This window comes from Podarcis gaigeae (genome assembly GCF_964106915.1).
Source record: "Podarcis gaigeae genome assembly, chromosome: 5".
Taxonomy (NCBI): domain Eukaryota; kingdom Metazoa; phylum Chordata; class Lepidosauria; order Squamata; family Lacertidae; genus Podarcis; species Podarcis gaigeae.
This window is the reverse complement of record NC_139681.1, coordinates 37471001-37615179: the sequence shown is the minus strand read 5'-3', so window position 1 is coordinate 37615179 and position 144179 is coordinate 37471001. Positions and strand designations below refer to the sequence as shown.

The 144179-nt window shown below is 43.8% G+C and overlaps 3 protein-coding genes across 4 annotated transcripts; 2 read left to right on the top strand and 1 right to left on the bottom strand.

Moving 5' to 3' along the window:
* Positions 1-27229: 27229 nt before the first annotated feature.
* On the top strand, positions 27230-38354 carry ANKRD1 (ankyrin repeat domain 1). Its single transcript, XM_083740945.1, has 9 exons — positions 27230-27482; positions 30773-30952; positions 33184-33321; positions 33409-33516; positions 34365-34463; positions 35007-35105; positions 35272-35370; positions 36728-36826; positions 37321-38354. Exons 1-9 carry the CDS (start codon positions 27456-27458, stop codon positions 37429-37431), a joined length of 960 nt encoding a protein of 319 aa, XP_083597071.1. The 5' UTR covers positions 27230-27455; the 3' UTR covers positions 37432-38354.
* A 626-nt stretch (positions 38355-38980) lies between these two features.
* RPP30 (ribonuclease P/MRP subunit p30) lies at positions 38981-58324 on the bottom strand. The gene is made up of 11 exons (XM_083740949.1): positions 58195-58324; positions 56916-56971; positions 55038-55094; positions 53821-53895; positions 52163-52234; positions 48987-49076; positions 48137-48253; positions 45456-45485; positions 44869-44906; positions 42693-42772; positions 38981-41195 (listed from the first exon to the last, which is right to left on the bottom strand). Exons 1-11 carry the CDS (start codon positions 58274-58276, stop codon positions 41089-41091), a joined length of 804 nt encoding a protein of 267 aa, XP_083597075.1. The 5' UTR covers positions 58277-58324; the 3' UTR covers positions 38981-41088.
* Positions 58325-78844: 20520 nt separating this feature from the next.
* HTR7 (5-hydroxytryptamine receptor 7) lies at positions 78845-120665 on the top strand. Of its 2 annotated transcripts, XR_014564866.1 has the most exons (4): positions 78845-79587; positions 107123-107872; positions 117827-119234; positions 119606-120665. XR_014564866.1 is itself a non-coding variant. In XM_083740917.1 (3 exons), exons 1-3 carry the CDS (start codon positions 78965-78967, stop codon positions 117867-117869), a joined length of 1416 nt encoding a protein of 471 aa, XP_083597043.1. In that variant the 5' UTR covers positions 78845-78964; the 3' UTR covers positions 117870-119239. The 2 variants fall into 2 exon arrangements, 1 of the variants encoding a protein (XP_083597043.1); XM_083740917.1 differs by lacking the exon at positions 119606-120665 and having other exon boundaries at positions 117827-119239.
* Positions 120666-144179: the final 23514 nt, after the last annotated feature.

Below are 144179 nucleotides of genomic sequence, written 5' to 3'. Positions count from 1 at the left end.
CCACTTTTCCCATGCCTGACACATCATATATGACATCAGGTGCTGGAAACTTCGCTAAAGCGAAGCAGAATCGGGAGTACCCTCTAAACACTCCTAAGTCTTCTTTTGAATAAAAAAATATATTAGTGCATTTGATGAGACAAAGGGTCTTCCCTTAGCAGGTGTGGCTCACATATACATAATTATATTACAGAAACAATGCAGTCTCGAGTTACCTTCACCCCTAGGAAATCAAACCTATGATATATGGTGGGCCTGGATCCTCTAAAACACTTCACTACTCAGACATTGATGTGTGTGTAATATTATGCAAAATTTGCCTTTTTGGCATAATTTATTCAGGAAGCACAATCTTCGTCTGCTTTAACATACCCTTCAACATTACTCCAGTGAAAATAGGGGTGTCCTATTTAATAGTAGTAGTAGTAGTAGTAGTAGTAGTAGTAGTAGTAGTAGTAATATTATTTATACCCTGCCCATCTGACTGGGTTGCCCCAGAGACTCAAGGTGTCTTCCAACGTATATAAAAACACAATAAAACAGTAAACATTAAAAAAAAACTTCCCTATACAGGGCTGCCTTCAGGTGTCTTCTAACAGTTGCATAGTTACTTATCTCTTTGGCTCGGGGGTCACATAACTCCATACCCTCCCTTGAAATAGGGACGTCCTAAGGAAAAGCTGGACATTCTGGGATCAAATCAGAAACTGGGATGGCTTCTGTAAATCCAGGACTGTCCCTTGAAAACAGGAATACTTGGAACTCTAATGAACTATTAATCATAGACCAAACATTTTTACCATTCTTTCTCATCATCTTTTCAATAAGTCCACACCCTGAAATGCCTCTTGCCTTTTGCCCGCATTTACTGTCACCTGCCCCCAATCTATGCTGCAAATAGCAAGCTTGTCATCCTGATAAAAAAGATTAGCTAGGCCCCGATCAAAATTAGCAGCCTGTGCCCTTTCCCCAGACACTTCTGTCTGCCTAAATTTAATTTTGGATGTACAACTAAAGTGAGGCTCCTGATTAGTTAGCGTAAGGATGAAATTTGATATTGCAGATATGCTGGCTGGGGAATTTAGAATATGGCGGAAGTCCAGCTATGCCAGCATAAACCCAGACGTGGCTTTCACGAAATGAGATATCGTGAATATGGCAGTGTGACTCCAAGCTGGTTTGTCTAAAGCACTGGTCCATCTGCACTTCCGGTGGAAGCCCCAGAGGCAGGATGGGCCAGAGACATGAGCATAATGTTGACATGATAAGGGAGAAGCAGACATAGACAGGCAGTGTAACGTAGTGGATAGAGTGTTGGACTACTAGGTATAAATGGGTATAAATGAAATAAGTAGATAATATGCCAAACCCTATACACCTTTATGCCACAGTCCCATTGCCAGCAGCATTAGACTAGTGAGGAAAACCATGCATCAAACACAACGGAAGGCCAAAAAAAATGATCCCCCTGCCCCCAAACTCCTCCACCAAAACTGAGCAATGGATTCAGACCAACTCAGTGCCCATTTACAACCCACCAAAAGCAGTATATAAGCACCAGATGGGAAGACCATAACTCAGATGTAAGGGTACATAGCCCCTATATTTCTCTGGCCTTGTGTTATGCACACAAGAGAGAACATTGGTACAGGAACTATGGAGAAAGGGCACTTGTTGTCAACAAGAAGGGTGCATTGCTGATGCTTGTCTGCTCAGAATTCCTATAGTTTCTTCTGTCAGGGACACCTCCTGACACAAACACCAAACAAGACACAGGCTCTGCTACCATTCTTCCCCATCAGCGTTGTGAATTTGGGGCAAGTGACTCAGGCAGCAGTTCAAAGTGCCGGGCTTGGGCTGCAGTGATGTGCTCCTCTGCTAGAACAGATAGTACACACAGTTTGTCTTAACTTGCAAAGCTGGCAATGGGGACCTGCATTACCTGTATGTTCTCTGCTTCCTCTCTTATAAGGCAGGGATAAATTTGCAGAAGAGGAGAGCCAGTTTCCACACCACAGATAATGTGGGGCCTGTGTATGCCTGTCTCCATCTATGTGTGGCAGCTGAGACACTGAGATCACTAACCAGCATTTGCACCTGCATGCTGTGTGATCAAAAACACATTCATCGTACATGCATTGTTGGTCCACTCCTGTGATGCAGATTCTCTTCCTATGGGTCTTCCTCTTTAGCCCACCAAGTAGAGAACACCCTCAAACAATAGAGGACTTTCCTTTATAAAGTAGAACCCAAGGCTAACTGACAGGGCCGTCTTAAGCATATCCAGCACCGTGGTGCAAAGACCCCCCCTGTTTCCCAGAGTTGTTGAGCTTTTCCCAAGCCTCTGCAGGGATTGCTCTCCTCCCGCGGAGGCTTGGGAGGCAAGCTGCATGCCTGCCAGGCATATGGTTGGCAAGGCACAGCTGCTGGCATGCAGGGAAAGGGGAGGCCGCCAGCAAAGCCACACAGCTCCCCTACTCACTGGGGTGCCCCTGAGAGGCTAGTGCCCTGGCGCAACGCACCAGTAAGCCCAATAAGAAAGACGGCTCTGCGAACTGAACCACAGCCACTTTGCAGCAATTTCACTGTTGTGCGATTCCCATCCCACTGAGGAATGAGCCTGTGATTCATGCCATGACCATGTGAACATAGCTAGTCACGTGTGACCAGGGTCATTCACAGCTCTGCTCTTAGATGTTTTCATTCCATATCTTCCCAGCGCTTCTTTCAGAAACAGCAATTTTCTGAGGTATAACCGGGACTTACTGAGCGCATGTAGACACACCACACATTTAACATAATTTCTCATTGCTTTCAGCTTTGCTAATGTCCATAAAGGCCAGAGTCACCTTGCCCTTCTGTTTCCCCTCCTTTCCCCAAGCCCACAACCGGGCTCTTAAAGACTGTATATCATAATAACCTGAGGAGGCCAATTCCAATCTGGCAGGAAAACTGCCAACTCCCAGTTTCTAATGCAATTAAGGCGCAACAAGATTGTTCTGGCAATGTCTTAAACAGAACACTTTTCATTAGTCAGTAGCCAGCATCCCAGTTGAGCTGGGTCAAGCTGTTTCTCATGTAAAGGCACCAGAATGTTAATTAATGCCTTACATGTTAATATTAATTAGCACAGAAGGCTAATTTGTAGCCAGTGTAGGCACTCCCACGAAAAATCCAGTTTCCCCTTGGTAAACATAGCATCTGGGACAAAATGTTCACCTTCAAAAATAAAACAAAATACTGGTTTCTCTTGGAACTGAGAAAATGAACACATTGCTTTGGTTGTAAGAAGCAAGTTATTCAACCAGTTTGGTCGTACTGTGTGTGTGTGTGTGCTTGTTTTTCCTTTCAGCCTATGGCACGTCCAAGCATAACAGTGCTTTGGATCTTGGCTGATGTTTCTAAGACATGTCTGGGAAACATGCATATGTGATAAACAAGTTTTAAACTAAGTAGCAAGCATGTACAAATGGTTGTGAGCTGGCCTAGATCTCAGTGTCTTGCCACATGTACAGGTGGAAAGGCAAAATTAATGCCCACATAATCTTCTGTGCAGACTCTTCTCTTTTTGCAGAAGAACCCAACTGATGCAACAACAACAACAAAAACATCAACGGAGCAGTAAAACAAACAAACAAAAAACATTAAAAACTTCCCTAAACATGGCTGTCTTCAGATGTCTTCTAAAAGTCAGATAGTTGTTTATTTCCTTGACACCTGATGGGAGGGCATTCCACAGGCCACTACTGAGAAGGCCCTCTGCCTGGTTCCCTGTAACTTCGCTTCTCGCAGTGAGGGAACTGCCAGAAGGCCCTCAGAGCTGGACCTCAGTGTCTGGGTTTAACGATGAGAGTGGAGACGCTCCTTCAGGTATACTGGGCCAAGGTTGGACTAGTTGGATGCAAACGAATGGTAGGAGGAACCAGCTGGGGAACTCCCAAGGGAAGAAGGCTCAGAGCCTAGGGAGTGGTGGTGAGACAACAGAGAGTGGCCACAGGAAGAAGACTGGGAAGAGGTGTCAGAAGCCAAGCAGGTAACAGGGCTTAGTGAGCTGGGAGAGTTTGTGGCAGAGAGGAGTCCAGAATCAGAGGCAGAAGATGAAGCAGCAGAGGAGGAGGATGGAGGCCAAGAGGCAGAGACGAGTCAGGTGAAGAGTGATAAGCTCCCCACCTTCTTGTCTCCCAGAGCCAGAAGACGCATGAAAAGGGCAGAGGAGAGAATGGCAATACACAGACGTAGTCTTTGATTGCTTGGAAAAAAACGAGGAGAGGACTTAGGCAGCTGTGGGAAAGCAGGGACCTTCAGTCTCAGCATCTGCTTAATGGGGGCAAGAATTTTTATGCGGGATAATAATAATAATAATAATAATAATAATAATAATAATAGCAAACTGATGTCAAAATGTGGAGAACTGAAGACTGGAAAAGTGTGAGATGGAGAGAAACAAAAGCTGATCTGTCCATCCGCAGGTGATTAATGTGCATATTACTTCACTTTGAAACATGATAAGCCCACCTTGCTGCATGTGTGGACCTCCATGTTCATTCTGCTGAGGGGGCCCCTAGATATCTGCTCTGCATATTTCTTTCTCTTCTTTCTCTCTTTGCCTCCCAGGTGTTCCAAAGTTTCTCCGTAATCAGAAACTTCAGAAGCCATGTTTTTTTCTTCTTTAAAGCAGGTTGATTAGCCTTGATTGTGTGAATAACTTTCTGCTGCTATCAGTCCCTTGCTTGGATCCTTCCACTCTTGCATTTTTCCAGCAGAACAGATCCTTCAGTCTGTCAGTGCCTTTTTTGTCTTGCTCAGGATTGCCAAATGGAGCCGATTTTATTACTCTCTCAAAAAGTAGGTGGAAAATCACATGACTCTTTACTGCACCAGTAAAAGGGTTTTTATGATAAGCGGCCACTCACTTTTCATTTGTCTTTCTTCAGTGCATCCATTGGCAATGCCACCTGACATATTACCGATTCAGCAATAATTCATTCATTTCAGCACCTCTCATTTTATGGATTTGACACATTTCCAAAAATGGGGTCATATCATAGAGGATTTAGGTGTGTGTGTGTGTGTGTGAGAGAGAGAGAGAGAGAGAGAGAGAGAGACAAGAGAGTGGGAAGGGATAGATACAAAGGCTTCTTCTCAAGACCGGGTTTTCATTGGCATTAGTTTCTGTAAAAATTTAACAGGTTAGAGGCATAAAAATGCACCAGGCAAACAGAAGTTTTTATTTCCTTAGGAGTGTGAATAGAAGGCTGAAGATAGGAACTTTTAAACTCACAACACAGTCATTATACACTTACAAAATATGGCTCTGTCTGAGCATCCTTTGAAAAACTGGGGCAATCCCATTTAATGCACATTTAAAGCACGATACTCTCCCAAAAGTATCCCGGGAACTGTCAAGGATGCTGAAAATTGTACACCTCAGCTCCCAGGATTCTTTGGGACAATCCATATACTTTTAAATGTGCTTCAAAGAGATGGTGTGGATGTTACCTGTTGTTACATTTTGACATGATAAGTTTTGACATTTTGACATGATAAGGTTGCCATTTGTCCGTGTTTATTTACTGACATGGTGCCATCATTGTGCATGTCATTATATAAAGTTCAGGGGAGAGGTCCCTGCCCCAAGTAGTTTACAATCTATAAGTCAACACAGGGAAAGAAGCAGAGGAAGAGGAAAGAAGTATTGCCAAGGTTAAATGGGGAGGCAACATGTGGTTGTTTCAGTTGCATGTTCTCATCATGCCTGTCCAACCACATTGGCAGGGAGTAAATAATAAAATCACCAACATTATCATCATTAGCATATGTAAGGGATGTGAAATATCTGGTGCTACTTATGCAACAGGGCACAGATCTACATTTCTGGGCAAAGAAGATGAACAGAAGGAACCCATGCAACGAGATATAGGAATTTATTTCTATATTCTTCCACAGTGGTGCCATTTTGTTGTTGTTGTTTAGTCGTTTAGTCATGTCCGACTCTTCGTGACCCCATGGACCAGAGCACGCCAGGCACTCCTGTCTTCCACTGCCTCCTGCAGTTTGGTCAAACTCATGCTGGTAGCTTCCAACCATCTCATCCTACATTTCAGTAAAAAACATGAAGGAGAAAAATAGATTCAAAGGGACTCTTACATTTAAGATTGGGCTTGGAAAGCAAAGCAATACCTTTTCTTTTTCTTTTTTGGAAAAAGAACATGTATTCTAGCTATGTTTAACTCTAGCAATCCTACACGTAATTACTTGAAACTAAACCTCATTGCACTCAATGGGACTCAAAGATCTGTGCCATTGGTGCGCGTACCCAATACACAAGCCAATTTCATTGTTTACATCCATGGTCACTCATGTCTGGTTCACAAATGCATATACATCACTTGTGCAGTATTATTTATTTATTTAAGACATTTATATACCACTTAATTATTCACATTTCTAAGCAGAGTACATAAAAAATAACTCACAGAAAATGGGACAATAAAACAATGAACAGTTATTGTAACGTTTTGCATGCACACATACTCAAGATCAATGGGTCTTACTCCAGGAAATTGCATGATGATGATGATGATGATAAAACTCTTTCAAGTGTGTGAAGTGTTTCAAATTCATTATTTACCTGTAATCCTTAGAGCAACCCTGTAAGTTAGCATTAAGAAAGCAGCTTTGATTTCTCTGCAGTCGATAACTGGTAGCTAAATATGTGAACAGACATAACATCCAATCTGATGAGATAGGAATATTCTCAGTGTTGACCCACTTACAAATGCAAGTCACGTGAAACTGACTTGTAGGACGATACATGGCATAGTGGGTAGAATTTCAAAACAGATCTGGGGAGAGATCAGTCTCCCCGCTCAGCCATAGAATTGAGTGGGTGACCTCTGGCCACTTGCCTGCCCTACCTCACAGGGCTCTTATGAAGATCAAAAGATAGGGGAGATGCTACTGAAGGGAGGGATAAAGACATGCCAAAACTTGTACATTGGCTCAAGAGTCTTGGGGCAGCAAGTACAGTTTAAACATTATTTTTCTTTATGTTTTCTTTATAGCTGCTCTGATATTCCCCAAGGAGCCTGTGAACTTCACCCCTCTCCTTTTTCTTCTCACAGCGATGCTGCAAGGTAGGCCGAGGGACAGTGACTAGCCCAAGGTCACCCTCTGGAGATTTCAACCTTGGTCTTGGAGGTCCTAATCTGACACTCTAAGCACTACACCACCCCACCCAGGCTCATTAATTTGTTGTGAATGCATGTGGTCTAGAACTGGACATGGGACAGGGTTGAAACCACCCACATTCCTAAATAGCACCCATGCCTCAATAGTATCTATTGTTCCTCTCCCATCCCGTTGTCTCTTTCAGACATTAGGGATGGCATGTGATGCCAGCAGAGTTCACAGCAGTCTCTGCCGATCATGCTTTTGAAAGGATTCCTTGCTCTGCTACAAATATGGTGCCGTCATTTTCTTTCTGGCTGCTCCAACTCATTTCCTCCTGCCCACCTCCTTTTCCTTACTTCAGTAGAATTTTGTTGCTAATATTAGCAGCCCTGAGCTACTGTATAACCAACCCCCCACAAAAAAACACCTTTCTTAAAAAATAGCTGAACATGCAATTGTTTGAACGCTCCTGACAGATTTCTTTTACTCTATCTCTAGCCTTTTATGTTGTTTTGCTCTGCTCTAGAAGTGTGTTAAGATCTATGCACTATTCTTTCTTTGCTGTTACACTTCAGAAATCTGTTTAAGGGAGGCTTGTTAATATTAATTAAAACCAAATGAAAGGGCTGTGCCCCCCTCCAAAGCAGGGTATAAATGGGAGAAATTTAGTAATTCAGCAAAGGGGCTTTACAGCAGCTTGTTTTCATTTCAGTTTAAAATAAGTGCAATATTATATATGCCGTGACTCCTTCCACAATCCTGCAAACCCTCCTGTTTGAGAGTGGAGCCTGTATCCTGATGGGCTTCTTGTGCTGCGAAAGAGCTCTGTACACAGACGCAGAGGCAACATTCATAATGTTTCACAGATCCCTGCTGTTGCTATGGAAATCAGTCCTTTTTAAATCTATGTGCAAATGCAAGCCTCTCTCTCTCGGAGCAAAAGGTGTGCATGAGTCAAATTATTTGTTGTGCATTATTCCCTCATGACCTTAGTGCCATCAGGGGAAGAAAAGGATTATTATTAACATCTCTGAAGGGAGTGCCTGTCATCAGGAGATTTGCAAGTCAAAGCGACTTGAGGCGAGATCGTCTGCCAAGCACATTTTCTGTGTCATGTGCAGTTGATTGGTTATTAGAAATAGTTAAGAGGCATCTACTCGGAGTAAGCAAATTGAGAATGGAAGCATTTGTGCAAGAGGGAGGGAGGGAGGGAGAAGAGCCAGGAGTGAAGCAACAAATAGATATCGGAACCAAGGCTGGCCCTACCATTAGGCAGATGGAGGTGGCTGCCTCAGGTGGCAGATGCTGAGGGACATGGAGCAGACAGATCCTATTATGTGTGCCACTCACCTTGCCCTGCACCCCTTAAGCTAGCCTGCCGCTCTCAGGTGCAGTGGAGGATGAGATCCCATTACTACTATTTGAAATGAAATTCACCGGCCAATCTGATGGACAGAATGAGACGTCTTTTGGTCCTTTGCTTCTGGCAGCAAAATATATTGAGTCAGCTTTGGTTAGTGTACCGCTGTGGGGACTTCATTGCAGTTCCTCCACTATTTTTACTGGACTGAATTTTTGCTATTTTCTGCATTCCTTGTGCTACTCGGGCGATCTTAGGGTTGTTTCACACATTATGATAGAAAGAGCATTGCTTGCCTCTCCCTATCAGTCTTCCATGACTCTCTATTTTTTGTAATATTTGAAGAGGGAGACATGCATACAAGTGTAAGAAGCCCATGCCCTGGACGATAGAGTTGGAGACAGATGATAAGAGATGAAAGTGCTGTGATAGAGGCACTGTTGCCATTGCTGTGTACACACACACACACACACCCCCTTCTCCCCAGCTGTCATCATTAGTCAAACATGATATGCAGACTTTAGAAACAATAATCACCCACCCACCTACACCGCTAAACTTGTTCACCAGAGGTGAAGAAAGTCACACAGACAAAATCCAGAGAGAAAAGAATTCCTGATAACACTTTATTGATGAAATGGAAGAAAAATAGTGTTTAATTTGTGGAGAAAGAAAAAGAGATGTTTTGTGTTTCTTACCTCAGGCCTTTTACATAGCAAGGAGACATTCAACCAAACATACAAAGGAGAAACTCCCTTGAAACTACACAACCAACCAGGACATGTGCCATCTCAATGAAAATCATGCCGCTGTTACTGGTTGCTAAGCAATACCTCCTCCACCACAACCCTCTGGGTCAACTTGTTAGTAACAGAATTAGCCCTTAGTTTCTAAACTGAATGATCCCTGCTAATGCACTTCTAACTGCACATATGTGAGATAGTGATGCCCCTCCTATATTTCTGTCCACCTGCAGGAAAGGCAAGCATTCATGTTGCAACTTATTTCATGCGCATGAAGGGAGGTTTTGATAAGAAGGACCATTCACACATGTTATCCCTCACGGACTGTCGGGTACTTTACGTGGAGAATGGCACCCATGTGGTTTTTCAGCCGGGATTTCTGCACATCCGCATTCTTTTGACAGGATACTCTGAGGAAAAATTAACTTCATTGTTCCCATTCTGGGATGTGGGATTTTGTTGTTGTTGAAGTAAGAGCTCTGTCTGTGCAGAACAATAATTCAGCTGATGGTGCATTCCATGTGTGTGGGGGGAAAGTAAGTTGGAATTAATCAGCAGAGATTTTTTTTTTACAGTTCAGTATTTAAATTCCTATTCATGTTTCTCTTCATATATCACACATTTTGATGGTTTCCTACACTTAGCAATGATACTGATAAAGTAACTAGGTCACACATTGAATATGCTATTTATTTGCAAATGTGTCTCACACTAACAGAGCAGTAGCATTTTTTTCTTCTTCCAAATTTGAAATGTTGAGTTTTGTGCAGACTAAAAGCAGATGAAAAAGGCTGCATACATTTAAAACCAATGGCTTCCTCCAAAGAAATCTAGGAGCTTCAATTTTCTGTATTGCAAAATTTGGATAAGTGTGAATTTCTAGGGTGAGCTGTGCTTTAGTTCACGTATTGTTTTGTGCTGCCCATCACTCACTCATAACTCTGCCCTGCTCCACCTGTGCCATTGGTGTATTTTTACCAGAGAAATGGTTCTGCTGCCAGTATGTTCTACTGGCATATAAGAATTATGCTACCAGCATATTGGGGGTTGGACTAAATGACCCTTGTGGATCTCTTCCAATTCTATGACTCCATATCTGTCATGGCAGACACGTAACTGGCCTCCTGCCAGTGTAGCAGAATTTCCATTTAGCTCTTTGGATTCCTGTGAATATTTTTAACAACATTATAAAGCAAATTATGTGCTATGCACATAAAGAAATATTGTGCCCATGGCTCCATTTGATAGCTGATATGCAATGGTACTTAGTATTCAAGTATATTTGACAGCTGGCACACAATGGGACACCATTTAGCATATGGCAGTAATTGATAGATGGCAAGCAATGGCATTTAGTACTTAAAAGCTGGCAGCTTGTGAGATTTTCTATTTGATGCCTGCCATAACCAAAACAAAATCAAAAAGTCGAAAGCACTCAAATGTGGATAGGGGAAATAAAATTCTCTGCTCACAATCCAAATTTGTACTTCAGATATGAAATGTCACATTAAACCTTTGAAGAATTGGCATGCACCCATACCAGCATTCCTCAAATACCTTTAATGACAACCTTAAGAGACTTCAGTCCGAACAGCTCAGAATAAGGAAGCTAGCATCCCATACTGTGGCATGGACAGTTCAGCGCACCGCAGCCAATATGAAGAATGCACCATCGTCCCCATGTGACATGAAAACCGACCTTGTAAACAGCGCACCATTTTTAGCAATTAGATATCTATTATGAATACCCAGCAGCTGCGGCTGGGAATAGTTTCAAGCATGAAGTGTTTGCATTCTCTATGTATAGGCAGGTTTTGTGTGTATGTGTGTGTGAGAGACAGAGAGAAAGAGATAGAGGGAGAGAGACAGCTGCTGCAATTTGGTTTTATTATTTGTTTGTTCAGCCAAGCCCCTTCTGTTTTTGTGACATCACATAACTGGCCTTGACTTTGTGGTGTTTATGAATGTACACATACAAAAAGCGCACCCCCAGTTCGGATGTGTACATGTGTTTTTTTCAGTAAATGTTTTTATGTAGACTGAATGAACGTGCCTATCTAAACACACCTATGAGTGCAATGGGAAACCTTTCCCCTTTATTTTCCAATAGAAATCTTGTGACTTAGAAATTTCTCCTGCCATAGGCACCTGAGTTCAGATCTTCCATTGCTGACTAACTTGCTGAATTGTATCTGCACTGCGGTCCCAGAAACGGACCCTCTACTAATACAGCTACTGAAGGGCTGAACTACACATCATTCAGGCGGTTCACAAGACACAACCGTTCCTGGACTATGCCAATTCAGACTACAGAGGTGGTGACTCCATAACTGAATGATCACCTATGTAATATACCATGGAACTTGGCATGCCACAGAGAAAGATTGTAGCTTAGCCTCCTCTGACATACAAGCTCCCCATGGGCAGTGGGGCTCTCCACCTCCTCCTTGTGGCAGGCCGGAGATGCAGTCCTATGAAACCTCAGCTCCAAATAGTCCTAAGCACAATGATTGGCTTTAAGAACCTCTGGTGGCAAATCACCATCAGATTTAAAATATGTGAGAATCCTTAGTATGAGATAGTAGATGAATTACATCAGTTGCGGCTTCTGGTGTTGGTCTGCCGTAATGGAGGCAGCTCCCATGACAGTGGAAAATTGTTGGCGAAGGAAAAACAAGGATGATTGAGGATAATTCTCCTTGCAAGTTCCCCCCAGGTACAGTGGGGAACGGGCTTCACTTGCAGTTTGTCTCGGTACCTGGTTCTCGCTCCGGCATGGAATGCAGGAGGCAGGGAGCCGCTGAGTTCAAAAGCACTTCACCTGCCAATAAAGCCGTCATTAAGAAGTAGAGTTTCTCCTGTTATTAGAGTTTAATTTTGACTAATATACAGGCACATGCTAGAAGAGATGAGATCATAGACTGCAGAATTGAACCAGCTGCAAGGTCGTTAAGGTTTGAACTTGAAAGACTTTATTCAGTGCAAAAAAATGGTGTGGGAGAGAGGAGCCTGTGGCTTCTTGATATAATTCCCCCCCTCCCAGTTATGATTTGGCAACCTTCCCTGAAATGCTTGTTTAAATTATGTATGGAGACATGGATTGCAGCTATGGAATATAACACTAAATGGAACTATGTGTGTAAAAAAGAAGGGGGTGGGAAGGGAAAAGGGAGGAAGGCTCTATTTTGCAAAACGGAAACTTAGAGCTGACTTTTCTTTATTCTCTATTGTTTGTGGATTGAACTGAATGGTGCTGGAAGGACTTGGAATTTGGTTTGATGGGTGGGAAGTATATCTGCTAAATTTCGGATGAACAGGGGGGTGAATGGAAACTGCGTGCTTGCCAAGGAAGGCTCATTACTGAGCTATCTGAATCGTGTTTAGATCACTCTCCTTCCCAGGCTGGGGGGGGGGGGGAAATGTCGAAAACAGAACTTATACTGGAACAGTGTGATTTTTGCAGCTGCTGTTGAAGTTGTAAAACAATGTGAACACAGATCTTCGGGAGCTTTTTGTTAAAAGTTGTAAAACAATGAACCACGCGACGGAGCAATGGAGAACTTTTGAAACAACAATGGGATATTAGCTCTGCCCAAGGCATGATGGAAGCATCGGCTGGGAAAAGATAGACATAACATTTTACAAGGACAGGAAGGAACACCATGGACAGAATAATTGTCACACACAGGAGGAATAAGGATATAGGTTCAGCTATAAGTTTATAAATGATTTAATGTGTCAAGAAGAATGGATGTAGTTAATATTGCAGTTGTTAAATAAAGGATGGTAATTCTGAATGGAATGTAATTGAGAGGAATAAGATCTTGGAACACAGAAACAAACTAAATTATCAAACCATCAATTCTAGCACGTGGGAGACCACCTAAATTATATAACCTGGCATCTGAATGATTCGGATTAGCAATTGCATTGTAATTTGGCATTGTTATAATGAGGCTACCATTGGATTATTGTAATTGAAAATCAATAAAAATTATTGTTCAGAAAAAGAAAAAGAAAGAATTACATCAGTTGCACACCATGCTCTCATTTATACCACATTTATAGGCCCCTTTCAGAACTGCCCCTCTCAAGGCAGCTGCTAGCTATGCCATCTCCACGTTACTATATCTCCTCAGAAAACACACATAAAGCCTCCATTAACAGACACAAAGTCTCTGCTTTTGTTTGTTTCTGAATACGCTTGTTAAAATAAAAAGTGAAGCTAAAACTAAAGTGCCCTCTACTTGGTGTGAACTGAATAGAAAACTTTATACGTATCAGGCGTTGCATTGGTTTGGTTTCGTTCTTGTTTATTTATAAAGAAACAAAGGAATCTGACCAGGGGTGGAGAACCTACAGCCCTTCAAATATCACTGATACAGCTCCCATCATCCCTGATTGTTGACCATGCTGGCTGGGGCTGATGGGAGTGGAGTTCAACAGCAAGAACGCCTGGAGCATAACGATATCTGGTCCCTTACTTCTGAATTAAGACAAAAATCATGATGGATAGGCATAGGAGCAACTCCTAAGGGCTGTGGGGGCTTTGGCTGCCATAATAAAATATTTGAAGGGGCTGGGTCTCCACAAAGTTTATGGGCATTCCCATTCAAATGGTGTGAGTGCACGGCATCCTGTGATCGATTATGTGGGGTGGGGCATACCTGGGCCGCCACAATATTTTATCCAAGTTGGCACCCCTGTGGATAGGTCTGTTAATAGATAGCTAAACAAAACCTCCATGCTCAGAAGCAGTGACTGAATAACAAATACTGTGGAGCAGGAGGGAGAGGGAAGGACATTCCTGTTCCCCTTGTGGATTTCTCAGAAGTATCTGGTTGGCTACTGGTGAGACCAGAACAGTGGACCTGGCAGATTTGAGGCCTGCTACTGCAGAGATACCATATTCAATTCATTTCAGTACTGATGGGAGACACAAACCTATTTCAAGAGAGTAGAGAGGAAATTCTACAGAAGGGATTTCTCTGTGCACAGAACCACTTCTGTAAAATGCGTCTGCAATTTTAACAGAAGGGATGAAAGATATTTGTAGCAACTGCTCTCTCCATAAACCTCAAACAGAAATCTGGTGAATTACCCTGGGAGATATAGAGGATTGCTAAGGTATTGACTTGGATGCAGACAGCAAGTAAACCTACCAATATTTTCTTAAAAGGCCAAGTCAAAATTACCCACCCTTTCGTCAACATGTTTGGCATCAACTAAAACGGATGCTGAAGCTATTTTTCAGTGACAGCACTGAAAGCATGCATCTATTCAGGAAAAATTACCCTCATTCCAAATTGACTTTGCCCTCAGCAATTTATTTACAAAACCAAATATTTGTGGCTGTTTATGGCATGAAAGCTGCTATAAACAGATTCGCCCGGCACACTTCTGGCCAGGCATTTAGCAGAGCTGAAATACAGTCCTCAGCGAAGTGTGAGGAAATCGGTCCTGAGTCTTGATTGATAAGCAACACACAATTGTTCTAGGCAGATTACTTTATTGCCTGTCATTAAGCTTAACGGTTACTATTTACAGAGACTGCTGTGGATCCCCACAGTGGCAGATCCGCTTGCATCCTCTCAGCACAGTCCAAAACCAAAACTCTTTTTTAGTTACTCTCACAATAATGCACTGTGCATGTCCATGACTTCACTGTCTTATCTTTGCACCTGTGTAAACAATCCAGCTGCATAGACAGAGTTTAATCTTACATGCAGAAATTCATGAAGACAGTTTCTGAAAACGAATGACCAATACCCCCAACACTCCCTCTCAGTCTTTTCAGAACAACTATTTACAGAGCATAAACAGAGTGCTTACTTAGTATGGTTATCCAAACCCAAACGTTCAGCCATCATTTAATTTTCCAGGAATGTCAGAGGTTTTGTCATTGCATCAGCAATATTCTGGTTACTTTCACATAATTACAGTCTGTGTCTCATTACATTTTATATTCTGGTACAGTGGAACCTTGGTTCTTGAACGGCTTAGTTGACGAACAAATCACCTCCTGCATGCTGGAAACCCGGAAGTAAGTGTTCTGGTTTCCGAATGTTTTTCAGAAGCCAAACGTCCAATGCAGCTGTTGGCTATTGTTTCTGGGATGCCTGCGCCAATCCAAAGCTGTGCCTTGGTTTTCGGATGTTTTGGGAGTCGGACAGACTTCCAGAATGGATTACGTTCGAGAACCAGGGTACCACTGTATTTAATTTCAATATGTTTTGATCGTCCTTTAAAATGATCAGATTTAGCAAGAGATATACATGCCTTTCTATAGAGAATCTCTATTGGAGATTTACATTTCATTCCATGTCAATCAATAACTGTTTAAAATAGACCAGTTCACAGCACAATTCACGCAGAGTACTCAGCTTCAGTGACACTTGCAAGACCCTGTTTTCGAGATTTCCATTCAATCAGGGAACCTCCAAACTGTATTACTAGTCCATTTATTGACTTTCTAGCAGGCAAATTAGCCCAGTCACTGCTTGCAAAACATTCCAGCATTTTCTCACCTGAAGAAGATAGTTTCAAGCTTGTGTTTAAGATATCTAAGAACACGCCAGAATTCGACACTGTTTGCATTTCCAAGCACTTGTTGGAAATGATCCAATGTGTCCACCCCAAAACCTTTGCAGGCACAAACAGTCCTGAAAGCAGGATTATGTATCGCTGCCCCATCATGAGTCCAAATCACCAGGAATGCACAGTTAAAAGGACACCCTAGAGCAGGAGTAACCAACCTGGTGACGTCCAGTTGGTGTTGGACAGGTAAAGCCATAGAGTAACCCTTGAGAGCATTAGAATGAGCTCCCAGGGGAGATAACAGAAATCACTGGGTTAAAGCTGACCAAAAGTCCAGATGTAGCATTATTATCAATTTACAATGGGCTGGAAGGTTTGCAGGCTATGAAGGAATTGCTCACAAATTTATTGACAGCTGCACAAATTGCTATTATAGCTAGGAAGTGGAAAAGGAAAGCAGAATATAAAATAGAAGAAAGGTATAAAGAGGTGTGGGATATAGCTATTAATGATAAAATATGTGCCATTAAGGTAAGACAGGGAATATGCAGGAGAAATGATTTTGAGGAGATATGGAGGGTGTTTGTAGAATTTGTACTGTTAAAACGGAAAGGGGTCAAACCATCGCAAGCGGTGTTGACATTTGAGGAGGTTGGATAGTTACAAAAGAATGGTCTCGGTGGTGGGGTGCACATTTTTATTCTTATTTATTTGTGATTATTACTTTGTCAAAAGAAAATTTTAAAAAATTGAATTTTAAAAAGGTTTAAAAAGTACTGTGTACAAAAATGCAAATAAAGTGTGAACATGAATGCAAAAAAGAAAAATAGAAAAAAAAGGGAGAGCTCCCAGGAGTGGCAGACTTGGGGCTTTAAAATTTCAGTGCAATGCCAAAATTCAGTACCTCACCGCCTCTTACCTTCCGTTGTTCTTCATTGTTGCAGCATCCCCTGCAGCCCCCTCTAGGCCTAGCGCCCGGGGCAGGCAAACTGGTTGTCCTCCCTTACATCTACCTCAGTGGTTCACCAACTTGCAGTGCTTAACTTGGGCACCTTTTAAATTTGGAGCCAAATCCCAATGGCAGCCAATCCCTGCACTCGACACTGACATGAAATCAAGTGGGGCCGTGATGGAAAAGGCCCTGCCACAGGCTCAAGCCTGTGGAGGTAGTTATTCTGCTGTGGCTGAGGCTGTGAGCTATGAGCCAGCGTTGTTAGATTGTACCTCAGCCGCAACTGAAATATTTGTGTCTGGAAAGATTCTCTCAACCTGAAGCCTCCATCTGCAAGATGGTGGTGCTGACACGGTCCTACCTTGCTGGACTCTTAACAAAGATTACCGAGGGAATGGATATAGAAGAGCTTTGAGCACTTCAAAGCCTTTGTTGGAAATCTGAGCTCTGGCGTGAAGGGCAAACTAGAGTGGGGAGTGTGGAAAACAGGTGGTGGCTCTTGGTGAGGATTAGTGGGGTGTGGAGGTATTTTAAGTGTTTGAGATTGATGGAATATGGCAAGTGGTGGCTGCTGGTGTGTTAACCATCATGAGAGTCTTTCATGGGGTACTGCTTTATAAATTAGTCACATTTTAGTATTGCTAAGAAGATTTATTCTCAGGAATGAAAATTCCAAATGGCAAACCATTCTTGATAAAACAGCAAATACTTTAAAAATATGCTTTTTCATCTTTTTTCATCAGAGCAAAGCCTGCTATGCATCCCTGTGACAATTGTTCTCTCTACTAAACCATAGCAAATGTTTTTGTGGGGCCCATGGGACTGATACTAATGGGCCTCTCCTTAGAGATGGGCAAAACTGTCAATTCCAGTCGCTCTCAGCTTTTTCCAGGTTTAAAGTTCACTTCTCTACATTACCATATCAGTTTCTGATTTTTCTTTAAAAGTCCTCATGAAAATCCATCAATATTTAAGTGTGAATTTCTCCAAACAAACATATTTTTGTATGCACATTTTTTTGCAAACCAATTTTCCCTATCACAATTTCCCACAACTTTTACATTGCTTATATTTGAACAGGAAAACAGTAAAATCCAAGGATCTCGTAACATTTTTCCTGGTTGCTGCAAGGCAGACTATTGCACAAAGATGAAAAACACTCCATAGTTTGAACATTTTAGGGATAAAAAAAATTGCTCATAATTGGTATTTTGCACGTGACATGGAAGAACTTTTATTATGTATGCTACCTGTTTGAACATTCTTGAACAGCTGCACACAGTATCCTTGGAAATTTGGAATAAAATATAAAATATTCCTGATTGTGTACCTATAATTGTACACACTCTGTACATGTGTATACATGTGAGACACATACTATACATATCTTTGGTTGATTTCTTCTCTTGTTCTTTTTTGTTTCTCTCTCCTTTGGATTTCTTGAATTTGTTTTCCTGGTTTATGCATTCATTTAAAAAATGCTGGGGTTTTTAGTGTGCCACTTAAGAAGACTTGTTTGGGACAAATGAAAAGCAACAGCACAATCCTGTCTTCTTCCAGGGAATAACCAGGCACAAGCATTGCTTCCAAACTTGCCTCAAATTGTTATTGCAACCTTTGTATTCCTTTCATGTCTGCAATACAACTCAAATACATGAAGTGATTTGCTGCAAGCAACATTCAATAAGGCTTAATCTGAAAATTAAATACCAAGTGATAATCATAAACATTTTTATTTTTACTCATCCAGGCTACTTGGCTGGAGCCTGGAGATCAGTTACCTAAGTATATGTGTTCCCAAGTGAGCAATACTTTAATACTCCGAGAGTCGCGATTACATTAGCAAGCATTCCTCTTGCATGAGAATATATTTGTTCTCTTCTAGTTGTAAACAATTTATAGCTGATAGAGAATAGCCTGCCCTTCCTTCTGAAAGTCAGCCACCAACAACTCTTTAGTGAAACCTGAACTTTAAAGGGAAAATGAGTGAGGAACAATACCAGCGGCGATGCAGATAGCATCAGAGAAGACCCAGATGCCTCTGCAGAGAACCATTCATGTTGTTGATCCAAATCCCTCACATCAGTAGCTTGTGAGACCAGAATATCCACATTTCCCTCACTCTCGTGCCAAGAGTAATGGTTTCTGTCCCAACCATCTGGGAATCTCTGCCACCCTTTCTTACTTCAGTATGAGCACTCTTGCTGCCATTTCCTCTACTTGCTACTGTTAAAGGCCAGTGACACTGGATGAAGATGATGCCGCAGAGATCAAGGAAAAGGAGCAGAAGTTCCTGGAAAGCAGCAAGAAAAACGGTTGACCATGGATTTGCAGGTTACAGAGGGATCTGTCAATGTCAGCTTCTCTCAGTTTCTAATTTTCCTAGTCTTAAATTGAGCGCCCCACATTTCCATATCAGTTTTTTCTAATAGTCATCATGAAAATTCACCAGTGTTTTAGTACAAATCTCTCCTAATTTACACATTTTAGCAACAGAATTTTCCTTAATATACACATTTTGACAAAGCGATTTCCCCTAACAAAATGCATTTTTGAGCCCTACTCTCACCCATATGTGTATTTTTATGTACACTTTACCTTAGCATATGCATTTTTGTACTTGGTTGGAGAACTGCATTGAAAAATTCAGAGAAATGCAAATTTCAAAGAATGGTTGTGTTCCAGTCTGCTTATTGTTTCTGAAAGTTCGAATCAGGTAGGTTTGCCTTTAAATGCAAATGGCATCAAATCTCTCCCCCGTCCTTGCATATTCCACCTAACTCCCATAACCTTTGTGCTGCAGATCATGCACCTTAACTATAACACTTTTCTGCCATGCTGAAAATAAGGGAGGTTTAAAAAACAGAACGCTTGAATCTTTTAACACATAATCTTGTATTGTACATATGGAATTGGCTACAGGAAGATGGCAGGTATTCTGCATTGTTTCTTCATACCTATATCACTTACATCGACACAGACAGTCTTTCCAGGGTGCTGGCGCAAAAATAAATAAATAAAAACGGTAAGGAGATTCTTCACATTTCCCCAGTGCAATTCTTCCGTATGTGAACATTTTGAGCAGGTCACATGCTGTGGGAGATTAACAGTCTTTGAAAAGAACTGACAATTCTAGCATAATTTGAACAGCAGGATTCTTTTAGAAACTATTATTTTAACGGTATTGCTGGAGGCAAGTGGAAAGGAAAACCCAGTATGGAAGCTGCAAGCCACAGGTTTTATTGTTGTCTAGTGACAGCTCTGATCCAGCATGAAAAGCTCAGAGTTCAACCAATTATTGGTGTAGTCTTCGCAGTGAGAAGTTTCCTCTGCACATAGTGTGAAAGTCAATATTCTACAGTGAGGGTGGGCCCCTCCAGATACTGCAAAGAGTTATTGGACGCAGCCAGCATGGGAACTACATCACATAACTTTTGGAGGGTACCACACTGGCTACCCCTGATCTACAGCTACAGTAAGCAATTCTTACTTTAAAGCAGGGTTTCCCATACTTGGGTCTCCAAGTATACAAAACACGCCCACCCAAAAGTCCTTTTGATCCTGCAGAACAGCTGTTGCAACTCTCCGTCTTTTCATTACTCAGATCATGCAACATGCCCTTGGAGGTTCAATGTAATTTCCCAGTTGCCACTTTTAAAAAAATTTATTCTTAAGGTTTTATCCTACTCCTTCCTCCAGTGTGCTCATGGTTCTCCTCCGGCCTCCATCTTATTGCTGCAACAACCCTACAAGGTAGTTCAGGACGAGCAGGGGTGGTGCCTCCTGTTTCACCACTTCAGACAAGAAATGCCACCTTACACCTGCTGCCACTGTTTCTGCTTCTCTGCTTACCCTGCCACCTCCATTGCTGGCAGTGAAGCAGTGGCAGCATCAGTGCCAATTTGGGGCAAGATCTCGCGCATTTCACTGCCTCTGCAACACCGCTGGGGCAGCCATGAAGCTTCTGCCTTGGGGACTTCTGCCACCTTCAGATTGTCTAATGACTGAGCTGGCTCTGAGGGTGAGGAATAGTGATTGGCATAAGAACATAAGAAGAGCTGTGCTGGATTGGGCCAAAGACCCACCATAGGTAGCATCCTGTCCTCACAGTGTGTACTAGATACCTATCAGAAGCCCACAAATAAACTCTGAGGTCAGCCAATTAGTGGAAATTTGAAATGGGTCCCTCAGTTCTAGTTGAGCTCTGAAATCAGCACATTACACCAGTTCAATACACATTGGAAGTTGCCCAGAATGGCTGGGGCAACCCATTCAGATGGGTGGGGTATAAACAGTAAAATTATTATTATAGTACAGTAGTACTAGTATGGAATAGGACGCCCCTATTTTCATTGGAGAAATGTTGGAGGGCATGGGTTTCGCTTAGGGTGGGTTCCCACCATTTTCTTTTGTTCCATCCCTCTAATGACACCGCTTCCTGTACTTTTAACAGTGCTGAAGACGTGGGGATTTAATAAGCAGAGCCCTTCCTGGCATGAAGGTAAGAGGCCAGCGAAGCTTCACCTCCTTGAATTTCTGTGTGAGGCAGCTGCTTCTGCTGCTTCCATTAAAGGCGAGTGCCCCAATAACATTCACACACCCCAACAGCACCCAAACATTTGTCACTGCGACATTCAGAGATAAAATTGAATGCTCCTCACAGTTATGGTAAAAAGGATGCCGTCATCACTGAAGACCTGTTTTAAAAAGCCCTCTAGTAAATGATGCAACCAGCATGATTCAGTTCTATTTTAAGGACCTGACACAAGAAGGCTCTGCTGTTCCGAGCAGGCATGTGCCAGATTCTGAGATTTTTCACTCTTTCTTTTATTATCAGCTCTTTTGTCTCAACAGCCTGGCTGTGCATCATCACCGCTAATTTGCTGAGCCACGCTGGTAGATTTAAAAGAAATTTATTCGTTTAGACAGGGATTGGTTTTTTTGTTTCACACTCAGACGGGAGCCGTGCACAAACAATAGGCAGAATTAGTAGTGGGTGGACCACCCATGTCTCACACCAAATTGACTTGGAAATAAGCGCCGCCGTTTCCCACAAAATCTAGAAATAGCTCAACAGAGAGTTAAACTGGTCCAAGTTCAGCCTAGCTGAATTTGAAGCCCCCACCCTCCTCAAGTCCTCCTTTCCTTCTTACCAATCCTTCACTCCTGGTAGCCCCAAGGAAATGACTTTGCAGTGACTCTTGAGAAAACCACATTTTCTGAGGGGCACTGGGGGCTTGGATTTGGAAACCTCTTCCTTCTCCTCACCCCGTGGCTTCTTGCCATCCACAGCCATGCAGGGAAGGGATGACGGGGGTTGATGCATTGTGGCATAATGGTTAGAGTGTTGGACTAGGACCTGGGAGATCAGGGTTTGAATCCCCGCTCAGCCACTCACTGGGTGACCTTGGGCCAGTCACCATCTTGTAGCCTAACCTACCTCACAGGGTTGTTGTGAGGATGAAATGGGGAGGATGCAAACCATGTGCCCCACCTTGAGATTCTTGGCAGATAAAAGTTTGGATTTGATATCCTGCTTTATCACTACCCGAAGGAATCTCAAAGCGGCTAACATTCTCTTTTCCCTTCCTCCCTCACAACAAACACTCTGTGAGGTGTAAGGCTAAGAGACTTCAGAGAAATGTGACTGGCCCAAGGTCACCCAGCAGCTGCATGTGGAGGAGCGGGGACGCGAACCTGGTTCCCCAGATTATGTGACTGCCGCTCTTAACCACTACACCACACTGGTATGTAAATGTAATAAATAAATGAAAGTACACAAATATAATTTCATTCGACATATATGGAGATTCAGACACCAGAGATGTATTTTTTATTTGTATCTTAGAACTTGTGACCCAACACTAACCAGCTCTAGCAACACTAAAAAATTAAATAAAAATGGAAAGGCATCTTAATGTTCCAAGAGCAAGACCAGTGAATGTGATAGGCATCAGGGAAGTGATCTTCCTGCCTCTAAAGCAAGGGAAATTATTCACTCAGTAACATGAAACAAAATACTTACAGTAAAGGGAAAGCGCCTCTCTGCCCCCATCTGCCCTGTCCTTTTGGACCTTGTCATGCTTGTGATGTTTGTGGGCACGACTACAGATCCAAGATTGGAAGGTGGTTTAATACACCAATAGCACTGAGTTGAATCATCGTTTTCAAGACTCCGCCGTCTACATCTTTGAGGTTTCTTACTGTGCTGATGGAATGACTATCAATGTCTAGCCAGGAGGCTTCCAAGAAGCGGAATAGTAGATCATATCAGACAGAGCTACACCTATTTGCAGCAGCTGGAAATCTAGGCCCTGTCCCACCAAGAGGCAAGTCCGCAAGTGTTCCTGCCTTTATATACTCACACAATGGTGGTGGTTTTTTTAATCAAAAGTGAAAAGTCAAATTGATGGCCTTTTGGCTCTGGGCTAGAAAGAGCTCGTGTTTTAAGAGAAAATGGTAGAAATAAGAAATGGGAGGCAGCAAGACAATAGCCCTTTCTGCAGTGAACCAAACAATCAATCCAGTTCAATGTTATTTGATTAAATGCAATTTATTACTGAGATCATGCCAGCGTTGGGGCTGTGCATCTGTCGACGGAGGTGAAATTTGATGTAGTTTGTAGTTAAAGGAAAACTTAGCGAATTCACACTTTCCCAGAAACTTCAAGCAACATTATTCTTAGAAATTTGCATTTTTGTGAATTCTGCAGTGCAGTTCTCCAGCCAGCAGCAAAAATGCATATATTAAGGGAACGTTAGCAAAAATAACATGCATGTATGAGTGAAAATGGCTTGCAAAAATGTGTATATTTGTTAAAACATGCATACGGAAATGTGTTGAAAAGTTTGCAACAGAACACTGATTAATTTCAAATAAATAAATGGCAAACTGCTGCAGCAACGTGGCAAACTGAATTTTAGACTGGGGGAAAAAGAGAAATTGGGAGAACGAAAATTGACAGCTCAGTCCATCCCTATTGGCTGGGAATTCCCCACATTTTGTTTTTCAGACATGCAGGATGTTCTTGTCTCACCACCGTGGGAACAGCTGCCTTTGCAGGAGCTAAACAAAAACTTTACAGCCAGGCTTTGAAATCTCTTTGTTAACAAACAGGAGAACAGGGGTTGGAAGCAGGTTGACTTAACCAATTAAGCAATTACTGTAAACACAAATGCTATGCAATGGGTAGCATTGAAACTGCCTGGGGATTTCTATCACTCTGTATAGCTTTCATTTCTGAGGCTTACCTGCCACTGCCACTGTCTCCAATAGAATCAGGATATATATATATACACATAAAAATCGGGCTTTGTTTGGGTTGCATAGGTTGAGCGAGGAAGGGGAAGCATGCCTGGGAAGTGTCACGTTACAACCAGTGAGTTCAATGAAGGGCAAAGGCCTTGGGAAGCTACTGCTATACGCAGAGGGAGTGCCGAAGTTCTATAACTTGTTTTGACTTGACTACTCAAGGCCATTCCATTCCATTCCATTCCAACCAGGCATTCTGAGTGTCAGTTTGTTTCCTGGAAGTCACACCATATTCAGCAAGGTGACCCAACAGGCTGAAACAGAGATCACTGTTCCCCCCCCCCTTTCCCTTTTGCCCTTCATCTAAAGAGTCCAAGGTGCCATGGTTTCATTCACCCATTTTAGTCTTACAACAACTTTGTGAGGTAGGAGGGGTAGAGAGAGAGAGAGAGGGAGGGAGGGGAAGATCGGCATACTGTCCAAAACTGCGGCACGAGTCTTCCAAGATGCACTCCTGGGTGAATCACAGGACCTGTGCATGCGGCACCAAAAGAGAGTGTTGTTTTTTTCAGGGCCAGAGCACACAAGAACAGGGCGTCTCATTTTTTCCAGGGCACTTGGGAGGTCTGCAGGTAGAGAACTGATGCTGGGTGAACACTCTAACCTAACCTTGCCCAACCTGGTGGCCTTCCTGATATTCTGGATTATAACTCCCATCATCCACGACTATTGATCATGCTGGCAGGCACTGTAGTCCCAAACATCTGGAGTGCCCCAGTTGCTGTAGTGATTACATCACACTGGCTTTGTCATGTTGATTAGAAAGTCTAGCTATTAAGGCTCGCTTTATTTTGAACCACAAAAATAGATGGGGCTGCGAGACCCTCATCCCCAAAGATACAACCATACTACATTGGCTCCCAATACTTTTCTGAGCACAGTTCAAAGTGTTGGTCCTGACCTTTAAAGCCCTAAACGGCCTTGGCCCAGTATACCTGAAGGAGCGTCTCCACCCCCATCGTTCAGCCCAGACACTGAGGTCCAGCTCTGGGAGTTCCTTCGCTGCAAGAAGTGAGGTTACAGGGAACCAAGCAGAGGGCCTTCTCGATAGTGGCACCCACCCTGTGGAATGGCCTCCCATCAGATGTCAAGGAAATAAACAACTATCTGACTTTCAGAAGACATCTGAAGGCAGCCCTGCTTAGGGAAGTTTGTAATGTTTGATGTTTTATCTCTTTCTTTCTTTCTTTCTTTCTTTCTTTCTTTCTTTCTTTCTTTCTTTCTTTCTTTTTTTATACCAATACAGTATTTATTTACTTGCCCCCTCTGAGCTGGACAGATTTGGTTAACAGACGGGCTTCCCCTATCTGCCACTGAACAATCAGGCTGTCGTACACACTGGGGAGAAAGAGAGGAGAGCATATGACAGGCAGCACATCCGGCTCCTTCACATTGCAAAGAGAATGAGGAATGCCACCATCAAGCAGAACAGCCCCATGGCCTCAGAGAGTGCAAAACATAGGAGAAGAGCATAGGAGAAGAGCTGCTGCTTCAGGGAAGGGTTTCTGGCATAGCCAATGATAAGAGTGCCAAATATGGTCCTGATGCTAGCACCAGAGCCAGCTACACCTACGGTGGCAGCACCAGCACCAATAAACTTGGCGGCAGTATCAATGTCCCTGGAAACAGTGCTGGTTTGGAACTCCCGGTGTAACACTGGCAAGAGCTCATTGTGAGCACCTGAGAGATAACAAAGCTCCTTCGTCCTGACCTCAGGCCTGTTCGGCACAGAGGCAGCAATGGGCCTACAGAGCAGCCAGGAACTGTTCTTTATAAGGGCAGGAGCAGAGACAAACTTTGCACAGGTATACATATTCAAGAACGTTGGGGGGTGGCCACACTCAACAACTGCTGCTCAGGGGAGGACCAAGAGAGAAGGGCCCCCTTTCACGCATGACATTTTATCGTGTTTTTAATATTCTGTTGGGAGCCGCCCAGAGTGGCTGGGGAAACCCAGCCAGATGGGCATGGTATTTTTTATTATTATTATTATTATTATTATTATTATTATTATTATTATTATCTGCACCGATCAACCTGAATTTACTTTCCATCAGCAAGGGAAAACCTATTTATTTGCAAAAGCTTTTGCCATTGGGTAAGGGGAAATCCTGTTAGAACCGAAGCACACATCACAAAGCAACCTGGTGTATTATTAAGCACGTAGTATTTTGTTGTTTAGGTTTGTACATTGTCTCGAGTACTTTGGGGCAGATTGTGATGTATAAAAGCAATAAATGAATGAATATACCTGAAGGAGTACAGACTAAACTTCAAAGTTCATCTATTCATATATTCCTCAGGGCTCATGAGATAGTCAGCTATTGCTGATTTTCACCAGGTGGTACATCTTGTACAATTTCCTTATAGTTAAAAGCCAACAACTGTACCTCCCCAAAACACCACCTTGGGGCAACTTTGTGAGGATGTTGTGGTCCTCCTCTCTTTCCAGTTTCCAATGGACGTCATCACCACTAAAGATTTAATTTTATTTCCCCCGTCTCCTTTTCAAACCACAGATTGTCACTCATTATTCTGTTTATAAGGAGTGACAGATTTCAGGGGGAGAAAAAATGCAAAGCTGGCGGGTTCTGAGCTCTTGCGCTGATGGCAACTTATCGTGTCATTGAGCCTTTTTAGCACCAGAGACATCATTCTGGCTTCATAATCCCTTCGGAGAATTCCTTCTTCCAACAAATATAGACAAGTGCTGTCATGGTGAGCAGAGGGAGAGGAAAAGAAAAGCCTTTTTCCTCTGAAACTATTTGCCATCCAGGAACAGAAAATGATGAAAAGAATGGCTTCCCATAACCGAAAGGATCAGGTGTTTGCTTATGAGAAAATGATGCTGCGAACTCAGTGTCTGGGTCAATCGTCCCGTCCCCCCAGTGTCTCTTGCTCATGTGAAAGTCACTTGCGAGATACAGTGTGGTATCTGCAGACAGCTGTCCTACTGGGCACTGGACAGACAGAATGGCTAGCATTGCTGAGCTATGTAGTCATTTGCGAATGGAATGAAGCTCTTGCGTTTCACAGTGATTCACATATGCAGCACGGTTACACTGCAAGACTCATCCCCTTTCCCCCTCCCTCCCGCCCCTTGACACTAGATCTGGCTAGTTAACATGCCTGGAATGAGAAAGCACCTATCTCGGAGCTGGCGGGGCTGAGGGCGTACTTGGATTCCCAGGTTGGAAGATTATCTCACTCCAAAGAAGTTCTTCCAGCAATATATAAGCTAAACTAGATTAGCTGTATCTCAGTAAAGCTGCCTTGGGTGGAGGAGGCATCCATCCTTAAAGGAGTACCACACACAGACACACAAACACACACACACCAAGAGACCACTATCGTTCTTTGATAAGCAGCAGCAGCAACTATGATGATGCTGAGAGTGGAAGAGCTGGTAGGTACAAAACTCACCTTTCATAGTAACTGCTGTGTTAAGGTTTCAACTGCGTCCAGTTTAATTGTGCGCTAGGTATTACATTCTTCTGCAAATTGTCTCTTATTAATGCGGTGATTTATACCACTGAGAGAAGCTTGGCTGTTCTTTTGGTGGTAGTTTTAACCTGTGCCATGCATGATGACTTGAGCAGATTGTGCTGGGATGTAATTTGTCCAGGTGAGTTTGTGTGGTGGTTAAGAGCATGAGCTAAGAGCTGAAAATCCACCCAATTCAAATCTCAGCGCAGCTGGTGGCTTTAAGAAGGCTGGTATCTCATAGTCTCAAGCCTTTATTGCATTATATCAAAAGGTAAATATTGTTGGCCTACCTTACAAAGTTGTAACAATGACTGAAATGACATGTGAGATGCCTTAACAACACAGGGGAAGCATTAATGAAATACTAAGCATCTTTGCTGAAGAAAATGGTCTAACTTTAGGGTAGTCCCAGAGTGTATAAATCGGATTATGTGCTGTAAATCATTATGCATGTAAGAAAAACGGAGATGGTTCTACCTTAGGAGATACAATGGACTCTTAAAGAAAAAAACAAAATAAAGGAAGGAAGGAATATCTGCTTATTTTTTGGCCATCTTTTGATCCAATGGGACCTTCAAGGTGGTTCAAAACAAACTATAACTATTATCTGTGCTGGGAACAGGGATGGATTGCAGCTCCTAATCTCATAAATTACATGTGATTCAACTCTTGCCAGCTGCATCCAAATTAACATCTAGGCAAAGAAACTCGTGAGCATGTTTCCAGCTATGTTTGAGCTGTGCCAAGCACGCAAACTGGATTCAGAAGTAATTGGGAACAATTCTGGGCAGGATAATAAAGAGCCAAAAGGAGTTGAGTGGCTTAATAGGCCTCTTCTCACCTCTGATGTTCATAACTGCTATTGATGACAGGAATTAGTAATGAAAGAAGCAAGCACAAGGCAGGATTCTTTTGGACTCGCGGCGTTCTTGAAAAGGTCCAATGAGTGCATTTCCTATCATTATAGTATCCGCTTCACCCAGGAGTTGCCCAGTCTGTCAAGTAAGAGAGACATTTACTGAGTTCACTACTTTGCTAGAGGGGATGTTTGTCAAGCTGTTCTTGAGGACTTGATAATTCTTGTTGAACACTCTAGTGACTTAAGTCAATGAAAATTGATCAAGGCTGCTATCCCAGACACAAATATCTCACAGCAAGTCAGATGAGTGGCTTACTTCTGAGTAGACATGCCTAGGACTGAACTGGAACTTCAGGACTTCAATCCCTAGAAGGGGTGGATCAGATTCTCAAATAAAAGTGGATTCCTAACAAATAAATGCATCTAAGCGAAGTTTGGAAACGAAATGCGTCTGGATCTAAGGAACTGCTCAATTTATCTTGTGCATGTAAGGGGCTTTTGGGCTTGTGCTTTTTGACAGCAGGTGCCCACGCTACATGAGGAATTTCAGAATCAGATGGCATAGAGGTCTGCCAATTAATTGGGGTGGGGGAAAGATGATAAAAAAACCATTGGGTTTCAGTAAGCTCTTGGGCTCACTCCTACTGGCTCTCAGAATCCCAGTTACCATCCCCAATCCAGCTAAAGTTAGTCAGGAATAACATACATTAGTCATATGCATCTAACTTGCTTCCTTGATTTCAGTGAGATGTAGCCGCAACTATCTTTAGCTTGCTCCAATGCATGCATCGTACTGCCTGATTATTGTACACACAGCACACTTCCAACAGGGAAAGAAAAAGACTTGATTTTAAATGTGATGTACAGAATGCCTGAGGCCACAGATTTACTTAGTTGTTTCTAACAGACAGGAGAAATTTTGTACCTGGATCCATATGCATACTGCTGCGTCCATGTATGTCATTTGTATAGCGTTTGTCCACCATGGAGAACTCCATTTTAAACTTACTCACTTCTCAGCCTATTTGTTTCCAAGGGCCCAGTTACCAGATGGTTACAAGATGCCTGCAGCCCAATAAGCGTCTGGTTAGTTCCGATCAATATGTGAAATTCAGCCCGCCATCGTTCACTGCTTCTGGGCCTTCGCCGTCCTTTTAGAGTTGCCAGGTCACCAATGCTTCAGTGACAGGAGATGGCACAGCTAAGACAATTCCCCTGACTGGGCTTAAGCCTTAGGATCAAGGAAAGCCCCCCAGAGGTTGTGTATGGCAATTTCCATCAGCCCCAACCAGTACAACAAGGGATAGCTGTACAATGATAATTCTACCTGAGGTGACTGCATAGTAGGTGATAATGTTTAGGTCCAAAACATTGGAAGGGTACCAGGTTGGCTAGCCCCACTTTAGACTTAGCAACCCAATGCACCCTTTGCCCACAGCCCCCACACCTCCAAATCTCCTTTTGCCTGCCCATTTCCTTTCCCCGTGGAGTTCACAGACCCTCCAACCCCTAAGCCCAAATATGTGGTTTTACCCCAGTTTTACTTTCCCCTGGATTTCTCCATTCTCCCGCCTGCAAGCCTGCAATGCCCATCCCATCCTCAAGTCTTTATTTTTCAGACCACTGTCTCATTGGGCCACTTGCTTCAGTAACCTTGTCTCTTCAGTAATCTCTCTCTCATTCCTGTATTCCTGTCCCAAATGGCAGAGAGCTCATTGTAAGTGCTATAAGCTAAAGATAACCCAAGCTGCCTGCTTCAGCTCCCTTATTTCATTCTTCTCCAGCCTGGTTGCTGGACTCCAGCTGTCACCATCCTTGACCTTTGGCCATGCTGGCTGAGGTCAATTAGAGTTGGAGTCCAGCAAGGTCTGGAGGCCACCAGGTTGGGGGTGGCTGACTCATTTTCTCAGGCCCTTTCCTCAAGCCTCACCTTTTTTTCTTTCTGGTCCACTTCCTACTTTGCACCCTTTCTTCAACCTCCTCCTTGCCTGTGACCTTCATGCTTCTTATCTCCCCTGAATACATCTTTCCCTCCATCAACAAAGCTTACAAAGCTGTCTCTGGATCATGCGAAGGGTGTTAAATTGACAGCTTTCCTTTCCAGATGCTGGGCTATGCACATTTCTACCTGTTCCCTGAGCATGTGGAATCAGATGAACAACGTTCAGTGCCATGATTTCAACTTGCCCATTGTTTTCCGAAAAGGCACCCTGTCTTTGAGCCACCATTTTCACCTCTGTTTCCTCAGTATTTCTTGAGGGCTGCCTGCCCTGTCCTCACATGTTAGCTCTGCTTCTCAATATGTCAGAAAGCAAGACGTTGACACTCTTGTACCATTGTTCCTTTGACAGGTGACAGGCAAAAAGGCAGACGGTAGAGAGACAGGAGATTTCCTCCCAGAGGACTTCAAAAATGGAGAGTATGAAGCTGCTGTAAGGTTAGAGAAACAAGAGGACCTGAAGACCCTCACGGACCACTCAGTTGCACGACACAATCTGTCCTACAAAGAAGAGAAAGCGCTAGAAGCTGAGGTAAAATTGTGTTTCTTGTATATCTTTTTGCACCTTTGGAGCTTTGAAGTTTCAAATTCCTGTGGTCTGCCCTCTAACTAAGAAGGGAGTTTAGTAAAATAGAAAGGTCCTGATAGATGTACACTGGAAACCAGTAGAAAGATTCCCACCCCCAACCCCCAGGGTCTTGTTACATTGCCAATATGTTATTAACTGGGACTCAACATATCCTAATTATAACTAGAAAACCAGGAATGAGAGGAAATTAGAAGGGATAGGCCACAACTCCCTAGGGAATACACCTGTTTTACATTTTAAAAAAACCCCACACTCTACATATTCAGTGTATTCAGCTAAGAGTGTCACAAACTACAGGATTGGGGAAAAGGTTTCTCTGAAAATCTGGAAAATGGCTACCAGTTATGGCTGAAAGCCGTGGATTAGAGACAAACCAAGACATTTTGGTATTTGAAGCAAAAAGTAAACCCAAGTCTCCAGGCAGATATCTCTCCTCTTCACTGGAGATGCTGGGGATTAGGGATGGACAAATCTGTTAATTTCATTTTCTCATTTCCCCACCTGCATCAATTTGTGATTTATATATATATTTAAAAATGTTCTCATAAAAATTTATCACTTTAATGTAACTGTCTGCTATACATATACTTCCATGCAGTTTTGCCTGCTATACATATCCTCCCCCCAATAGAATGCATTTTATATGTTATTTTCAGGAAAATATGCAAACTTTGTCTTAATGTATGAATTACAAAAGAACTGCTGTGAAAATTCAGAGAAGTACAATTTTGTAAAGATAGCTTGTGTTTTGGTTTGCACATAGGCCAGTTTGCATTAAAATGTGAATCAAATTTCTCACCCATCTCTGCTGAGACAATTCACACTGAGACTTTCTGCATGCAAATAATTTGTTATCCCACCCCTCACATGCCAAGGACATACTGGGACATCTGGGTGTTCCTCCTTAAAAACATTTTTGCCTTCCGTTTATAAGATAAGGTCATCTGCAATTGTTTGGTTCAGTGCCAACAGAATTATGCCCATCATTTCAAGAATGGCAACATTATTAAAAATCTTCCTCAATGAGAACAAAATTTTAAGGTGGGCAATAAAAATAAGATTCCACCAACCCTTCCTCAAAGATATATGAAAATAGGAAAGATATTACTGGAATTTAAATCCACAGACTTTTCCTTTGAAGTAACAGATTATTGTGAGCTGGTGATTTAGCATTTTACAGCTTCCCTGGCGATGGATTATTCAAATGAAGATTTACAGAACAGGGTTAAGTTTAAGGGGATCCAAATTCTACATGGGTTTTAAAGGGTTTTGAATCAACCGCCCCTTCCCCAGCACAACACACTTTTTGCAATGAAGGTTCAACTTGAGACTTGATCAAGAATCACTCCAAAAAGGAGAAACAGTGAATCTGTCAGAGCAACAATCATTCTACATTTGGGGTGGGTGGGTGGGTAAATTATGTCACTCTTTATCACCTTGTTCTGTGAAAAGCAAGTTGGGTTGTTACTCTACATTAAAGATGTAGCCTGTGCTTTAAATATAGGCTGACACGTATTTATAACTAGAATAAATTCTAAGGAACATGTGACCCTGTGTTATGTCTGGATGGTTCCTTAATCACTTATCTGTCTTACATTTAAATAACTAGTAGCATTTTTTTCAGCAGAATTTCAAGTGGTATCTTTAAATTTGAATTGGTGTATTGACATTAGTGTAGTATTAGTAGCTGAAGTAATGCCTTTTCTGATTATTGTAAATGTTGAAGGGGATTCCAAGGGACCCTGGAGATTGTATGTTGAAGCTAATATTAGTTTCTCATATTGCTCTAATTTCATGGCAGTCACTCACAGTGGCTACTTCCAGTGCCTTTTTTTCCTAGAGATGTGCCAGAACTCACCATGAACAGTTCCCTTGTTCTCTTAGAATGGCAATAGCACCCACCTGAGAGGTGCCTGAACTGAGTTCCATTGAGTTCTGGCAGGGGGAAAAAGCGCTGGCTATTTCCACCATTGGAAGTTGTATGACTCTGAATACCAGTTGCAGAGATTCACAAATGGGAGCAGGACATTTACACTCAGTTCCTGCTTGCAGGCTTTCCATAGGCATCTGGTTGGCTACTGTGAGAACAGGATGCTGGAGTAGATAAAACAGTGGTCTGGTCCAGGAGGGATCTTCTTATGTTCTTATTTGCTTTTGTTGTTGTTGTTGTTCAGATCAAGAAAAAGAAACTAGAGGCGAGACCAAAACTTGAGAGCTTGGAAGATCTTGAAAAAATCATTCAGCTGAAGAAAAGGAAAAAATTCAAGAAGGTTAAAGTGCCCGTGGTAAAGGAGCCTGAGCAAGAAGTTATAGTAAGTTCAGGGGCAAAATAGTCTTCTCTGCTGTCTTTATGGAGTTCCCCCACACGGAACTGAACTCTTATTTCTGCTCTTCATCAGACTGAACCTGTGGATGTTCCAACATTTTTAAAGGCTGCATTGGAGAACAAGATGCCAATAATTGAAAAATACCTGGCAGACAAAGGAGATCCAAACGTTTGTGATGAGGTATGATTTGTCCATAAATTTCTGTCCCAAATCTACTATAAGGAGCACATCTTTGATCTTAGCTTTAACAGTCATGGCTTTCCCAAAGAATCCTGGGAGTTGTAGTTTGATGAGGGTAGAGAAGGTTCTCTCTCTTTAAAGAGCCTGATCTCTGCCCAACCACTGCTGTTTTCAGATCTCCATAGGGAGAATGAATGCCTCTCAAACCAGTTTTTAAGAGGTTTTTATGTCCTCCTTAAAAATTATATCTTAAGGTTAAATTTAAAATCCACCACCACTCTGTCAGTGTTACCTTTTGAAGCAGATACACTTTTCATGGTTAAAGTAATCTGAACTCCCAAGACAGGAGAGCATTGTTTCTTTAAATGGGCATTCAAGCAATATCAAAAATCTATTTCCTTGTGCTTGTCGTGTTTTGTCTTCATGAATTTATGCTGTTTAAATTGCACAGCTAAGAGAGCCTACTGTTACTGAAGGGTGGCTTATAAACTGACAAAACTAAACAAGTTAAGTACATAAATGCCATACACGGCTGTTGTTAACAAAAGACTGAAATTATGATTTATCTGGCATTGTATACATATCTGTACATAACACCATACATGGTAATGAAAGAGAAGGCCTTGCCTTCAGGAGCTTAATTTAAACGAGGGGGAGGGAAGTTTAGCGAGGCACGAGTAGGAAATGAAAAACTTTACATGTGCATGTCTTGTTTTGGTAAGGGTGAGACAGGCGGGGTTAATTTATGTGTAAAGTGTTTTGAATATTCAACATGCTAAGGGTTGTATAATTTATTTCAAAGCCTTGCAGGTTAAAATTGACCACACTATGACTATTCCTTTTGACAGTACAAGCGCACAGCCCTGCACAGAGCATGCTCAGAAGGGCACCTGGCAGTTGTGGAGAAGTTAGTAGAAGCAGGAGCCCACCTTGAATTCCAGGATATGGTAAGTGCTCATTGGACACATGCAGAGTTCCTTGAGGTGGTTCACACAGACACACGTTCGCTACTCATCCACTGTAACCATCAACAAGCCATGCCTAGCCTGTTGCAGATGGAACCACTACAGTGGTACCTCGGGTTACAGACGCTTCAGGTTACAGACTCCACTAACCCAGAAATAGTACCTCGGGTTAAGAACTTTGCTTCAGGATGAGAACAGAAATTGCACAGCGGCATTGCGGTGGCAGTGGGTGGCCCCATTAGCTAAGGTTAAGGTTAAAAACAATTTCAGGTTAAGAACGGACCTCCAGAATGAATTAAGTTCTTAACCCGAGGTACCACTGTGTTACCTCCTGCTATCTCAAACACAAGGCTTTTCTTTTCAATAAAGTTTTTTATTTTTCAAAGTAATAAAACTTTTATCAACAATAACCAGGCACAAGTCTAGTGGCCAAGACTCATCAGGACATGAGTAATTAGGTGCTGAAAACTCACATCATATGTGAACCAGTTGACAAATATTTTTTATTATTTCCCCCTGGCGTAGCTTGAATCCACAGCTATTCATTGGACCTGCCGTGGGGGCAACGTGGAAATCCTGAAGTACTTGCTGAACAAAGGAATAAACAGGAATGCTAGAGATAAGGTAAGCTATTTCCGTTTGAAAAACTGAGGTGGGAAAAGTTAAAAGTGGATTTGCAAGCTGTTTGTACAAGAGGCCCTTTTAGATCCGAGCTTGTTGTTTCTCACTTTAGAATGCCTTGCCCTGCTTCTGTTGATTATGCCTCTCCCTGCCCTTCCTTTTCTACCAGTTGCTCAGCAGTCCTCTACACGTGGCCGTAAGGACAGGTCAGTACGAATGCGGGGAGCACCTCATCGCCTGTGAAGCAGATCTTAATGCCAAAGACAGGGTAAGTCAGGGGTCAGCAAACATTTTCAGCAGGGGGCTGGTGTACTGTCCCTCAGACGTTGTGGGGGGCCGGACTATATTTTTTGGGGGAAAATGAATGAATAACCCAGATACGCATTTTAAATAAAAGCACACCTTCTACTCATGTAAAACACCAGGCAGGCCCCACAAATAACACAGAGATGCATTTTAAATAGAAGGACACATTCTACTCATGTAAAAACATGCTGATTCCAGGAACGTCCATGGGCTGGATTCAGAAGACATTTGGGCCGGATCCAGCCCCTGGGCCTTAGTTTGCCTACCCATGGGGTAAGTGCATTCCAGATGTGTGAGCCAGGCTGTAAATTCCACCAACCCTGACTATTAAGTCATGCAAGCTGGGGCTAAAGGGATCTGGCAGCCCCGGCAACACCTGGGTGGTGGTGTTCAAAGGTTATCCTTTCAGCTGAAGGTCCATTTCCATAGGGCAATCTTTTCCCGTATGACATTCTTGTTAGGGCAAGCCTTATCAAACAACATTCCCATGCAGCAGAAGGGAAAGTGGATGTACAAGCCTTTCCCCCAACAAGGCTACATGCACAGGATATATAAGCAGCAAGAGTCACAACGCTGCTCAGAAGGATGCCAATGAGGATGACATGTGTCCACCTCCAAGGTCCTTCTGGCGGTTCCCTCACTGTGAGAAGTGAACTTACAGGGAACCAGGCAGAGGGCCTTCTCGGTAGTGGCACCCGCTCTGTGGAATGCCCTCCAATCAGATGCCAAACAGATAAACTACTACATGACTTTCCAAAGACATCTGAAGACAGCCCTGTATTGGGAAGTTTTCAATGCTTAATGTTATTTTATGTTTCTAGATATGTTGGAAGCTGCCCAGAGTGGCTGGGGTAACACAATCAGATGGGTGGGGTACAAATAATACAATTATTATAATACAGCACAAATCACTTCTCTAGCATGGAGAAGAAACATGCATTATTGCAGGAATTTGGTGATTGTAGCCCTATAGTCTCCCAAATCCACCAACCCCAGCGAGCATAAGCAAGAGTGAGGGATGATGCAGGTGCAATGACACCTGCAGTTTACGGGCTCCCCATTGCTCAGTTAGTGTCTTTAGGGTAGTAAAATAGCAGGTGATTGTGATCTCTTAAAGGAAACTTCAGGGAGAGAATAGCAGTAGTACTTAACATTCCTTTGAATCACCCATTTCAACTCAGCTTCACAACAGCACACTTAAATAATAATCATTATCACTATTGGGTGCAAGATGATGGTGTAATTTATTGAGTACTTTCACTATTACGCCAGTAGAGCCCCAAAGCTCATTATATTCATTTTTGTCTCCTCTGTTCTAGGAAGGAGATAGTCCTATGCACGACGCAGTGAGACTGAATCGTTATAAAATGATTCGACTCTTGATCATGTATGGTGCCAACCTAAACATGAAGAACGCTGTAAGTATTCCCTAACTCTTTGCTGTTTTCCTAAGTAAGCCATGTTGAGTTTATAAAGAAAATCAGGACACTAGTTACTAAAATAAAAACACCAAGATGACCACAGTAGGATTGGATTGCATCTAACTTTTGCTGGTTTCCACGTTCCTAGATTTTGCTGTCCACATTCACTTTCTAGTCTTGAACATTTGTGCTAGCAAATTGACTGGTTGTGAGGAATAGGTGCTATTGGGCAAGAAAGATGCACTTGTTGAATGGAATTAGTGCCTGTGGGGGATGCACATTCATTGCCCATGCAACACCCTCAAAGTTGACATGCACCCAGAAAGACATTTTTGATGCATTTGTCACTTCAAAGAGGCATAAGCAGTCATTATTAAGAGAGCTTCCCACTACCACATCTGCAGAAAGTTAAGTCACAGAAACAGAGTAGAGCAATGATGACATTTCAAGGGGGTAAAAATTAATGCCGTTTCCCTAACTTTCCTCCATAGGAGGGGAAAACTCCAATGGATCTTGTTCTGCAGTGGCAAAATGGCACCAAAGAAATATTCAACAGCCTGAAGGAGAACTCTTACAAGAGCTCCCCTATAGACACATTCTGAAGACTCAAAGCGTCAATGGACTGGACAGTTTCCTTGCAAAAAGCAAGATATCACCAATGTGAAGAGCAGGAGCATTATAAATGCCGCCACCTTCACAGAATACAAGCAATTTGTCCTGCTGCCTTTGCTAAAGCCACAAGGAACCAAAAGAGGGTCCTGAAATACTTCAAAGGCAGTTTCGAGTGTTGAGAAGCCTCTGATTTCAAGCTGGTTTATTTATTTCTATTCCATCATTTCTCCCATAGTGTTTCTTTTCCGATATTTTCAATAAGTCATGTTGGTACTGCTGTTCTATAGAAAAAGACCTTCTTACTAATGTGGTAATCTGAACCAGTCAGGAGCATTAAGCCCCTTTAAAAACCGCACACAAGCCAACAGGCTTTCAGAGCCTATTAGCAGTGTTTCCCATTAAACCCTCTTTCGATAGGCAGTATTTGTTATTGTCACCCGGTTTCTGCTGAATTGCTATTGTCAGAGCAAGCTGTTAAAAAAGCAAAGATCAGAGGGTTGGAGAATAGTAGTGAGAAAGGGGAAAGCAAAGTGGAATTTTAAAAAAGGAAGGGCTCTGCTCTTCTGCCAAAGTTTTTAATTCAGGCTACCTGAACTACATAAGAGGCAGCCAACATGGCACTGTCCTGGTGTTGTGGGATTAAACCTCCCTACCAACCCCATCGACTGGCCATGCTGACTGGGGCTGGTGGGAATTGGGAGCCTAGGAACCTCTAGAGGCCGCCATATTGGTTACCTCTAAATTGCAGTGTTCAAGACAGGAAGTTGGGCAGACGAAGAGGACGGAATCCAAAGACGAAGAGGAAAAGTTGCTGTTACTGTCGAAGCTCGATATTGTAACAAATGGTAGTGTATATTTGTATGGCTTTTTATGTACATTTTGTATTAAACCCTATTTAAACGTTTTAAAAGAAGCAACAGAACCGCTCGCTTTAATCTACCAGAATGTATTATTTCTTCATCTGAAAATGTTACGAGGGATAGAAGATGCTGGAGGTAAGAGTCATGGGGGAAAGGAAGTACACCTTCTTTGAATTCTGTGGTTTTACATATCAGGATATAACAACAACAATCTGTTCCTTAGCAGCTCTTAAAATTAGGTAAATACAACCTCAGATGAACAACACATGACATACTACACCATGATTTATTCAACAAAAATAAAGCCAAAATGTCCTCATGTAAAACTACAGAATTCAAAGATGTGTAGTTTCCTTCTCCCATGTGTTTGTGTGTATGCAAAACACACATTTCAACCAAGATGAAAAATTGGATACCATCTTCTTTGTTAGTAGGAGCCCTGAAAGTTATTAACTCTTAGGTCGGGGAAGAATTTTCAAATGTCACATTTCTCAATGACTTGAAGGGAACTAAGACAGCCCTGTCCCAAACCATTCCCACTGTCTAGCTCAGGTCCAGATTCTATAGAAACTTACCACCAGGCCATTTTATAACCGATAAAGCTCAAGTAGCATCTTAGTTGAATTAAAGGAGGAAAAGTCAGTGGCAAGAGGACACACACACACACACACTTTGCAAAGTAAACATTTCTGAATGATTTTTAGTTTACTCAGAGATCAAAGCCAAGCTCATTCAGTTCTGCCAAGGCAAGAGTTTCAAGCGGCGATGCACGTCAGTTGCAAAATAAATATGAAATACTTTTGAAGCTGTAACAGCAACACCTGAAGCTACTTGGTAATAAGGAATCCTGACAGTATTTGCTGGCATTCCTGTGGAGAGTTTCAGGGCCACAGCCCACAAACAACCATTCCTTTATCTTGTGAACCTCTCTGAGATCTTCCAATGAAGGGCAGTATATAATAAATAAAAAAAAATAAATAAAAATAAATTAGTAGCACTAGCGAGCAGGCCTTTGGGACACAATGTAGTTGCAATGCAAACCCTTTCAAACTCTTTGCTATTGGGGATCTAATTAGATGCAAGGGAAGCCCAACCCATGTGCTAGAATATACAAATTTCGGAGAGGAGAATTAGGGGCAATTTAAAGTGGAGAAGCAGAAGGAACAGGGCTGAGCACTCCAAAACCACCTATCCCAGGCTTCCTCAACCTTGGCCCTCCAGGTGTTTTTGGCCTACAACTCCCATGATCCCTAGCTAGGAGGACTAGTGGTCAGGGATGATGGGAGTTGTAGTCTCAAAACATCTGGAGGACCAAGGTTGAGGAAGCCTGACCTACCCTCACTTGATTTCCTCCTGGGAAGGCTTGCTTCTGGCCTTGGATCCTAGTCAGGAGAAAAGGGGCACTTTTCTGCTAACCATCCCTTCTCTGCATGAAATCACCTCTGCCCACCCACCCCCCACTCTGTCTCCTTTGGACGGCAACCTGTGTTCCAGAGCACAGTTCTGCTAGTGTCATAATGAGAAGATCCTTTTAATTCAAACCCTTAATTTAATGCAATAAAAAGAAAAGCTCTTAGAACTCTCTGCCCCCTCACACACACACCTTTGGGGAGAAAGCCAATTACAGCCGTGCCTTAGGAAACTGAAGATAAAAGGGCATCACGTGGAAGAATAGACATTCCAAGGTAATGAGACAGAAAGCACCAGCCAAGTCTTAATTCTCTTGTTCCCGTCAAGGTGAAGATGGCTGTTGCAGTTTCAACTGGGCAGAAAGTAAGCTGTGTCTTACATGCGTAGGCAACAATCTTGTTAGTCAATGGCAGACGGCCTTCTCAGTGGTGGCGCCTGCCCTGTGGAACGCCCTCCTATCAGATGTTAAGGAAATAAACAACTACCTGATTTTTAGAAGACACCTGAAACCAGCCCTGTTTAGGGAAGTTTTTAATGTTTGATCTTTTATAGTGGTTTTAATATTCTGTTGGGAACCACTCAGAGTGGCTGGGGTGGGGAATAAACAAACAAAATGGCCCCTTGCTCAGGATGTGAAACAACCATTGCGCATGTTCAAATAGTTTTGAGGGGGGAACAAATACATCAGGCAATGGATACTACACTCAGCTGCGGTCCATCCACTGGTGTGGATAGGAAAATGGCAGACCATGCTAAAGAAAAACATTGAAATTTACCAGTGGTGAAGCAGGTTTGTTGCCATTCCACAAACAGCTAAAAACGTAGAAGCAACAGCAATGGAAACCACTCTAGTTGTACAGCACCCTAATGCACGTTGCCCAAAATGTTCCAGATGGTCAGGTCTCCCTACTATAGACACACGCAAGGAACGCTTAGCAAACGTATAACTTCAGCTCCCACTGCAGAGTACGCAACTTCTTTCCCTGGGCACAAACAATAGAATACGCTCACAGCTCCGCAGTTTGGAATTCACAGTTGCAACCTGTGACTTTAATTCGGTGGTCAGGTGCCAGGAAAACTCTGCAATCATTTATGTGTGCGTGCACGAACTGATTTGATAGCGATCAGGGTGATTACGCATCTAGGGAGTTTCGAGTCCTAGAAACTTACTGAACAAAAGGGTTGGTAAAAAAGAAAGCAAGTCTTCAGTACAAAAGGCTTCATCATAAAAGGGAGTGTCCGCAATCTTCCATTCCTATTCCAATGGGAAGCGTGGAACATTATCTTCTGTCCTGGATCCACAGTCAAGTCGCTCCACTTGACTGGGTATTTTAGAGGTTAGGGGGTTGATGGGCTCCCCTGAAAAGAGCCTTCTTGTCACAAAGCTGTCTTGGCTTTTTTACTGACTGGAGTAGTCTCATCTTCCTCTGTGGCTCGGTTTTTTTTCTTGGTGTACACTACGCCAGAGGCAGTCTTCCGAGCTTCTGAAATCAAAACGGAGAGAGACATTTAGAAAGGATCCCCAAATTACAAGCTGCTGGCTTGCAGAACTGCACCCAGAACGAGGCACTAAGTGCACAAGGCAAGGGCTGCACACCACTGTGCTATAGTGACTTCAACCAAGGAGACCACACCTGTACAACTAAGGGAGCTGATCTATTGCAGTGGCAACTGCCACCATCACCACCATGGCAGCGTTTTTCTATCAAAAAAGGGACCAGATGGATGCTGAGCAGATGAAATACGGCACACGAACAGACCCATACAGGCCATACATTATCTTCTGCCCTGGTGGCCACAGTCAAGTCGCTCCACTGAGGCTTACCCACTATAACCAGGCAAGATAGGCAGCCTTTGCATCATTATTAACACTGCCACTAATTGGGCAGGTGAACAGGGCAACTCAACCGGCTCTTGCAAGACGCCCTACAAACTAGGTCAGCACAAACCATTCTGTGCGCTCCCGAGCTCCGCAGACCTATAAAGTCAAAGCACTTATTTGGAACCATTTAAATGAAGGCAGTGCTGACACATCCCCTGCTCATCCAGGACAGTAGTCTAGGCCAGGAACCTGTGGCCCTCCAGCTGTCATTGGGACTCTAAAAATTCCCTCAGCACCAGCCAGCATGGTCAAACATTACAGATGAGGGGAGCTGTGCTCCAACGTCTGAGTGCATCGTGCCAAGCAATCCTAGTCTAGGGAACACGGCGTTTTAAATGCCGAACTGCAACAAAACCAGAAAAGGTGCTCTGTCACCGTTTATACCACTCAGGGTGAGGGCCTGGATGGGTGGAGGGTGTGGGGGAAAGATGTTAAGCTACTCAAAAGCCACAGAGTGAGAATCTGTTGGCACAGAGTGCGGCCCACTTTGTGTGATGGACAGAGAAGGAACGGTTGGGCTGCATTAAGTGGAAAAATCGGGAGGGAACCACCGGTTGTTTATTCTGTTTCAATCTGGTTGAATGTTTTATTTACTTTTACCTAGGTGTTTGGTTAAATTGGAAATAATTTTGATGCTGTAGTTTTGCTTGTTTACCTTATGGTAGATTGTTAAATTGTTTCTTGGACCTGTTTATATGATTTTGTAATTTATGTATCTTGCCCCTCCCCTTTCCCGGTGACTTTTCCTATGACTTCTGTTCCCTGCTTTGGGACTGAACACATTCATTGAAGAGCGGGTAGAAATACTATAAATAAATAAAGCTAGAGTTTTACATTAGCACAGGTATACGATTTCCCCCCTGTGATTTTAATATGTTACAATAAGCCCACATTGCACTTTTTAAATAGACATTATGAAAACATTGCTTAGATTTAGGTAGGTAGCCGTGTTGGTGTGACGCTATCTATCTATCTATCTATCTATCTATCTATCTATCTATCTATCGTCCAGTAGCACCTTAGGGACACTTCTTCAGATTTGTTAACTTTGGACATTCTTGCAAATACGTTCGTTATCCCAGTTACTGTTCCAGCTTACCTCCATGAAGCAGGACTGCTCGGCCATTCGTAGAAACTGCTGCCTTGGCATTGCTTTCAGACAGGCCAAACAGCCACCCTCTTTCCACTTTCGTTAAGGATATTCAAGCACAAAGAGGGCAAAACATGCTTGAGGCATAGCTAAGCCCAGCTCCTCTACCAACCTACAAAAGCTACTGTGGCACACAGGATGGAGTATTGAAGTTGTCAAAGTTCAGCATGTTCAAATCACTCCCAGCTCCCCAGATATTGCAAGGACGGAAATCAGAATAACCTGTCTGACAAAAGTGCTTGTCAAATTAAAGGGGTGGGGAATCTGCAGCCCTCCTGATGTTGTCAAGACCACGACTTCCACCACTCATTGCTATTTGTCTCCCGCTCCCAGCCAGCACAGACAGCATCATCATTCATAGAATCATAGAGTTGGAAGAGACCACAAGGGCTATCGAGTCCAACCCCCTGCCAAGCAGGAAACACCATCAGAGCACTCCTGACATATGGTTGTCAAGCTTCTGCTTAAAGACCTCCAAAGAAGGAGACTCCACCACACTCCTTGGCAGCAAATTCCACTGTCGAACAGCTCTTACTGTCAGGAAGTTCTTCCTAATGTTTAGGTGGAATCTTCTTTCTTGTAGTTTGGAACCCTTGCTCCGTGTCCACTTCTCTGGAGCAGCAGAAAACAACCTTTCTCCCTCCTCTATGTGACATCCTTTTATATGTTTGAACATGGCTATCATATCACCCCTTAACCTCCTCTTCTCCAGGCTAAACATGCCCAGCTCCCTTAGTCGTTCCTCATAAGGCATCGTTTCCAGGCCTTTGACCATTTTGGTTGCCCTCCTCTGGACACGTTCCAGTTTGTCAGTGTCCTTCTTGAACTGTGGTGCCCAGAACTGGACACAGTACTCTATATATATTCTAGAGGGCCACACTAATATTTTAACTTGGGGTGGTTGTGGCACTATATTCCAAACAATGATCTGAACCACTTAGCTGCTTCTCTGGTCACAGGTGTTTAAATACAAATTCATTTTCAAGGTTAGCTAGGCAGGTTGGGATCTTTCTGTTCATTTAGTAGTTTTGATGCAACAACCAAACATCAGAACCGAAACACCAGTACTAGATACCCGTGGTTCCTGTCTCTTAACATTCCGTATGACTACAGCAAGCTAGTATACGACCACTGAGTGTAGAAGAATATATATCTGCAGCATTTACAGGCTATTGCACACAAAGGCATTGGGAGACTGTTCTATTTATTGGCTGCCCAACAACAAAAAGGAATCTTGAGGCACTGGAGTGGGGATGTTCTAAACTTTCTTAGAATGCCTTATCTTAATTGGCAACCCTTGCCCATTATTCTAGTAATATTATGGGTTGGCTCTTCTGTTTTCCACTTTGTTATACCTGTGTGTGGATTGTACAGTGGTACCTCGGGTTACATACACTTCAGGTTACAGATGCTTCAGGTTACAGACTCCGCTAACCCAGAAATAGTACCTTGGGTTAAGAACTTTGCTTCAGGATGAGAACAGAAATCGCGCGGCAGCAGCGGGAGGCCCCATTAGCTAAAGCGGTGCTTCAGGTTAAGAACAGTTTCAGATTAAGAACGGACCTCCGGAACGAATTAAGTACTTAACCCGAGGTACCATTGTATTGTTTTTAAAAAGGGCTTTTAAAAGAGAAAATGTTGAATGTCACTCCCAACCCCAAACTATCAATCTGTCCTTGCTGAATCCTGAAGGTCTACTGTCAGCCAGGACCCATTTGACTCACCGTGTAAGAAAACCCCAGGAGATGATTTTCCCCCTTCCCTCCCTAGTCCTTCTCTTTTTCAGCTCCGCGCTCCCTCTACACCACCCTTCGCAGACACCCTCCTTTTCAAATCATTGCTTTGTCTTCCTCCTCCATTTCCTTCGGCTACTTTCTCACCCTCCTAGCACTGCTTCAGCCTCACACCTTGTCTCCTGCCATCGTTACACAACCCTTCCTTGTCTCTGGGCTCTCTTGCGTTGTTTCCTCTCCAAACAAACTGACCTTTCACTCCTCTTGCAAAAAGCAGGATCATTTATGAGCATTCTGCTGCTGACAGTTTTACCCTTTCAAGGAGAGGCTAACGGCTGTATCTCAGGCAGTGAAGTTCTGAAGGTCCTAACAAACACACTTGAAAAGGATACAGGTTCGCCACATCGTACGGACCTCGTAGTTGTAGAGGCTGCAACGGAAGAGAAAGCCATTACGCATGCGGATGCTAGGTGACAAATACACAACTGTATACGCTAGGGCAGTGTTCTTCGCCCCTGGGCCCCCAAATGATACTGGACTCCCAACCCCATTGGTCTGGGTCTGCCTGGTCAACGACCAGGGATTAGCTGTGCCTAGGAGTTGCTAGAAAAAAACACAAAGAAATACCGAATTTTAGGTAAAGGCTATGTGAGTTTCCCCAAACGAAATGGAGTGTGTGGGAAGACATGTGTGTGCAAATGCTGCTTGGTTAGCAAAAGATAAATACAAAGGGATGATCATTTAAAAGGAACCCAGGAAGCTACCAGAGTCAGATCCTTGGTATATTTAGCTCAGTATTGTTTTCAATGACTTGGAAGCAGATCTCCAGGATTTTAGAAAGCAAGCAACCCCAGTTCTAATGGAAGATACCATGGATTGAACCCGGGATTTTCTGTAGGCAACCCAAGTCCTCCAATGAAGCACGAATGTGAAGCACCCATTAGTCATTGCAGGATTACACATACACACACACACTCACCTTTTCTGCTGCACTGGATAAAATTATATTCTAGGAAATAAGGCAACACAAAAAACTAATTAGTGGAAGTTTCTGAACGCATTCCCTTTCTTCTTTGAAAGGCTTTCCCCAATGCAGAACCACCATGTGGACACAAAACGGCACATTATAGACACACACACTCTCTGAGAAGCCTTGTGCCCTGCAGAGCACAATTCACTGTGCAGATCTCACTGGGAAGCAAACACGCCATAATAATAATAATAATAATAATAATAATAATAATAATAATAATAATAATTTATTTGTACCCCGCCCATCTGGCTGGGCCTCCCCAGCCACTCTGGGCGGCTTCCATAGAAACCAGAAAACACTAAAATATCATACATTAAAAACTTCCCTGAACAGGGCTGCCTTAAGATGTCTTCTGAATGTCAGGTAGTTGTTTATCGTTTTGACATCTGATGGGAGGGCGTTCCACAGGGCGGGCGCCACTACCGAAAAGGCCCTCTGCCTGGTTCCCTGTAGCTTTGCTTCTCGCAATGAGGGAACCGCCAGAAGGCCCTCGGCGCTGGACCTCAGCGTCCGGGCAGAACGATGGGGGTGGAGACGCTCCTTCAGGTATACTGGGCCGAGGCCGTTTAGGGCCATATGCACCTTCCTCACAACCTACAGTGATCCCTTGGGTTAAGTACTGAATTTGTTCCAGAGGTCCGTTCTTAACCTGAAATTGTTCTTAACCTGAAGCACCACTTTGGCTAATGGGGCCTCCTGCTGCCGCCGTGCCTCCAGAGCACGATTTCTGTTCTCATCCTGCAGCAAAGTTCTTAACCTGAGATAATATTTCTGGGTTAGTGGAGTCTGTAACCTGAAGCGTCTGTAACCCGAGGTACCACTGGAAAGAAGAACTCTAGGGGGTGGGGGCGAGTCCTGTGGGCACAGGGGAAAGGGCAAGACAAGGAAATGATTCAATATTGGTGATTAATCAAACCAAGACACTGCTATGGTGCACTTGAATCAGGATTCTCTTAAGCTGCTTGGACCGAGTGATTACAAGTCAATGTGCTGCAGAGATTTGAGAGGTGAAGTAGGAGCTAACAGGCCAGGGTTCAAAGCTCTCCTTAGTCATGAAGTTCACTGGGTGACTTTGGGGTTGCGACTTTTGCTTAGCCTAACCTACCTCGCAGGGTTGTCGTAAGGATAAAATAGTGTGTGTATGTACTTGCCTATGTGTTGGGGTGGGTGGGGCAGAACCTGTATACAGCCGTACCTGTTCTGGAAGTCCGTTCGACTTCCAAAATGTCCGGAAACCAAATTGCGGCTTCTGATTGGCTTCAGGAAGCTCCTGCAGCCAATCGGAAGCCCGTCAGACATTCGGCTTCCAAAAGAACATTCGAAAACCGGAACACTCACTTCTGGTTTTCAATCATTGGGGAGCTGGAATGCTCAACTCCCAAGGCGTTTGGGAGCCAAGGTATGACTGTATGCTGCTTCAGCTCCAGGAGGGAACAGTGGGCTATAAATAATAAAAAAACATGGCATGGACTTTGGAGAATATATTCTCAGAAAAAAACTGGAATAGGTTACGTTATTTCATGCAAACCTGACTCATCCGAATTCAAAACCACAACATCCACGACCGGCAAGAACAAAATGAGGAATAAGACAAGCACCCATTCTGCTTTTGGTTGTCATGGGCATGGGGGTGGTAGTCTGGGGCCCATCAGCTGGGGATGAAATGGGCCCCCACCCACACGAAATAGAACTTCGCTGACCCCACAGGCATGCAGACAAATATTGGTCTGCCAAATAAAAGTAAGCAGCACAGGACCCATTCTCTGTGGCTTTCAGGGCCTATTGAATTAATTAGCTGCTTAGTTGAAGCAGAAGAAAGGGGGAGGGGTTGGTCTCCTTGAGAAGGGGTGGGGAACACTGGGTCCCTCAGATATTGCTGAACTACAATCCCCATCATCCTTGGTCACCAGCCATGTTTGCAGGGGCTGATGGGAGTTATAGTTCAGCAGCATCTGAAGGGTCTGAGGTCCCCTACTGAAATCTTACAATCTCCCGAAGTTGTGGATTACTCTTAGGACGGCAGCAGGCTATGTATGCACCATGCGGTTAAAACAACAACCACAACCCCAAACACTTTCCTGTTTTAAATAGGTAGGAAAGAAAGCAATGAAGGACCTCTTTTCTTTCTATTACTCTCCACAACCTCCCCCACGCCAAAAAATAGCCATGAAGTCCTGAGGTTCTGTTCTGGCAGAGAGGGAAGGTTTCACAGAGGCTAATTAAAAGGCACCCTCTTCCTGAAGCCTCCCCCCCCCCCGGAGCCCCAAAAAGCATTTCAAGGCTCCTGTTTTAGGATGGCCCAAATTCTGCTGAGAAGACACTCTTGTTAAGGGCCAGTGACCCAGACATTTCCCCTCTCCCCTTCCTTCAACAGGCAATCTGATGTTAATAGTCTGCCCTCCTTCAGGAGTTCCGCAGCTTTCCAGAGAAAGTTTGCAAAGTCAGAAACGTATCAGTCACACCGAGCTCTCAAACAATGATCATTAGCTGCGGTGATTGAAGACCAACAGAAGGAAAAGGGGAACAGTTCAAGCTGCCTATTCTTAATTCAAAACAACATTAACTGGAAGGGGGAAAAAAAAAGTTCTGATGAAAAAGAAGTGGGGCAAACCCATTTTGAGCCTCACCTTCCCTCGGCAGATCTGCATCAGACTGAGTGCATTTGAAACCGTATATCTTCTCATTGTGGAGTCTTTGATGGCAGGCACATAAATAAGTTCAAAGTAGATGCCTCGATCTATTGCCTTCACATGAAAGCAAAGCAAACAGAAGCTGAAGGGAGTTTGACACAGTCAACGTCTCACAGCTATTGTATATAATTGATGTGTTTTCCCTGCTGTCTCATATCCTCCAAAAAGCAGAGGCACCCAGTGGGACAAAGTTAATGGCTCTCTAGAAAAGCAAAAGTCCCTCCTCCTCCTCCTCTGATACACATAACATAAAAAGGACACAGTATTCCATGCTCACGCACTTGGGATTTCCAAACTGTAAAGTGTTTGGCAATTCCACACCTCTGCAAATCTGGTATTGTTTCTTCTGGTTTTTTTAAAAAAAAGTTTCAACAGGAGAATTTGGATTTTGGCAGGGTGTATAAAAGTCCAAGCAGTGCCACAAAACCTCATGCCCACCCTGTTAATTAATTAATGCTATTTATATACTGCTTAATTACTGTAGAATTCTATCCATTATATTTTACCTGCCCAATCAGAATGAATTTCAGGAACCAAAAAAGTCTTACTGAAAAATACAAACTTTGAGCTGCCTGGCCCCCAAATGTGCAACCAAGCATTCCGTTTTGGCAGCTGTAACCCTGATTTAAGAATCCATTGGGTGCCTGGGCTTATATATCTGTGTTTCTAACATGATACCCGACCTACTTCTCCACAGAGGACAAAACTGTTAATGGACAAGCAGAAAAACAAAAGGAGAAAGAAGAGGAATGTCAGGACTGCGCACGACATTTGCAGGCCACCTTACCACATTCACAGAGGGTCTCTTGATGTAGAACGGCAGCTTTTCTGTTACATTGATGCACACAATATCTACGTCTAAGGTTGTGCAGGCCACCTGTATTGCAAATTTGAAAGCAGAGGGTTACTTTTTTTTAAAAAAAGGCAGACACTGACATACTTGTATAGTTTCTCTACAAGTTCTAGTATTGTGCCCTGCAGCAGAATAGCTGACAGGAAAGCAATTGTTGCCCAAGTGTCAAGGAAAGAGATGGGGAAAGCCGTGGCCTTCTAGGCATGGCTGAATGGTAGCTCCCATCAGTCCTACCCAACATTGTCAGCTCCCATCTTCACAGGATGGAAATAAGCGGTTTTACTGGATCGCTTCTATTCCATATGTTGATTATTCTTAGTTGAAAATTTAAGGGTTTCATTGAAGCGAGAACTGAGTAGATTGGGTGGGCGTACAGAGAGCCTGATGGTTGAATCAAGTGCATGTGGAGGCTGTTGTGTTTACGTTATAGTTTTGTGTACTGTGAATGTGTATGTGATTTTGGAGACGGTATGATTATGTGTTTCTCTTTATAAGATGTACGAGATTTCCAAGATATTATACTATAATTATGCTGCATTTTGATGTTTTCCACAGGATCTGCTTTTGTGGCTCTTAAGTTGTCTTTACAAATGTACATTGTCTAAAAACATTTATTGCTGTTTAATTGTGTAATTTAAAATACGGAACTGCTGTGAGGTACAGAATGCAGAATCCGAACTGCATTTCTTATATCGGCACCATTTTCTTGAGATATACAAGCTGTTTAGAGATTTCTGTTGACATGCGAAGCGGTATACAGTGGTACCTCGGGTTACATATGCTTCAAGTTACATACGCTTCAGGTTACAGACTCTGCTAACCCAGAAATAGTGCTTCAGGTTAAGAACTTTGCTTCAGGTTGAGAACAGAAATCGTGCTCCGGTGCCGCAGCGGCAGCAGGAGGCCCCATTAGCTAAAGTGGTGCTTCAGGTTAAGAACAGTTTCAGGTTAAGAACGGACCTCCGGAACGAATTAAGTACTTAACCCGAGGTACCACTGTATAAACTAAACGAAGCCCAACAGCACCTGGGAGACCACAGGTTCTTCATCCCTTCCAATGGACCTAGTGTATTCTTCCAACATTGCATGTTGAGGTCAGGGCGGAAAGGGGTTAATCAGAGCAGCATTGAAAGTGCAGAGATCTCATATGCTTAATGATGGTATGTAAAACCCTGGAGCAAACTTTCAGAATGCAAAGGAGGAATCCAACTAAAAAAGGTTATATTCCAGAGAATTTGGAGAGCACATACACTCCCTTCGTATAATATCAAAACATAGTATATCTATGGGCTTTCCACTCCTGAGCGTCACATACAGTGATCCTTACAATAACCCTGTAAGGCAGGACAGCATTGCAGAAGAGAGGTTAGGACAGAGGATGTAGTTTGTCCAAGGACCCTCAGGGAGTGTCTAGGGCAGTGTTAAAGCTTGACAGCTAGCAATTTCCTTGCCACCAGAAAGAAAACTCAGCTGATTCCATTCTTGAAACTGTGGCAACATAATTATTCACACCATCAAAAGGAATCTTAAACAGAATCTGCATCAGCCAGGGACACAAAACCCACAAGAAAGGGAGTTCTTCAAACTGCAGCAGCAGCAGCAACAACAAAGCTGACCAACATTCGTCCAGAACGATGATGTTAGAAAAGAAAACTTAACCACTGGCTTTTGTACAAACTCTCAATTTTTCCATGACTTGTAGGGATTTAAAATACTAAGTATGCAGAGAAAAGAAAACCTTGGGGTAGGGGTGAGGGCAAGGTGGGAAGAATGCTGAAATGTGGCCTATTATTCTGGAAAAAATATTTCCTTCCTTTAACAAGAGGCAACACTGCCATCTGCTGGATACAGGACTGCTCTCCATATCAAATATATCACTTGAAAATCCAACCAGTTCCTGTCCCAGGTGTGCAACTGTTGTACGTTTACAGTTTAAAAACCCCATATTGTTGCTAGATAAAGAATAGCAGTATTTTTTCTCTTGCCTTGGCATTCACCCAAGAAGCAGCGTTCAGTGAAATCTCTCCTCACATCAGAAAGAACAGAAATCTCCATTAGATCCCTGCTTGTCCATCGCTACAAGAAGCAGTAGTAGCATGTGTGTAACCCTGCGGGATGCATTCCCTTTGTGGGTATAAACCTTCTTGCAGTGGGAAAGACGAAAGGTTGGGACAATGGACATGACTCCAACCTCTGTACAACAGGCTACATCAGAGATTCTCATGCAGGAGAGCAAACAAGAGTCACTCTCACAGTTCAAGGCCCTTGAGGAGGCAGAGAAGTGAAGGGGGTAGCCTAGAGAGAAGGCCAGTGGATACGAGGTCTGAAGGGCTAAAGGTGGCCTGTAGGCCCAAGACTTCCCAGCCCGATATAGCACTCTGAACACTCCAAAGCCCCTCACAAATGTGTTTGGACAACAGTATCTTGGCCAATATGAAGGAAGCACATGTCTGGCTACAGTTTTTTGTTATGTCCAGTCCAGGAAGTCTTCCTCATCAGATGCAGCTTGAGCTGTGGCCACCAAGGAAAAATGTCCCTTTGGGTCATCTGACATCACTGTGATGTCAGATGACTGACAGGTGAGCAGCTTTTGGAAGGCCCGTCTTAGCGAAAACACAGAGCGAGTCAATAATCTGCAAGTGCCTTGGGGAGAGTCACTCTTGGGCATGGGTAGGCAAACCAAGGCCCGGGGGCCGGATCCGACCCAATCGCCTTCTAAATCTGGCCTGTGGATGGTCCGGGAATCAGTGTGTTTTTACATGAGTAGAATGTGTGCTTTTATTTAAAATGCACCTCTGGGCATTTGCGGAGCTTAGAAATTCGTTCATTCCCCCCTCCCAAAAAAATATAGTCTGGCCCTCCCCGCAAGGTCTGAGGGACAGTGGACTGACCCCCTGCTGGAAAAGTTTGCTGACCCCTGCTCTTGGGCATCAATCACTGAGCTGCCCATTAGCAGACCTGTGATCCACAGCAGCAACTACACCACATGAAGAAATAAAGAGCGAGATCAGGCATTAGCAGTGCCATTAGCAGCTTCTGAGTTTTGCAACTTCCTTCACAATTCAAATGCTTGGGGTGTGGGGGGGGGGGGAGGAATTTTCAAAACTTACATGAAAGAGTTTTCCACTCTTAGGAAACACAGCAAAGATGTCATAAAATTTTATGTTGGTAGATGTCGATCTCTAGGGCAGAAAAAAGAAAAAGTGTAACGTTAAAAAAGAACATTTTTCAGACTAGCCATTTAAGCTGGTGCTTTAAGCCTGGCCATAGCCCATCTCAGCCAATGCCCCAACAAAAAGCAGAAAGAAGCCGCTTGTAGCCAACGTGTCTCCTCCAGCACTTTAAATCCAAGGCACTTTCTAAAGGGGGGGGGGGGGAAATGCCCTGTTGACAAATGGAGCGTTTTCCTCTCTCCTGAGAAAGCAATTTGCATTCAAAGCGGTGGGGGAAGAGTTTAGAATACAAACTGCTTTCTCTCCATAGGGGAAAATGCTGTTTTCAAGCATGTTGGCTCCCAGGGAAGAGCTCACTGCTAAGACTACAAACCTTGGCTATAGATCTTGGTTGAGGAAGAGACACTTTAACCATGATACCAGGTTCGGATGATACACTAAGCCAAACCTTGACTTGGCTCCTGCGCTGTGCTAACAGAACTGGAGGCAAGCAAAGCAGGCTTGAATGCCCCTGTGAGTGGGCACATTTGCACATTCCTGGTAAATTTGGTTTACCAAGTAAGCCATGGCAAATTTGGTTTACCATGGTGTGCAAGCGAGGCCAGTTTTTCCACTGCTCATGAAGGAAGCCAGATTGTTGGTTGATCCATCCAACATTGGCTAGATGCAGGCCTTTTTTCATCTGGCCTGGGAGGGAGATGCCATGACCAGCTCCAGTTACAAAAAGCTGAAGCTGCTTCTTCAGCACAAGGTTGACTTGTAGACAACCATTTTCCTGAGAGAAGTTAGTGTCTTCAAATGGGCACACAAAGAAGTTTTTATTGCTGTTTCCCCCCCAGATTGCCAGTGTGACATTTCTTCCATAAATAACTAAAAGATGTGCTGGCAGGCAAATTATATAAAACTGTATTGTGAACTAGTAACTTTGGTTGACATTTATGAAGGTGGTGGTGATGTTCCATGCCTTGCCAACCATTCTTAAGTTTCTGACAATTCTGGAGCATTTATTACTCAAGAACTATGGATCTTCTTTACTGTCTGCAAATGTGACTAGACTACAAATTTGTACAAAAACTACAAATTTAGACATTGGGGGCCATTCAAATTTCTCGTGGAAGAGTTCCAGAGGTCAGCAAAGTTGTAAGGTAAAGGTAAAGGGACCCCTGACCATCAGGTCCAGTAGTGACCGACTCTGGGGTTGCGGCGCTCATCTCGCTTTATTGGCTGAGGGAGCCAGCGTATAGCTTCCGGGTCATGTGGCCAGTATGACTAAACCGCTTATGGCGAACCAGAGCAGCGCACTTCCCCCCGGAGCGGTACCTATTTATCTACTTGCACTCTGATGTGCTTTTCAACTGCTAGGTTGGCAGGAGCAGGGACTGAGCAACGGGAGCTCACCCCATTGTGGGGATTTGAACTGCCGACCTTCTGATCGGCAAGTCCTAGGCTCTGTGGTTTAACCCACAGCGCCATCTGCGTCCCCTACAGCAAAATTGTAGTCTATCACTATACAGCACAACAGATTCTAAGCCACTCTTCTTCTTCTTCTTCTTTCTGTGAAATAGAAAAGGTTGTGAACTGCATCATAAGCTTACTAGAATATTGCAGTGTGATGGATCAGAAACAACAAGTGTTAGCCTCGATAAAATCTTAATTGGCTTGGATTTCCCCTGCAAAGAAGAAGAGAAGCAGCCGTGAGGAAAAGGAGTGAAACAGAAACCGTGGCAACATGCCTCCTACTCATCATTAATACAAAAATGAAGAATGATGCTGTGTTCAGAATTGGTGCCCACACAAATCTTGTATCTTTGCCCTTTCTTTAATTCGTCAGGAGTGTTGGCAACCAAGGTCTATTTTTAGTCAGACAAAAGGGCTATAACTGTGCTGTTCATAGTCAAGTAATAAGCCCTTACACAGAGGACTCAAGGACTCTGTTCCTGGTGGAGAAGACTCAGTTAGTTTTCACTAAAGACGCTTATAACTGCTGCAGTTAAGCAGCTCCTTGCTTACAAGCCCACTTCTAACAACTTCACTCAGAATTACCCTTAAATTGCAATCCATCAATGGAAAGTGAGACAGCTGACCAGTTCTGCTAATTACCTCCCTGCTTCCTTGTTGCAATGCACTTTACGTGGGGCTACCTTTGAAGGTGACCCAGAAACTACAACTAATCCAGAATGCGGCAGCTAGACTGGTGACTGGGAACGGCCGCTGACACCACTTAACACCAGTCTTGAAAGACCTACATTGGGTCCCAGTACATTTCCGAGCACAATTCAAAGTGTTGGTGTTGACTTTAAAGCCCCAAATGGCCTTGGCCCAGTATACCTGAAGGAGCGTCTCCACCCCCATCGTTCTACCTGGACACTGAGATCCAGTGCGGAGGGCCTTCTGGCGGTTCCCTCACTGCGAGAAGTCAATTACAGAGAACCAGGCAGAGGGCCTTTTCGGTAGTGGCGCCCACCCTGTGGAACTCCCTCCCATCAGATGTAGCTCTGTCTCCCAGCACCTCTCAGCACCCTTAGGAAACTGCAGTTCCCACGATTCTTTGCATAAGTCAGTACTAAAATGTACAGCTGCTACTACTACTATTTCCACGTTTTAAGTAATAGCGACAATAAATCTCAAAGGAAGTTCGTACGTCAAATAAGGAACCTAGGAAATGTTTTGATACATTGAGATGACTCTCCTTTTCCAGAAAAATTCCCCACAGAAAAAAGTTATCCAGAAAACCCAAATCACTGCCTTCAATAGATACTCTAAACATGTCCTTGAGAACAAATTATAGCTAGTAAAACACATCTGGACATACCTGTACAAGAGGCAGGGCTGTAAACAATTCTTTGGGAGACAATGGCTTGACAATTTCCTGTAAACAAACATCACACAAACATGCTTAGTTGTTTTAAATGAAGCATGTAAGCAAAAGCTAGGAAGCTATTTTTTTAAAAAAACACAATGATGTAAAGTAGCAACCAAACTAAGATGAATGGGATCTTTTATACACTGTGCTTGCTGGACTGGAGAAATATTGGGAGGGCCAAATTCCGGAGTTCCTGACAAACATATATTGTACAAGGCTTTGTTGTGAAGACTTACATTTAAAGTGCATTCCTGTACATTGTCTATTCACTTCTGAGTCCAAATGGGTTTAATAGCATTTGATCCCAGTAAGAGCATATGGGATTGAAGCTTCAAGTCAGCTTTTTTGCTTCTAACTAGGAAACTCTAACAGCTTATAAACATGTAAGAAAATCAGGGCTTATACAGACACATTTATGATCAGACCCACTGAAGCACTCAGACTAGCTGGGGTAGCTCAGTCAGTTGAGCCCTATGTTGGGCAAAAAAGAAATCCGGCACTAAATGACCCTCGTGGTCTCTTCCAACTCTATGATTCCTTTTTTTTTACTATACACACGCCACTGGTTGGGCATAATCCTCCCAAAGTTAATGAGTGTGAAATCCATGCTCTTGTGAAAGATGACGAGAGTGAAATGCACTAATGGCTCAAATGTGCTGATCATGCTCATTTATGTTTTCTGGAGCACATTCAACTTCAGTCAAGATGGAATTTCAGAGTTTTCTTAAAGACTCAGCACCAGCCTCCTCATATGCGAAGCACACTTTTATCTCCTGCCCAATCTGAAGCACAGCTAGAAATCACGGGATACAAGAGTGTTTATGTTTGAAAGTCACTGCCATGGACGCTTAATGACTATTGGCTTATAGCAGCCATTATGGCTACGCCACAGCCTTTTTTTGTGTGGCGGCCCCAACCGAGTTCAGTGGGGCTTACCTCCAAGTAAGCATGCCCATCAACCAGAAAAATGATTCCATGAACAAAAGTGGGAGGGTGGAGAATTTATTGAAACTCCTCACACTGCTGAGCCTCTTTCCCGATGTGTCAGTTGAATTACCATTAATCTGTATGTCCTACTACAACCACAATACCTTTTTTACACAGGGGGTGGTGAGACTTCCTCCATTTGGGCAGAGGTAAAAAGGTAAAGGTAAAGGACCCCTGGACAGTTAAGTCCAGTCAAAGGAGACTATGGGGTTGCAGCACTAATCTTGCTTTCAGGCCGAGGGAGCTGGTGTTTGTCCACAGACAGCTTTTCAGGTTATGTGGCCAGCATGACTAAACCACTTCTAGTGCACAGAGGACCATGACGAGTGCCAGAGTGCACGGAAACACTGTTTACCTTCCCGCCACAGTGGTACCTATTTATCTACCTGCACTGGCATGCTTTCAAACTGCTACATTGGCAGGAGCTGGGACAGAGCAATGGGAGCTCGCCCTGTCGCAGGGATTCGAACCGCCAACCTTCTGATCAGCAAGCCCAAGAGGCTCAGTGGTTTAGACCACAGCGCCACCTGTGTCCTGCATTTGGGTAGAGCTGCAAAATGAGCATGTGAAAAAGACCCCTAACACACAAACACACCTGTGAGCATGGGCCTCTGGAGTGAGTTCAGTGCCCTTGTTCCTCTTCTGCATGTTCAGTATATATACAAAAGAGGGAAGAAAGGACACCTGTATAGTATGTAATTAGCAGCATGATCGCTGCTAGCATACAACCCTCCCACTACTTCTTTTGCAGTCATCTCTCAATTCAGCAAAGCTTCTATAACGGTCTGCTTTGCTGCACCTGCACAAGCCCCAGTAGTGTTTTAAAATAAAAAGTCCTACCTTCTTCTTTTCATCATAGTCAACGACGTAATTGATTGCAACAGTTGAATAGCCAACTAAAAAGCAAAGCACAGGCAATTTTTAATAATAATAATAATAATAATAATAATAATAATAATAAAAACAACAACAATAACGGATAGAATTTAGTCATCATGTTCAGAGATGCACAACTCAGAGGAACAATAGCAATTGCTATTCAGGATTGTATGAGTTTGTTTGCTTGCTTTCCTCTCACCTCTCCATCCTTTCCTTTTTGTGTCATGTCCTTTTCAGAGTCTAAATCCCAGACCAGGGAATATGTTACGCAGTTAGTTTCATTTGTTTACAAGAAAGTCTGATACTTTTTTTGGCTGGAAACCAGGGTATAAATACTTCTAATGAATAAACAGAATTCCTCACATTTCATACAACGAAAACAAGCGTAGCTTTGTTGCATGTCAGGATCTGCCAGTAACCCGGTAAAAGAAGCCCAAAAAACATTATCTCCTCTAACTACCAGCTCCATATTTCAGCTTAGGTCTGGGAGGGAGAAGGGAGCAGTTCTTAAAACACATCCTGCAGACAAAAAGCTCCCGGGCTGTAGTGGTTTTATTTCTACCCTTCTATCCTTGTCTAGGAAACCTTCCTACCAAAAAAACACACACATTCTTGCACTGATTTTGAGGAGCTAACACCAGGTCTATTTCAGTGTGCCATAAGTTCTCAGGTACCATCAAAGTAAGCCTTCCTTCGGCTTCTTAAAAAGAAAATCGGCGTTAGGGACTGTGCTCCTCCTCCTCTGAGCGCATGTGCGGAGCCTTCCCCAATCCGACCATTTAGGGACGACCCTGAAATCCTGGGCAACCCGAGGCAAGACCTGCCCAACAACGTGTCGCCAGAGATCCTTACGAACCATCTCGTCTCAAGGAACAAAATGATCATCCCCGCGCACCCGGGGATCGGAGCCTGTGCGCGCGGGCTGAGAGGGAGCAGAGGCGCGCCTAAGTCCTTGCTCATGGGGGTGGGAGGACGGGAATGAAGATTTGAACGCCAATTAAAAACTCTGTACGTAGCTTTTTAAAAAGAAAAAAATTACTCCTAATTTAAGAATGCAGCAAAGGCACGCGCGCGCACAACCCCGCGCGTTATCCTTTCCTAAAGCACAGATGGAGCATCGACACAAGGGGCAAGGCAGGCGTCCCAAACCCGCGAGGGTGCAGAGCCAAGCTGGGGGGGGTGCAGAGCCAGACATTTCCTCCCCCCGCCCCCGCTCGCTCTTTGCCCGCTGCCCACTCACGGTGCGCTGCCGCCTCCACCAGCTTCTGCAGCGACGCCTTCTCCGCCAAGTGGGGAATATTCAGGTCCACAAACTCAGCCATGTTGAAGCCACGTGGTGGGGAAGCGCCGCCTCTAATGCCCTGGCGCCCCGCTGCATGCTGGGAGTTGTAGTCTTTCCGCCCCCTTTCTTTCTCCTCCGCCCTCGTCTCACAGCGGGCGGGGATGTGGGACTGCCCAAGCTTAAAATCATAGCAGAGTTGGAAGGGGTCCATACCCTCCAACATTTCTCTGATGAAAATAGGGACGCCCCTTTACTATTTATACCCCACACATTTTACTGGGCTGCTCCAGCTTCTCTGGACAGCTTCCAACATACGTAAAAGCATCATAAAATATTAAACATTTAAAAAAACAACACACCATTACCTATACAGTACAGGATTGCCTTCAGACGGCTTGGGGGGTCGGGTAACTCTATACCCTCCAACATTTCTCCAATGAAAATAGGGACATCCTAAGGAAAAATGGGACATTCCAGGATCAAATCAGAAAATCAGGATCAAATCAGAAATCAGAAATCAAAGACGTCTCTGGAAACTAGGGAAACTAGGAGGGTCTGGGGGTTGCAAGGGCCGCCCATTCCAACCCCCTACAATGCAGGAATCTTTTGCCCAAAGTGGGGCTTGAACCCACGACTCTGAGATGCTCTACAACCCAAAGCTGTAGGTTGCATAACTTGCATATAAAGACTGCTGGAAGCCTGAACAGCTGGTCAAACTGGGAGACGATGCTAAGCTAGATGGACAAATAGCCTGACCTGGAGGGGGGCAGCTTTCTGGGTTCTTACCTAGCCCTGGAGTCAGTGCTTGAATTATAGAGGGAAAGGGCAGCCTTTAATGACATTCACAGACTCCATCCTTTCCTGTTAAACCCCTAGCACTTCTAATAGTAGTTAAGGCAGCAGTGCAACTAGTACAGTATCCAGGGTCCCTCTGGCTCTCCTGTAATTCAAGCACACCCCTGGAATTCTTTGAAGGTTTCATAATCTATATTCCTACATTTATGTTATATCCCACCTTTCCTTCAAGGAGCTCTCTCTTCCCATTTTATCCCCAAACAACTATTTAGTTGGGTTAGGCTAAGAGACAGTGGGCACCCAGTGAGCTTCATTGGCTGCAGTGCCAGATTTACATATAGGCTAAGCAGGCTGAAGCCTAGGGCCTCTAAATCTAGGGGGCCTTGCCGCCCCTCCCGCTCCCCAGCAGGCAGTCTCCCCTCTCCCAAAATTGCAAACCCAAGACTTCATGCATAGGCAGGGCAACTCAGGCCCAGCAACTATGAGACTCAGGTGCCCAATTTGAAGCAGTGGGGCACAACTTGACCCCCCCCCCCAAGTTCACAGCCAAAGTCTGTAAAATCTTATGGATATAAATAAAATCCATCTAAATTGCCCTGGTGCGGGAGGCCTCTTAGGAACAGCACACAGGGCCCAATTTGGCTCAATTGCTTCAATTGCCTTAAGGTCAGCCCTAGTGAGACTGTGCAGGAGTTGGATTGACAAGCCCTGCACCTTCTAGGTCCCTGGTGGCACTATTCAGAGTACAGAGTCATAGACTTGTTTTGGAAAGAAAGGGGGACACTTATTGGAAATCAGTTTTGTCACCTCCCCCCCCCCCAAAAGCCCTGGGATGATGAGCCCAGCCACCTTTTATTCACAGTCGCATAAGCACTACACTACAGCATGGCCATAAAGCTGTACGTTCAACTGCTGAAACATACACCTAATATGTAGCAATGGAAATTTATGTTACTGGTTTATGAATGAACACTGTGTTTTATGAATTGACTGTGTTTTGTGAATTACCTAAGTGCCACCAATAGGGAGCTCTAGAAACTGACAGCTAACCAATTGGGTACTACCAAACAGCGACCCCTATTGCTGAAAGCAGGTAACCAGCAGGGAATGCTTCAGCTCAGCCTTTGCACTGTTGACTGAACACCCGCTGCAGATAATGGAGAAAACTCATAAATTGTATCCCTTCTGGCATCCTGGCCAACTCTATTACGCTGGTGTAAACCCTGGTGCACCAGAAGCACAGAATAGAAGCAAATAAAATCCGCTCATACGTCAGCGACTGATAAGACTTGTCAACCAGTTTCCCCAAAGTCTTCCTAAATTATAAAGCTCCAAAATACAGGCCAAAAGAGAGCAGGTCTGGGAAGAGCGAGGCATACAATGGGCACCACCAGTGAAAAGGCCCTGCTCTGTGTAACTCTTGTCCTGTCATTTGATAGAGTGCCCACTTGCCCTCCTTCTTTACATGAAATGCTCTCTATTGGAGTCTCCAGATCCAATACAAAGACCATAAGAAAGGAGAGCAGGGACCTTGAAGTTCCCAACAGCTGTTAACCAAGCAAGCAAGCACACAGGTCACCTTTGTCACAGTCAGGACGCCTATGTCCTGGCCAGGCCTGCACCCAATCTTGTTTTTGTATAATCTTGTTTGTCCTCAGTAACCAAAATTATATTATCAACATATACAAGCAGAAAAGTTATTTTCCTTCATTTGCAAGGAATCAAACAAAACAAAGTGGCACTAATAAAGAAAAGTTCCAGGGTGGCAATAGAAAGCAAACTAAAAATGCTTTTGCAGTTCATCAAAACTATCCAGCAATATCAAGTTATAGGAAAACTGGTGCTATTAATAGTAATCCTTGTAGTTGGTTAATTGGTTCAGCAACTTCCATGCACATGAGGTGTGATGCTAATTATTTCCCCCAAGAGATTCAGGTGAGGGTCAGATGCCTTGTCAATCCCAGCAGGTATATAAGAGGACGACCCGGCCTGCCCAGCACAGAAGAATTGTGTATAGTATGCAGTTCTGAAAGGGCCACAAAGGGTAAACCACCCAAAAGGTATGCTGAAGAGTTTGCTAAAACAGTCATAGCAGATACAGAGGAACTGCCATAGGCGGAAGGGACAGAGTGAGAACCGGAAAAGATGCCAAAAAGCAGACTAAGATTGTAAAGGAAGAGAGTCATCGAGGAGAGAAAGAACCAAGAAGCAACACAGTGATCCCGCGTGGCCAGTACTGGAATAGACATTGGCAGGAAAATATTCTTCCCAGACCTGCTGAAAGAGGCAGTCATTAAACTGCTTCTTAAAAAAAACAATTCTAGACCCGGCCAATATGGCCAACTATCGCCCAGTCTCAAATCTTCCATTCTTGGGCAAGGTGATTGAGCGAGTGGTTGCTGAACGACTCCAGGCACGCTTGGAAGAAGCGGACCATTTGGATCCCTTCCAGTTGGGATTCAGGCCTCATCATGTTGAATATAGACTATAAAAATTTTACTGAGGTCTTAGGAAATAGGATGAAAATCATCTTAAAAAGAATTACAGTGGTACCTCGGGTTAAGTACTTAATTTGTTCCAGAGGTCCATTCTTAACCTGAAACTGTTCTTAACCTGAAGCACCACTTTAGCTAATGGGGGCTCCTGCTGCCGCCGTGCCGCCGGAGCACGATTTCTGTTCTCACCCTGAAGCAAAGTTCTTAACCTGAAGCACTATTTCTGGGTTAGCGGATTCTGTAACCTGAAGCGTATGTAACCTGAAGCGTATGTAACCTGAGGTACCACTGTATCAGGAAAGAACAGGCCGGTTTCCTACCGGAAAGACAAATAAAAGATAACACTAGGATAATTATCGACCCTTTGGAATATGCTGAAATGAACCTGAGTAAAAATATAGTAATGTTATTGGTAGATGCCGAAAAGGCGCTTGATTGTATCTCGTGGAGTTTCCTGACGGAGACATTTGAAAGTTTGAGAGTAGGAAATAGAATAATTAATGGAATTAAAGCTATCTATAAAAAGCAAAAAATGAAGTTAATGAAATTACAGAGGGATTTGATATCAAGAGAGGGGTTAGACAGGGATGCCCCCTGTTGCCACTGTTATTCATTACAGCACTGGAAATCCTTCTAGGAGCATTAAGAAAAGACAAAGAAATTAGAGGGATAATTCTGAAACCATCTTCACTGGAATTCTTCTTGCCAGTTTTGCTCCCCCCCCCCCGCCCCCTCACCTGTTAGCTGCATGTGTTTCATGGCTGTGCACAACGCCCCCAGCAGCAAGGAATCCAGAGAGCTGATCTAGTATAGGTATGAAGTCAGAAATAACATATGTGTTATACGTGAGTTTATGTACAAACACTAGCCGAGGAAGAGGCATGCGGGGGGAGCCCACCGCTCCCTGCAGCGTGATTCCGGCGGGGTGCCATTGCAGCTGTTGCCCCTCCCGCCCTGGGCGCCATGCCCCTATGGGCAGTGCACCATGCCCCCGGGACGTGTGCCAGCCCCGCCCCCGCCTGCTCTCCTCCCCCCGGTGCCGGAGCATGAAGCTCCGCCATTGTGTACCAAACAGTGAAATCATTTCTACGCTAAGTCTTCCTGAGATAACATTTCAAAATCACCTTTCCACTGCACAGCGGTATCCACAGGGATAACGTCCATACCTTGCAGACACATGGAACAATTTTATGGCAACAAACACACAAATCTGCTGGTTTTACCGATGACAGTTTAATGCAAGTGTCACAGGTATCAGTTGATCAACATATGGCACAAGAATTAACATCGTTCTTCAGTCTCTAGTCTCCTGCGCAGGCCAGATGCTGCCAGAAAACAACCAACTGCCTTGGTTTTTTAAAAATTGGTACTGTCTTGCTGCACCCTCTTTACTGATGTTGCCTTACGTGAGATGTCCTTTTCCGGTTCCAGTCCAGTTCAGTGGCATCTTGTTAATCCTTCTTTGTGATCTGGCCATGTTCTCTATCTATATAGCTCAAGGGGAAAGAAGAGACAGCAACAGGTTTCCATGTCTCTGTGTTGTTTCAGCAAAAAAACTAACAATACACAAACAAACCAGATGGTATCTTTGCCTTTGGGAAGAGCAGACAACTTGTTTCCGTGGAACACATGCTTGATTGTGATTGAGAGTGATTTTCAGGGCAGAAAACTGCCTCCCTCCAGAAACACAGCATTCTTCAAACTCCATGCACAAGCGATTATTTCTTCTCCAGCACGGCATCCTTATAGATGGCTCACAGGATACCTTTCCATCAATGATGTCGTCTCAAGAAAGTGTTTGTGTTGTGAGTATGTCAGAGCCAGGCTGGTCCACTGTTGGCTGGGGGTATCCTGGTTCAAATCCTGGTTCAGCCATGAAATGAATCTCTTACTTGAATAACCACGGGCACGTGGCCATTTCTTCCCCCAGTCTCTGCTCTCCATCTCTGTTGTGGTTGTTGTTGTTGTTTAGTCATTTAGTCGTGTCCGACTCTTCGTGACCCCATGGACCAGAGCACGCCAGACACTCCTGTCTTCCACTGCCTTCCGCAGCTTGGTCAAACTCATGTTAGTAGCTTAGAGAACACTGTCCAACCATCTCGTCCTCTGTCGTCCCCTTCTCCTTGTGCCCTCCATCTTTCCCAGCATCAGGGTCTTTTCCAGGGAGTCTTCTCTTCTCATGAGGTGGCCAAAGTATTGGAGCCTCAGCTTCAGAATCTGTCCTTCCAATGAGCACTCAGAGCTGATTTCCTTAAGAATGGATAGGTTTGATCTTCTTGCAGTCCATGGGACTCTCAAGAGTCTCCTCCAGCACCATAATTCAAAAGCATCAATTCTTCGGTGATCAGCCTTCTTTATGGTCCAGCTCTCACTTCCATACATCACTACTGGGAAAACCATAGCTTTAACTATCTCTACTAACCATAATGACTATGCTCTGCCTCCACAGCTGGAAGCAGCACTGTTTCTGAATGCCAGTCACTGGAAACCACAGGAGGGGAGAGGGACCCTGTCCTTAAATCTTGCTTGCTGGTTCCCCACAGGCATCTGTGAGAAGAGGATGTTGGACAAGATGGGCCAATGGCTTGAACCAGCAGGCTATTATTGTGTTCTTAGTCTCTAATATCAAAGCACTTATGGTGGTTTCCAATCTAGCACTAAATTAAAGCCACCTAGTGGTAATCTGTAGTGCAAAAGAATGGAAACCACAGGAGGGGAGAGGGACCCTGTCCTTAAATCTTGCTTGCTGGTTCCCCACAGGCATCTGTGAGAAGAGGATGTTGGACAAGATGGGCCAATGGCTTGAACCAGCAGGCTATTATTGTGTTCTTAGTCTCTAATATCAAAGCACTTATGGTGGTTTCCAATCTAGCACTAAATTAAAGCCACCTAGTGGTAATCTGTAGTGCAAAAGAATGCATACAGACCCCACTTACCTGGGAATAAGCCCTACTGAGTTTTATTGGACTTGCTTCTGACTAGAAATTCTGACATCAGTAAAGGGAAAGGGGGGGGGACCCAGTGAATACTTAAGATGGACAGTGCTTGTTCCTTATTTGTGTCAATTCATAGTTTAATTTCATTTACCTTTCGAGGAGGAGTAATTTTGTAGCTTGGGAAACTAGGCAATCTATTATGAGTCCTATTTGGGGCCATATGGGAAGGTAAGTTTGGCTATGTTATTGTTCAGTTCATCATCCTTCACTGTGACACTGCAGCAGCAGGAAAAGGCAGTCTCTGAGCACCATACTCGGGAATGTGGAAAAAGTTTCCAGGTTTCTGCTAGAATCAATGTTTCGCAGTCAGGAGGTAGATGGATGTTTTTCAGAGCCTTTGCTGTTGATAAAGGGCAGCAAACAGCATGCCATCTACTTTCTCCCACGCTGAGGATTACTAATTTACATAACTCCAAAATTTACCTTGATTCCCTCCTACCTAACACTTGAGGTCCATACTTTTTAAGAAAAAAAAAAAGATGGTGAATCATCTGAGGAAAGAAATATGAGGAAAGATCATGCACGTCATACAAATAGAAGTGCCGATGAAATATTCTTGCAAATATATTTATCCTGCAGAACTTGTCCTTTCTTCTGTCAGAGCCAGGGCTGTTGCACTGAAATCCAGATAGTCTCATACATCATTTTATTTGTATGCTTTCCATAGTTCAAACCATGCTCAAGGCAGCTTACAACATCGGAGGGGGGGGGGGAATCACAAAACTGCAAACATAACCCAAAGTAGTGACAAACAAGAAACAAAATATCAAAAAGTACACAACCAAATTTGAACAATTTCCACATAAATAATAAGATCTAAAATAAAGATTAATAATAATAGCAGTAACCGCAACAGCTCCCCTCCGTTAGTTTAGTGAATTTTTTTTCTACACGTACATTTTTACTCTTATATCTTACATTCTACCCCCATTGGAATGTCTAGGAAAATCAAGACATCTCATACAATGATAGGGGGCAAAGTAACCACACAAAATGGTTGTTTGATACAGGTGTTGTGCCCAGAACCTGTTCTATCCATTTCATGTGAGAAATGAGAGTAGAGGATGGGAAAAGCAATATTTTGTGTAGTTTCATAATAGACAAATCACCCACTTCTCTTAATATTACCACAAACGATATCTGGAGTCAATGGTATGTCTAGGTTTACAAAACTCCTTCACACATCTAAACGCTTCTTCCACAGTTAGAAGCTTCCCTGCGATCCAGCAAAACTGGGTTGTTTTTGTCTGATTTTGCATTTTAGCTATAATTTCGTTACTCCAGGTTTTGGAGTCACTGAGACCTCAGTTGCATCTGCAAATGTCTGTAAGCTAGCAACCAGCACCCTCACTTCAGCAGGTGGCGAGGCTTAATGCCAAATCTCTTTCAAGGATGCTTGGGTGACTTTTTTTTCAGTTCATGGAAAGATTTTTTGCAAAATGTGCTGTAGATGGTTGCCCTCAATGCTTATGAGGCACAATGTCACTGATCCTCACAAGAATCAATAAAGCCCTCAAATTTGATTATTGGCTAGTGGCTTCAGTGCCAAAACAACAAAGTGAAAGACACGCTTGCCTCTGTGTGGGATCGCCAATAGTGTACTCTTCCAAAACACTTTGTACCACGTATGATCGACACATATACTTCCAAGTGGGACACAGGTGGCGCTGTGGTCTAAACCACTGAGCCCCTTGGGCTTGCCGATCAGAAGGTTGGCAGTTCGAACCCCTGTGACGGAATGAGTTCCCATTGCTCTGTCCCAGCTCCTGCCAACCTAGCAGTTCAAAGGAACACCAGTGCAAAAAGATAAATAGGTATCACTGTGGTGGGAAGGTAAATGGCATTTCGTGCGCACTGGCTTCTGCCACAAGTGGTTTAGTCATGCTGGCCACATGACCTGGAAAGCTGTCTGTGGACAAAAGCTGGTTCCCTCAGCCTGAAAGTGAGATGAGCGCCACAATCCCATAGTCACCTTTGACTGGACTTAACCATCCAGGGCTCCTTTACCTTTACCATAGTTCCAAGTAATCAAATGATGGTGGTTGTTTCAAATATGGTGGATTGCCTGCTTAAAAGCCTGCATAGTTTGGAAGCTGAAAAACCCACAATGATGTTGTTATGAATTGTGGAGGGGGTAGGCTTTATTCATGAGCCCCCTTCCAATTCTTAGATCAAGCAGGGATTAGCATCCTGGTGAGGTTATGGCCCTCCAAGCATTAAGGTAACAAAGGAAGTGTTGGGCCACTGCCTCCTTCAACTCGCTGGTAGTTAGAAAGACAAAGGCCAGAAGCTGACAGGCTGGGCAGCTGGAAGACAAAGCTATGCCTGATTTCTGTTGGAATCTAAGGCCGGGGCAGATGAAATTATGAAGCTTAAGCTTCAGGGCCACTAATCCTTGCAGGGCCCCAGAAGTGACTTTGTTCCATGTTGCTTAAAATGTGGGGGTCTAGTAGACCCAGTTTGAGTCACACATCTCAAACTGATTATGTTTTTGTTGTATATATTCCAACAATCCCAAAGTTTGAGAGTCAGTAGCACAGATGTTGTAAAGGTGTGGTGATCTTCTGCAGAACAACCCCAGACCTTGTTGCTGGTTGCAAAGGGGCCCCCATGACAGTTCAAGCTTCAGAGCCCCCCAAATGTAGGTCCACCAATGGCTGTGGCTATAGGAGAAGCAAGACCCTCTTGGGATGTTAATGCTGTGAACCCTTCCACTGTAGGTTCAGGTATTTATGTGTAAATAAACCATATATCACAAAGACACCACAATCTCTGCTCATTCCAAAGGAAACATGAACCCCGAGTAAGCACATGGAACCCCTGGAATCTTGCACCGCTCAGAGATTGGGGTGGCCACAGAAAAGAAAAAGGTTGTTTTGAGGGTCAACACAATGATAGGAATTCACAGCAACAGTGTGCTTCATTTTGTCTGTCCCAGTCAAGCTGTTGTGACGTGGTGACTGTGCATAGTTGCATATGCCACATCTGGACTGTCTGCGAGATGCTAAGACTGTTGTTATCAGTAACCAATCTTGATTATTGCACTGTTATACTTCTGCAATTGTTATAAGTATGCTAAATGCTAAATGCATGTTACTGGCACAAGATTTATTATTATGAATTGGCTCTCCGGAGTCACCAAAATACTGACCCTCCACCTCTCAATGCAGAAGGATACCATGGTCAATGGTACTGAAAGCTACTGAGAAGTCCAGGAAAATTAGCAGGACCACACACTTCCTCCCTCCCTCCCTCTCCTGGCGTTGGCCTTCCATCAGAACATCCAAGGCTCTTTCTATGCCAAACCCCATTTGAAATGGATCCACATAATTGCCTCTTTTCAACAAAGTAAAGGTTAGTCTTTTTAAGATTTCTGTTAAGCCAGCATTTTCTCTTTCTTTTTCTTCTGACTCCAATCTATTCTGCATGCTGGGATGAAATGCCTCTTTTTATTTGGGATGAAAATGTCAGCATACGTAATTGCTCTGCTTTTGGCACTAAAGAGGATTTTACCATTTCTATGATTGCCCTACTATGCTCAGCAACACAGAAATACTTACAAAAGGCCGCCTTTGTGAGACATATACTGCAGGAGCAAATACGAAGTGTGCTGTGTGGCTGCCCTATGTGATAAAAGTCCTGGGAATTTATAACAGGTGGACAGGACTGACATAAACTCCTAGGAGCAGAGCAATTTGCTTCATCCAAACATGTGCAGAGATCCTGTTTTCCTGCTTTAAACACTGAAAGCAGCCTCAGATAACCCAGATTGTGATGGGCTGAGCGGCATATGGAAATCATAGCTAGCAAAAATTAATCCAGCATGTGGCTGGCATGTCCCGCATCATTGTAGGCAGATGCGACAAGGGGAAGTAGTGTGAACTAGTTATCCTGGCAATCATTTTGCAGCAGAATTTCATTTGCATGTTCTGGGTGGGTTGGATGCTATGCGCTTTTATTTATTTGTTTCTTCCCCACTCCCGATCCATTTTCTTTTTGTGTTGTGTCTGTTAGATTGCAAACCCATCTCATTACGGAAGTCAAAGGCTGCTCTGGGAGCCTTCTGAGTCGAAGAGTGGGATAAAAATTTAAAGAAGTAATCACTGGAGACATGGGAGCGGGACATCCTCCTGAGGGTGGTATTCAAGCAGCAATGGGGAATATGAAACCCAAGCTGCTAAGGGTCAGGACCACGGATAGCACCCTGTGAAGCAAGGTACAGAAATAGGCTGCTGGAGACTCACAGATGGGAGCACTTCTTCAGCACAAGTTTGGGGCTGATTGATGGTTTATATCAGTGTTTCCTAAGCTTTTTCTGACCATGGCCCCCTTCTGACCTTGTTTCCTTTCTGTGCCACCCGATGGGCGTAGCCAGGGGGCAGGGGGCAACTGCCCTCCAATAAGTAAAAACCAGTAAAAATCAATACAAATCTGAGGTTCTGCCCCCCAACAAAAGCCTGCCCCTTAACAAGAATCCTGGCTATGCCCATGCCGCCCCTCCTACCAGTAGAAAGGTAGCTATTTAAATTTTTTGTTTCTAAATAGAACATGTTTTATTAAGAATTTTTAAAATAATTTATACAAAATACAATTACATAAAATGATAGGAACGCAATGAAATATTGTTGAAGCAGAAAAACATAGAATCATGGAGGTGGAAGGGTCATGTTTCTAGTGCAACCCTCCTGGAAACTTAGCTAAAGCATCCATGACAGATGGCCATCCAACCTCTGCTTAGAAACCTTCAAGGAAGGAGAGTCCTCCCAAGGGAAATCTATCTTCCATAGGTTATAAAAAGTAAACAACACTTATTTGACCCCAGTTATTTGACACAGAGGGGGAAACCTACAGATACAACCCAAAAGGCACACAGGAAGTTCTGTATATACGGGAGAATTTTAAAAAGCATGTGGTCCTCACTGACCTGGTGCAGAAAGATCTTGTCATCTGGAGGAGCCCTGGCTGCCTAGATAAAACACTATAGCTCCCCACACCCTTACCTGGGAGTAAGGCCCACTGAACTCAATCTGGCTTTCTTCTGAGTAGACATCCTGTGATGCTGAAGCCAAAGCATTCACCACAGATGGATCTAGGGCCAATTTACACATGCAAACAACCGCCATGGCAGATGATGTGTGCATGCATGCTTTCATACGTGCCAAGGTCCAGTTCACATAATCATATGATTAAATTTGGGGAAGATAGGCTTAGCTTATGCTTTATGCTGTGTGCACACATAGGGCTTTGTGTGGAATGCCAGGCTTACATGATGCCATATGTGCACAATGAGGAAAAAGACAAATGGCTACTGCCATCGTCATGAACGGATAGTCCTTGGCTAGATAAGTGTGTGGACAGAACCCCTGACTTTGGAACTCTTTCCTGTGGAGCAGGGCCAGATTTAGGTTTGATGAGGCCCTAAGCTACTGAAGGTAATGGGGCCCTTTATATGTCCCGCTGTCCTTTGTCAACAACAAATTGTCATTGTTTTTTGTGTTGTATATATGCTATAAGGTAAGTTATGGACCTAATAGGTATCTAAAGCCATTTGCACATAACAAAATATGTATTTTATCAAAGTAACTGTTGAACTGAAATACAAGAAGAAGTATATTAATAGTGAAATACAATTAAGAAGAAGTATATTTTTGGAGGGCTCCCAAGGGGTGGGGTCCTAAGCTATATCTTGTTTGGCTTACAGTGGTACCTTGGGTTAAGTACTTAATTTGTTCCGGAGGTCCGTACTTAACCTGAAACTGTTCTTAACCTGAAGCACCACTTTAGGTAATGGGGCCTCCTTCTGCCATCGCGCCGCCGGAGCACGATTTCTGTTCTCATCCTGAAGCAAAGTTCTTAACCTGAAGCACTATTTCTGGGTTAGCAGAGTCTGTAACCTGAAGTGTATGTAACCTGAGGTACCACTGTAAAAGTAAATCCGGCACTGATGTGGAAGCTTATCAGAAGTTGGCTTTTCTATCCAGCTTAGGCTACTAGGTGCGCTTTCACTTTCCTCTGTTCCAAACTCGAGTCAATCATTAAGTTTATGGTTGTTGTTTTTTCTTAATCATGCCTATGTACACAAATGCCTTTTGCTATTGTGTGCTTTTGAGACACTAAAACGACTACTGCTAAATAGCCTTTAAAACAATTCATGGGGAAATTGCATTTCCTCTTTATGCTGTCAAAACGTTCAGCGCTTCGGATCAGGCGGCATTCTAATTTGGAGCATGCCAGATAGCGAAAATAATACTTGCATCGAGTCAGATGCCTTTTACAACACCTTTTACTGTTTCTATGGAAGCCGCCCAGAGTGGCTGGGGAGGCCCAGCCAGATGGGCAGGATATAAATAATAAATTATTATTATTATTATTATTATTATTATTATTATTATTATTATTTCAGTGCTGGACTAGATGGTCCCGTAGTCCGATCTAGCAGGGCTCTTCCTGTGTTCTTAGACACAGATTTAGGGTCCTGCATTTATTTTTCTTACATGAATTTAAGAGAGCACAACGGATTGCAGTATTGATAACTGCAAAACTATTACCTGAAAGTATTCTGAAGTATGCACACTATGTGCAGATGTCTCCATCCAGGCACCTAGAGAAATTGATACATGGGAAAATGACCTCGTCTCAGATCCATAAAAAGATATTTTGATTTCCCATTCCTACACACTGAGTCAGAATTTGTTTAAATCAGCAAAACCTTTATTCCGCATTTAAATTGTCAAGACGTTGAAATGTATTTTGACAGTGCCAGAGAAGTGAGTTTTATTGCCGCCTCCTTCTGCTGCAAAGTGACGGAGATTTATTTGTGCAAAACGCAGAGATGGCAGCACAGGAGACAGCAGCTGCAACATCTCTCCTGGAAGTCAAACAAGAGCTGCATTTGATAAACAGTTCATGGTGGGAATCAATATCAAGCTAAAATATGACACAGCTTCAGAACTTACTTAAGACTTTCATTTTTTAAAAAATGATAAATATTTAGACAACGTATCTCCAGCACAGAGTTTTTGTTGTTTTCAGCTCATAATGGCAAGAATTTACATAACTTTAAAAGGAATTGTAGAGATTACATTGTTTGTTGTCAGAAAAAGGGAAAGAGGGATAGGACAAAGGAGGAAATGAAGTAAGAACGAGACAGAGGACAAACTGGGTCACCTTCACATAGAGTGGGGGGCAGTCTGTGGAATGATAAGAGAGCCAGTGTGGTGTAGTGGTTAAGAGCTGTAGTCTCGAATCTGGGGAACCGGGTTCGCGTCTCCGCACCTCCACATGCAGCTGCTGGGTGACCTTGGGCCAATGCCTTCTTTGAAGTCTCTCAGCCCCACTCACCTCACAGAGTGTTTGTTGTGGGGGAGGAAGGGAAAGGAGAATGTTAGCCGCTTCGAGACTCCTGAAGGGGAGTGAAAGGCAGGATATCAAATCCAAACTCTTCTTCTTCTCTTTTAAGACTCCCACCTGAGACTAGACAAAACCTTGGCATTTAAGAACATTATGCTAGCACCTATAAGGAAGTATATTGCAAAGGACACTAGTTATCTGTCTATTGCTAGCAACCGGGAAGCAGTTGGACTGAAAGAAGGGATGAAGCGTGATAGTTTCTCAAGTTGCTACCTCCAGAGAATCTCTTCCACATTGAGGTGAATTACCAAACAATCCCATAACTGTCAGGTTTGGTTGGGGAGAAGTCTTTGCTACACCAGTGGAACCACTTCCAAATCCTATACAAGACAGTTTGAGCATATTACGTTGATCCTGGTCTGGCTGCACTGGCTACCAAATAGTTTCCAGGCCCAATTCCAAGTGCTGGTTCTGACCTATAAAGCCTTAAACGGCTCAGGACCGCAATACCTCAAGGACCACCTCATTCCATATAAACCTACCCAGACCTTGAGATCACCTTCTGAGGCCCTCCTTCATGTGCCTCCTCCCTGAGAGGTCCAGAGGGTGGCAACACGACAATGGGCCTTCCCTGCAGTGGCTCCCCATCTGTGGAATGCTCTCCCCAGGGAAGTTCGCCTGGCACCTTCATTATACCCCTTTAGGTGCCAGGCAAAAACATTCCTTTTTAACCAGGCCTTTGGTTGATTTGATTGACATCCTATGCCCTTTTAAAATGTGGCTCTTTTTGGGGGTTGTTATTGGGTTGTGGTTTTTATTTTGGTTATATATATTGTGGATTTATATGTTGATCTTGTTCTGTAAACTGCCCTGAGACCTCCGGGTATAGGGCAGTATATAAATTCTAATTCTAATTCTAATTCTAATTCTAATTCTAATATACAAGCTCAATCCAAGAGGTGAAAAATAAACAAGAAGAAAACCCAAATTTAGTGAAGGGGAAATGACAGACATGTCCCAAGCTTGCCTGAAAATGCCTCCCTTAGTCACCAGTCAAGGACTGTGCCAGCAACAAGGCCCACACACTGCCTGCAAGGGAATCCAATGAGCTCACCATAATGGGGGACCCTCCTTCTGCATCACAACACACATGACACCTGAGATGATGTCCCTCCGGCAGCCTCCTGCTGCTGCCAGCCCTCAGGCATCCTTGCAATCTGACTCCCCTTCTGCTCCTTCATCCTAAGCATGGCTTCTCTGCACAAAACACAAAGGGAAGGGAAGCCCACAGTACCTACAGGAAGCCTGCACAGCCTCCTGGGGGCTTAGGGTTCAAGACCCATCCTGGGAGAGAAAAGGCTCCTTTTCAACAAGAAGCCAAGTGAAAGAGGCTAGGTCTTTAGGGGTGCTTGTCCTGTTAGGGCCAATTCAGACATGCATGTTTGTGGTGGGTCATGTACTTGTCATGTGGCATGCTGTTAATCTGAATGCACCCCATGCAGGAAAAGATCTAGAAGAAGATAGTGCCTTCTATTCACCAGAACTGAGAGATTACGAGGCTGGGCGGCCATTTTCTTCTTGAACTTAGAATTATTCATAGAAGGGTCCTCTGGCCCAACCCCCTGCAATGTAGAAATCTACCTTTCCATATTTGTTTTAAAGAAAGACGAGCAGGGTAGGAATGGGGCAAAACATTTATTTCCGTTTCGATTCTGAGTAGCAATTGGACATTATTCTTTCTGCCTTATTGAGGTATGTCGCCATGAAGCTGAAAGGAGCCAAGATTCCTAGTGGCTTCCTCCAAACTCTTGATGCTATTTTAGTTATTATGGTTGACATAGCTCGATTTGATGCTGGAGAAAACTGGAGACGCCAATGCCTTCTCTATGGGGAGTGTTGCTTGGCACAGGATGGAGAACAGCTTTTGGGGGGATAACTTGGCAGTATTCCACACTGTTAAGAGTCTTCAGTCCCCTTCTCCAGCATGGTAAGATGCAGCTGGGTTTATTCGCTGTGAGCCAGGAGAAGCATTTGGTAAACTTGCTGGAACATTAACAGATTATTCTGCTTCAGAAGCTTTGTGAAACTTGAGGTCTGCAATGGTCCGATTACATTTTTGGAGGCGGAGGCAGCAGAGAGTTGCCTCCTGGGAAGGAGCAAAGTGGATTTTAAATATCTTCAGCATTCAAGGATTTTCTTTTAAACAAAATGCAGCTGTAGAGAGAAGGGCACCGTGAGGACAGCTCCCCTTCATTTTGACGAGGCTCACGCAAAGCAAACCTCTCAAAGGAGTTAAGGCAGATGGATTCAGAGCAGCTTGGGGGGTTGCAGCTGAGATCTGCAGAAAGATTCTGCACCAAATTTTACTAATGTACATGTGCTCCTGGAGAGAAGTTATTTTACCAGGGAAAAATGGGGAGAGGCCATAACAGCTACAAGGTCCTAAATGTGGATGTCAGTACCTCATACTTCATATGAGGCTTAAGCTATTATGCAGTAGTTGAGATGGTAGAGTATACCCTTATCTTTCTAGTTATAAGGAATCACACATTTTGCATCATGACCAGGTATGACATGTGCATCTTTGATTAGTCTTATTCTTAGGAGTCCAAACTGCTGAAATAAAAAAAGGGGGTATCTGGGGAGTGGGTGAGAAAGACAGCCTTTCTTCTCACTTTCCTTCCTTCAACTGGCCTGAAAGCAGAGCAAAATACACACACACAGTAACAGTCAATCTGTTTTCCTTCCTCATCCAACAGCCATAGACATCTTGGTCTGTGCTGGATCACCAAGTGCTCCTGTGTGAAAACAGCTCAGCTAGGAACGTCCGTACAGGTGGCTGCTGAAAGCCTGTCTTGGGATTACGATGCAAGCAGAGAAAGATGCATTTTCAGCTTTGCCAGAGAGAGACCCTGTCTGCCTTGCAAAGAGGCTCCTCCTGCTGCTTTTTAGGCTCTTGGGGGACTGAAGCGATGCTGTTCTGAGGCTGGCACTGTCTCTGCCTGTGACCATCCTTGCTACCCATCGATTCAACCTGTACATTGATAAAGAAACAGAATCAGTCTGTCCTCCCAGGAAACTAGCCATGCTGTAGGGCAATCCCAACCACATATTAGCTAATTGTTGGTTATTTATTATTGTATTTTTACTGCACTTGTAGGGTTTTGTGCCTCAGGTACTAAAATAATTTGATCTGTCTTGGGTATCATGCACCTTCACTGGGTGGGCTGGAGGGCAACATTTGCTGTTCCACTTCTGGCAGTAGAGTCTGCTGGCTGGTCATGTCATGCTGGGATTCCCTGAAACATATTACTGTATTGTCCACATGGGGAGCATAAAATCCTAACCTGCTTGTCAAGTGGACTTAATAATAATAATAATTTTAGTTAGTTGCCAAGAGGTGCCAAGAGCAGCTCAGCAATAAATCACACAATGTCGTGCAGCTAACTCTTTATTCAAGAAAAAAAGGTCGCCTCAAGAGGCCAGGCCTATTGAAACCGATAGGACTTGCTTCTGTAGGATGGAGCTGAATTTTTTTTGAAAATCTAATGGTTTCCCCAGCCAAGCTCACATGGATGCAGTGCTGCTGACAGAAAGAACAGTCGTTTTACCTCTCTAGGTTTGGAGTGAAATATACTGTTTTTCTTTTGGCCAGGCTGGGTAGGAGGAGAACGTGAGTTGTGATCAGCATCTGCTTCCACAACCCGCCTCGTACATATCTCTTCCCGCTCCCTCCACCGTCATAAGACGTCCACTGCTGTCCAGGGCAAGGCAGGAGGGGAAACCTGAATCGGCAGCCCATCAAATTTCAAAGTGGTAGGTGGTAAGCTTCCTTGAACTCTCATAGTGCAGATAAAAACGAGAGCAGCTAAAAATGGGGAATTGGAGAAGAAAGCCCTGAACAGATCCATTTATATGAAGTGCTAGAAATGTTGCCGAAACACATGGCTCAATGCAGATTGCCAAATGTAGTGCAAGGCTCCCGAGGCTGTGAAATCCCACACCTCATTCTAACCGGAGTATGCCATCCGCTTTACGGCGATGAGGAATATTTCATTTAAGTGTCTTCCCTCTGTGCAACAATGTAGGAGGCACAGGCTGGCTTCCCATACACCCATGTACTTCTGTCTCTTTTTCCCTTTCAGAAACAGTTCCCATCTCTCTCTCTCTCTTGCACCCTTCAAAATCCTATCCAATTTTCAGAAAGAAGCACTCCAGAAATTAGAGGGCTTACTGTCTGCGCACAGCTTAAAAAGGAAGACAGCAAACTACCTTATACCAAGTCAGAATCATTGGTCCATCTAGTTCAGTACTGTCTACAGTGAGTGGCAGCAGCTCTGTGGGGTTTCAGGGAGGGAGTCATTCCTGGCCCTATCTGGAGATGCTGGGAACTGAACTTAGGACCTTCTGCAAGCAAGGCAGATGTTCTGCCTCTGAGCTATGGCCTTTCCTTGCGCCAGCCTGTTTTGGTGTTCCCTGCCAGACCGCAGAGAGAGAACCACGGGTCTCTCTCTCTCTCCACATGCCTTGCTGCTACACAGAGCACAGAAGTAGCCCAAGGCAAAGGCGCAAAGGGGATATTCAGGTGAAGACAGATGTAACATTACATTTCTATTACAGCTTAACACGGAGCAGGAAGCTCACTCGCTGCTCCTTTAGGAAAGCCACACTTTTCAATAGAAAAAGCAACCCTTTTCTGCTACGGCAGCAGCACCTAATTTGGGATGTCAAACAGATGGGGAACCTGTGGTCAGTTGGACTCCAACTCCCACCCCTCCCTCCCTCTTGGCCCTGCTGGCAAAGGTGCTTGGAGCAATTTTATCTTCATGCATTCGATGCAAGCAGCCCTGTGAACGTAGTCATCTGGTGGCACAGATAACTAATAAAATCTGTACGATTAAATGATTTCTGAAGTGTCTGAGCCCAGATCTATCCCCACTTACTGCCTGCATAGTTGATGTCTGCTGCTGGAGGCAAGATGCCTCCCTATACCAGTTGCTGGGAATCACAAGTGGGGAGATGGGTATTTGCGTTCAGGTCCTGCTTGGGGGGCTTCCCATGGGTAAGAACAGGGCAATTGGACTAGGTCAGTGTTTCCCAAACTTGGGTCTCCAGCTGTTTTTGGACTACAGTTCCCATCATCCCTGACCACTGGTCCTGCTAGCTAGGGATGATGGGAGTTGTGGTCCAAAAACAGCTGGCGACGTGAGTTTGGGAAACACTGGACTAGATTTGGCCCCATTCAGCCAGGCTGGCTGGTTGTGATGTGAGAAAAGGTTCTCTGAACCTTCTCAATGGCGTTTCATTCTCTTCCTAATCGCTCCAGGTCTGCACTCCTGGCTCACGTAGATGATCTGTGCAGCTTTACACAAGAGAATCTAAAACTGCTATTAGCCAGAAAGCGCATTTGAATTCTGAATACCTCCCTTCCACTTCCTCCTATTCTGCATTACTGAAGTCCATACACTCACATAAAAAACTGCAGGAGGGGCCCCAAAAGCAGCTTTGAGGTTCAGATGCCACCCCAACCCCTTTTCAGCTGGGCTTAAAATAAAAAAAGAAAGATCCCCCACACTCTTTATTTGAGGTCACTGAACCTGGCCTATATTGAAATGGAGCCATCTTGCTCCCACCCTCCAAACAATGCGAGCAGCTTTGCCTCTGAAAATGCTGTGTCCATCCAGCGGCAGGCCTCTTGTCAAATATAGCCTCGCCATTTCTCCTTTTTCTTATTGCAGTGAATCAGCACTGCTCTGGCTTCATGGTTCTTTACTTCCAGTTCCTTCGCACCCTGGTCTTCAGCAGCTGGCAGGGGTGCGAGAAGGTGGGGGTGCTGGGCTGAGGCAGCGGAATCACCACAAAGGTAATTAAGAGAGTTTCTATTTTCAGGTGAGATGCAGTCACATACCCGCAAGTTCAGGGTGAGCGCTCATTAAAGAGCAAACATTGTCCAGTCTCCCTGCAAACAATCTGGATTTTTCTCTCTCTCCCTTATTCTGGATTTCTGTGTGTTCTATGGACACGCGGAAAAGGAGATGGGAAACCTGGACTGAAGGAAGGGAAGGTGAGGGAAGGAAGTAATTTGGAGAACTAATGGAATTTGGAGGAGAATTAATGGAAGTACGGAAGGCTGGAAGAAAATAAAATGGGATGGTGCTGGCCCATTTAGGCACACACAGAGGGCAATTTTAAAGGAAAAGACTGGAACTCACACCTTCTGTTACCCTTGCCTAATATCTGGGGAGGAGGTTCAGTGGTGTGAATAACCACACCCTGTTGGTTTTCTGCCTGCCCTGCTGTCCAAAGCCCTGCTGAATCATACGGGGAAGGGGGGGGTATGGGTACCAAGACAGGATCACTTCACATTGCATCGCGTGCCATCTTCTCAGCAGTCGGCCCCACCTAGCCGCATGTGAATAGTCCCCGCAGCGCCTGCGATACACCGCGTGGAATCCAGAAACGCGAACGCGTGAACCAGGCGCGGAGACGGAACGGCGCTCTGACTTCTCAGCAGCGCGCAGTGCCGTCGGTGCACGTGTCCCAGGGTGCAACGTCGGCGCCGCGCCGCGAGATCTATTCAGGGGTGGGGGGCAGGCAGGCAGCCCTGCCTTCGACGGAGCCCTGCCCCTGGGGCCAGAGCGCGCGCCACGGCCACGCCTCCGACGGTGCTCTTCGTCGAGGGACGCGGCTGCTTGCGCAGAGGGCTGCAGCAGCGCCGTCGCTGCCTCGAAACTTCCCGGCCGGACCTCGACCGGCTCGCGTGGGGCTGTCGCGTCCCGCTTGCGGCTGAGCCAATGGGCTGGGCTGTGTCGGAGCTCACACTGCCCCCTGCGGAGGCGGACCTCGGCGTCGAGCGGGAGCCGAGCGGACTATGCTAGAGCCCTCGGCGCCGGGGCAGCGGCGGGATCTGCGCGGGGATCGTGCTGGTGGCGGCGGGGGTGGCTGGCGCCGAGGCAGAGGGAGAGCTCCCTGCCCGGGCAGGCGGAGCCCCTCGCCGCCGCCGCCAGAGCGCTGGGAGTCGCCGCGGCGGCGCGGAGAGGCGGCCATGCGGGGGGCTGGCTGCTGCTGGCTTGGTGGGCAGCCCTCCTCAATATGGTCCTCGACGTCCACGGCGCCGGCAGCTGCCCGCTCGTCTCCAGCCCGCGGCGCTGCTTCGCGCCCCACGCTCCCCGGCAGCTGGGCTCCGGCGGCGCGGCAGCGGCGGCGGCGGCGATGATTTCGGGCTCGCTGCACCCGCCCCGCTTAGGGATAGGCGGCAAGCTCTTGCAAGGGGTCACGGCCAGCCCCGGGGGAGGCGGCCATGCGGGCAGCGGCAGCGGTAGCGGCGCCGGCAGCGGCAGCAGCAGCCCCAGCCCGGGCTTCGCGGACAACGACACGCAGTGCGGGGAGCAGATCCTGAGCTACGGCAACGTGGAGAAAGTGGTCATCGGGGCCGCGCTGTCGCTCATCACCCTGCTGACCATCGCCGGCAACTGCCTGGTGGTCATCTCCGTCTGCTTCGTCAAGAAGCTCCGGCAGCCCTCCAACTATCTCATCGTGTCGCTGGCGCTGGCCGACCTGTCGGTGGCCGTGGCCGTCATGCCCTTCGTCAGCGTCACCGACCTCATCGGCGGCGAGTGGATCTTCGGCAGCGTCTTCTGCAATGTCTTCATCGCCATGGACGTGATGTGCTGCACCGCCTCCATCATGACCCTCTGCGTGATCAGCATCGACAGGTGAGCGGGCAGCGGGCGGCGCGCCGTCGAGGGAACCGGGGAGGGGGCTTGCGTCGAAGCAGCTCAGGCTTGGGACGCTGGGTGTGTTTGTAAAACTTGCTCGCGGGACAGCCGACGGGTGCGTTCGCACGTGCGAGCGCCTCGGGAGGCTGCTGCAGTGTGGGAAGCAGCAGACCAGGTCACCGCTTCAGACGCCGCGTTTTTTTGGCGTGGATCGGCGTGCAGATGGGAAGATGCCCTGAAATTCTCATTCAGAGAAGATGAGGAATATCATGAGAGGGTTAGAGAGGAGTTTGTTCCTTAATCCACTCGGGAATGTGGATTAAGTTCGGATAATGGCAGGCTTCATCTTTAGGATGAGAGTTCTTTTCTGAAGAACTCAGAAAATTGATCACTATTTTGTGGTATGTTGGTTGGCCTAATTTTAAAAAAAACACGTGTTGCCATACTGAGGATTTTGGGATTTGAAGTAGATTCTTTACTCTGCTTGCTGACCTTCATTCTGATATACATTTCACCAATGTGGTTTTAAGAATGATGAGAGAGAGTGAATTTTTTACTGGTCTCCTCATGCTTTTATGTTGACTGGTGGCTCTGGTCTGTTTTTAGCAATAGCAAGCTGTTCTAAAGATCACTTGACCTTTGTTTTCTGCGTAGGTTGTGAAGGAAATTGCTCAGAAACATTTGAGGTGAGCAACCAAACCCGTAACACATTTGCACAGGGTGGGTTTTATCTGTGTGTCTTACGTAGAGAGGTGATTCCAAGCTTTGTTAGGGAGAAATTGAATTGAGAGTAATTGTTCTGGAGGAATTTAATCTAGAATAAAACAAGGCTTGGAACCGGGCTGCTGTGGTACAATATTTGTTTTGTTTACAGAAGCAGGACACCTTAGGTCTAAGGCATCTGTGTGCACAGTCGCTTTTCTACCTTCTAAATAAAGCCCACCCTTCACATTATGGCTAGAGATTCTGCTTGAGTGCATCTTAAGTTTCCCATTTTTAAAAAAGTTGCCCCTATTGAGGCATGAGGACTAATCACAGCTTTGTGATACTGTGTTGCCAAGACTGATGGAGGGACCTTGAGCGAAGTTAACCGATGCATTACGGCAAGGCTCTAAAAACTGAATGAAGTAGTAAATTGTCTGACTGGAGCAGAAAGGCAGGTTCTACAACCGTTCCAGCAGGGGTCACTTTTGCTTTGTTTATCCTCGTACCTGAAATGTAAAAGAACAGATACACTGTGTAAAAAGTCAGGCCAAACAAACAAACTGCTGTTTAATGTGACTAGCAAGCTTCCCATACCTCCATTAATTTGCTGTCGCCCATATGATGTTCTCCTGCAAATCTCTGCGCTCTCACACTTTACCCTCCCTCAATCCGGATTTCCACTTCTTTCTGGAGTATCCCTGGTATGAGAAAATCCAGAATGAGGAAAGGGGGAATTGTGGACAAAGGCAGTGCTTCGCAGGAGGACCTCATGAAGACAAGGGAGAATTAATGGAGGTCCTGGAAGCTTGCTAGTCACTTTAAACTGCAGTATGGGCAAGTCTTTAGTTGATTGTGCCTGCCTCTGCCTCCTATTGGCCTCCCAACTTTGCATAATTCTATAGTAAACAGGGTCTTTCTGTCAGCCCCATCATGCAATTAGGTGTTCCCAAGCCCGTTAAATCAGTGGGCATAAGCCTGCCTAATTCTGCACAGGGCTGCAGTCTGTTAGAACGATTTCTCCATTTATACTAAGGCAACATGTGGCACTCCCTAAAGAGCTACTAAATCTTTGACACCTGCACTTGTTTACAAATCATCCTGGGTGCATTGGGTTACCTTTTGGTACTAGGATGCTGTGTAGGAATGTTTCAAAGCAAAAGTATCTAGGTTATTCCCCTTACGCTGATAGTAAATGGCTAATTGCAGTTGACTCATGAACTGCTTCCTTTCCAGTGTAAGGATTTGCTTGGTTTTACTCTTGCAACATTTTGGCGATAGGAAAAGCCCTCACAATAGCTTACAAAAATAAAATATCAGCATCAATTTAAAAGAGCATTTACAGCCCATTTAAAAAGAGATAAAGGAAACCATAAGCAAATAATCATTGCAAGTCTGGTGGAAGAAAAATAAAAGTCTTGATCCACTGCCTGAAGGACAACAGAGAAGGGGGCCAGTTAAACCTCCCTTGAGAAAGAGCTTCATAGTTAGGGCGCCACAACCAAAAAGGCACTGCACTTTGCCCTTGCCAATCACACTTGCCTTGATGGTGGAATGCAATTGATGAGCCAGTTCATGGAGGAAGAAGCGGTCCTTGAAATATCTGGTTCTGGATCCAAAGCTATTTTGTACTGTTAAAAATAATAATCCAGATTTATTATTTAGCCTTATACAGTAGTACCTCGGGTTAAGTACTTAATTCGTTCCGGAGGTCCATTCTTAACCTGAAACTGTTCTTAACCTGAAGCACCACTTTAGCTAATGGGGCCTCCTGCTGCTGCCGTGCCGCTGCTGCGTGATTTCTGTTCTCATCCTGTTCTTAACCCGAGGTACTATTTCTGGGTTAGCGGAGTCTGTAACCTGAAGCGTATGTAACCTGAAGTGTATGTAACCCGAGGTACCACTATACTTACTCCTAGCCCAATCTAGTACTATTCTGTGCATACACACACACATGGATTGGAGGGTGGGTAGCCATATTGTGCTTGTGTATTGGTCATATTTATTTATTTATTAGAATCAATGCGTATGTTTTTATTTCCTAAGTGAAAGAGATGGAACCTTGCTCCTGAAAGGAGCTTAGTCTAAATGTTGGCCATGAGGAAGAAGGCAAAGTTGGGGAGAACAACAGATTTGGATAGCAGGCGGGTATTTGCTGCTTTAGAAAAATCAGGACTGGTGAAACCTGGAAGAATTCTGTATGCTTGTTCTCTCCAGTATGTGAATGCTCATCTGGACTGAATTCAGTGGAATTGACATCAACATGAATGAGATAAACTTTAAACTCATTCAATATTAGGTTAGCTGTACGCAGATCCTCCTCAGTCCCACGGAGAAGCTTTGAGCACATAAATCTTTACATGAACATTCCCTCTTTCATGCTGAAGCCAAGCTGCTGAGGGTATAACCGCTGGCCAGTGAACACACTGGAAGGTGTTGCTTACGGGTGCAATCCTGCAGCCCCTATCAATTGTCAGAACAGCTTTTTTGTTTATCTTTTAATCTAACAAATTATATCGGTTGTGCCGAAGCCATGGCGGTCGTGGGGAAAGTGGCTTTTTAATTTTATTGTGCTAAACTAGAGCTTGGGCTTCAGCTGCGAACCTACAGAACACCCCCTAATTAAGTAGAAAGGAATGAACATGTCATATTGCTGACAGTGCAATTACTTTTCGTCTTGCATAAATAAAAATTGCTTCCACGAAAGAAGAGTATTTCTGGAGAAACGAATCCCCTGTGGTTTGTTTACTCCAGTGCACAGGTGGTCAGATTTTCCTTTCAGTGGGGCTCGGGCCTCAAAGTCCTGGGCTAGAGCCAATCTCAGGATTAAGAAAAGCCTAAAGAACATTCCACATGACCTCAAGGCCCCCAGCCTGTTTCAGGTTTTGGAAGATGATGTCCGAAGAATCGCAGACAAAGCAAACAACCGCCAGAATTCCAGACAGCATGTTGTTGCATGCAGTTCTCTGGAAAATGAGAATGAACTAGAAAGCAGGTCAGTCAGAGTTTGGGGAATAGGGGGCTGGGGGCTGGGGGGGGGGAGTGGCAGAATCCGGTGAGAATGGAGTATGAGACAGACAGAAAATAGATTCTGCTGCCAAAGGAGCTTGAGTTTGCTACATAGCAATAGTCTCCATGGCCAATCAAACTGCAGCTGCTTGACAAACAACAGGTTGTGCCAATAGCAGCTGCTGTAGTAGGGCAGAGCCTTGGAGCTGCCCTCCCTTTCTTGTGTTGTCTGTGATGAGAAAAAGACAAGACTTTACTTGTGTTCACCTGCCCACCTGCTGACTTTTCTTGTTTGCTTCCTGTTCTGGTTGACTAGCCCTGGTAGTCATGTTTCACTTGCCCTGGAATCATGTGTGGTCCATGAGCCACAGATTGGCCACCCCAATCCCAGTCTAGCAAGGTCTTGCGCTGTGAGTTGTTTTGGGTGCATTTGTGTGGGGTCTTATTGCATGGGTTCTGAGTATGTCATGCATATACTGTACAGCCTATTCCCTTCATGATAGTTCAAACTCTTGTAATCAAGTCCTCCAAGGAGAAGGAAAACTCTGATCATAAACCTCTGCTGCCTTGCTGGAAGAAAAGGCTAAGGAGTGAACCATACACAAATCTGGAGTGGAGTCTCTAAGACAGTTGGATGGTGTCTTGTACACCTCCTTCAGGCAACTCCTGCAGCCAAGCTGGTGCCAAATGTACTGCTCTGCTTTCCTTTGGAGGAAGGGCAAAAAAATTGCATGCTTTTGCGGTGCAGTGAGAGAAGGATGGGAAGCTTCTCCCCCGTTGGATCTTGCCACAAACTGCCTCAGCCCAGTATATCTGAAGGAGTGTCTCCACCCCCATTGTTCAGCCTGGACACTGAGGTCCTTCTGGCGGTTCCATCACTGCAAGAAGCGAAGTTATAAGGAACCAGGCAGAGGGCCTTCTCGGTAGTGGTGCCCATCCTGTGGAATGTCCTCCCATCAGATGTCAAGGAAGTAAACAACTATCTGACTTTTAGAAGACATATGAAGGCAGCCATGTTTAGGGAAGTTTTTAATGTTTAATGTTTTATTGTGTTTTTAATATTTTGTTGGAAGCCACCCAGAGTGGCTGGGGAAACCCAGCCAGATGGGTGGGGTATAAATAATGAATTATTATTATTATTATTATTATTATTATTATTATTATTATTATTATACTCCATAGTCTGACAGGTGATTTTTGTGACCTCCTGGGCCTGTTTCACCAACCCTTAGGTATCCCTGACCGAGAAACCTTAGTAATTATCAAAAATTGATTGATGGATTAAATGTTGCTTGCCTACTAATTAACTGTTTTAATTACATTGTTGGATTTAAAAGATTGATTAAAGCACACTTTATAAATGCATGATTTGAATCCAGTGAATGCAAAAGTTGGAAACATTTCACATAACCAGTGAAGGGTTGATGTGGCCCCATAGCGCTGCCTGTGCCCTGGGGGTTTTCATAGGGCAGAGCCAAACCCTTTGGCACCCCACATTTTTCAGTCTTCAAAGGAAATCTGAATTTACGTACTGACTGGTGGCAGAGAAAAATGGATCGTGAAGCTGTTAATTTCAAACCATAGCTATTTTAAAATACAACTCCTGTTCATGGGTATCCTGTTTTCTGTTTTTCTTTATAAAAGCGGCAACAACAGCATATACTTGGACCAAAGGCACCCATGGCCTCTTGTGGCTTATACATCTGCTGGAGAGCAAGAGGCAGCTGTTAGCGAGGCAGGAAGAAGAAAATACAAACAAAGGACATGTTTAATCTGGGGCTTCTCTTTCCTCGCCTGTCGTGAAACACAGACGTACTTTGGCGGCTCCATTCACAACATCACTTTGGAGCGTTTTCCTCTGTTTGCTGCTGTGTCTAGCTGCCGCCTATTTCCTTGCACTTGCACTTGACCTGCACCTACCCCCACACCCCAGCAAAGAGATCACGTGTACATCTACCTGAAAAGATCACACTTCTGATGAACTGCACTTGGAAGTCATAACAAAAAGGGCAACTAGGAACAGGAGAGAAGAAACTTAACATTTATCCCTCTTACCTCCCCCACTGCCCCCGAAACAAATGGGACATTTGGGGGGGGGAGTGTATGTGAAATTCAATAGTACATAGCAATTTATGTACACAGCAGATGGATGGTGCTGTATAAATAATCATAGTTTGCTTGCTTGCAAAGCTTGTGTCTCACATAAGTGACAACTTTGTGCTAATGCGCAGATCAGCCTTTGCCAACCCAGATGCTTTTACAAATTATTTATTAAGTATTAAGTTTGTATGCTGCCCTTCACAGGGTGGTTCACGACAATACAAAATCTGAAGGCGAAATAAAACATAAAGCAACCCAATAACCCTCTTCCCACAAACATATTTAAAAGGCCACAAAAGGTTTAATCAACAAAAGGCCTGGTTACAGAGAAATGTTTTTGCCTGCTTCCTAAGGATACATAATGAAGGTGCCAGGTGAGCTTCTCTGGGGAGAACATACTACAAATGGGGAACCACAGCAGAAAAGGCCACCCTACAGGCCTCGTATAAAGGGGAACATGAAAAAGGGCCTCAAATGATGATCACAGGGTTTGAGTCAGTTCGTATGTGGAGAGATGGTCTTTGAGGTATTGAAATTTGTGGATGGGTATAAATGAATCTTGTCAGTTTTCATTTCTTTCTCAGGATCCCATTTCCCAGTCTGAAATGCAGTTCTCCACATTTTCACATCAAGTTGAGTTTTTCTTTTAACAAAAGAAGATTCATCAACAGTTTTGGTGTGAATTTCTCCTAATACGTACACATTTTTTTAGTATGCAGTTTGAACTAATATGTACCTTTTTTGCTCCATCAGTTCTCCTTAATTCAATGCATTATTTTATTCTCCAGGAAAATATTTTTATGTACGCTTTCTTCCAACAGAGGCAATTTTTTTGTACACATTGTTTGACTGGAGAACTGCAACATAAAATCTGGAGAAGTGCAAATTTTGGAGGACAGTGGTGCTCTTGTTTTGCGCATTGGTTTGAGAAATGTGACTGCTAGCAGTTTCTGATTAAAATGCAAACATAATTGATACCCCACCACCCCTAGCTACAACTCCCATTAACCCCAGTCGGCATGGCCGCCATGCCGACTGGGGCTGATGGGAGGTATAGTCCAAAATATCTGGAGGGCACCAGGTTGGCAAACCCTGACTTAGAAGTTCAGTTGAATGTTGTGAATCTAGGTTCCCTAACCATGCTGTAGATGCCATTGATCTTGGTAGGGGCTGAGGGCTTACTTCTGAGCAAACATGCACATGGTTAGGTTTTGCAGATTTGGATCTTGACTTTGGGTCTTGGCAAAGCTTTTCTTTTTGAAGTACCATAATGCTTCCTAAGCAGATGGGCTGCCTTGCCCCCCCCACAACTGTGGGTGCCCGGTGTGTGCTGATGTCACCGCGACATACACTTGTGATGTCAGCAGGTTCTGTTGAAGGAGTGGAGACCAGAGGTCCACTTTGGAGAGCCAGGCTGGAGCCATTTTATAATCCAAAAACGCCATTTTAAAAGGAGCAAGCTAAAAAGGCTAAAAGCTATCTCTCTTCTGTTTGCAAAAGCATTCTTTGCAAATGCAGCATGTGTGGTCAGAACATTTCACACCTGTAGATAGCTGCTGACCAAAATTCTGGTAAACACCGAGGAGAGAGCAAGAAGCAGGATGTTTAGCCCACCACAAAGTTCTAAACCGAGCGACCTGTTAAAACCACAGAAAGAGGCGGGGGTCAAGGAGCATTTACGGGAATTGCAAATAGGTCAAGAGGATTATAAACTCACAGCGCCACCTAGTGGATAATGCAGCTTGGAACCGAAGGGCCACCATCAATTCTTTAATTGGTAGAGCTTTTAATGAATATGTATAAAGAGGAATGTGTAAGGGGTGGGTCAAGGGCTGAACTGTGCTTTTGCCAAAAGGTATAAAAGTTGTCTGCATCTGACTGACGGGGGGCATTCTCTCATTTTTCCTGAATGCACCCCTTTGCTTTATTTGTCTGACAAATTAAACCAAAGTCAATAAAACTTGTGTTTAAAAAATATTGCTGCCTGGATTTTTCCATTCTGGTCTAGATTCTGAAGTTTCTAACATTTCGGCATAGAACCTTTGGGGGGTTCAAAATTTCGTTCAAAATTTGTAGGTGCCTGGGCACCCAGCGTCCTGCATATTTAGCACCTATGTTCCCAAGTGAAGCCATTTGCTGATACGTAAAAAGCAAAGGGGCCCTATTTACTAGAGAGGGAAGAATGGCGCCAAATATATTTGTGTAATATGTAGCTTATTGAGGAAGAACATCAGTGCATAGCAAGTGAAAGAATACTGAAGGGCTGGGTGGGGGGAAGGGGCAATAGTCTAATGTGGCCGTATATTTTATTAAAGCATCGCTAGGTAATTTGGCTGTCTTGCTAGAGGCATGCAAGGCATATATCAGATGCAAGGCAGCCTACAATTTGTCTTTTCCACCCTTGGGCTCCGATTTTTCACAATACAGGTCCCTGAATATATACCCACTTCTGGCTCTTTGGATCAGCATGTCAACATTTATGTGCCTGTTTTATCATTCAGATGTGGGATTTAAGATCCCTGTTATTAGAATTATCTTCCCTGGGGTGGCCGAGACTCTAAAAGGAAGTCCATGCTTTGCATATCGTAGCACCATTCCAGCGTTCAGTGAATAGTTTTAAAAGGCCTGTTAGAGATTGCCCTCTAGGTATCTGGAATGGATGCATCAATCACTCTAAGGCTGCACAGATTGCTTGCTTATAGGTTGGCAGGGATATTCTTCTTATTCCTTATCTGGTAGTAACCTCAGAGCCCAGAGTGTGTTCTTTTTGCTACAGGGTGTGGAAAAGACCCTTGAACTCATATCCCCTTATATTGAGATGCTAGTTCCCCAAGAAGCTTGAAAAGGTTTCACGTTGCACACCATGTGAGCATGGTCAATTTGTATATACAGTGAACAAATTCAAAGCCTCTAGGACTGCCAACTCTTGCAATAAATAAAATCTAAAATATATGTGAGTCCAGAAAAAAGAAAAGCAACAATAGCCTATTGCAGCCTTGTAAGTAAGCCCACAAAACTTACGATGCCTGGAAAAAAACAACAACCAGCAAACAACAAGGGAACAAAAACCTGCCACACTGATTTCCCTGCCTTATTTTAGGGCAGGGGTTGCCAACGTTGTTCCCAGCTAGATGTTGTTGGACTACAGCTCCCATCATCCCTGACCACTGGTCCTGCTCGCTAGGGATGATGGGAATTGTAGTCCAACAACATCTGGGGACCTGAGGTTGAGAAAGGCTGTCCTATTGCTTTGGCAAGCTTGATGAAGTCAATACCTAATTAGTTTATGATCTTTACTGGCATGGAAGAACGGCATCTAGATTTTATTTTCTAAAGCTTCAGGTACAAAAATGTGTTAGTCCATTTCTGGACCCGGTTCATCCTAAAGGCTGAACCACAGGTGACTCCAGTGGTTGGTTCTTTTGACCTTTCCCAAGGCTTTTAGCAGATAAGATGAAATATACTCGGAGTCCTGCAGTGATTTCATGCTCTTTATTGCCGCTTGTAAAACACTGATTGAATTTCCCCCCAAACCTCAGGCTTATATATACATTATTTCCAAAATGAGTCCCGTCTGATTGGCTGATTCTGCTTCCCTCCTGGAGCCTGTTTGGCCTTCTCCTGCAGGCCAATCAGTTGTTGCATTCTAGGATCCTACCTGCCCATTGTTCTAGGATCCAAGCTTAATATATAACATAAGAGTAGGGTGGTTCTGTGTCCTTCACCCAGAGAACTGTCTTCTGTATTTCTCTGAAGGGTAACTTGGTCCAAATCCAGTTTAGAGATAAAGCACTATAAGAGGCGAGAGGAGGGGCCTTGATGCTGACCATCACTAGTTTGCACCTATACAACAGGTAGCAGTCTTCCTTATTATGATGAGGTGGGTTATATTTCCATTTGCATTATAGTAGCTATTTCTAAAATATTGTGTATAATTAGCAGATGCAAATATCATCCTCTCTTTTTTTTTTGGCAATTCATAAATGGCCACCCTAAGTAAGAAGTGTTTGCATTTGGCTGAGAGCAGGGTGCTGGGGGAGATGGCATATTATGTTTCACTCTTTCTCACTGTGCCATTTCCTCAATCCAAAATAACTTTCCAGTTAACTTTCCAGTCTGAAGCTGCTAGTTTTCCCTATGGGGAAAATTACAAATAGCAGCCAGGTTTGGGGGCGGGGTGCAGGGATGAAGGATGGTGGTGTGGGGGGGGGGGGAGAAGAAAAACTTTCCCTACAGCTGTTGCTTTAATCCAGTGGTTCTCAAAGGGTGTTGTGCACGACACTGATGTGGCAGGAGAAGATGACAAGTGTGGCAGGAAGATTCAAGGACAAAGAAATGTTTAAACATTTCAGTGTAGTGTAGTACTGTGTCAAAGTTTTTCTGTGCAGAATATGGATAGATAAATTTTCAAAATGAGAGCAAGAGCATCACATGATATTACAAACCCACACCTCTCACTGATTTTACATACCTTCTTGAGGTACATATGTAAGAGATTCATTTGTATTTGGGGAATGATTCATGTTATTATGTAGCTGCATTGTTTTATGCTTTCTGACTGTCCCTTGATCTTAGTATAAAATAGTTGTGTTCTGTGTTACAAATCAAACACTGCTAGAAGTTGTTTCCTTTTTGTTTTCCAGTGTAACAATTAAAAAATCGGCGAACTGGGAGCAAATTTTTATTCTGAAAGTGTGGCCCAGAGGGGGAAAAAGCTTGAGAACCACCACTCTAATCAAATGTAGACCTTGGCATGTGAAATATATGCATGGAGGTAGCATCCTGAGAATTGCTTTCACACTCTTTTGTTAGAAAATGCAGACTGGGGCAGTGTGTGAATTGGCCCTTGGAGGAATGCCGTTGCATGCGTACCAGAGCCATAACCTGAATTATTTGTTTGTTGAAGGGACAGGGTGTTTGTCCACCCTCTTCGTGCCCTGCAGCAGCATGAAAGTGCTGTGTCTGAATAATGTTTCTCCTTCTTCTGCGTCCCTTCTCTTGGGAGTACAGTGGTACCTCGGGTTACATACGCTTCAGGTTACGGACCCTGCTAGCCCAGAAATATTGCTTCAGGTTAAGAACTTTGCTTCAGGATAAGAACAGAAATCGTGCTGCAGTGGCACAGCGGCAGCAGGAGGCCCCATTAGCCAAAGTGGTGCTTCAGGTTAAGAACAGTTTCAGGTTAAGTACGGACCTCCAGAACGAATTAAGTACTTAACCTGAGGTATCACTGTAATTCAGGTCCAGAATTTCTGAGTGTTGACAGAAAAGGCAGCAAGCGCTGAGCATTGTGGGGAGCCAAATCTGGTAAAGGAGCCCTGACAAGTCATAGGCCACTTTATGGGAACTCTTCAGAATGACAAACCATGCAAAATTACACAACAAACATGGTATTCTCTAAGGGCACATGAATACAGGCCGTACAATACATCCTGCTTTCACAAGGCATTAACTCCAGGGAAGTGTAGGCCTTGGTCATTGTTTAGGAATCAAATTCCTCCCTCCATCCTTTCCTGTGAGTCGACCTATTTTGGGTCACCTCTTGAGCTATTTCAACCCTTCCCAGTTTGAACAGTTTCTGGTTGCTTGTTGGTGCCTCCATTTTTGTATTTCTGTCCTGAAGAACAGGTGGTGCCCAGAAGAGGCATATTTCATGCGTAGTAAAGGGCGGCTGTTGATGCTAGAACAGTAACTAGCAAAGAATTGCATCAGAGACAACTCAAAGAAAGATGACACACAATCAAGAGCCCTGTTGGCATTTTTGGAATGAACTGCCTCCGAAGGAAATGTAGAAATGGCCTCTGCACGAGGTTGCGTCCAAAATCAGCTTGACTAAGTAGTGATTGCCACATTTTTTCCTATTTTTTTGAAACCATGTGCAGTATCTATCTTTATGTATTAGCTGCTATACAAACATTATCAAGAGCTTACTTGATTTTTTTTCTAATACCACAAAGGGCGTGTGCACGAGAGAATGAAAATTGCTGCCCAAGCGTCTCTCTCTTTGGTGTTCGCTCGTAGCAGAGTAAGATTGTCTTCCATAAACACGGTTTTAACAATGAGTCCGTAAGTGACTGTGGAGGCCAATTCTGGATCCACACGTCCTTCCACAGTGGGGACATAGGTTTCCGGGTGGGAGTTGATCATGGTGAGGGTTTGCCACAGTAAGCAAAGTACCAGTACTTGAAAATGGGTACACACAGTGGTTTTGCAACTCCTGTGAACTGGACATTGTGTCTGAGTGAGACAGTGCACGTATTTTTGTTCAGACATTCTGTCTTCTCAGCAGTTAGAAAGCAAACCTTCCCCAGACCAGAGTCAATATTAGGATGGCAGGAGATGGATAGCTATGAGACCCCTATTCCCCTGCCAGAGCTACAATTCCCAGAGTTTCCTGTGAAGAGGGATTGATTTTTAAACCTCTCTGGGAATTGTAGCTCTGTGAGGGGAATAGGGGAATCACATAACAGCTCTCAGCGCCCTTAACAAACTACAGTCCCCAGGATTCTTTGGAGGAAGCCAAAGACTGCTCATAGTGATATGATACTACAGTGGTACCTCGGATTAAGTACTTATTTCGTTCCGGAGGTCCGTTCTTAACCTGAAACTGTTCTTAGCCTGAAGCACCACGATTTCCGTTCTCATCCTGAAGCAATGTTCTTAACCTGAGGCAATATTTCTGGGTTAGCAGAGTCTGTAACCTGAAGGAGCAGTTTACTGGTTATTCCAAAATGAGCCATTTATGGCCAGAAAGAAAGCCATTTGGAGAACGGAGACAGGAGCGTATCCTTATCGAGAAAGGGAGGCAGCCACAGCAAATATTGCTGTTTTCTGTTTCATGTTGTTCCAAACAGAGCTCTGTGTTATGCAGCTGCCTGAGGTAACTTTACGCAAGCCATATCTCTTAGTCATGCTTCTCTTAAATCAGGCCACATTTCAGCTACTTTTCGCTGTTGGCCTCAGCAGAAAGAGTCCTAGATAATAAACAGGCCACAACGACTGGGTCAAGGTAACCTTGGGATACGCTTATGTGATACCTTGTTGTTGTAGATAGACGGGGGACGCGCCATTCTGCTTGATCTCTGAGGGGTTGCAGCAGCAACAATAATTTGTCAGCATCCTCCTTTAAATAACTGTGTAGGGGCTGTTCCCTTTCCCTTGGTAGCTTGAAAGTGATAAAAGAAAACCACTCTTTCCAGATCCGGTGTGGCACATTAGTTTCTTCTGCACATGTCTTCTGGTATTAAATTATACCTGTACAAATCTGTATCGCTTCCTCTCCCTGCTTTTTAAATAAATGAAGCCAAAAGAGAGATAACATTGCTTAAATGTACAGATGTTTAAATGCATTTACTCGCAAGCATGCTAAGAACTAGCATTTCGAACTCGATTTCATTAGGAGGGAGGGAGGGAGGGAGCTGAAGCATAAAAACTGCAGTTAGCTCTTCAAGAAGAAGAGGAAGAGGAAGAGGAAGCATAAGCATGAGCATACACTTCAGTGATCATCTTCTGCAATGCCTGGATTCTTCAATCTGAAAGATTGCTATGAAACCTGAAAGCACTGCAGATTCCTATCCACCAGTTGGCTCATGAGACTATCACCTTGCTTAATCCTTCTTGCAAGCCACGCAGCGAGAGCACTCACTCTAACAAATTGCTAAGTTTCTGCAGTGCTTAAAAATAGTCGCAAACACTTCATAAACTGAGGCCAAGGCATTTCGCTCAGCAGGAAATGCTGCAACCCACGGTTTCACTTATCTCTCCGAAAGGTCATGATATTTCCCAGCAATGATTACTTTATAACAAGTCTCTGCCCTTTGTGTACCTATTGATATGAAGATGTCCCAACTTGTTTGAAAGTTACGGGACCGATAGGAAAGGGCTGCAGAATTCACACCATTGACAAAACTCCCCACACCCCTTAGATTGAGGTTTATGTTCTTGCAAGATACTCCCAAGAAAAGAGTAAGTTAAATACATCTCACAGGTCACTGTGCTCGGAGAAGGCTCAGCACAGAGAATATTATATTATTTTATTGTCAAGTTTCAGTTGCTCTGATTACTTGGTTGAGCTCGTTGTAGAATGTTCTGGAACTAGACCACAGTCCAGCACAATGAAGAGCACTTTAGCCTAGTTTTCTTCAGCGGTCTCCTCTGTGTTTGACTGGAGCCATAAACCTCTTGAAAATAAAACTAATTATTTTAGGATGCTGCATGTGGATGTAAGCTTCTGAAAAAGGACTGAGGGTTCGTGCACTTAAATTGGCAAAGTTAATCATTCTGAGAATCTAGATCTTTTCTAGCTGTCCTTGGCCAAAATCTCCATCAAGGCTGCGCATAATAGACACTGTATCATCAATATTAAGTGCATTGAAATGTAATTTAATCCATAAATGTAGATGCAGTTGGGAAAAGTCTTTTCTCTCAGATCAGATTGGCTAGTAACCATAAAGTGGAATATGGTGGATGTTGTTGTTGCTTTTTAGGAAGCCAAGGGAAGCTTTTATCGAGAACTCATTTGAGTTTCCTGGGACTGTCTGTGCCATTTTAGTCCTGCATACTTTGTTCCAGTACATTCTTTGCTTAAATGGCACACCATAGCATAGTTTGTGTGGAATGATTCTTGGAGGGTCTGGTTATCCTACTACGTATAGGAACTTTCTTTCTTTTTATCAATGGTAAAATGGAATAGCTGTGCTGCTTCATTTTTGTCTATAGGGTACAGTGAAGGGAGTCTTCAGGTTTGTGAGATCTGTTTTGATGTTTACTAGAATCCCGAGGTCCACCAACCAGAGCCAAGTACAGAATAGTGGCTGGATCATTATCCAGAGCACAGCTATCAGTGCTTGACCTCTGGTTGAGCCCAGTCTGGCCTCTGTAGCACAAGGGTCAACCAACATTAAAAACACCTCACTGCTAGATACTGCTGCAGCTTTTCTTTACAAAGTTCATAATAAAGGCTTCCTTCCAATCCAAAGGTTGGGCTCACTCAAAAGGCCTGAGACTTGACAGCTTTCTCTCCTTTACACTCTTATCCACACACGTTTTGGCCACATTCACAGAGGACATTTAAAGCACTACAATGCCATTTTAAACAGTCATGGCTTCCCCCAAAGAATCCTGGGAGCTGTAGTTGTTTAAGGGTGCTTAGAGTTGTTAGGAGGCTCCTGTTCCCCTCCCAGAGCTACAGTGGTTTAATCATCACAGGGAACTCTGGGAGTTGTAGCTCTGGAAGAGGGAAAAGGGGTCTCCTAACCTCTCTCAGCAATGGCCTTATAACACACTACAGCTTCCACAATGGGGATGCTGTTACAGTTTTTAGAGTGGCATTTTCAGCAAGACTTATAATGGCTCTTTGTAAACCCTTTGCAAGAGCTTTGTCCCTGACTACACCACACCCTTTCACCACCGATGTGGGACTTGGGATACTTGCACCAGTTGAAAGGCACAGCTCATGTCACCCATGGTCACTGTGGTCCATGGGTATTTTAAAGGAGCCTAAACGTTCCTCAGAACTTGCCATTTCACAAAGCCAAGCTTAACTAAGGATGTTTCTTGGAATGGCCCCACACCTCCCTTGGGAGTCTGCCTAATTCCTGCCACATTCGTTGTTCTCCTTTGTTATCAGGCTAGGAAACAATGGCCGCAATAAAAGCCCAGCAGCCTTGGATGTGTCTCTCCACACCCCCCCCCAAGGGCAGTCTTAGCTCTGCTGCCCATTCAAAATAAAATATTTTTTTTTCTTTCCAAAATCCCTCATAAGTTGCACAGGCAATCTGGCACCTAACTAGACCAGAGACTACATTCACATTTGCATTTGATGTGCATATTTTTTTATATATACAGTGGTACCTTGGTTTACAACCATAATCCGTTCCAGAGATCTGGTTGTAAACCAAAACAGATTGTAACCCAAGGTGTGCTTTCACCAGTGGGGCCTCCAAAAATTGGTTATAATCCAAAAAAATGGGTTGTAATCCAAAAAGAGGGGACACGCACTTCCGGCTTTGACGTGGTTGTAATCCAAAACGGTTGTAATCCAAAGCGGTTGCAAACCAAGGTACCACTGTATTTTAAAAAAGTGAATTGCAATGACTGATGTAGAAACATAATTAATGATATTTCAGTAACTATCAGCCTTCTCCCAGTTTTGCAGTCTGCATTTTTAAAAGCCCGCATGATGCATTTTATGCCCTGTCTAATTTGACCCCATGGCCATTAGCATTTCTCTTACTCTGATTTTATTTTGTTTTAAAAGACTTGGCTGCTATATTCCTTAGTGCTATGATGAAAGGAAAAACAACAACACTCCCCTCTCCTGAGATACATACCCCTTAGTCGGCTTCTTTATGAAAGTATCCAAAAACTCAGTTTATCAACTCCAGGCTGTAACTGTGAAGATCGATTCTAGAAAATCTTTAGGTGATTTAACAGGGAATGATTTTCCCCAGCCCCATTTTTTTTCACTGTTCTTTACACTGAGAAGAAGGGTAACAAAACAGTTTTAACATTTGTGTAGGAGTACAGAAAGCCAAGTTATAGTACAGATGAGAGACTAGTTGTGCCTCTATTTCCAGTCAGCAATTAAATATTTTTAAATTAAACATGTCAGTGGGTTGTTTTAAAAGTAATAAATTATTTCTAGCATGGGAGAAACATCCTGTAAGATTATGGAGATGTATCATTCCACCGGTCTGGGGGATATTATTCATCAGGAAACAAAAACAAAGGGATGTGTGTTGAAGTATTGTTGTTTAAAAGAGAAAAATGGTCAAGAGTTAAAGGTTCAACAATTTACCGTACTGGGTTGCCAGGCCCAACCCAAAGAAACTACCTGTGACTTTAATAGCTTTTTTTCTTTTTGGTAGTACTGATGTCTTTGATCTAAAGTTGGAAGCTTAATTTTTATTCCTTCTTTTTCTCTACCCACCCCAGTTCATTCAATTATGGCAGTTAAGACATAAGGTTCCCAGGCAGTCTCCAAAGGCCCAGTGTTAGAAATTAGCCAGGCGCCAGGTGTGTTTTGCAACTAGTGCGGGTCCAGTTGCAACCATGTGGAGATCTCTAGATGCTAGATTGGTGGCTGGGAAAGGGAAAGGTAAAGACGACCAAAGGTAAAGGTAAAGGACCCCTGGACGGTTAAGTCCAGCCAAAGGCAACTATGGGGTTGCAGTGCTCATCTTGCTTTCAGGCTGAGGGAGCTGGCGTTTGTCCACAGACAGCTTTCCAGGTCATGTGGCCAGCATGACTAAACTGCGTCTGGTGCAACGGAACACAGGGACGGAAACCAGAGCGCACACAAATGCCCTTTACCTTCCCGCCACAACGGTACCTATCTACTTGCACTGTTGTGCTTTTGAACTACTAGGTTGGCAGGAGCTGGGAAAGAGCAATGGGAGCTCACCCTGTTGTGCGGATTCAAACTGCCAACCTTCTGATCGGCAAGTCTAAGCGGCTCAGTAGTTTAGGCCACAGTGCCACCTGTAACCCAGGTTTAAGGTGCCATTTAGCGATTAGATTATATACCTGAGTTTCTAACACTGTCCACTTCTTTGCTCCCTGCTTACAGTAGAATCTCCCTACATCTCTCCAAAAGTGGCCCCTGTAGTTGGGCTCTGGGATGGCACTCTGTTAGACAAAGTGGGCCTCTAGAGTAGATGTGGAGGATCTTTGGCCCTCCAGATGTTGCTGGACTTCATCTCCCATAATTCCCCTGCCATTGGCCATGCTTGTTGGGACCGATGGAAGTTGTAGTCTGGTAACACCTAGAGGTTCAAAGATTCTCCACACCTGTTCTAGAGGGAGATTTTTGAATTCCTGCATGTACACTAAGGTGCTACTGTGATCCTGTATTTTGTTGCTTCAGCACAGTCTTAACTCCAGTAGGGGAGTTTCTGCATAGTTTTGTCTCAAGTTCACTCATTCGTATTGTTTTCTGTGCTATGTATATTTGGAAAATGGCACCATTGTTCGATGCTGGGGTTATATTTCTGGGTTCCTTTCCCTTCCTCCTCATGGTGGAACGAACCACTCCTGTATCATTAACTTAGTGCTTTCTTGTGTTTTTATTGCCTTTTAATGGGAACATACAGCAATAATTGGCACTTAGAAAAATATTATGCTTTTAAGCAGCATGTATAACAAAGGGAAAACATTCCATCCCAAAATATTACCGTCTTTCTCTATTCCTCTTTTGCTAATGAACGTAAAAGCTCTTTCCAAAATGGTGACTCTGACTGCATTCCAAATGAGTCTTTGACTTAATTTTAGCTTTTGATGTTTTAGCACAATTAATATGTTTTGGCCTGGTTTCTAGCTAGGTTTTCAAATGTGGCTATTGGTTACTTTCAGCTGTAGTCACGGAGTAGTTTTGTGGGTGGCTAAGGTGTGCTTGGGGGCATCTGCAGGCACCGCGTTGGTGACCCCCGAGCTATGGCATATATCTGTGAACCTCTTAAAATGCCCTCTGGTCTGACATCTGACAGTGGAATGCCTCTGGCTGACATCTCTAGTAAAAGCAGAAAAATTTCCATTCAACTCTTAACAGCTGGGCTTTTCCACTTGGAGGATGATTGATGCCAACATGTAATTTGTATATTATGCTGGCTGTGTGACTTTCATCGTGAGTTATGGGGATCAAAGTGGATTTGCAGCTGGGTTTCTCACATCTAAATACCAACACTCTATGGTATCATTGGCCCTTAAGTTATGGACTCTGAAGCACCCTTCATTTTCGCAGGACTCAGAAAGTCCCTGGCATCTCCAGGTAGGGTTGAGAGTCCATGCCTGAAACTGTGGAGAGCTGCTGTCAGTCAGTGTAGACAGTACTGAGCTTGATGAATCAATGGTCTGACTCAGTGTAAGGCAGTTTCCTTGTATCTGAGCAGGTACAACTGTCCACTAAGGCCTAATTAGTAGGTCTGCTTCCTGTGCCATTTTGGTGATATTTGGAGGGAATCAATACAGGGGCAGAATGACCGATCCTGTTAAGTTTCATGCCAGCTTCGTTGAGTGATACAAGAATTGAGCTTCTATTCTGTGACATAATAGAAAGAAGGTGCACTGTTTTATTGTAAAGATGGGCCACACAATTATTCCCACACCCTTTATACCAAGGGTGGGAGCAAGACAGATCTCCAGGCTTCTATAGTCAGGGAAAACCCGGAACTCACCAGAACTGTGTTCCAGCACCTATTTTGTGCGTTGTGGCAGGCCCGTAGTGTTGTGGTGCTGTCCCCACTCAGGGCTGTGCAATGCGGGCAGCGGGCAGGGTAAATCGGCGAAGAAGAGAAGTCCTGTCCCCCTAAAGAAAGCTCAACAACTTTGGGTGGGCGCTCCCTGCAAAGTCCCGACACCCCTTTTTCTATAAAAAGCCCTTTCTATAGTGTTTGTTTGTTTATATCATTTCCTTATGCCAGAAGGCATCAATGTGACTTACAGCAAACAGTAGAAAAGGTTCTGGCAGTGCTTCCCTCCTCTCCGGCTTGCTCAGGCACGGTGTTCAGGCTCTTTCTAGCATCCTCTGGTCCTTGCACCTCTTCTCCACTGGAGGTAGGGCTTTCCTCCTCTCCGGAAGATTTTCAGAGGCTCCCTGTAACACAACTCCCCCTCTATCTCTCGGCTGAGCTGATGGCAGTTCCCTGACAGGTTCAAATCCCCACTCAGCCATGAAGCTCACAGGGTGACCTTGGGCCAGTCACTGCCTCTCAGCCTAACCTACCTCACAGGGTTGTTGTGGAAATAAATTAGGGGAGAGAGAGCCATGTATTACACCTTGAGCTTCTTGGAGAAAGAGGTGGGCATGAATGCAATAAAGAAGTAAATAGGATTAATTAATAAAGATTATTTTTAAACAAATACGACATAACTGTCATAGAGGCAAACTGCTGAGAACCAAGAATGACCATGCACTAATTCCAAACAAAGCCCCTACCTTAGGGTTGCCATATGTCTGGAATTTCCCGGACATAGCCGAGATTCGGCCATCAGAAACAGTGTCTCGGTAGAAATCGTTCAATGCCTGTGAAAATCCGGACGTATGGCAACCCATGTTGGAAGTGTAGATTTTGGCAAATTTTGCAGCAATGTTTGTGTCCGGATTTTTACCTTTTGAAATATGGCAACTCTACCTAGTCTATCAGCATGATCACCATATGAATGAAGAAAGCCGATAAATAGCCCTCACTAGCCCTGTTCCACAACCTCCTTGAGTGCATTTGGCCCAGCTCAAATGTCTCCTCAAAGTGTGACAAGGCCTCTTGGTTAGACAGTGGTGGGGTTTGAGGTGTGGGTGTTGTAGGTGCCTCTGGAATGTAGCCTGCTGTACAAAGTTCAGGTCATAGACATAACATTGCACCCCCCCCCCCCGGAATATTGTCAATTGGGGAAAGTTTCTCCTCCCTGCTTTATTCACTTATTTCGTGTCCTGAGTGATTTGCGGCCTTCCACACTGTTGATTGTGCTTCTATGGATGGCTCTCAAATTACAGGCATAGTTCAAGACTTTATATTTTCTGTGTTTGCTCAGGGAAGAACAAAGGCAAGTAATGGATAAAACAGCGTGCTGAAAATGACTCCACTTCTCCAAAGATAAATATTGTTACAGCTTTATCATCCAAGCTATGAAGTAGGCTGAGAAGGCTGCATTCATCATCTCCTACATCATTTGCATTCTAAGGAGTTTTCTTTTTAAAAGTCTTAGCATATTTCCACCCCCTTAACCTTTCAGAAACTTAAATATATTGAGGAAAGGAGGAAGTATTGTTGAATATTAAATCCGTTACTACCAACAAACCGAGGGTCGGGGGGTGGGGGAACCTGGAACTGGTCCGTAGGCCCAATATCATTATCTTCCCCACCCCACCTGTCAATCACCTCACATCATGTCCGGTGGCCTTTATTTCTGCTTGCGGGGGTCAACAGAAGCCCCTTTCAAAGCACTGTCTTGAGCAGTGCTTTGAAAGCCTTTCCCAGTGGGCTGGGGTGCCAGAGGTTCCCCACCCTTGGACTAAGAGACAGTGTGTGCGCGCGCGCGAGAGAGAGAAAGATTTCGAAACCCAGCTTTCATTTCTGGGAGAAAAGGGTTTGTCCCTCCCTTCTATGGTTTCCACCTGCCTCCTTTGCCCCATGAGTGTGAAGGCAAATGGCCTCTGTGTCAGCATTGACATGTTCTGCCATAGCCTTTCCCCTTCACAAAGGGGTCGGGAAATGCTTCTGCCTCAACTGAGCCTTAGTTTTCCCCACCGTCTGCTTTATCTGGTGGAGCAGAGTTCGTCCTGGCCAGCTACATTTAACAGATGGTGCGGCTAGTGCTTAAGATAGTAGGGAGACAGAGCAACAAAATGACGGCAGGTCCCAGAGATCTAAGTTGGTGCATCACACTGTTTATATACTTCACTTATTGCTTTTTGGGCCAGGAATATTCATTGAACACAAGGCATGCTAACTGCAGTGCTGCTGGGGGAACCTGATCCAAGCTGGCTAGTAGCCTCTTCATTATTTTCCTGGCAAAACACATGTCTGTCATGTCACCACTGCAGTCATAATCCTCTGTGTATGTGTGTGTGCTGTCTATGCCATTGTTTGTGTGCATATATTTCACAATAAACCATACTGCACTGAAACAATCTACTAAACAAAGGCAGCTGTTCAAACAGCTCAGGACTCGAGGAGTGTGTGCTTGTAGTGTTGGATGTTACTCTTGGCAACTGCATCTTGTTTGACTTGGGCTACAATCCACTCGCTTTCTCCTGCTGAATGTCACAAGGCAGAACCCACAATTGGATCGCCTCTCTCTTGTCACTTAAGGGAAGCCATTCTGTATCACCTGCGGTGAAGGATGAGCAAGAAATGCCTGGAAAGCAGGTGGAGAATTTTGTGCTTTGAAAGGGAAGGGTCCTAGCTCAGCTTTGGATGGTGAAGGCTCCAGATTCAATCCCTGGCATCTCCAGGCAGGACACAGAGAGAACCCTGTCAGAAACCCAGTCAGTCAGTATGGACAATGCCAGTGGCGTAACATGGGTTACCAGTGCCCGGGGCTGCATGGAGGAAGGGTGGGACGGAGTACACATGCATCTTCAACTGCCTAATGGTGTCTGTATCACCCAGAAGATTGCAGCTGCAGAGATAAGAAAAAAAGAGTCACCTGGAGAAGTCACTTCCTGGTTTGCAAACAGAAGCGTTTTCAGTTTCTCATGCTCCTATGTAAGAATAACAGAGAAATAAGTAGACCAGAGCAGGGGAATCTATGGGCAAAGATGAAGACGTGTCTATTATGAGAGGGTTTAAATTTTTTTATTTATTCCATTTCATGATAAACATAGATACAGTGGTACCTCACGTTAAGTACTTAATTCATTCCGGAGGTCCGTACTTAACTTGAAATTGTTCTTAACCTGAAGCACCACTTTAGCTAATGGAGCCTCCTGCTGCCGCTGCGCCACCAAAGCACAATTTCTGTTCTCATCCTGAAGCAAAGTTCTTCACCTGAAGCAATACTTCTGGGTTAGCGGAGTCTGTAACCTGAAGCGTATGTAACCTGAAGTGTATGTAACCCAAGGTACCACTGTACAAATATATATTCCAAGAAAAATGGTGAAAAACCGATAAGCACCTGCATGACTAAGAGAGGGGTTGGAAAAGCTCACTAGTGCAGAAAACAGAAAAAGGATAAGGAAAGGAGGCACAGCAATTATTTGCAGCGGACGTATTGGGAGTTAGAAGTAAATGGTTTCAAAACTCGGCATCTGAGGAAAGAAAGGGCAAAGGAGAAACCCTGCTGTGAAAGCACCTCCGCTGCCAGATTATAAACGACTTTTGAATGAAAGCGGAATGAAGAAGGATCTCAAAAGGGATGAAACGCTTATTTCTGAAGACGGAAATGAGGAAAATGAATAGCCAAGGAAACATACAGAGAGGTAAAAGGAAAATAGAAAGCCATGAGCAGTAGGGGAGCCAAATGAGAAGCGTGTGGATGACAGATAAATGGAGTAAATATATGTACACACACACAAGGCTTTTAAAAAGCCATTTGCAAGATAGGGGACTCATTAAAAAAGAATTCAAGACAATCACAGGGACAAAGAAAAGAACACAGGAAGTACAAAAAGACATCAGCACGGATCATATTAAAATTAGGAAAGGGAAAAAAACCTGATGGTGGAGTTGATGCTAAAACTGAGAGATTTGGAGGAAAAAAGCTCCCCTATGTGTAATGTTTGCAAGGCCTGCTTTGATACAGCGTTTTGGTTTTATTGCATCAGAATCTGGAGGTATTCCAGTCCAGGTTTTATCAGCTGTCTCTCTCCACTGGTTGGACTTCAGAACCAGGCAGTGATGACAAATTCTGGTATGCTTCACTCTACATTTCCACTTTGAACACTTCTAGGTAGTCATGCTTGCACTGACTCTGCACCGTCCTAAGTCCAGGAAGCACACCATCCCATAGAACATACACTGGTACCTCAGGTTACAGACGCTCTAGGTTACAGACTCCGCTAACCCAGAAATAGTACCTCGGGTTAAGAACTTTGCTTCAGGATGAGAACAGAAATCGCGCAGCAGCGGCGCGGCGGCAGCGGGAGGCCTCATTAGCTAAAGTGGTGCTTCAGGTTAAGAACAGTTTCAGGTTAAGAACGGACCTACCGAACGAATTAAGTTCTTAACCCAAGGTACCACTGTAATGTTTGTGATGGTATGGGCAGTAATCTGATTTTGGTAAAGAAAAGAAGAAAAAAAGGTGTCTCTCAAGCTCATGAAGTAAATACTGTAAATCAATATATACAGTTGTACCTTGGTTTTTGAACAGCTTAGTTCTCGAACATTTTGGCTCCCGAACACTGCAAACCGGGACGTGACTGTTCTGATTTGCAAAATATTTTTGGAAGCCAAATATCAGATCGGGCTTCTGCGGCTTCTAATTGGCTGCTGGAACTTCCTGCAGCCAACCAGAAGCTGCACTTGGTTTCTGAATGTTTTGGAAGTCGAACGGACTTCCGGAACAGATTCCATTTGACTTCCAAGGTACGACTGTATTGCAACTCTATGAGGGGTAAACTACAGTTCCCATGATTCTTTAGGAGGGGGGAAATGTGTCAAGTTGCAGATCCTCTCTCAGTGATTTTCTGCACAGGGGCTGGTATATAGGGGTGTATAAATCTGCTAGTTTTAGTTCTCTTAAGTTGTCATGTTTCCAGTCTTAAACAGTGTTCTACATTTCTGCAGCAATCTGTGGTCCCCCCCAAGCCCCTACCCCAATGAAAATTCAACAGTGTTTCAGTGCAAATTTTCCCCAATACACATATCTTTGTATGCAATTTTGATTAACATAATGTATTTTTGCAAGCAATTTTCTCCAATATATATATATAATGCATTTTTCTATATTATTTCCACCAATATATGCACACCAATATTTGCACATTTCCCCCTAATATATGCATTTTCTGTACTTTCTGTATGGTAGGAAAACTGCATTGCAAAATTTGGAAAAGTGTGAATTTCAAAGGATAGAGGTGTTTCAGTTCACATATTGGTTCAATAACTGCAAATGAGGTAGATTCTTATCAAAAAGCAAACAAAAATCAAAATTCGTCCTTATGCCTACTGATACATGTATACATTTCTGTTCAGCCATTCTCCACACTTGCTGCAGAGTAGGTAACTGAATTATTTACTTTGTGTTAAAGAAGAATCTTAATTTTCAAGGTTAATCGAATGTATATATTGAGGTGAATGGTTTGAGGCATACAAGATTGATGCTGTTTTTATCTTGCAGCTGAAATAGAAGTATTAGTGGGACTAGTTTGATGTATTTTTATGTAGATTAATGTATTTTAATTTCAAATAGCATATTTTGTAGAGCCAATATAGTTTTGCACTGACATGTCTTTCTCAATCTAATGCATTTTAATCACGTCGCTCTGTTGCTTGTGCGATTTCTCAAAAATACCTGAATGCATTAATTTTCATTGGTGGGCACTTCAGAAATATGTAATATACATATGATTGATCTTAAATGGGACCGTATTTAACCCTTGGCCACTTATATTAAAAAATAAAACTCAGTTAGGAAATGGCTAGATGTTCATTAACCTTCCTAAACAGAAGCTTAAAAAATAAAGGATTGGTGGACATTTTACTACCCCAAGCCAAATTCTAATGTATCTAATGTGCTGCTAGTGTGTGAAAACAGTCAAGATCCCAGGATTCCCAGGCATGCACCTCCAGATGGTGGAGACATTGGGTGCCATTCTGGTCCCTGGGCATCTTCGCTTGGAGTCAAGTGGCTGATAAAGGTAAAGGACCCCTGACAGTTAAGTCCAGTCGCGAACGACTCTGGGGTTGTGGCGCTCATCTCACTTCACTGGCCGAGGGAGCCAACGTTTGTCTGCAGACAGTTTTTCCGGGTCATGTGGCCAGCATGACTAAGTCGCTTCAGGCAAAACCAGAGCAGTGCACAGAAACGCCGTTCACCTTCCTGCCAGAGCGGTACCTATTTATCTACTTGCACTTTGACGTGCTTTTGAACTGCTAGGTTGGCAGGAGCAGGGACTGAACAACAGGAGCTCTCCCCGTCGCGGAGATTCGAACCGCTGACCTTCTGATTGGCAAGCCCTAGGCTCAGCCAGGTGCAAAATGTGCCTGGCGCCTGGTGATTTTCTAATGCTGTTGGACTCCCAATTTCCATCATTCCTGACCACTGGCTGGGATGGGAACCCAAAAAACATCTAGATGGCATCACACTGGCTTAGCTTATGAAGTGCCACAAGATTCTTGGTTGTTTTTGCAGGGACAGATGGGCGCTGCTTTCCCTCTGAACATAATTCCAAACTGTTGAACTGTCCCATCAGTCTGTCTTGGCAAAACTGTCGAGAAGCATGTGGAACTGCAGGTGAAACATAAGCATTTGTTTTATTCTTACCCCATTCCAAAAGCTCCCTGTTCTTTAACAGCAGGGAAGGGCTTACCTGTGGCTTTTCAGATACTGTTGGACTCCAACTCCCATCAGCGCCAGCCAACATGAACAACAGCCAGAGATTATGGGATTTGTAGTTGTAGATGGAAGATGCCAGGTTACCCACCCGATGGTGTTAGCTTCATGAATTCTTCCATCTTGTAAGGCTTCTTTTTAATCCTGTGTCTGGGATGGAATCTAAAAACACTTGGACGCATTTTATTTAACAAAAAACCATTGATATGAGAATTAAAGCAAGCAGCCCTTTCATGCAGTGAAATGACCACGGAATGCTCCTTTGTTTCAAGTCATTGTAAGCTAATCAAACCGTGGAAGAAATCTGCGTGTTCCAAAATAGTCCCCATAAGAAGCGTGACTCAATAATGCTGCGAAATGCCTTTATTCATTTAAGCAGAATGAAAACATTTAGCTCTCTTTGAAATTGATTTTGCCGCATTTAGAACATTTTTAAATACCAAAGACTAACATTTTCATTGAAGCTGTTGCTTTATTCTGCTTTGAAGAATCACACCCCAACCCCCGCTCCACCCACATGCAAATTTTTAAAGGCAAGGTTTGAAATGGGTTTTTTTTGGGGGGGGGGGAGCCCACAGAAGCATTAGGGAGAATGAACTTAAACCAAACTTGGAATGAAAACCGGACCCAATCTTTGTTCCTGAATCAAAACCAGTGGAGACTGATCCATCGGGGAGAATCTGGCATTGCCCCACCAGCCTCAGCCAGCCCCCACCTGCCTACCTTCTTACTTTCAACTTTTCTAAGGAGTGACACTTGGCTGTCCTTCATCTCAGCTTTGTCCTTGTCTATCTTAGCAGGAAGAAGGATGGGAACAAATGTTGCCTGTCAGTCACTCTGGCTCCACCTCCTCTTGGCCTCTCTCCCAATCACCTTACCAGTCCCAATGGCTACTACTGGCCACCACTATCCCGAAGCCCTCTCTGTAGAGCCTAAAATAATAGTTATTGGTGCCAATGCAGATTCCCCCCCCCCCCCAAGGCAAAACCAGTTTCAAAGGACGATTATCCTCGGGACAAAGGCAGGGAAGAAAAGGTTTATATTTTCCCACCCTGCGCCCATGTTTGCTCTGAACCTGGTAATTATCATCCTTCCCAGTGCATGCTATTTGCATTTAAAATAAAATAAAATACCTACCCATTGAATGTCTAGTTTGGCTCTGACCATGAAGACAATCAGCCTCTGAGTAGAAATGGGAAAAGACAGCATTTCTGTATGCTCTCACATGCTACAGTGTTCAGCCTGTTTTTACATTGCGGAAGCCTTTCTCTCGATCCTTTGACCTAAAGGCCAACCAGTATGGAATGGTATACAGTACTGGACAGTTGCAGTCCTATTTTGGCATTTCCCATCATGCAACTCCCAACTCCCATTAGGCCAAACCCCTGAAGATGGGTTGCTGTAAAGCACACTTAAAAAGCTGCGCAAAAGAAACCAAAAACTGGAATTGTTTCATGCAAGAGAGAGAGAGAGAATAAAATCTGGTTGGTGCATGCATTACCTTTTACTCTCCTGCTTGCTAGTTACCCTAGAAATTGGGTGTTTTAAAGATCCATGCTGGTATGAAATGCAAACTCCTTGTTTCATCTTTCGTTTGCAGGTCAAATTCTTATTACTAGCTACAGTTTAGCCTGCGGGGCTCCCTGCTGCAAGTTACAACAGCAGTGGTTTTGCCCGCAAACTTTGTAACTAACGAAAGGCACACTAACTCTGCTTTCTCTCTGCTTTCTAGGTACCTTGGAATCACCAGGCCCCTCACCTATCCCGTCAGGCAGAATGGGAAGTGTATGGCTAAAATGATCCTGAGCGTGTGGCTGCTGTCGGCTTCAATTACTTTGCCACCCCTCTTTGGCTGGGCTCAGAATATCAACGACGACAAAGTTTGCCTCATCAGCCAAGACTTTGGTTACACCATTTATTCCACGGCGGTGGCGTTTTACATTCCCATGTCCGTGATGCTTTTCATGTACTACCAGATCTTCAAAGCCGCCAAGAAGAGTGCGGCCAAACATAAGTTCGCCGGTTTTCCCCGCCCTGAAGAAAATGAAGGGATCGTTTCAGCGAATGGCATCGTGAAACTGCACAAGGAATCGGAAGAGTGCACAAATTTTTCGCGGCTGCTTAAGCACGAGCGGAAGAACATCTCCATCTTCAAAAGAGAGCAGAAAGCTGCCACCACCCTGGGGATTGTTGTCGGGGCGTTTACGGTGTGCTGGCTGCCGTTTTTCATACTTTCCACCGCCAGACCCTTTATCTGCGGGACGTCTTGCAGTTGTATCCCCCTGTGGGTCGAGAGGACATTTCTCTGGTTGGGTTATGCAAACTCTCTCATCAACCCCTTTATATATGCCTTCTTCAATCGGGACCTGAGGACAACCTATCGCAATCTGCTGCAATGCAGATATAGGAATATCAACCGTAAGCTATCGGCCGCAGGCATGCACGAGGCCCTGAAGCTTGCTGAAAAGCCAGAGTTTGTTCTGTAAGGTCATTTTGCCTTTTATTACACTTATTTGCTGGTTCTTTGTGTAAGCTTTCTCTTCCAAGTAACACCAAATACAGATAAGAATGATTGTGTCTGATTGCAGATTATTCTCTTTTAGTTGAAAATTTCTGTCAGTCTTATCCCAGTTTGTTGTAGCTTTCCCCTCAAGAATCTGGAGAGAATGCTAAGAATTAGAGTTCCCTTTTCTACCCAACTACAGTTGCCCCAGAAAGACAGAATAACAACTAAATAAGTTCATGTGTGAGTGGTTAGCATCATTAATTATATTTGGATACCCCAGTACCAAAATTCTTTGTATTAAAGCAGTCGTATGTGAAGAGGGTGGGTTGTTGTTTTTTTAAAGATAGTGAGCATCTTAATTTAAGATTTCTGTCTGAAGATCTTCTAGTGTGTAGCTATACAAAACTGTGTTACTCCAAACTCAGTAGCTGCTTATACCTTTTTTTTCCAGGAGAGCATAACCACAAACTAGCCATCAGGCCTAATAGTTGTGGGCACATAGCTGTTGTTTTTAAAGCTCTACTTTGTGATTGGATGCTGCCATTGATTGGCTCCCATTGTTATTTCCTGCACTCCTCAGATTACCGGCAAAATCTGGTGAATGATCCATGGAGCATTTTGTCCAAATGATTAGGTGCATGCCTGCTTGATGTCTTCTAGGCTTATTTTTCACTGCTTCTTGAAGTTTAGCTTGACAATGCGTTTAGAAAGCATAAGAGTTTCGTAGGACAGATGGACCCCAAATAAACAATAGTTTTGCTGATCACAGCCTATGAGCAGAATCTCAACATTATTTACTTTGAGTCAGTCCCAAAGATTTTTTATAGAACAATAAGTGGATTTGGGATTGCAGGGTCCGCTGAGGCTAACTGTTGCTAAAGATGCATCTTTCAACCCTGGGACCTTGACCAAAATCCTTGCCGATCCTCTATTGAAGTTGAGAAACTAACAAAAAGAAGCAGTGCTGTCTTGAAAGCTTTGGTACGTTACTATTATTTGAAATCATTGGAACGACAAATATAGACAACTGGGTGAATTGTATAACTGGGGTGAGGAACTTTTGGTCCGCCAGATGGCGATAGACTCCAACTCCCATCACCCCCAGGCAGCAATAGTAACCGATGATGGGAGTTGGAGTTCAGCAGGAGGGCCACAGGTTCCACAGTCCTATTGTATATGATGTGATCCAGTGGGCCCTTTTAGGCATGTACAAAAACATGCACACTTGCAGTGGTGCATAGATAGCCAGTGCTGCTGACTACAACTCCCACCATACCTGATTATTGGCCATACTATTCAGGGCGGATGGGAGTTGTTGTCTAAAAAATCTGGAGCTATGACGTTGACTTACACCTGTACTAGGATATCATTTTCTCTCTCTTTCTTTTCCTTTTGGCAGCAGAACTTGGTACTCTGCTGGGCTATTTCTGGTGCTACCCTGCTTTTGGGGGAACAATCTGTTCAGTAGCACAGTGGTCTCAAAAGCCTGACTGCACATACCAACTTCTCTGCACAGCCCTCTGTCCATGTTGCGTAGATAAGGAACAGGATGTCTCCCTCCTCTGCTGTTAGTGGGAATGAGGCCTGTGTGATCTGTTCAGGTGTTTGCTCAGGTGGTCTATTGGCAGGACTTTGCCTGAGAGCATCTGCTTCTTTGTAGGAAAATTGGCCCTGTGTGCTCTCTCGCTCAGCCATAATTCTTAAGAAAGGAAGTTATTGTGCTCTCCCTCTCTCCCTTATTTGGGGCATGAAAGCTATCAAGTGAAAGTAATGCTAGGCACTAGAACATGATGAACAAGGGCAGGAGTGATGTCAGGGTTGTTGCTTTCAGATCATTTTTGTTTTATGTTTTGCCCAGGTAGCATTTCTTGGGGGTGTGGGGGCAGAGGAATTTGCTTTTGCATTGTGGTATTTTGATATATTTATTTACTGTTGTTTTATTGCATTAGTTTTATTTTATACTTTTGTGCACTGCTCTGGAATATTTTGATGAAGGGTGGTTAATAAATATTTCAAACACTAATATGTATTTAGAAGGATGTCTATTTAGAAATACAAGTTGGTTTCCTTAAGACATGCAGTTTTTCTGCATTGCTTTCATGGGTGGTCTTCAGAAAACCTCATTGGCTTTGGACATCCCTAGAAAGTGGGGTGCGGGTGGGGGATCCCGGGAACAATGAGTGGCATGGCTACCATCCAGCAGCATCCCCTGGGCACTCCTGCTGCCTTCTGCCTGGCAATTTCAGCCACTAAACTCAGCCTGCCAACGTCCACAGGTTTCATCTGTTCATGAATATCCACCACTTTCCTTCCACACATCACCTTTGAGCACATACACGCATGATTTGCCTCAACAAACAAACAAACAAACAAACAAACAAACAAACAAACAAACAAACACATGCCAGCTGACTTCATGAAGAATGCCAACGGACTCATGCACTCATCTTTCATGCTCCACTCATTCACATTAGTACTCTGGCTTTGACTCACAAATAACCACTGGCTTCTGTCAACGGACTTCTGAAGATGAGCTTCAACCAAGCTTACATCTGCAAACATCAGCCTGCTTCCGCTTTACGGCACCTAGCAGCTTCCGAATGTGAACTCCATTGGCTTCCATCCACCAACACCTGCCAGCTTCTGCTGGGTCCCTTGCCAGACATCGGCCAGCTTCCTACCATGGATATCAGCCACCTTCCCATGATCCCACTCGTTTGCAATCCCACTCAGCGAGCAAATTTGCCTTATTATAGCACTCTGTAGCCAGATGACCACCACCTTCCATTTGCCCACTCGCTTCCTCCACATGGAAGAAGACCAAGCAATGAGGCATGCCACAGTGGGGTCCCCACTGTGTCCTGGTGAGGAAGAGGACTTTAAATCAACAGACCTTTCGCTTGGCTCACCTTTGTATTCACTCACCTGCTTTGTGCTTTTGTCATGTCACCAAAAGTCCACAGCTAATGGCAATGCTTGGAGAGGCACCATCATAATCTCTTCAGGCCTCTCAATCCTGGGTGTGCGCCTCAGCAGTGATCTATTGGTGCGCTTATTATTAATAAGGATTTGTAGCCCACCAGGGAGAAGTACACCATAAAACTAGGGTTCTGGGACCTTTTCCAGTGCATTGACCACATTTCTTTGTGGGCAACCATCCGGGCTCTGTATGTGAGTGGCGGGTAGGGTCAGAGGCAGAGAGGAGTGAAGCAATGGATGCGACTCTTACCCTCGCACAGTAGGCTCTAATCCAGCTGTACAAAAGCCAGAGGTTTCTACACACACACCCCTCCATATTTCCTCCAGTTAAGCAGGAACCATTATCACAGTTCAGGAAAACATTCCAACCAGGCGAAAGCAATCGAGGAAGGTGTGGAGCAGGGCCAGGAAGTGGGGAATGGCCTTGGGAGAGTCCTGGGTGCCAGACAGAGGCCCCTACAGGCTGAAGGTTTCCTACCCATGCCATAAAATTGAAGATTAAAAAAAACCCTCCACCCTGCCACTGGGTTATTTGAGACCACCCTAAAACTTAGCATCATGGAGGAAGATCACCTGGAAAGTATGTAGAAGCAAGTGGGGATGCTGGTGAAATTCTTAACGTTCATTTTTCAAAGTATCTTCACCTATTTGTTTACATTGCTGTTTAGACCACATGCAAGCATAGCTTTTGATTTTCCACTCCACAGATGGTGTTCCATATTTGTTCAGGGTAAGAGACGTGCCAAATGATTTGAAATAAATCTGCTGCAGGCAGTCGCTGAGCTGAGGATTTGCTTATTAAATGGATGAAGCCGTTGCTTTATCAGAGGCACTTGTTGGCAGGAATGGGGAAGACCGCGGTGGTTGTTTTCTTTTTAAAAATGCTAAATAACTCTTGTCGAGCTTCAAAATTCATTGTGGGTCCTAAAGGTAGGATTTATCAGGGCCTACCATCCTGCAGAGGTCATGCTTTGGCTCTTTAGGTAAACAAGCCAAACTGTTTATTTCAAAGATAGTTTGGGGAAAGTAGGGAAACTAAATAACCTATGTTGTATGAAAAGGAATCTGTTTCAGCCCACATTGCAGCTCCTTCTATCATTTCTTTTGGAAACGTGGACAATCCTGGTGTGCAGAAGAACTGCAGCTGAGGGATTCCCCCTCTGCCCATGTAGTTTTGGGAAAGGCCCGTTCTTCCAGATTTGCAGTGGCCTCTTTTTAAATTTCTCAGCCTTACACCCAGAATGTTCTGCTTGTAACCTACAGCTGCTGCCTTCCTGAAGCTGTCACAGCCTTGGCTCCTCCTCTGTTTGATTCTGCGGGGCTCAGGCCTGGGTCGCTGACCAGGGCTTTCCCAAGGGGACAGCTTCTGTCCTTTGCAAAAGATTGCACTCATTTGCATGCATTACTTGAGAGTAAGCCCCATTGAACTTGCAGCCCAACCCTATGCAGGAAAATAAGTAAGCCCGCATAAGCTGGCAGCCTCCGTGAGACTTTGCTTCTGAGTAAACATGCGTAGAGTTGTAAGAGATCTAGAGTAGGCCAGGAATCCTGTTCCTGCCAGTGGTGCCATCAGGGGAAGACTTTGGGGCAAATTTCCAAGGTTCCCAAGGCAACAGGGCTGGCTTATACCACATTTTCAGTAGTAAGTAAAGTAATGCAAAGTTACCTAACTGCACCGCTTGTTCTTTCTGGAATGATAAGCTTTGTATAAGAACATATTTCAATTTCTAACAGGCAAACATATGGTTCTTACTGATGGTCAGTCATTCTTAACATAAAACGCTTTAAAAAAAGTACTTTTTCGTTCATTTTGTCTTGTTTCATTTACTGACCTTTATTATTTATTATTCCTTCCTTCTGAAACTAGTTTTGACCTTGGATAAAACCACATGGTTAGTTAATTTCATTTCTAATGCCTATTTTCGTTTTGATTTCAAAACTTAAGCTTGTCTATTTTTCTAATAAAATGAAAGCCAAACCCTGTGTGCATCGTATTCTGACGTCTGTTGCAGATCTTCACCCTTCAATGTGCTTGGTCATGTATCACCTCCTGCCCTTCCCCACCAGAGTAGGATGCTTAGACTGATGGGGGTACCAAAGAACATATTGTGTGTATGAAATGGGGTTTTTCCCCCTGCTGATATGCCTGCTTGTTTGTGTTCTTTAGGGCAAAACTACACCCTACTACAAAGAACATGGAGCTGCTGCTGAACACACCATCCCTGGGTTGACTCTTGTCCCCATCCCCCATCCTCTGGCTTTAACATTTCACTCAACTTAACCCATATCCCTACATCATTGCAGTGTGCATTTCTCCAGCCCACTCAAAACTTATCCGCTGATGGAAGGAAATGCACTTTGTAATGACTTTGTGGGCACAGCACATGTTAAACCAAATGTTTATGGAAAGAAAAGGAAGCCCCATTTTCTGTGTAGCATGTAGTTCTACCCATAGGGCTAAATCCTGAATCTCTGTACATCCAAGTGGCTGGGCGTTGGGCAGTGAAACACTTGCCCTCTGTCAGAGAATGCATGCCATCTCCTCTGTTTCCTCAAAAAAGTAAGCAGAGAGAAATGAATTCTGCCTTCAAAGGACTGTTGGTAGGCTTGAATGACAGAATACCTGGTAGTCTTGAGGACAAATACCCCTCTGTTGCATATGGGGGGGGGGATTCTATGTGCAAAATATTGTTGCACATGAAACTGCAAATACTCCTACATATTGACTCGGCTCAGTCTTGGGTTTGTTTTTTAACCAGCGCTGGAGAAAGTGGCAGGATTTGGCCTTTGTCTTCTTTCACTATTGTGACAGTGTTGCTTTACGTATGTCAGTAAACAGAGCTAGAAAAGTACTTCCAGTTCCTAAGTGCCTTGCAATGCAACTGAGGGCTTGTCCAAGAGGTTTTCCCCTTGCCCTACTCCTTTCCAAGGGAAAAGCTGCTCTTTCGTGATAGAGCAGAACAACTGGCAATCTGGGGGAAACCTGAATTGCTGTTTGCTCTGACTGAGCAGCAAAGAGCAGTTTCCCTTGGGGGAAAGCAGTGAGACAAGAAGAAGTGTGGATAAGTCCTCAGTGCTCATTTGCTCAGAAGAAAGTTTTACTGTGTCTGGTGGGACTTACTCCATCCCTTGCAAACATGTTTTGGATCACAGCCTTAAATGTCTTTTGAGCTCTACCCACAATTGTTGGGCACTATTTGCATGCTATTATTAGATGAACAAGAATAATTTTCAACACCTCTGTGTTGGCACTTAGTTTCAGTGGCAGGAAGTCTTTCTTCTTGCCAACCTAGCTAGAAATCTTTCCATACAGGAACTTTCCAGAAAGCTGAACTCCATGCTGCCACAGGCAAGCCCATGTTTCCAAACATGTGACTGTCGAGCTTAGCATAGGAGCAGGGCAATTAGCAAAGACGAGGTGCTTCCAGGACCACTGTTTTCCCTAAATAAATGCCCATCTTGGTATGTTTATTCCACCCAAAAATTGGTGTATTTCTATTCTTGGAGTACAATTGGAGGAAAAATAGGTTTATTTTTTTTTTGTAAAATATTTATTAAAGATTTTCTTAATACAATAAAAAATAAAAAGCAAAATAACATATAACATATAGTGACCATATTATCTTCACTTCTTTGGGCTTCCTCGCATCTCTCGTTCCTGCGTTCCAAAATTATAAAACTTTAACCAGCAATTTATCACCTTGTTTCAATTCTTATTTTGTATTTTTCCAATATTGTGTCCCTAATTTTAGATACTTTTATCCAAACCTTATAAGCTTAATTTTAACATAATATTTATCCAAAATTTATCTTTTTCTTAAATTTCACTTATCTTCATATTACTTCCAACTAGCTTAATGGTGCCATATTATTTACAATCTTGCATCTTTCTTAACACTCATACAATTTGCAATGTTTTTGTAAATAGTCCTTAAATTTCTTCCAATCCTCTTCCACTGCCTCCTCTCCCAGGTCTCGGATTCTGCCGGTCATTTCTGCTAGTTCCATATAGTCTATCAGTTGCATCTGCCATTCTTCCAGTGTGGGCAAATCTTGAGTTTTCCAATGCTTGGCGACAAGTATCCTTGCTGCTGTTGTTGCATACATAAAAAATGTTCGGTCCTTCTTTAACACCCTCTGGCCAACAATGCCTAAAAGGAAGGCCTCTGGTTTCTTAGGGAAGGTATACTTAAATACCTTTTTCAACTCGTTATATATCATTTCCCAGAAAGCCTTAACTCTAGGGCAAGTCCACCAGAGGTGAAAGAACGTTCCTTCAGTTTCTTTACATTTCCAACACTTATTATCAGACAAATGGTATATTTTTGCAAGCTTGACTGGGGTCATGTACCACCTATATATCATTTTCATAATATTTTCTTTCAAGGCATTACATGCCGTGAACTTCAAACCGGTGGTCCATAACCTTTCCCAGTCAGCAAACATGATATTATACCCAATGTCCTGTGCCCATTTTATCATAGCTGATTTGACCGTTTCATCTTGTGTATTCCATTTTAACAGCAGGTTACACATTCTTGAAAGTACCTTAGTCTTAGGTTCTAACAATTCCGTTTCCAACTTCGACTTTTCCACCTGGAATCCTATCTTTTTATCCAGCTTAAAAACCTCTTTAATCTGAGCATAATGTAGCCAGTCTCGCACTTTATCTTTTAGTTTCTCCAAACTCTGCAGCCTCCAATTATCTCCATCTTTTTCTAATATTTCCCAATATTTCGGCCATTTGGCCTCCATATTGAGTCTTTTCCGGGCCTTAGCTTCCATTGGTGATAACCACCTTGGGGTCTTGTTTTCCAGTAAGTCTTTATATTTTGTCCAGACATTAAACACGGCTTTCCTGACAATATGGTTCTTGAAAGCCTTATGACTTTTAACCTTGTCATACCACAAATATGCATGCCATCCATAAGCATTGTTAAAACCTTCCAGATCCAAAACATCAGTGTTTTCAAGAAGCAGCCAGTCTTTCAACCAGCAGAAAGCTGCTGATTCATAATACAATCTTAAGTCTGGCAGGGCAAAGCCCCCTCTTTCTTTAGCATCAGTTAATATCTTAAACTTAATTCTGGGCTTTTTGCCCTGCCAGACAAATTTGGATATATCTCTTTGCCACCTCCCAAAACACTCCATTTTATCCACAATCTGTAAAGTCTGGAACAAGAACAGCATTTTTGGCAATACATTCATCTTTATAGCAGCAATTCGACCCAACAAGGAAAGTTTCAATCTTGACCAACCTTCTAAATCCCTTTTAATTTCTGACCAACACTTTTCATAATTGTCCTTAGACTCAAATTCTTGGCTGTTATGTTTACCCCTAGGTATCTTACTTTTTTAACCACATTTAACTCTGTCTCTTTCTGAAACCTTTCTGATTCTGAAGATGTCTATTTCCCCCCCAATACCTTAGTTTTTTGCTTGTTTAGTTTAAATCCCGTCACCCGATGGAGGAAAAATAGGTTTAATGGAAAGTATTAAACATCTCCTGAAGACCCATCTATTTCAGAAGGTTTTTGTGGCTCTTAAGATTGATCACATAGCTCTATTTTATTATTTATTGATATTTCACAGAATGTTTTATTCATGTGTTCTTTGGTTTTACTTATGTATTTCTTTGTATTTCTGATTATAATGTTGAATATAGAGGTGGGGAATCCCGCTCATTTTACTCTGAAAAATGTAATCCTTTCATTAGCGTTACAGGGCAAACACACAATTGGTATTCCTGGGTTGCATCCAAAGATACATTTAAGGAAGTTTGTGGAAGAAGAGTGTTTCTAATAAGACACATTGAATAGGTTAAGGCTTAATCTATTGATCATGAATGACATGCTATGAAACAACGAGAGGTGTGGATCTTAAGGCAAATTAACTTGAAATTCACAGAAGGAAAGTTTCCCATTTCCTCCTCCTCTCTGAATCTGATTTTGCCCTGCCCCCAGCCACTGAAAAGTCCTTCTGAATAATAACTCTCTCTCTCTCTCTCTCTCTCTCTCTCTCTCTCTCTCTCTCTCTGTGTGTGTGTGTGTGTGTCCTGGGGGAAGGAGGCCTAGGAAACATCTGTAAATTCAATTAAGTCAACATATTTTGGATTTAAGCCTGATTTGGGGAGATTGTTTCTAAGCAATTTTGCTTCCTTTCTCCATAACTTTGTCTCAGTCTATAGTCTGCTTTCTTGTTTTCATTTTACAAAAATTCCTAGGAACCACTGTTACCCAATACACCTACAGAATCCTACCTCATCAGCGTCCTAGCCCCTCAACTATGTTTTGTGTCTTGGTCACATAAAAATGTGACAAAGAGACCAGAATACACACACACACACATACAGGCAACTCCCCGTTTGCGTGGGGGTTGAGACCATTGATAAGTAGAGGCCTGCAACATTTCTGAGCTGATGTTTGGCAGGGTGTGTCAGGAGCATCGCAGCTCTATCCTCTGTCCTTCCTCCTCCCTTTTCCCCTTGCAGTCATCACTCAGAAAACCCCTATTGACTGATTTTCACCTTAGACAATAACCCCCACTTGTGTTGTGTTGTGATTGTCCCCAGCCTCCCAGAAATCAATCAGGAAGGGACACATCAAGTGGGAACTTCTGATCAGAACCTGCAGCGATAGCTGTCTCCTAAGCACTGGTCTCTCACCTATCCATTTAACCTTTAGATCACTTCACTTGTTCTTGAACAATTCTGAGAAGGCTTCCTCTTGATCCCACCTTGCTTTCTGAACCAACCAAATTCTGTCTGTATCCTACTTGGCCTCCATCTTTCAAAGGGCCGGTTCCTAAAAGTCTCCTATGACCTGTCATGCCCATCCTTGACATGTCATAGGACTCCCCTATGGGACAAGGAATCTTCTTCTGTACGCTATGATTATAAGTTAAAGAACATTCATCTTGATATATTTCTGTGGTTTTTATTTCTTGAAACAGGAGGAGCTCTGATTACTCAAGAAAAAAGAGCCATGACTTATGACTGGATGCAGATGAAACAGTCATATAATGAATAAGGCACTGCTGCACAAGGAACAGCGTTGAAGATCCAACCTGCAAGGAGACTGTGATGGGCTCAGGAAACACACAGGGTCTTCTTGGGAAGGGGATACTGTAAAGAAAGTCTATGAGCTTGGTATATTGTATTAAATGTACTTCAGCAGCATACAGTGACATCTCTTTCGATCGCCTTTTCTTTTCTTCAGCTGAACCGATGACCATTGTGTACAAATAAACCATTTTCTTTGTCTGGGGGTGGGGGGAAGAGAAGATGACAAGATTGCATAGGCAATAAGCAGTTGGATGCATGACTGAAATGGCGAGGGAGGTCCCTCTCAGGTGTGCCTTATTGTGAGGGGCTCGCTCTACTTGTCCTGCCAACCCGATGACTTTGCCAACTGTCCCTGTTAGTTGTTCTTGCACCCCCTTTTATAACCCTTTCAACCAGAGCAGGCAAAATTTCACCCTGGGTATCAATATTTCCCTCACAAGGAGAAATAATCGAAAAGCTGTGGCAACAGAAGAAAGTGTAGATGGGAACTGGAGGCTGAGGCCTGTATCCAGTGCAATGCTAAGTAGCCATCATCTCCCTCAGCACCAGAATTTCCATTTTTGTAATTAGACTTCCCCTCCCACCTTCCTCAAATCTGCTCTGGAGATTTGAGGGACACCCCAGATCAGATTTAGGGGCTGCACGGGGAGAAGAGAGAGGAAAGTCCCATTATGCAAGTGGAACTCCTTGTGGGGATGGGACAGTTGCTTAATGCTGCATTGGATATAAGTCTGTGTAACCTTTCATCTTTATCACTCAATGTAAATTATAAAGATCACTTGGTTACAGTTTTTTAACAACTTGTTTCTGACCAGGAAGACAAAATAGGAAGGGTAACAACACAGCTTTATTTTTTGCACATTCCACCTCAGCTCCCCTTTTTGCTCACTTCCTTTCCAACTTGCTCCTCTTCCTGTTGCTGAGAATCATGGGAAGTGTAGACACCACTAGATTTATATTATATAAGCTTTCTTGGAAGTCTATGCTTTGCCAACCTGTCCATGGTTTGCAAATACAAATGGGAAATAAACTTGCAGCGGTTTAGATATATCAGTTTCCTAGTGCTATGAATATCCAGGAAGGGACTATGATACAGAATGCATTTTGCAGGAGGGTTGTTAATGTTTTCCAAGCAAAGGATTATGGTTGTGAAGATGCTTGCCACTGCAAGGTGCAAAATATTATAGGCTGGCTCCAATGCACAAAAGGTTAGCCAGGCTTGTCTCAGATGAGAAGATGCCGCACAACCCTAACCATGGTTTACTCAAAAGGGTGTCCAGATTTACTCCCAGGTAAGTATGCTTAGGGGACGCAGGTGGCGCTGTGGGTTAAAGCCTCAGCGCCTAGGACTTGCCGATCGAAAGGTCGGCGGTTCGAATCCCTGCGGCGGGGTGCGCTCCCGCTGCTCGGTCCCAGCGCCTGCCAACCTAGCAGTTCGAAAGCACCTCCGGGTGCAAGTAGATAAATAGGGACCGCTTACCAGCGGGAAGGTAAACGGTGTTTCCGTGTGCGGCTCTGGCTCGCCAGAGCAGCGATGTCACGCTGGCCACGTGACCCGGAAGTGTCTCCGGACAGCGCTGGCCCCTGGCCTCTTGAGTGAGATGGGCGCACAACCCCAGAGTCTGTCAAGACTGGCCCGTACGGGCAGGCGTACCTTTACCTTTAAGTATGCTTAGACTTACAACCATAGTGCAAAAAGAGATCTTAATTGTGTTTAAAGAAATTAAAGTGCATGCTTCAAAAATGTAAGTAGCTGCTGCAGAGGGAACAGAATTAGGACTCACCAACACCGCAGGCCTGTAAGAAATTATCCCCAGTGCTTCCCTGGGATGGAAGTTTCCATTTAAAGATTTTTGTCAGAACTGTGGTGGGCCTGGGATGGAATTGAAACACACACCCCCCACTTTGCATCCTGGTTCTGAACCTAGCTCAATGATCCACCCACCCAAGACATGGCAGCTATTTAAATTGTTTAAAAGATGCACATTAACTCCTTGGATGCAGTTAACATTGTATCTAGTTTGACCCTTGGCTAACATGTCCCATTGATTTCCTTTGGGCTTTAGTGCAACTGATATTGAGCTGGTTGACATGTAATGCCAAGAGAACTAAGGCATAGCTTGAACGCATACACTCCTTGGGAAGGAGATTGTGGCTGCTTTGCTCTTCCTGAAGTTCTTGTTGCTGTGTTGCTGTGAGCTAAGCCATGGTTAGGCTTAGCATTTTACCACATGGTTTGTCTTGCTCCAGACAAGGATGAGCTGTGACCAAGGTTTGTTCTTGGGTTTACAGCTCATGCTTTGTCTGGAGGAGACGTACCATGAGCCTGAATTAGGAAGGCACACCGTAGCTTAGCTGCAAGCTGTGTGGCCAGCAGGAGGACCAAGGGAGGTTTGTTTTCTGTGTGTATCGGTTCATTCTCTGTATTTGGCCAATGTCTGGCTAAAGAAGAAGGGACAAAAGGATAAAAATGAGATCTACTCAAAAGCAGGCATCGGATCTAAAATAGGAAAATCATTTCTCTTTGACATAGAAGGTAATTTAAATGGTGATAGTGAATCGCTAGACTATATTAGGAAAATATAGGGCTACAGTGAATTCGTTGCAGATGATTCAACAAGCAAAACCCAATATATTCAACGCAACCCTTAATTTATGTGTCTGTTATCCTATTTCAATGTCATTTCGGGGTGTGCTAAAATGTGTTAATAAATTATATGAATGGTGGTATGATTTCAGCAGCTTTCTGTGTACTGTATTTCCTGTTCTTATGTGTAGATACCCCTTTTTTCACAGAGAACCATGTTTGTTGCCTTGAACTTCATGAGACCAAGGGTCACATCTGTCCTTTGTAGTGATAACAATAAATAATATTACCCAGACAACATTCTGTCAAAGCTTGCCAGAAGTGCATCCATACTTAATTATCAGCATTCATTGCACTGGTTCCTGCATACATAAATGAATGCCTTTTGCTAATTCAGACTGATTTCCTCAAATGAATGGGTTACATTGTAGATAGATCTGAATGGAATCCATGATGTGAGAGTGATAGAATGAGTGTCTGTCAGCCTTAATATTTCCATATAGGAGAATGGGAAAGCTCTGATCAGGCAGATTGAGAACAACAGCAGAACAGTCTTCTTGCAATGGGCTCCCACACTCAAGATTAAATGTGGGGACCCTATTGTATTATGAAAGAGAGGAAATCAAAAGGCTACACCTCTAGGATGATCTGTGCCATGGTGATTCAGCACAGAGTGGTCCTTGCACAGCTGTCACTGTTATCATTGACCATTCAAAGAGCACCAATAAAAGGAAAGCTATCTGGTTGTTAATTGCATTCTACATCTCTATCACAAGGTGATGAACAAAATATAGTGAAAATGGTCAAATATAGTTAAAAACAGAAGTGGAATTTTAAAAGCAATACAAAATGGACACCCACAGCAGAGACCTATTCATTCAACTGAGAAAGCTTGTTGGATCAAACAAACAAAAATATTCAGTTTGTTTCCAGGAAGTGCAGGTAACTGCAGAATTTCATCGCGGCTGTGTTGGATTTCTACCCCATTTCCAAGGCAAAACAGTGTCCTTTCAAGGGGTGCAAAATGAACTTGTACTACTTGTTCAAAGCTTGTATTCCTCATTCTGCAGCTTTGGTGAAAGCTTAGAAAAAACTAAAAAACTTAACAGGGCCATTCCATTCTCTTTTATTACATGATCCTAAGAATATAGGGCCGCATTTAGTGAACCTGGCAATGCACAAAGTTTCATAGCCAATGGAATTTTACCAGTAAAGGCAAAAAAAAAGCAACATATTGTCCTAGTTCTTAAGTTGTGATGCAGCTCTAGTTGTTCCAGAATGCACACTAGGTGTGTATCAGAATGTCCATTCAAGCATATACCCCACTGAGATCAATGGAGAGACCATAGAGGTGTTCACCAAATTGCCCCCTGCAGTCAATTAATGTGGGGGCCTAAGGGGAATGTGCTTACCAGCCATACCACCAGTGGCTGCACACATTCAGTGTTAATGCGAAATGGGTCTTATGCACACATAGCTCCTTTACCAGTCTGGGAAGTCTAGCTGATCAAGACTTTGTACACAACATGCTGGGAGTAAAGCAACAGCACTTGCAATAAGTTACCTGAACCAGTCAGGGGCAATATACAAAAAGAGAACCTGTTTTTCCTCCTCACTCATTCCTTCTCTCATAGTAACTACTTTTCTGGCTTTTACTTCCTTCCTACTTTTCTCCAAGTCAGTTCCAGCCACTTACAGTAGGAGATAGTTTGTGCAAGCAGAACAAACCTGTACCTTGGTTGCTGAACACCTTGGAACTCCTACATTACTGGAAGTAAGTGTTGCAGTTTTCGAACGGTTTTCGGAAGCCGAACATCCGGTGTGGCTTCCGATTGGCTGCAGGAGCTTCCTGCAGCCAATCAAAAGCCACGTTTTGGTTTCTGAATGTTTTGGAAGTTGAACGGACTTCCGGAACGGATTCTGTTCGACTTCCAAGGTACCACTGTATTCAGAATGGCTTTGTTTGCCGATAAACCTCATGTTTCTTTATCCTTCCAACCAGAAAAGAAGAAGAAGAAGAGGAGGAGGAGGAGGAGGAGTTTGGATTTGATATCCCGCTTTATCACTACCCGAAGGAGTGTCAAAGCGGCTAACATTCTCCTTTCCCTTCCTCCCCCACAACAAACACTCTGTGAGGTGAGTGGGGCTGAGAGACTTCAGAGAAGTGTGACTAGCCCAAGGTCACCCAGCAGCTGCATGTGGAGGAGCAGAGACGCGAACCGGGTTCACCAGATTACAAGTCTACTGCTCTTAACCACTACACTACACTGGCTCTTACCAGACTCTTTCTGTACACCGCTGCACTATATTTACCAAACTCTCAACACACCTTACATTTAAAGCACCCAAAGAATCCTGGGAACTGCTAGGAATTGTTACTCTGTGAGTGGAAATGATAGTTCCCCTGATTCTTTGTAGCTGGTGTGTGCCCTCAATATATGCTGTGCATGCAGCCCAACAGTTCTGACTGGGTAATGGAGGCAGATGCATATACAGCCTTGTGCCACTTTCTTCTGCCAAAGACATGGCTGCCAGGGGTGGCCAGGGTGCAGGATGGCTTGGGAGAGATGTGACTTATGGGCACATTCCTGCTACCCACTTAAAACATCAGCTCAACTTCTCTGCACTTGAGTGCCCCAAGCTAATACTATTTGCTTTGCTGCATTGCCTTCATTTCATTGCCTTGGTTGCCAAGGCAACAGGGCTACTTTCCCCTTCCCTAAACACTTCCCTAACTTTTCGAGCACCCTCTGAAAATTTGCCAAAAATGAGTATTTGAAAGGTGCACAAAAAACATTCTCAAAACTCAGTGGCCCGGTTTGGCTCCACTCTAGCTTTTTTATAGATTGCCATGGAAACAGGGAATTGGAAAGATTACTCCTTGCCAACTGCTTGTGGTGGGTCTTATTAATTTCTTTAATAGAAGTGCTACATCCAGCTCAGGCATAGCCCTCCAGATGTTGTTGAACTCCAGCTCCCATCAGCCTCCCAGCCAGCATGGACAATGGTCAGGAATGATGGGAGTTGGAGTCCAACAATGCCTTGAAGACCAATCTCCATTCCTGAGCTTGATGAAGCACTTCTACTAAAGAAATGAATAGGGTCTTATTATAAATAAAGCACACACAAAAGAGTAGTCCTTCACAAAATTGTTTTTTTTTTAAACTCTGAAATCTACATCCAGAGAGGGACACCAAATTCTACGAAAGTTTTCAGAGCAGGAAGTAAATCAGGAGACTTTGTTGAAAGGAGGAGAAAATTGTGGTTCATATTGTCAGAACCCAATCTAGACTTGACCATAGCTTGGTGATTCTACCTTGCACGACAAGGACAGCCTACTGCTGGGCTGTGGTCTGGGGATCCGCCCTTGCAGAGTGATGATCAGATGCTGAACAGAAAGGTCCACAGCACCACAGAAGCCTCCTTCACTGAATGGGGGAACATGTCAGGAAGATGCTCGAAGGTGGTGAATAGGATTCCCTTGAGCTTGCTCGTAGCAGCCCTCTTGTGCATGGGGGAATGCCATTCTGACTGCCTAAGGATCAGCACGGGGAGAATGAGCTTGCTACCAACTGGATGAAAATGAAATTGGATAAACAACTGAATGGAAGCAGTTTGCATTCCAGCGTGGGCTTCAACTTGCAGCCACGAAACACTGCATTCCAGCAGCACTTAAATTGAATAAGTACATATCTACTTTTTAAACAAAACACTGTTTAAATATAAGAAGAGGGGATATAAATTTAAGTGTAAATAATTTTAAATAAATCTGGTTTTCTGTTTTAAAGAGGAAGAGTGAGAGTGGGATGCCAGGGACTCTGGGCAGGAAAGTGATGTGTGCCTGTTCACATAACTTGAGTAGTAAAAATAACTGGTGGTGATCTTTCCGCTTTTACTTCAGTTGGGCAGTTTCGCAAACCAATTGATTTATATTTTATTTCTTTATTACGTTTATATCCTGCCTTTCCACCAAGGAGCTCAAGGTTTTCCATCTCCCCATTTTATCTTCACAACAACCCAGTGGGGACCAGAACTCTGCTCTTCCATGTCTTAGTCCAGCACTCTAACCACTGTGCCACAATAGCTGTCAAAGTTCTCAGCACTGTCTTTCTCATTGTTGCAATGAATTGGCCAAACTGCAATGATTTATGCCAATAGGCGCCTATCAATGCACATCTGATGTAGCAGAGTAACCTTGGGAACTGATGGCCTTTGCCCTGGTGTGGCTGAAGGAGGCGATTCTGCTTTCTCTTAGGGCTACTTCACACAAGGCATTTCCTTTTCCATGTGAGCAGCCCCACCTAGTAGCACTTAAGGAATCCGACCTTTGCGAATGCCATACATGAAAATACTGATCCACATGTCTCAGACTAATTTTCAAATCAGAAGGTGGCAGATGATGTGCTACTCCGAATGTTGCGACACAGTTCTCAGCATCGTATTGTATTTTACATATTATTTTGAAACATGCACTTGGATGTAAATTAGAACATGCCTTCCTGAGACTACTAAAACAAAGCACTCTGAGATTAATGCACGAACAGCACAGAGATTGGAAAATGACATGGAATAAAAATGAGAAATATTTGTTCAACCCCATTCCCACCATTCCTGGCTGTGGATTTTTTTGTCCTGCCTAGCTGACCCTGAATACAACTAGCAGCAATTCCTGTGATTGTGGCACTGGCAGGGGCATGTTGCTATGATTGCAGGATTGTGGCTGGCTGTATACATGGTTACCCCATTCACATCAGCCTACCTGGAGGGGGAAGAAAATATTCGTGCACTCTGTAGACCTTACATTTCTGCTAGCGGTGGATTATTTATTCTGTGTTCTGTTCCTTTCACACCTCTGATCTCAAGCCTCCCTTGAGTTTTCTGAACAGGCCCATTTAATTTGTAATGAAAACGAAGAAGAAAGCTACATAAAAGTCTCTCTCACACTTGCAATTCAGTCCAGTCTAGATTCTAAATTTGTATGAGCATCTAGCCAATATTTCAGTATCGTATTATAGATTAAGGATGGGGGGTGGGGGCTTGTCTGAGCTTTATTGCACTTTGTCATCACACAAACATTTATTTCCACTCTTCCTTAACATCAGGGTGATTTGTATTTTTCTTATGTTCAGAGCTGAAGAAAAATAAAGTATATTTTAAAAAGAGATTATTTCAGCATTATCTGTACACGTTAAGTTCTGGTTCATCAAAGAAAAGAGATTCAATTAGATATAATTTGACAAGAACTCGGCTCTGGGCAGACATTGATATAATGGAATTCATGATCCATTTGATCCATTTTCTTTGGGAGCTGGAGCATTAGGAAATGAGCAGAAACAGAACCGATTCGGGACTTTGCATATGTATGTGTGTTTGTATAAAAAATTCCTTTTTCCTGACTGAAATTCAAATGAAACATTTAGTTTTATCCCTAATTAGCGCAACAGCTTAATATAATCAGCTTGCAACAGAAAAGAATTGCATTAATTCCCAAATCCTTCAGTAAATGTGGTGAAAAGTGTTAAATAAATGCCCATGGCTACAATACCGAACTCATCATTTGAAGTAACATATACAAGTGCAGACCCTCAGCAACATTTATTTATTTAGAAAGACTTAAAAACTACATGATATGTGTATGAGAGAGTGAGTACACATGCACAAACAATTTAAAGACTGTTAAAAATCAGTATCCATTCTTAAAAACTAATACAAATAACGAAATTTTATGCATTGACGAAATGGGAAAGTTTCTAGCTGGCATTTAAAACAATGCAGCAAGGCAGGGGCTTCCTAAGGTTGGTAGGCAGAGAGAGGGCGATGCCTCATAGAGGAAGCAAGGCCCAACCTTTGACCACCACCCATGTTTTCCAGTACAGGCAACTCCTAATTTATGCAGGGGTTACATTCCCTGGCACCACATGTTCAAGTGAAATCACGTATATTTGAAACACTATTGAAAAGGCCTGCAAATACCCTGTTCTGCCTCTGCTCTGTCCCTGCCCCATTCTGCCCCTTTCTGTGCCGTTCTTGGGTCATTTCCAGGTTCGGCGCAATGCGTGTGGTCACTCCTAAAATGGTCTCTGCCTGTACCACAGAGATAGTTCAAGGGACAGTCACTTCTTGCCCCAGGTGTCCCTCTGAAGGAGCTGAGACGCTCCCAGCTGAAGAGAAAAGGCTGCAGCAACATATCTCACAGAGTGGACAAGCCCTTTGTTCATTTCCCAGCAGCAGAAAATGCCTTTGGTTATGCCAGGCAGTGAAACAAATGGAATTTACCTGGCAATGGTAAGGGCAAGGAGGAGGCTGAATAAGTGACCGGGGGGGGGGGTTAGAGAATGTGTTAGTGGAGCAGCCATGGCAGTTTTGGGGGTCCCTGGGACCTCCCCTCAGACCTGGCAGGGCTTCCTGGCTGAGGGCTCATGCCTGTGCATTGTTTTCTGTTGCCATTATGCCAGGCAGCCTGAGGGCCACGAGCAACAACAGCTCTCAGCTGTCTTTGTGGGATGTTGTGCCCCCTGAACAACTGTTCTGCAAACTTCAACCACCTCTGTAAGGACCAAACCTGGCACTCTGTGTCCCATCCATGCTTCCCATATACTGTGGGTCTATCTTACCACTGGGAAAGTGGAGTGATCCTGTGGTGAGGAATGCAACCATTTTTTGTGGATCACATGGTGGTCTGCATCCACTTTGAAGTGATCCTGAGAATCATCTGGTCCATTCATGTCCTACAGGTCGATTGCTGGTGTGTCGCTGGTCTATCGCAGTATTAAGTAAAGTGATCGCCTGTGTGGTCCTCAGCTCAACAACCTTTTTTAAAAAGCTCAACAATTCCTGGCAATGACAATGGGTAGATCACAGCCAGGTTTTTTTTTATACTGGGAGCAGATCACAGTCTCTTGGAAGTTGGACGTGCCTGATCTAGTCCAACCCCAGATGGGGATTGAACCTGCAACCTTGGCATTACCAGCACCACGCTCTAACCAACTGAGCTACCCAGAAGTTACTGCTTCCATTCTTAGCAGCTACAGTTAAAAAGGTTACAGGAAGTTGGGCTGGGAAAGGCCTCTGCATAAGACTTTGTTGAGAAAGCCACTCCAATCACAGCAGACAGTAGCCAGGGCCACTGCCAGAGATTGGGTAGCTAGGCTCCTGCTGAGGCCCACGCCCATATTTGAAAACTCCCTCCCTTTCAATTGTCAGCATCGCACATGATTTCCAACTAGAGGCGAGGACATTCTTAACATGCATCTAACTGGTTTTCACTTCCCCAGGCAATATGCAAACCAAAATATAGCTATGCGCTGAAATACACATTTCTATGGATTTTGCAATAAAGTTCTCCAGGCATGAAAAATATGTACATTGATCCACTGATCATTATTTCTCACCCGCCCTTCCCTTTGGTCTCAGATGGAGCGAGCAAGTGAGCAACAGTGCAGTGAAGGGTTGGAGAAGAAACAGCTGTTCCTGCCACCTGCCTACTCTCTGGCTGCATCCCTGGCAACAACCGCGAGAAGACAGAGGAGCAACTGGTGGAATAAGGGGTGAGACAGTGAGCTCACTGAGAGAGGCAGGAGGGCTGGCACTGTGAGGGGAAGAACCTCGCTGGGAGTGACTTGTCTGTCGAATTCTTTCCTTCAAGGACCTGCACCAAAGGACTAAATTGGCACAGCCCAGCTTCCTATCGCAGGTGGTAAGTAGGTTGGCAATGTAGGCATGGCTAATGTTGAGCTCTACCAGGCATATGCTTACAGGGCTTGAACTCACGGAAAGGCCACAGCATTAATTAGAAAAATGAACAAAAGGTAATTACTTTGGAGACTTGGCAATGCAAACCTATCATTTGATAATTCTCTCCTTGTGGTTGGCACGTGACTTGGAAGTGTGGGGATGCTGGCTTGGGGTGATTTTTAATTTAGATGAACGGGAAAGGCTTCTAATTGGCGAGGCGTTCTGAATGGAGTGCACTTTGCTTAAAGCTCCCATACTTGCCAAAATCCAAGATACAGGAAATTGTTTTGATCCAGTGAGAATTCGAAAATACTGAGAAAGGTTTCTTTCCCAGCAACTTTGCGCCCACTGATACAGCTTCCCAAGAAGTTCAGTTCAGCAGAGTTCAGATATTTCAACCTTGGCTGTAGACCTGCGGTAAATACAAGATACACATGGGCCTCATCAGCATTGAAGGTTGCCTGTGTCTACTCTTTCCATCTTGTCCCTTTCAAAAGCATGGAACTTGGAACCACAGGAAGAAAGAGCACTTTAGTGGACAATTTACTCCAGTATATGCATTTGTTGTTGTTCTTTTTATTCATTTATTAAACTTAGATCCCACTTTTCCTCCCAAAGGATCCCAGAGCAGCAAACAACAAGAGATAAAACAATAAAAAAGCATTTTAGAAATCTCTTCAGGACATCTTTAGATAAAGCCTATTACAGATACACACAGTGAAAAATCTCAACTTATAAAATTTATTGAAAGAGAAAAATCTTCAGTGGGTGCTGAAAAGACAGCACCTGCTCATCTTCAAGGGGACGGAACTTCCAAGGGGCAGGTGGAACCATCCTAAAGCCCTGATTCCTACATTGTGCAGAATGGACCTCCTTATAAGATGATCTCTGCAGGAGGCCTTCACCTACAGAGTGCACTGGTTGATTGGGTATATAAGGGATGAGATGATCTTTCAGGTATTCTGGTCCCAAGCTGTGTACATATGGCTTTATACACTGAAACCAGCACTATGAACTTAGACTGATAGGGTTGGTTTTTTTGGTACACATTACAAGCTGGAGAACTGCACTGCAAAAATGGGAGAAGTGCAAATTTTGAAGGATGGCTGTGTCTCAGATCCCGTATTGTTTCAGAAAGTTCAAATTCAGCAGGTTCACCTTTAAATGCAAACTGAACTGAATTTTCCATCCATCCATTTCTACTAGTCTCCCTGCACACAAATCTGAGCATATGATAGCCAACGTCGTTTAATCTCTCTCCAAACTCATCAAATTTGCATATGCTTATTCACAATAATAGTCACAAAGTGAGAAATATATATATCTGAAGCTGAATTTCACAGAAAGCAAGCTAATGCACTTCCCATCCAAATCTACCACCTTCAATAAATATACTTCCCATTCATTACCCACTCAAATATCTTCAGATCTATTATTCTATTGGCACTTCACCCTGGAACCTCAGATCAGTTTCTTTTTGCGTAGCCTACCCCAAGTGGATTCAAATAAACTGCCCTTCAATTAATTACCCCATTCAGGCCTCATCACCCCACAATCACCCCTAAATAAATTACATTCCATTTGGATGGAATTTATTAGGGCATCAGGTTTCATGGATAGGAGTCCAGTTTGTCAGCTGCAGAAAGGAATGCCCCCTATGATGCATGGAGTTATCTGGGAAGATTTAACTCTGTATGAAACACTAAGCTGCCACAAACAGCCTTGGAGAACAAGCAGGGAGCATGTCTGCTTCAGTGCTTGTTACCCCAACCCCTTAGAAACACATCATCCTTTTATATTATTTTCCAAACAAATCTGCTTGCAGAGGCAATCTCTCTTTAGTTTGTTGACCATTTGAACCTGTTCCCAAAGAGTGCTGTGCCAAGCAAACCAGCAACTTTGCTTGAACGGATTCCAGTGGCTGTTTTGACCTCCAGCACAACATTTGGAGAAAACTAATTAACTTCAATGGTCACTTGGCCTCATTCTTCTAAATATGAATAACAGTTTATGGGAAATGAGAAAAGGGAGTGGGATCTCATACCCCTCAATTGTCCCGAAAAAACCGGGACATCCCTTTTTCCTCATGAAAGCACGTCAGCCATTTTAGGTGCTGCAATCACACATGATTTCATGCCACGATTTCTCCACAAAAAGCACTTTTTTCCGGGTTGTGATCTCATGTGGTACCCCAAAACACACATTTTTGGATGTAATGTCCAAAGAAAACCCTTTTTCCAGGGGGAAATTGCGGCACGAAATCACATGGCATCATGGCAAGCAAAATGGCCTCTGTGCTTTTGTGAGAAAAAAATGGGAAGCTGGTGTCCTGGAAGGGGGTGTCGCAGCTTTTCCCTTCAACATGTTGGAGGATATGGGATCATTCCTCTAATCCCATGTACATGTATTTTCAGCTGCTGCTACACAACAGCTACTAGCAAATGGATTATGGCTCGCAACAAAGCGGCTCTGCCTCATTCAGTCCTGGGCTATCTTCTTCTAGTGACCCCACCCTGCCTGTTTCTGACATTTTGGTCCCAGGTGGAGGTGCATCACTGAGAGGCTCTTACTAAGAGATGAGGTGGCTGACCAGATGGTCTTCTACTTCTTCATTCATCCTTGTTCTGAGAAATGATGGTATGATGAACCATCGTTTCTGTTCTCATTTGTATGGGGGAAAGTGGCTGCTCTTAGGACACAGTGTCCCTGGCACAGAAGACAAGGGTATATGATCATGCCCTTTTGTTTTGCTAGGACATTTGAGGTTTCAGTGTGCACAATGCAGAAGGCTGGCAGTGGCAGCTTGCCTTTGGGTTGAAAAAGAAGCAAAATTTAGAAAAACCAGGCACCCCATCTAATAGTAAGAGCAGGCAAGATGTTGTGGGTCTAGTAAAATAAGGTGCTGTACTGTGCATATGGGGACATGGGAGACTGGCCAGAACATCACTTGAATACTGGACTGTTCAGTTTTGAAAAAGGCATCTTCCACAGGCTAAGCGTTGCTCCAAAGTGTCCCCTGACCAAATGTGAATAAACAAATCACAAAAGTTTGACCATGACCATATAAAATCAAGTTGCTGTGTCAAACGGAAGCCTGACAAGCAAAGCAGTGCTCTCCAACACTGCTTCATTAAGGTTGTGAAATGAGATGATACTTGTGATTTTAATCCAATAGTTATGCTAAAGTTAATATCTATTTAAAGCAGCTGGCAAGGAAGTCTGTGATTGCTGTCATGTCTGGTATCTTGCCTCTGGTGACAGACAAGCTAGACCTTCAAAGAAATGTTGCAATGTATCCAAACATCCTTGCGGGAGTGCTTCTGATCAGGGTCCCCGCAAGCCTGCAATGCCTTCTGCTCAGATACTGTTGAGGAGCTCAAGCAAGACATTCCATCCCTTCTCCTTCCCTGGTTTTCCAGATTTCTTTTCCAGGCAATGTTCTGTGGCTACTGTGCATGCTCAGTTCTTTGTAGGCACTTTGGGTTGTGGTAGTTGTGCTGGAGTGGTCCTTATCCCCCTCCTCCTTTTTGCACTTCTACAAATGTCAACGTTTCCACATAGCACACTTGTATCTTGAATCAGTGGCTCCATTTTAGCTAACATAATCTGCCTTCACCATTTTTTATTATGTATAACAATCTGAACAACCTCCACCCTGTGCGCTCTCTCTCTCTCTCTCTCTCTCTCTCTCTCTCTCTCTCTCCCCCCTCCTTCTCTTTCTGAATTAGTGCTGAAGAGGAGGGAACAGGTGTTTCTTCAGGTACCCAGATCCCAAGATGTATAGGCCTTCAAAGGCTGGAAAAGGCCCATAGCTCAGTGGTAGAGCATCTGCTTCAAGATGGACCAAGATCTCCAGGTAGGGTTAGGAGAAACCCCCTCCCTGAAACCCTGAAGAGCCTCTGCCAGCTACGTGGGCCAACGGTCTGGCTCAGTATAAAGCAACTCTTTAAAGACAAGTACCAAGACATTAACGCAATGATCGCCATAAGAAGTAGTGTTGCCTACCAACTTGTGGGGCTTCAAAAGAGGATTAGGCAAATTCACAGCAAATAAGACTACCAGTGGTTGCTAGCCATGATGTCTATGCTGCACCTCCACTGACAGAGGCAATATGTGGGCTTCCCATAGGCATCTGGTTGGCTGCTGTGAGAACAAGATGCGGGAACGAGATGGACCTTTGGCCTGATCCAACAGTTCTTTTCTTACGTTCGTTGAATTGTGCTCAGAAAACCGAAGCAGAACTGTGCTCCCAAAGCAACTGGCGTGATTCCATGCTTAGAATGAGAGCCTCCCCCCACCCTCATCTTTACATTTTATACATTTCTACCGATTTGTCAAAAGTAGATTTTTTAAAAAACCTCCTAGTCATTTATCAGCAGTGGAGCTTTTGACTTCAAATGTTCCTCCGTGGAAACCAATTGTCTTCTTGTGAAGAGTCTGCTCAAATTAAATCCCAGAGCAGGTCTCCCAATATTTCTTCTGAACCGCTATGTCGTTACAAATTAACATGGTGACCTTTTAAATTGATGAGGCCTATCCACAGGTCCTCATTGAAAGCTCTCCGGTTTTTGGCAGGATGCGGGTATGCCACTTAACTTTTTAAATTACAGCCGTATAAGGGGCTCTGTTATAGAAGGACTGAACCGAGCCTTGATTCAGCAACTCACCCCAGCTAATCAGCCAGTTAATATTTACACAGCAGTCTGCTAGCAGGTACCTTGCAAGGGGTGGGGGATTCTTTCCATTATAACAGGCACATGTTTCTTCTGTACTGAAGCAGGAAGGGCTATGGCTGAATGGCAGAGCCTTTTCTTTGCATGCAAAAGGTCCCAGGTTCAATCCCTGGCATATACCCAGGTAGGGCTGGAAATAACTACCTGAAACCCCAAAGAGCTGCTGCCAGTCTGTGTAGACAATATTGAGAGAGGTGGACTGAGGGTGTGACCTGCACTGTAAATTGTAACTGGGAAATTAAGACATGTAGAGTAGTTCCTTTGGATCACCTTTCTATGCATTGCCCAATGATGCAGAGTAGCTTGTTATGCTGAGTGTGTGTGTAGCCTAATAGTTGTATAGTAGTTAGAAGAGGCAGATGGGGCTCATCAACCTCCTAGCTCATCTAGGAGAAGGAAAACTATGATCCTAAACCTGCATTGCCTTGTGGGATATCTTCAGGAGAAAAAGGGCTAAGGTCTCCTTCTGGCAACTCAAGCTGGTGCCAGATGTACTGCTCTGCTTTCCTTTGGACCACCACATCCACAAGGCTGGGGGGGGGGGAGTTCTTGTCAACTGGGCAGCACAGGACCTCCATACACACTGCCCAGGCTAGCGACTTTGGCACTGCTAACACAGTGCTTTAACTTCACCCCCAGAGGCATATTATCTCTCAAGACAGATAGGTGCCAACAACAACAACAACAGTGTGCCAGGCTAGGACTGAGGAGATCCACTCAGTTATTAATCTCACTGGATGACCGGAACTGGGTGATAGAGCAGGGTCCCTAAATGCAAGAAGTAGTTCCACATGGACCCTCCTCACATCACATGGAGAAGGTTGGGGACAGAGTGGAGGACAACAATGTTTACAAAGGTGTTGGAGGTTGGGATTGCTTGTGGTTCCCCCACCACCCCGCCCTACACATTTTGACACTTGCCTATTCAGGCAAATGTCTGGACATGGCTATAATGACTGGTATCTGAGGAGCTACCTTCTTCCATGTAAACTTGTCAGTTCATGGAGGCCTTTCTTTGAGGCCAGGTACATTTGGAGACTACTGTAGGTTGGTAGCTACCAAATACGTACATAATGTTCTCAGAGAGATGTTGCCCCTGTCTTTTAGGCATTGAGTCAAAACCATTTTTTTGGTCAACAATAACATGGGGTTATATCCAGTGAAGTTGTATTGTTAGTGCAAGGACTTCTGCTTATGCAATGGGACTTCTTCTCCTTCCCCTCTGCCTGTGGGCACCTCCCCCCCCCCCCGTCAATAAATCTGTTCTGGGTTTTTACTTATGTTTCTGACACACATTGAAGGTTTTCAAGGGCCACATGGGGAGAGGAAAGGAAGAAGTCTGTCCACTAAGAGGATGGCTGTATTGGATATAACCCCTGATATTCATGCCTTTTCTTGCCTCCCTGTTTTGCTAGTGGTGGATCTTGTTCCTGGCTTTGCCTGTGTTTTTAAAACTTGCTTTAGTCTATGACTCCATTTTATTTCAGCTCATAAGCTGCCTTGATCACCTTGCAGTGGAAAGGTAGGCATTATACTGTTTCAAATTAAATATTAAATAAGTACATTAAAATTATGTTCCTCCAATTTTCATGAACCCAGAATTACAAAGCCCTTGTAACACCAGCTCCTAAAATTAGGATACTGCTACAGAATATTCTCCTCCAATCCCTTTAGAAATTCAGCTTAGCACCCTTGAAGTGCAGCTAAGTATGGGGGAGAGGGGGGGAAATCAGCCTAAAAGCTTAAGAACCTAATAAACTGGTATTAATTTTTAAAATCCTATAATTTTGGAGTGCCTGTCTCACAATTTACGGGTGCTTGTGGGTAGCAGAACAGTTAATCCCTTCTCTCCCTACTTTCCTTCAACGAATGCTTAAGAGCTAATGAAGTAGAATCAGTTTAATTCCTCAGTTTAATTCCTCTATATCCTGCTGTAAGAGAGGCAGGGACTTAATGAACTAATGGATCTTTGCAACAACTTGAAAGGACAGTGTGATAGCCTGACTCTCATATTTCACTGGTTAGAACTTTTGTTCATTAAACAGGAAAAATAAGCCATTCCACAAACCAGTTAAATCGAGGAACTTGGAATTTAAGACCTTGGATTCAAGACTGCTTTATACCTCTGGTAACACTTGGTTTAAATCAATATAGAACATGCCCAGACTTCAGGCCTGTCTTCTGAATGACCTGCTAAAGAAAATCGCATGAGGATTTGGCACTGCGTACATTGTCACTGTGTTTGTATTGCACTTTCAGGAGCTGTGTGCAAAAAAATGTACTTCATTTATAGGGAGGTGTACGTTTCCTCAGATTTTGTCTGAACAAAATATTTCCTCATATTTTGTCTCTACCTGGCCATTGCATTACTGGAATGATTGCAGGATGGGTTGTAGTTCAGTTGTAGCACATCTGTTTTGTATGTATTAAGTCCCAGGTTCAAACCTTGGCCAGAAAAGACTCTTGCCTGAGATCCTAAAGAGCCACTGCCAGTCATTGTAGGTGATAACAAGCTAGATCACAGAACTGTAGAGTTTAAAGGACGATTAAGGGTCATCTAGTCCAACCCTCTGCATTGCATAGACCAATAGTCAGTTGAAAGTATTTTAAGACCATTATATTCTAGTTAGTGGGAATGATTAAGGAAGTGTTTTGCGTGGGTGGAGGTGGCAAATATTTATTCACAACCCCCTCCCTGAAAAAGAAACTTGGTGAGACCTGGATTTGCATAAAATTACCATATGCTAATTTATAGGTATAGATGCAAATTTAGAAATAGCTACTGTAATGTAATTTAAATAGAAATGAATCACACAGTGGGGCCAGATGCATTTTGTTCCTTCTTAGTCTGCTCTCCTAGCTCTGTTGATGGACAAGCTCCACCTTCTGCTGCTTTGCATTCCTTTGGTTCTTAGTATTTAAACCAGATTTGGACCGGCAGCCCATTAAAGAGAGGGCTGTCTCCTCACAGCTCTATAAATAGAGGACTGTAGTTATCTGCAAAGTAGGACAAAGTAGCCGCCCTAGAGACAGGGGAGTGTGTTTTATGGCAAGGAAAGTTCAGGCTCCTTGCTGTAGAAAACAAAGCAATTTCTAGCCATTGCAATTATTTCCCTCAGCACAATAAGTGGCATTTGACTAAAGAGGTCTTCAAAGCAACCAATTAATTTACAACCATGGTGCCATTTTCATAAATGTCTATTAAATCGTGTGCATTCGGCATTATATTATGAACTTGTCGTTTTCATTATAACACGAATGAGCGTGAGATTTACTGGCAAATGGGCAGCCAATAATATCAGGCTGCTGCATGCCTTTATTTAACATACATACCCACACATACACAGAAATCATTCTGAGGGCTTCTGCTCTTTGAGGGATGTTGCATCTCATTTCTTGTAGTCATACTTCTTTATAGCTGCATGCATGCAGTCAAACAGAGAGATATATTAACAGCATGATGTTTAGGATAAGCCTGTAGGGCAAGTAATTGGGAACCTGTGCTGGACCCCAACTCTCATCAGCCTTAGCTAGCATTTCCAATAGTCGGGGATGAAGAGAGTTGCACTCCAGCAATTTCTGGATGGCCAGAGTTTAACCATTCTTGCCTTTGGCCATACAAAATAAACTACGCCAAGGTTTTGGATACTTCCCTCTCTAGCCAATGAGAGGTAAAGGGCTGTGCCCCAGCAGACCTTGATTGGCAATGTAACTGCTGCCCGGTAAACCTGAATCGAGGGCTTCCATCAGTGCTGGTGAGATCTGATAGACTCCTGGAAACTGCCAGAGGATGCTGAGTGCTGCTACTGACCCCGCAAACTCTGTAAAGATCTCCTCCACCGAGCATTAGGAACAAAGATCACTTTGCATGGATCAAATGATCTGTAAAATACCAAATACTGTTTGTTTGTTTTTTTTTTAAAAAAAAACAAATTACTTACTAAAAGAGAAAGTAACGATTCAGCTGCTAATGCTGTTCTGTACAACAACAACACCTATAAGTCAATGATCACGCGCGCACACCTGTTCCTAGCTTGCACCTGCCTGTTCTAGCACTTTTTAAAGGAAAGTGTAGCTCTGGCTTATGGGAAGGAAAAGACACGGTGGGCAAATCTGATTAGTTCACTCTCAGTTCTGAGCCAGGTGAAGTCTTATTTACAAGATTTTATGAGATTCTTCTCCCCCCAAACACACACACACACACACACACACACACACACACACACCAAGGTGACATTTAACAAGTCGTTAAAAGGCATATTAAAAACAATCAATTTTTAAAAGTTAATTAAGGTATTTTAAATCAGTAGCGAAATAGCCCTACAGCAAAAAGCGTTAAAAGCAAAGAGGATCTTTTTTTTTTTTTAAAAAAAAAGCAAAAACCTGAAGGGCTGCATTTTAATAAAGTGCTTTTAATAGTACTGCTGTTTTTACTATCTGCACATTCAATTTCTTGCTACGTTGTTTTAATTCAATTATAGTTTATTTGCTTTTTAGCTATTCTGTTTTATATGTTTTTAACTTTTTGTGTTTTATCCATGCTTGTTCTAAATTTGGTGAGCCATCTTGAGTCCTGGTTTTGAGAAAAAGATGGCAACCGCTGCCATCTCCAAAAAGCACACACTGGCCTCTCAAGTTTCAACTTTCTGCTGTGAGAGCTCTGCAGCTTATATTTCCAGTGATGAGTCATCAGGTAGCTTAACTCATTGTAATGGGAAAATGCCATCCTTTTCTAACGCTTTTGCCAGAGTGGAACCTCTGGCCGAAGGTAAACTTCCCTTTACAGCATTTTAAATACAATGTATTCTAGCACACATTAAACGTATAATGTTAACACAATGGACTGGGTCAGCCACTGTCAAATGCTGCAATTTACTTGGGAGAACTTCAAGTAACTCCCAGTACGTTTCCGAGCACAATTCAAAGTGTTGGTGCTGACCTTTAAAGCACTAAATGGCCTCGGTCCAGTATATCTGAAGGAGCGTCTCCGCCCCCATCGTTCAGCCCAAACACTGAGATCCAGCACTGAGGGCCTTCTGGCGGTTCCCTCGCTTCAAGAAGCCAAGTTACAGGGAACCAGGCAGAGGGCTTTCTCAGTAGTTGCACCTGCCCTGTGGAATGCCCTCCCACCAGATGTCAAAGAGGAAAACAACTACCAGACTTTTAGAAGACATCTGAAGGCAGCCCTGTTTAGGGAAGCTTTTAATGTTTAATAGGTTATTGTATTTTAATATTTTGTTGAAAGCCACCCAGAGTGGCTGGGGAAACCCAGCCAGCTGGGCGGGGTATAAATAAATTATTATTATTATTATTATTATTATTATTATTATTATTATTATTATTATTATTATCTTTCCAGTGCTTTCCATATTGTGCTGTCATCCAGGTCAGTTCAACTCAGGCTGCTGCAGGTGCTACATGCAAAGCAAACAGAACTGGGCTGTTTTGAATTGACTGCATCCCTTCTTTCCTGGTGAAGTAGACCATCATTAAGCAACTGAAACAAACTCCACGAGATGAGAAACTAAACACAGGAATATTGAAGTCAGTGATCAGGGCTGAGTTCTATCCTGTTATTCTGCTTCTGGGGATTTCAGATAACTGTTTTATCACTTTAAGCCTTTGCAGTTTCAATTACATTTTAAAGATGCAAAGTTTATTGAGCTTTCCCCCTCCTAATTTGTTATCAACAGGGTACTACAAGTCAATGGTCTCATAATAAGTTTGCAGCAGAATTATAGAGCTTCCCATCCTCTTAACCACCTTTCCTTCTATGTGCACAAAAGTGAACAGTCAAATAAGGATCGTTCAATACCCAGGAAGACTCTTAGATCTAAATTGTTCTCATTTAATCAGAATACTTACCCATACACATGAGTGGCATTTCCAGCTGTAGTAGAACTTAAAAGTTTAAAGTACTTGGAGTTCCATTATTCTTCCCTTCATATTTATTTTATGGGGCAGCCAATGAGTCAGAGAAGAGGGAGCGCATGCAGAAAGGTGATCCTTAATCCTTTCCTACTCAGTCTATTTCCAGAGCACTGCAGTTTTGCATATGTTCATGATTTTCCTTTTAAATTCCCCCCCAAATTTACATGAAATAACAACCCCCTCCAGCCAACATTACCCCCTTCCCAAAGCCCACCCTCCAAAGGCAGGTTCCTTAAGGGAAAACATTGTTCCAAAGTGTCAGGTGGGAGTCCAGTGGGTGCCATTGTGTGTTATATAAGGCTGTTGTGTCCCATTCCCACATCAATATAATTTTTTGAAATACATGCACACAAAAATTCACATTATTTTCACTGCATTTCATATTAAAATACAAATTTTCTTGTATGCATTTTATCCTAAAATATGCAGGGGGTAGGAGCTTAGAAATACACCACAAAATTCAGACAAGTGCAGAAACTGCAGGATAACTGTATTTCAAACCTTCTAGTTACTGCAAATCATGTCTGTTCACATAAAACTGCAAGCTGAACAAAATATTCAAGCTTCCCTAGTTAACATACCAGCAAATCTGCCCTTAGAGCTGGACAATAGCCTTTGGGTCATCTAATCAACCCTTACAATGGGATGCTTGATGTATGATTAGCATCCCCAAGAGATACCTGCTCGTTCTACTTCAACAAAATACAGCTATAGGCCAAGGTATGCAGACAGTAGTTACACAAGCTAGGAGCAGGGATGAGCAAGGTACATGGGGGAATTCCTTTCACCTGTCAAATGTGGTGTCGCAAGAGTGAAAAAGAAGCCACCCCCTAAAGCTATCACAATAAACTGTTTGTTGGAGTTGTAGTGCATCTGTTGGATCGAGATTTTGGTCCTCTCAGTTTGTTTGTGAGTATAACCATTTCTGTGTTTCATTTAGATAATGTTTACTCATACCAATAGACCATGCCTGAGGCACCAGACTAATAAAAGAAACAAGGGGGTACATTAATATTCTTGGTTTGTGATATTATACACCTTATTTTATACATGCATATGATTGAATTTCCCCAGTAATGGACCCAAATTTCAGACACAGAAGGTTATTTCTGGCACATTCAGTGTCCTTGCAAAATGGCTGTCATTGAATTGTCTTGTGTAAATCATAGCTGCTTTAATGGGCCAAATGCTTCACAGTGACCTACAACATGAAATTAGAGATCTCCAAGCAATAAATCACTCAACTTATTCATTATCCTTGACATGATGATGATGATTCTAATAAAAAGCCCTGTTCTTCAGCATTTCAGTATCTGGAATATATTCAGAACAAGCACATCATTTGTAATTTATCTATAGTACAAATTGCTTGACGTTGTCACGTTATGAACCTTTGACCATACCTGGACAACATCCATCCAATTAAACTTTAAGCTCCACACCAAATGGAATGGAAAATGTGGGCATGTGGGCTTTCATACCAGGAATGGCAAGTGGGAACTTGGTCCTGGGTGCTGCTGCCAATTGAACGCCCAAATGCACTTGCACATAACTAGCTCCCAGCGCTTTGCCCCTCCTGCTCCAGTAAGTGCCAGTGACCCACTGTGTTTGGGAAGCTGGAAGAGCAGTGGTATCACATTTACACTACTTCTACTGTATTGCACTCAGACCCTGCTTGTGGGGTTCCCATAGGCATCTGGATGGCCACTGAGAGAACAAGATGCTGCTGCTCTGAACCAACAGGCTTTTCTTATTTCCTTATGTAAAACTGCTCTCTTGCTCCTCACAGCGCTGGGACGAAGCTCTCCTCCCAGCCCAGCACTGTGACAGGAAAACACCATCTCCACTCTTCAGAGACCAGTCGCTGGAGAGAAGATGCAGTCCTCTCCCTTCCCATTGCTTTGCTGGGATACGACAAGAGGATTTTTAAAAAAATACAGTTTGCTAGGAATCAAGCTCCATAAAACAAAAACAACAAAAACGGGAGGGCAAGACAGGAAATACTGTGGAAAAAATGTCAACGATTTGTGCAGGCTTCTCTATAAAAAGACAAAGGGTGACGGTTGTAGATTAACCTGCTAGTGCAGAAGCAACCTCAGAGTGGTTAAAAGGAGAGGCCGTTCTAGTCTTTCAGGTAGCCTTTCAACGTTCTCCATCTGTGTGAGTCACTTCTGTCTAAATGTCCCAGTCACATGGATGGTGCTTGGTTGAATAGGTCTTTCTGCAGTGTTGGTACCACACAAGTGGTTGCTGGCCAGTTCCTCTGCAGCTGTGAGACTCTGTGCATGATCCAGTCATGTGCTTGGACCTTAAGTACATGGGTCTGTTCCACATTTGGGCCACTGCTGATTCCATGGGACAGACCCATGCAGTCCACTGGGTTGGTCATGTCAGTGTTTTGTGTAGGATATGATCCTGAATAAGTAGCTGGGAGATCCTATAAAGGGTACCTCTGTCAATGATGTCATTGGCTCTTAAATAAAATTTAATATACCATATAAAGCTGCCTTATACTATGTTAGGGATGGATGGAGCTGCCAATTTCAGTTTCTCATTTTTACAGTCTTAAGTTTGGTTCGCTCTACTTCCTCATGTATTTGTCTTTTGTTAATTATGAAAATTTGCATGAAAATCTTATTCAGTTTTGTGCACATGTCTCCTAATACACACATCTTTGTATGCAATTGTGCCTAGTATTAGAATTAGCTTCTGTATGCTTTTTATAAAATGAATATACCCACTGTTGTATGTACTTTTTACTGATAAACACATGTTGGCTGGAGAACGACATAGTAAAAATGCAAAGAAGAGTGAACCTCAAAGGAGAGCTGTGTTTTGACTCACATATTGACTTGGAAAGGACAAATTTTATCAATTCTCATTCAAATGAGAATGAATTTCTCTCTCAACTCTGTAGTCTGAGGAACCTGTGGCTCTCCAGATGTTATTGGACTTCAACTCCCATCATGCCTGGCATTTGGACCTGCTGGGCGGCGCTAATGGGATGTAGAGTCCAAACCAAGTGGAGAGCCACAGGTTCTTCAACCTTGGCCTGGACAGTTTTAGGTGGATGTTGGTCCTTCCAACGAAGTACACTCTATACTGACATATTAGGCCACACCACCTACTCATAATCCTGGGCTATGCCTCATCTGTCAAATATTTTAGTTGGACAACTCCAGAGCCCCCTCAGCATAATTAGATGTTATACTTCAGATTTGAAATCCACCTTGAAAGTTTTAAATGCAGTCACGCAGTACCCCTGCTATTAAATCTCCAATTTATTTTCAGCGTAACATTTCGAAGCTTTGAACCTCACAGGGACTGTAGAGATTACATTACTGCTGAACAAGTGTGTATTTCAGATGAACAAGTGCTCCTGAAGCAAGCGATTGGGCTGCTCAGTCTCAAGTCTGTGTCCCCAGGATTACACTGGAGGTTATTTGGGGTCAGCTTCAAGACCCAGATATTTCCATTTCCCTCCGAGACCAAGTTCACAACTGAGATAACAAAAGATGTGAGGGTGAATGCCGCCAGACCTCTCTTTACTGCAATGTAAAGCTGTTTTATGATGCTCCTATAATGAGACAATAAAGAGATCTACCTTACAGAACAAAAGAGTTCAACCTTGTGGAAATGCACAAAGCACTCAGGATATACAGTCCCATGATGCCCAGCAAATTCCATTTAATAACTTACCATAATGGCTGTTTTGGCTCAAGCTTCACAATGTTAAATCATCTATATGTTAGCTCCTATATGTCCCCCATTTCCAGGCGCCACCTGGACGGCCTTCCTTATTTAGCCACACCTGACCTCTCGCTCATGTGTGATTTTTGCCTCTATGGAGCTGAGGAACAGGCAATATGTACAATAGGGATGGCTGGATTCTTTGTGCCTTCTACTTCCTCAGCTGGTAATGGTGAGCTACCTTGGGATGGTGGAACTGGCTATACAATTTGTGAGGGGGAAATTAAGGCAAAAATGATCAACCAGAGGAGGAATGGATGAAAACTATGGAATGCAAAGAACAGAAGAGTTTCCAAACACACTGTTCTCTATGCTGCATTGAGGCAAGCAAGAAATGTGATCAGGGTTTGCACTTTCCAGCCATCCGAAAACACTCAAAGAGAGTGTGAAGCATTTTAAGTAGGGGGTGTGCCTGGGGAGGGGGGTGAGCCTTGTGAAAAGTTGCAAGGGCCCATTTGAAAGGTTTGGAGGGCCACATTTGGCCCTTGGTCCTGAATTGCCCCATGTCCAGGCTTGGTGAAATAAAGTAAACGAGGAATCCCACCTTTAACCACTATGACACACTGGTGTATAACAGAATAACGGAGTAAAAATAAGATTTAAAAAATAAGTTAGAGTAAAATGAAATGAAATGGGCACTGATAATTTAAAATATGTCTTTTCTGCAGTGGGTCCTCATTTGTGGCATGCTAGGGGGTGGGACGACAACAAAAAAACAAACCAAGGAATCCCACCTTCCTGTCTGTCAGATAGAAAGAAAGAGACTATGCACAGAATCTCCTTTCTGCACATATTTTGCCACAGGTGTTTGGGGGAATGAGTCATAGAATGTATACCTTTTGGGTTTTTTCAAGAGTTTGCTTTTCTTTACCTGATTGGAATGAATGACACTATGTTTATGTAGCTCTGCTGATCCTCTGTTGAGAGGAGCCCAGAGCAGCTTACATCTGCTTCCCTGACAGCCGGCAACTCTTTAGGTCAGACCATTCTCCAGGCACTTGCTTGCTTCTATACATGTGGACAAGGCAAGACTGCGTGTGTTGCTTTTGTTCTTCACACAATGAAGCTTTCTCCCTGGAAGAAAAGGAACAAAATGCAGTTGCTTCCCCCCCCCCCTTTCATTTTAATGGATTTATTATGTGAAGTGACAAGACAATGAGAACTCGCAGAAAGCCAGAAGTGGATATTTCAAAATGCAAATTCAGTTGTTCAATCTGCTATGAGCTCGGCTATATTGATTGCAGTGAACAGGCCTATTGCTGTCATTTTGCCCTTGACATATGATGATAGGCAGAAGAGCCTCACAGGCCTTAATTTTGGATGATCTCACTTCAGCCTTTGGAATGTCACACCCATCAAAGTTGAGGGCAGGGGAAGGGAGACAGCTTGGAGGAGTAGCTTTGTGTCTGAGGAGGGCATTTAATTGGAGTCGCCAAAAATGGAAACAGCCCAGGAGGGCTGTGGGGATGCAGAGTGTGAGTTTTTGGAGATCGAATGCTATTTTCT

What these genes read in the sequence shown, in the direction of transcription:
- RPP30 (XM_083740949.1), bottom strand. Translation starts at nt 58,276, where the DNA reads ATGGCTGAGTTTGTGGACCTGAATATTCCCCACTTGGCGGAGAAGGCG. An exon ending in ACTATGATGAAAAGAAGAAG is followed by an intron (nt 55,095 to 56,915) that starts GTAGGACTTTTT and finishes GTTTGTTTACAG; the next exon opens with GAAATTGTCAAGCCATTGTC. An exon ending in TATCCAGTGCAGCAGAAAAG is followed by an intron (nt 44,907 to 45,455) that starts GTGAGTGTGTGT and finishes CTTCCGTTGCAG; the next exon opens with CCTCTACAACTACGAGGTCC.
- ANKRD1 (XM_083740945.1), top strand. Translation starts at nt 27,456, where the DNA reads ATGATGATGCTGAGAGTGGAAGAGCTG. An exon ending in AGAAAGCGCTAGAAGCTGAG is followed by an intron (nt 30,953 to 33,183) that starts GTAAAATTGTGT and finishes GTTGTTGTTCAG; the next exon opens with ATCAAGAAAAAGAAACTAGA. An exon ending in ACCTAAACATGAAGAACGCT is followed by an intron (nt 36,827 to 37,320) that starts GTAAGTATTCCC and finishes TTTCCTCCATAG; the next exon opens with GAGGGGAAAACTCCAATGGA.
- HTR7 (XM_083740917.1), top strand. Translation starts at nt 78,965, where the DNA reads ATGGTCCTCGACGTCCACGGCGCCGGCAGCTGCCCGCTCGTCTCCAGC. An exon ending in TGCGTGATCAGCATCGACAG is followed by an intron (nt 79,588 to 107,122) that starts GTGAGCGGGCAG and finishes TCTGCTTTCTAG; the next exon opens with GTACCTTGGAATCACCAGGC. An exon ending in GAAAAGCCAGAGTTTGTTCT is followed by an intron (nt 107,873 to 117,826) that starts GTAAGGTCATTT and finishes TTCTTGAAACAG; the next exon opens with GAGGAGCTCTGATTACTCAA.